The sequence below is a fragment of the Bufo bufo genome, chromosome 9 (genome assembly GCF_905171765.1).
Source record: "Bufo bufo chromosome 9, aBufBuf1.1, whole genome shotgun sequence".
In the NCBI taxonomy this organism is placed as follows: Eukaryota; Metazoa; Chordata; class Amphibia; order Anura; family Bufonidae; genus Bufo; species Bufo bufo.
This window is the reverse complement of record NC_053397.1, coordinates 68101790-68245968: the sequence shown is the minus strand read 5'-3', so window position 1 is coordinate 68245968 and position 144179 is coordinate 68101790. Positions and strand designations below refer to the sequence as shown.

Sequence of the window (144179 nt, the reverse complement as noted above, 5' to 3'; positions counted from 1 at the left end):
CATCTACAAGGACACCCAAATCCTTCTCTATAAGTGACTCTCCCAGTGTTACATCACCTAGGACATATGAAGCACGGAGATTATTACTACAAAAATGCATAACTTTACATTTATCCACATTGAACCTCATTTGCCAAGTTCAAGATTGTTCAAGTCAGCTTGTAGTTTATGGACATCTTCCATAGACTGTATAGTACTACACAGCTTGGTTTCATCAGCAAAAATAGAAATGGTGCTATAAATCCTGTCCTCAATATCATTAATAAATACATTAAATAATAAAGGGCCCAGCACTGAACCTTGGGGTACACCACATATAACCCGGGACCATTCTGAATAGGAATCATTGACCACAACTGTCTGGACACAGTCCTTCAGCCAGTTTTCAATCTAATAACAAACTATACTTTCCAATCCTATAGACCTTACTTTACCTTTTAAACGTCTATGAGGGACAGTATCAAAAGCCTTTGCAAAATTCAGAAACACTACATCCACAGCCGCCCCTCTGTCCAGGCTACTACTCACCTCCTCATAAAAACAAATCAGGTTAGTCTGACAACTTCTGTCCTTGGTAAACCCTTTGTCCTTTGTAAACCCATGTTGGTTATCACTTATAATATTATTTACAGTCACATACTACTGTATATAGTCACTTAAGAGTCATTCAAACATTTTTCCCACAGCACAAGTTAAACTAACTTATCTATAATTACCTGTGAAGGACCTAGATCCTTTTTTTGAATATGGGCACCACATTTGCCTTGCACCAATCAGTTGGCACTGTACCAGTACCTAGAGAATCTTAAAAAATTATAAACAGGGGCCCAGCAATGACTGAACAGACCTCTTTAAGCACTCTTGTGTCTAATCCATCTGGACCCGAAGCCTTGTTCACATTTACCTTATTTAACCACCTCAGCCCCCAGTGCTTAAACACCCTGAAAGACCAGGCCACTTTTTACACTTCTGACCTACACTACTTTCACCATTTATTGCTCGGTCATGCAACTTACCACCCAAATGAATTTTACCTCCTTTTCTTCTCACTAATAGAGCTTTCATTTGGTGGTATTTCATTGCTGCTGACATTTTTACTTTTTTTGTTATTAATCGAAATTTAACGATTTTTTTTGCAAAAAAATGACATTTTTCACTTTCAGTTGTAAAATTTTGCAAAAAAAAACGACATCCATATAGAAATTTTGCTCTAAATTTATAGTTCTACATGTCTTTGATAAAAAAAAAATGTTTGGGTAAAAAAAAAATGGTTTGGGTAAAAGTTATAGCGTTTACAAACTATGGTACAAAAATGTGAATTTCCGCTTTTTGAAGCAGCTCTGATTTTCTGAGCACCTGTCATGTTTCCTGAGGTTCTATAATGCCCAGACAGTACAAACACCCCACAAATGACCCCATTTCTGAAAGTACACACACTAAGGTATTCACTGATGGGCATAGTGAGTTCATAGAACTTTTTATTTTTTGTCACAAGTTAGCGGAAAATTATGATTTTTTTTTTTTTTTTTTTTTTTCTTACAAAGTCTCATATTCCACTAACTTGTGACAAAAAATAAAAAGTTCTATGAACTCACTATGCCCATCAGCGAATACCTTGGGGTCTCTTCTTTCCAAAATGGGGTCACTTGTGGGGAAGTTATACTGCCCTGGCATTCTAGGGGCCCAAATGTGTGGTAAGGAGTTTGAAATCAAATTCTGTAAAAAATGACCAGTGAAATCCGAAAGGTGCTCTTTGGAATATGGGCCCCTTTGCCCACCTAGGCTGCAAAAAAGTGTCACACATCTGGTATCTCCGTACTCAGGAGAAGGTGGGGAATGTGTTTTGGGGTGTCATTTTATATATACCCATGCTGGGTGAGAGAAATATCTTGGCAAAAGACAACTTTTCCCATTTTTTTATACAAAGTTGTCATTTGACCAAGATATTTATCTCACCCAGCATGGGTATATGTAAAAAGACACCCCAAAACACATTCCTCAACTTCTCCTGAGTACGGGGATACCAGATGTGTGACACTTTTTTGCAGCCTAGGTGGGCAAAGGGGCCCATATTCCAAAGAGCACCTTTCGGATTTCACTCCTCATTTTTTCCTGAATTTGATTTCAAACTCCTTACCACACATTTGGGCCCCTAGAATACCAGGGCAGTATAACTACCCCACAAGTGACCCCATTTTGGAAAGAAGACACCCCAAGGTATTCCGTGAGGGGCATGGCGAGTTCCTAGAATTTTTTATTTTTTGTCACAAGTTAGTGGAAAATGATGATTTTTTTTTTTATTTTTTTTTTTCATACAAAGTCTCATATTCCACAAACTTGTGACAAAAAATAAAAACTTCCATGAACTCACTATGCCCATCAGCGAATACCTTGGGGTCTCTTCTTTCCAAAATGGGGTCACTTGTGGGGTAGTTATACTGCCCTGGCATTCTAGGGGCCCAAATGTGTGGTAAGTAGGTAAATGACCTGTGAAATCCGAAAGGTGCTCTTTGGAATGTGGGCCCCTTTGCCCACCTAGGCTGCAAAAAAGTGTCACACATCTGGTATCTCTGTATTCAGGAGAAGTTGAGGAATGTGTTTTGGGGTGTCTTTTTACATATACCCATGCTGGGTGAGATAAATATCTTGGTCAAATGCCAACTTTGTATAAAAAAATGGGAAAAGTTGTCTTTTGCCAAGATATTTCTCTCACCCAGCATGGGTATATGTAAAATGACACCCCAAAACACATTCCCCAACTTCTCCCGATTACGGAGATACCAGATGTGTGACACTTTTTTGCAGCCTAGGTGGGCAAAGGGGCCCATATTCAAAAGAGCACCTTTCGGATTTCACAGGTCATTTTTTACAGAATTTGATTTCAAACTCCTTACCACACATTTGGGCCCCTAGAATGCCAGGGCAGTATAACTACCCCACAAGTGACCCCATTTTGGAAAGAAGAGACCCCAAGGTATTCGCTGATGGGCATAGTGAGTTCATGGAACTTTTTATTTTTTGTCACAAGTTAGTGGAATATGAGACTTTGTATGAAAAAAAAAAAAAAAAAAAATCATCATTTTCCACTAACTTGTGACAAAAAATAAAAAATTCTAGGAACTCGCCATGCCCCTCACGGAATACCTTGGGGTGTCTTCTTTCCAAAATGGGGTCACTTGTGGGGTAGTTATACTGCCCTGGCATTTTCCAGGGGCCCTAATGTGTGGTAAGTAGGTAAATGACCTGTGAAATCCTAAAGGTGCTCTTTGGAATATGGGCCCCTTTGCCCACCTAGGCTGCAAAAAAGTGTCACACATGTGGTATCGCCGTATTCAGGAGAAGTTGGGGAATGTGTTTTGGGGTGTCATTTTACATATACCCATGCTGGGTGAGAGAAATATCTTGGCAAAAGACAACTTTTCCCATTTTTTTATACAAAGTTGGCATTTGACCAAGATATTTCTCTCACCCAGCATGGGTATATGTAAAATGACACCCCAAAACACATTCCCCAACTTCTCCTGAGTACGGCGATACCAGATGTGTGACACTTTTTTGCAGCCTAGATGCGCAAAGGTGCCCAAATTCCTTTTAGGAGGGCATTTTTAGACATTTGGATACCAGACTTCTTCTCACGCTTTGGGGCCCCTAGAATGCCAGAGCAGTATAAATACCCCACATGTGACCCCATTTTGGAAAGAAGACACCCCAAGGTATTCAATGAGGGGCATGGCGAGTTCATAGAAAATTTTTTTTTTTGGCACAAGTTAGCGGAAATTGATATTTTTAATTTTTTTCTCACAAAGTCTCCCGTTCCGCTAACTTGGGACAAAAATTTCAATCTTTCATGGACTCAATATGCCCCTCACGGAATACCTGGGGGTGTCTTCTTTCCGAAATGGGGTCACATGTGGGGTATTTATACTGCCCTGGCATTCTAGGGGCCCTAAAGCGTGAGAAGAAGTCTGGAATATAAATGTCTAAAAAATTTTACGCATTTGGATTCCGTGAGGGGTATGGTGAGTTCATGTGAGATTTTATTTTTTGACACAAGTTAGTGGAATATGAGACTTTGTAAGAAAAAAAAAAAAAATTCTGCTAACTTGGGCCAAAAAAATATCTGAATGGAGCCTTACAGAGGGGTGATCAATGACAGGGGGGTGATCAATGACAGGGGGGGTGATCAATGACAGGGGGGGTGATCAATGACAGGGGGGTTGATCAATGACAGGGGGGTGATCAGGGAGTCTATATGGGGTGATCACCACAGTCATTGATCACGCCCCTGTAAGGCTTCATTCAGACGTCCGGATGCGTTTTGCGGATCCGATCCATCTATCAGTGCATCCGTAAAAATCATGCGGACATCTGAATGGAGCTTTACAGGGGGGTAATCAATGACAGGGGGGTGATCAGGGAGTCTATATGGGGTGATCACCACAGTCATTGATCACTCCCCTGTAAGGCTTCATTCAGACGTCCGGATGCGTTTTGCGGATCCGATCCATCTATCAGTGGATCCGTAAAAATCATGCGGACATCTGAATGGAGCTTTACAGGGGGGTGATCAATGACAGGGGGGTGATCAGGGAGTCTATATGGGGTGATCACCACAGTCATTGATCATGCCCCTGTAAGGCTTCATTCAGACGTCCGGATGCGTTTTGCGGATCGGATCCATCTATCAGTGCATCCGTAAAAATCATGCGGACATCTGAATGGAGCTTTACAGGGGGGTGATCAATGACAGGGGGGTGATCAGGGAGTCTATATGGGGTGATCACCACAGTCATTGATCACGCCCCTGTAAGGCTTCATTCAGACGTCCGGATGCGTTTTGCGGATCGGATCCATCTATCAGTGCATCCGTAAAAATCATGCGGACATCTGAATGGAGCTTTACAGGGGGGTGATCAGGGAGTCTATATGGGGTGATCACCACAGTCATTGATCACGCCCCTGTAAGGCTTCATTCAGACGTCCGGATGCGTTTTGCGGATCGGATCCATCTATCAGTGCATCCGTAAAAATCATGCGGACATCTGAATGGAGCTTTACAGGGGGTTGATCAATGACAGGGGTGTAATCAATGACAGGGGGGGTGATCAGGGAGTCTATATGGGGTGATAACCACAGTCATTGATCACGCCCCTGTAAGGCTTCATTCAGACGTCCGGATGCGTTTTGCGGATCCGATCCATCTATCAGTGGATCCGTAAAAATCATGCGGACATCTGAATGGAGCTTTACAGGGGGGTAATCAATGACAGGGGGGTGATCAATGACAGGGGGGTGATCAGGGAGTCTATATGGGGTGATCAGGGGTGATCAGGGGCTAATAAGGGGTTAATAAGTGACGGGGGGGGGGTGTAGTGTAGTGTAGTGGTGCTTGGTGGGACTTTACTGAGCTACCTGTGTCCTCTGGTGGTCGATCCAAACAAAGGGGACCACCAGAGGACCAGGTAGCAGGTATATTAGACGCTGTTATCAAAACAGCGTCTAATATACCTGTTAGGGGTTAAAAAAAACACATCTCCAGCCTGCCAGCGAACGATCGCCGCTGGCAGGCTGGAGATCAACTCTCTTACCTTCCGTTCCTGTGAGCGCGCGCGCCTGTGTGCGCGCGTTCACAGGAAATCTCGCCCATCGCGAGATGACGCATATATGCGTGACTCTGCGCAGGGCTGCCACCTCCGGAACGCGATCCTGCGTTAGGCGGTCCGGAGGTGGTTAACTTATCTTGGACCATATCTACAGTTAGCCAATTTAGTATATTACTGGATGTACTAACACCAGCACCACAGATATCAGCTCCTTTCTCTTCTTTTGTATATACAGAGCTACAAAACCCATTTAGTAACTCTGCCTTATCCTTATCTTCAGTGACTACCCCCCTTTACCATTATTTAGGGGACCTACCTGCTCAGACCTTGTTATTTTAACATTTATATATTTATAGAATTTTTGGGGATTTGTTTTGCTCTCTTTTGCCTCCTGCTGTTCGTTTTGTATTTTTGTTAATTTTATCTCCTTTTTACAGATTTTATTAAGGCATTTGTAATCTTCAAACGCTACAGCTAACCCCTCAGATTTGTATTTTTTAAATGCCCTTTTTTGTCTTTCATTGCCCTTTTTACAGTAGCTGTAAGACATGGGGGGTTTAATTTTAGCTGTTTATACTTGTTACCTGGGCTTCCAAATATGCAACATGATTGTATCTAGTGCAAATGTATTCACACTCGAATGGCTCTTCAAGGCACGCATACATTGCACAGGACACACACTTAGTAGCATTGTCCATGGATCACATGTTTAAATGGGGATGAACAGTAAAGAAGGAAAACAGTAGGTATGAGTTAGAATTAGACCCTGTCTGCTGTAGTTGGAGGACTAGCTAGAATTAAGCCAACAACACTCAAGGAAAATCTATCAAACCTTGGTTTCTTGCTCCTTGTCTTAAACTTCGATTCTTTAAACTCCACTTATTCACAAGCCCACTTAGTACAGCAAGACCAGGTAGAGCAAAATTGAAAACTCAACCCACATAGCGTGTCCTTTATTGGTAAAGAAATCATTTGCTCTCCCTTCAGAGGTGGCAACTGGGATCAAAGAATACTTCAGAAAGAGCTACAGTGTATATATTGCCTCCACTTGTCTAATCCAGGAGGTCTCAGTAGAGCTATGTTCTTTGCGTGTTACCTTTCAATGTATTTAAAGTGGCACTGAGCTTTCAACAAATTTTGCATTAATCAGTAATACAGTGTGTACACGAGGAATAACACTACTTCTGTCATTTTAAGCAGTTTTCCTCTATACTTGCTGAACATCTAGTTTTGAGTCCTCTCAAACATGGTGTGTGGAGACTAGCTGCCGTCCACTGCACAGGCAGTAAGTTGGGGAAAATCTTCTCCCTAACTGTGTCACAGTCACTCAGACCAAAAATAATGGCTGACATTACAGAGAAGTACTGATCTGCATTTTTGTGACTGAAGCTCTTCTGACGAGCAATAACCTTTCTATGTAGCTGTGTAGTCTCTCTGACTGCCTCTTTATTAAACTTTGACAGCCTATTGAAGCAAACAGCTTTTAGTTGTTCCATAGCATAGGTATACCTTAATAATGGGAATAAATCAGTGGAGACCAGAGACATGGCTTCCCTCCAAGATTGAGCAATTAACAATCTCACCACATGGATTATATGAGAAATTAGGGTGCGACCTGACAACGTGACTCCAAAAATAATAATGCTAGGGTTGGGTTTGAAGCTACCTGAAGACTTGGCAAAATTTAAATAAATAAATAAATAGTCTGTCAAAATTAGCAAACAAATAAGGCCTCCCCACCACATGTAAAATAAAGTACTTCGGTGCCCGCAACCTCTCCAACAGAGATCAGGGTAACTTGGATCAGATTTGGAAATCTGCGCTGGCATAAGATACCCTCTGATCACAATATTTCGATACAATTCTCAAATAACAAGTCCCTTATCAAATTTTTTTGGCCATTAAACTGCTCTTTTCCAATCGGAAGTATCATAAGAGCATTTTAGATCTTGTTCCATCACAAAATATGAGGCAATTTGTTAAATTTGGGCTCAGATACAGCTGAGGAATGAAACATAGAGATACCCTTTAAGCTCTTTATCAAGTCACTGAAACACATAATGAAGGTGTTTGATGGGTAGCCTAAGGTCGGGCATGGGATGTTTCTGTAGAATATGCTGCACTCTAAGGTAAGTTTAAAGCTCACTCTGAGGTAAGGAGAACTGAGTTTGGAGAAATGAAAAACTCAATAGGTGGTACCCATCAACAGTGCCTTGAAAAAAAGTATTCATACCCTTTGAACTTTTCCCCATTTTTCACTTTTTCACACCACATCCACAAACGTAAATGTATGCTATTGGGATTTTATGTGATAGTTCAACACAAAGTGAAAAGTATGAGTGAAGTGAAAAGAAAATGATACGTGGTTTTCAAATTTTCTAATAAATAAAAATCAGAAAAGTGTGGTGTGCATTTATATTCAGTCTCCCTAAATAAAATGCACGGTGGCCAATTGCTTTCAGAAGTCACCTAATTAGTAAATAGAGTCCACCTGTGTGTAATGTATTCTCATTATAAGGGTCCATTCACGCGTCCGCAATTTTGTTCTGCATTTTGTGGAACGGAATTACAGACCCATTCATTTCTATGGGGCAGCACGATATGCTGCCCTGATCCGGAATTGCGGATCCGTGAATCCGCAAAACACACACGGACGTGTGAATGGACCCTTACTATCAGGGGCATAGTTATAGGTAGGGGTGTTGCTAGAGTCTCAAAAGATCCAGGGCCCAAGCCCCAATACATATGTGCCATATTCTCAAAGTATCTGCCCTAAACACACACAAGTTCTCCCTAGGACTAAAGACATATTTTACATGCTGCCTGGACACTAACAAACATACAGCACTATATACCTCTCACATCCAGTACCTCCCAGGTGATGTCTCCTCTGATGTACAGTAGACGTTTTCTTTCCCCATCTTCTCCATTCAGGCCAGACAGCTTCTTTCAACCGCATCTAGTCCAAACAGTCATCTTAGGTTCCTCTCTTTTCTAATATCATCATCCTCCCCACCCTGCTACCCCAACAGTATTATCCTGGTGTTGCCCAGAATACTGTGCCTACTGTGCTCCCCAATGCCCCTAAATACTATACCACAGAAATTATACTGCTATACAGATAAGACCACCTATAGTAAAATAAAAGTCCTACTTATAGCAATAATTCCCTCCCAGAGTCCCCTTCTTAGTAATACTGACCCCTACAATGCCCCCAATAATGATACTACTCCCCAAGAGCGCCCCTGTTAGTAATAGTGCCCTCAATATTGTTCCCAATAATAATGGCCACCATAGTGCATCCAGCAGTAATAGGGCTCTCTATAATATTAATAAGGCCCCCCTGCAGTACTTATCCACCATTATAGTGTCCCCAGTAGTTATAATGTTGGGGGCACCACAGGAGGGCATCTCTGCGCGATGCGCGTGATTGAGAGATTGTATAAGTGTTCGGTAAAACTACAAGAATACAAATAACATGTATAAGTATTAAGCATAGCGTAGCATGTACTATAACATTACATTAACACTGAAGCATATGGTAAAATGGCTGCCTGTACATGAGATTGCATGTCTAGGCATGTCTGCTGGGCAGAACATATAGTGTCCCCTATAAGACCCCCAGTGGTTACTGTCTAATGCCCCCTATAGTGCCCTGTAGTTATAGTGCTCCCCTGTAGTGCCCCAGTAGTTTAATGCCCTCCTGTGGTGCCCCAGAAGGTATAATTCCCTCCTGTACTGCCCTAGCAGTAAGAAGGCCCTCCTGTGGTGCCTCTATAGGAATAATGCCCTCCTGCAGTGCCCCAGTACTAATAATGCCCTCCTGTGGTGCCCCCAATAGGCATAATATCCTTCTGTAGTGCACCAGTAGTAATAAGGACCTCCTGTGGTGCCACCAATAGGTATAATAGTTTCCTGTAGTATCCCGGTAGTAATAAGGCCCTCCCGTGGTGCCCCAAATAGGTATAATATCCTCCTCTAGTGCCCCAGTAGTATTAAGGCTTTTCTGTGATGCCCCGTATAGGTATAATGCCCTCCTGTAGTGCCCCAGAAGGTATAATGCCCTCCTGTAGTGCCTTAGTAGTAATAAGTCCCTCCTGTGGTGCCCCAAATAGGTATAATATCCTCCTGTAGTGCCCCAGTAGTAATAAGTCTCTCCTGTTCTGCCCCATAGGTATAATATCCTCCTATAGTGCCCAAGTAGTTATAAGGCCCTCCTGTGGTTCTCCCTATAGTTATAATACCCTCCTATAGTGCCCCAGAAGGTATAATGCCCCCTGTAGTTCCAGAAATACTTATAGTGTCCCCAACAGTTATAATATCCCCCACATAGTGCCCCCATTTAAAATGACCCCTTCAGTGTCCCCAGTACTTGTAAAGGCACATGTAGTTATAACCAATCTTTCAGTGGCTCCAGCAGGTATAATGCCAACATTTAGTGCCCATAGCATTCACAAAGCCCTCACTGTGGGCAAGATATGAAAAAATACTCACCTGACTTCCCACCGCCGGAGGTCCAAGTTGCAGGCTTCTGGATTCAGATGGGCATGTTGAAGTCATCCTTAGGTTGGTGAGGCAGTTATATAGCTGCCAGCAGTAACATTTGGGGCCCTGTACAAAACATCAGGGGCTCAAGCCCGAATGTTTTGACCTAGTGATGCCCCTGGCTATAGGGGAAGCAGGATTAGGACTAAAAGATTTTAATATCAAGGCCCCTTTAACAGTATTATACACCAGTGGCGTAGCATCGGGGGGACAGCGATACAGAAAGAGGTGCTGTGGCGGGGCAGGGGAGAGGCGTCTCCCTTTCCCGTTCCTCTGATAGGCTATCAGAGGCTCGGATGCGGACTCAAACAACGGCCGTGTGCATGAGGCCTTATTCTGTAGTTTACAGAAACACCCCATTTGTGATTGAAAACTGCTGTACGGGCACACGGCAGGGCGCAGAAGGAAAGGAGCACCATGTGGTTTTTGGAGGGCAGAGTTCACTGGGATAATTTTAAGTTGCCATGTCACATTTGAAGACCCCCTGATGCACCCCCTGTAGAAACTCCCCATTTTGGAAACTACGGGATAAGGTGGCCGTTTTGTTGGTACTATTTTAGGGTACAAATGATCTTTGGTTAATCTATATTACACTAACAAAAAGGTAACAAAAAAATAGCTATTTTGGCACCATTTAAATTTTTTGATTTTTACAATGTTCTTCTGACAGGTTAGATCATGTGCTATTTTTATAGAACAGGGTGTTACAGACGCGACAATACCAAATATGACTGGTTGTTTGTTTCAGTTTTACATAATAAAGTATTTTTGAAAAAAAATATTTTTTTGTGTCTCCAAATTCTGAAAGCCATATTTTTTTTTATTTTTTGTGCGACAGTAGGGACTCATTTTTTTCGGTATGAGATGACTTTTTGATTGGTACTATTTTAGGGTGCATATGAATTTTTGATCGCTTAGTATTACATTTTTGTGATATAAGGTGACAGTTTTTTTTGTTTGTTTTTTACGGTGTACAACTGAGGGGTTAGATCATGTGGTATTTTTATACAGCAGGTTGTTACGAATGTAGCAATACCTAATATGTATACTTTTTCTAAACTTAAGTTTTACACAATAAATGCATTTTTGAAATAAAAAAAATCATGTTTTAGTGTCTCCATATTCTGAAAGCCATAGTTTTTTTTGGGATGAAGTCGGTTCAATAGGTACTATTTTGGGGTGCGTATGACTTTTTGATCGACATGGTATTACACTTTTTGTGATGTAGGGTAACATAAAAAGGACTTTTTTGACACCGTTTTTTATTAAAAAATTTTACGGCGTTCACCTGAGGGGTTAGATCCTGTGAGATTTTTATACAGCAGGTTGTTACAGACACGGCGATACCTGATAGGTTTACTTTTTTATTTTTTTCACTTTTAACACAATCAAAGCATTTTTGACTTTTTGATCAATTGGTATTACACTTTTTGTGATGTAAGGTAAAGCTACTTTCACACTAGCGTTCGGGTGTCCGCTCGTGAGCTCCGTTTGAAGGGGCTCACGAGCGGCCCCGAACGCATCCGTCTGGCCCTAATGTATTCTCAGTGGAGGCGGATCCACTGAGAAAGCATCCGCCTGCCAGCGCTCAGCCTCCGCTCCGCTCAGTGAGCGGACACCTGAACGCTGCTTGCAGCGTTCGGGTGTCCGCCTGGCCGTGCGGAGGCAAGCGGATCCGTCCAGACTTACAATGGAAGTCAGTGGGGACGGATCCGCTTGAAGATAACACCATATGGCTCAATCTTCAAGCGGATCCGTCCCCCATTGACTTTCAATGTAAAGTCTGAACGGATCCGCTCAGGCTACTTTCAGACTTAGAAATTTTTCTAAGTTATAATGCAGACTGATCCGTTCTGAACGGATGCAAACGTCTGCATTATAGGAGCGGATCCGTCTGATAAAACATCAGACGGATCCGCTCCGAACGCTAGTGTGAAAGTAGCCTAACAAAAATTTTTTAGTTTTTAGCACAGTTTTTATAAAAAAAATTCTACAGCGTTAAGGGGAGAGGGTGGATCATGTGATATTTTTAAAGAGCAGATCGTTACGGATGCGGAAATACCCAATATGTCTGTTTTTTCTTTTTGTTTTTTTTTTACAATTCTATGTGTTTTATTTTGGGAAAGGGGCTTTTTTTTCTACTTGAAACTTTTTTTTTTTCGTTTACACGTTCCTTTTTCTGCGTTCCGTATACGGTCCGTATACGGAACCAATAATTTCAATGGGTTTGCAAAAAAACCGGAATGTACTCCGTATTGTGGTAATGTGAACAGTGCTTTGAAGGTGTGTTGTCCCACTTCAGGTACCTCAGATGAGAGAGACAGATAAAATCCAGAGAGTGGCAGTAGTCTCAGCAAAGCATAGTTTGCTGAGACATTTCTGTATACATTTGTTGGGCTGGATTTTACTTGGACTGGTGGCTAGACTTGGTAGAGTGAGTTCCCAGTCCACACCCTTCCAGTATGGGTTTTCCTTTCTACCTGAGGTGATCGTAGGTGAGGCCTGCTGTAATCAGGCTTGCATAAAGCGCCTCAGAGTAGGTCATTCTGAAGAGGGAGAAGTGTCTCTGATACTGGAGCAGAGGCTCTGTGTGTGGTCTCAGTCAGGAAGACTGAGGGGCTACAAGGCTATGTGAAGACTGATCTCTCCCCTGTGTGGACTGACGCTTGATGAGTGGAACCTGCTAAGGCTTGGAGCCTGAGACCCTGACACTAGGCGGTACTTAGAGGTGAGTCAGGGAAACCTATGTGTTTAGGTAGAGCCCAGACGGGAAGGAGTTTATTTTGTACAACTGTTTATGTTTACGCGGACGTACCGCAATAAAACACAGTTTTGGCCCTTAAATCCTGGTGTCTGTGAGTGTGACCCCCTGAAAGAGAGACGATCCCTTACAGTATGCATTCCATTTCCGTATTTTCGTTCAGTTCAAAGATAGAACATGTCCTATTATTGCCCGCAAATCACGTTCCGTGGCTCCATTCAAGTCAGTGGGGCTGTAAAAAAAAGTAACGGATACGTAATGCATCCGTGTGTCTTCCGTATCTGTTCCGTTGTTGCGGAACCATCTATTGAAAATGTTATGCCTAGCCCAATTTTTCTATGTAATTACTGTATATGCCATGATTCCGCTTCCGTTTGCAATCCGCAAAAATCGGAAACGGAACGGAAACACTACTGAAACGGAAAAGCGGATCCATTTAAAATGGACCGCAAAACACTGAAAAAGCCAAATGGTCGTGTGCAAGGGCTGGATTTCACAGGCTTTCGTAGGTGGCAAGTCTCGATGCCTATGGAAGGCATCGGGCTTACCTTCTCTGCCACTGGGACCCCACCTTTGCAGCGCGGGTACCCGATGGAGATGCGGCGGGCACGTGTCCCCTCCGCATGCTGCGGTCAGCTTTGGTTGCAGCATACAAGGGGTTAATATGCTGGCATCGGTGTCTTCATCGATGCTGGCATATGCAGCAGGAGCCCGACTGTCAGTGACTGCTGGGTCTGTGCCGCTCATGTACGGCGCTGGTCTGTACTAGCGCCGTACATGTATTGCGGGGGTCCTTAAGAGGTTAAATTCCTGCTACATTTATTTCCCCCCACCTCTCAGATATAAATAAGAGTCAGTAAGGCAACCTGCTACTACTGCTATTCAGACTTTGTTGTGGTAAGGGACACCATTAAGACACCCATCACAGTTGGACATATCCTGATTAGATATGTCTTTAATACCGTTTTCCTACAGTGGATATTACAGCCATTATTGCCAAGGTACCGTTGTCAGCCATAGATTCCATTGATAGAGACTTTAGCAAGATACTGGTGTAGAACTGGTGTAGGATGGAGGGGTTTGGGTTCCTGGAGAACTGGGCCGATTTTTCTATCGGCAACAGGCTCTATCGTAGGGACGGGCTGCACCTCAATGGGGAAGGGGCAGCTGTGCTGGGGAGAAAGATGGCTAGAAGGTTGGAGGAGTGTTTAAACTAGGGACTGGGGGGGAGGGGAATTACGTTATAGGAGGGGAAGATAGTGCAGATAGAGACCGGGGGCAAGGTAATAAGAATGGGGAAGGAATGGAAGGAGGGACTAGAACAATTCAGAAGGAAAGGTGTAGGGTAAAAAATATACATAAACCTCTCAAATGTATGTATACTAATGCCAGAAGCCTGACTAATAAAACTGGTGAACTGGAATTAGTGATGTGTGAGGAGGACTATGACATAGTGGGAATAACTGAGACATGGCTGGATGATAGCTATGACTGGGCAGTTAATGTACAAGGTTACAGTCTGTTTAGAAAGGATCGTCAAAACCGGAGAGGGGGAGGGGTCTGCCTTTATATAAAGTCCTGTCTAAAGCCCACAGTCCGAGAAGATATAAGTGAGGGACATGAACATGTGGAGTCACTATGGGTAGAGATACATGGAGCTAACAACAACAATAAATTACTAATAGGAGTTTACTATAAACCACCTAATATACCAGAGTCCACAGAAAATCTACTACTAAACGAGATAGACGAGGCGGCAAATCATAATGAGGTGGTTATTATGGGGGACTTCAACTACCCAGATATAGACTGGGAAACTGAAACTTGTATATCTCATAAGGGAAACAGGTTCGTGGCTATAACCAAAGACAATTACCTCTCCCAACTGGTTCAGGACCCGACTAGAGGGACGGCCATACTGGACTTAGTATTAACCAATAGACCTGACAGAACAACAGACGTGCAGGTCGGGGGACACCTGGGAAATAGTGACCATAAAGTAGTAACCTTCCAATTATCATTCAAAAGAGCGTTTCTACAGGGAGGAACAAAAATACCAAACTTCAAAAAAGCTAAATTTAGCCAACTAAGAGAGGCCATAGGCCAAACTAACTGGGACAAAGTCCTCACAAATACAGACACAAAATGGGATATCTTTAAAAACATCCTAAAAACTCATTGTGAGAGGTACATACCGTATGGTAATAAAAGGTTAAGGAACAAAAAGAAACCAATGTGGATAAATAGAACTGTAAAGAAAGCAATAAATGACAAAAAGAAAGCATATAAAACACTAAAACAGGAGGGTTGCACGGAAGCACTGAAAAACTATAAGGAAAAAAATAGAACATGTAAAAAACAAATAAAAGCGGCCAAACTAGAGACCGAGAGATTAATTGCCAAAGAGAGTAAAACTAACCCTAAAATGTTCTTCAATTATATAAATGTTAAAAAGTATAAAGCTGAAGGTGTTAGCCCTTTAAAGAGTAATGAGGGGGAGTCGCAGAGAGCGACGAGGAGAAAGCAAAGCTGTTAAATATTTTTTTCTCCAATGTATTCACTGAGGAAAATAAATTGTCAGATGACATGCAGAATGCAAAAATAAATTCCCCATTAAAAGTGTCCTGTCTGACCCAGGAAGAAGTACATCAGCGGCTTAAAAAGATTAAAATAGACAAATCGCCAGGACCGGATGGCATACACCCCCGTATCCTAAAGGAATTAAGTAATGTCATAGCCAGACCCTTATTTCTGATATTTGCAGACTCTATACTGACAGGGAATGTCCCACAGGATTGGCGCATGGCAAATGTGGTGCCAATATTCAAAAAGGGGCCAAAAACAGACCCTGGAAACTATAGGCCGGTAAGTTTAACATCTGTTGTGGGTAAACTGTTTGAAGGTTTTCTGAGAGATGCTATATTAGAGCATCTCAACGGAAATAAGCAAATAACGCCATATCAGCATGGCTTCGTGAGGGATCGGTCATGTCAAACTAATTTAATCAGTTTCTATGAGGAGGTAAGTTCTAGACTTGACAGCGGCGAATCAATGGATGTCGTATATCTGGACTTCTCCAAAGCATTTGACACTGTACCGCATAAAAGGTTGGTATATAAAATGAGAATGCTCGGACTGGGAGAAAACATCTGTATGTGGGTAAGTAACTGGCTGAGTGATAGAAAACAGAGGGTGGTTATTAACGGTACACACTCAGATTGGGTCACTGTCACTAGTGGGGTACCTCAGGGGTCAGTATTGGGCCCTATTCTCTTCAATATATTTATTAATGATCTTGTAGAAGGCTTGCATAGTAAAGTATCAATTTTCGCAGATGACACTAAACTGTGTAAAGTAATTTACACTGAAGAGGACAGTATACTACTACAGAGGGATCTGGATAGATTGGAGGCTTGGGCAGATAAGTGGCAGATGAGGTTTAACACTGATAAATGTAAGGTTATGCACATGGGAAGGAAAAATGCAAGTCACCCGTACATACTAAATGGTAAAACACTCGGTAACACTGACATGGAAAAGGATCTAGGAATTTTAATAAACAGCAAACTAAACAGCAAAAACCAGTGTCAGGCAGCTGCTGCCAAGGCCAACAAGATAATGGGTTGCATCAGAAGGGGCATAGATTCCCGTGATATGAACATAGTCCTACCACTTTACAAATCGCTAGTCAGACCACACATTGAGTACTGTGTACAGTTCTGGGCTCCTGTAAACAAGGCAGACATAGCAGAGCTGGAGAGGGTTCAGAGGAGGGCAACTAAAGTAATAACTGGAATGGGGCAACTACAGTACCCTGAAAGATTATCAAAATTAGGGTTATTCACTTTTGAAAAAAGACGACTGAGGGGAGATCTAATTAATATGTATAAATATATCAGGGGTCAGTACAGAGATCTATCCCATCATCTTTTTATTCCCAGGACTGTGACTGTGACGAGGGGACATCCTCTGCGTCTGGAGGAAAGAAGGTTTGTACACAAACATAGAAGAGGATTCTTTACGGTAAGAGCAGTGAGACTATGGAACTCTCTGCCTGAGGAGGTGGTGATGGTGAGTACAATAAAGGAATTCAAGAGGGGCCTGGATGTGTTTCTAGAGCGTAATAATATTACAGGCTATAGCTACTAGAGAGGGGTCGTTGATCCAGGGAGTTATTCTGATTGGAGTCGGGAAGAAATTTTTTATTCCCCTAAAGTGGAGAAAATTGGCTTCTACCTCACAGGGTTTTTTGCCTTCCTCTGGATCAACTTGCAGGATAACAGGCCGAACTGGATGGACAAATGTCTTTTTTCGGCCTTATGTACTATGTTATGTTACTATGTTATACAGGGGAAAGAGGGCCATCACTCCCATCCTGGTAAGCATCCGACTGTATAAGGAGGGTGATTAGGGACTGATGGTCCCCCCTCCCCTTTCCCCCTTAGGGCATTTAGGGAGCTGGCCCCATTACATTAGTGCTTAAGAAGGTGGTTGTTTAGGGCCATTAAGGGTTAATGCACTGGGGAGCCTTCTTAGACAGGATGTGGGTGGTTCAGGGGATCATGGAGATACATGTACTCCCTCCCGGTGCTGGCACTACCTCTTGCCAGTGGAAGCAGATTGGCCCTCCCTCCCTCTGTGGTGATCCTTGGGAGACAGATCAGGGTTCAGGGTTATGTTTGGTTATGGAGACTTGGTTGTTCTGTTTTTGTTTTTTCTATTCTTAAGAATCCACGCTGGGAGTCCAGCATTTTGGACATCGCTCCGATGATTGCGCCTTTGGAGAAAGACGAATTATGGTCAAGTTTATGAAGTCACAGCTGGCGGCATTTGAGTTCAGCAGAGATATGGTGGTGGTATATGGCGTACGTGCCTGCTGGGAGTCCGGCGTTTGGCATATCGCTCCGATATTATGGTTTATTAAGGTTTGCCGCTTTAATAAAGAAGCTGTGGCCGATCACCACCCAGCAATAAAAGTGACAGTTGTCAGTGTTTTTGTTATGGGTCAAGGTCTGGTAAAGGGGCCAGAGGTGAGTAAATGGTGGTCCCCCTTCCCCTTCTTCCCTAGATACCAGCAGTCTTACATAAATCCATAAATTGCTATTTTCGAGAGAATTGTGTACAGTTGGAACTGTGTTTTGCTATAAGTTGAAGTACTACAACTCCTATTTTGCACTACATTAAAGAGAGTCATTTATTCTACCACTGGCCTGGTTTTCTGATCCCTACATCATATGCTGGCCATTGCACTCCATATGCCTTGCCTTGCACCCATCCAAACACCTAACATCACAGGCACCCCAGCTACCATCAGGCAGGTGTGGCCCGAGGGAAGATAGGGTGCACCCTCCTTTCACTGCACGCTGTGGCAATGTGAACATTGAGGTGTTGTTTCCCCAGGTTCCAGTCCGGGACTTGAGGCATGCTCATGTCCAGGGATCCTATTTAATCCTGCTACTGGATCTTGGGTGTGGCTCACTCTGGAGTGTTTGGTGAAACAGAGTCCTGGTGAGGCTCTGTGTGAGTGGTCTCAGCTGGGTGGGCTGAGGGGCCACGAGGCTAGGCGATAGCCTGAACTTTGGGGGATGCGGTGACGCGTGTGAAACAAGGATCACGAGGCCAGAGTCGGGAGGACTACTGGGCCACAATCCCCCAAAAGGTATTGAAGTGTCACAGCCTGGAGGTTGCTGGACTGAATGGCTGAGGAAAGCCGCATTTGTGTTTCATGTGTGAACAGGGCTCTCTAGGTGAGTCAGGGATACGCTTATGTGTGTGTGACCCCCTGAAAAGAGACGATCCCTTACAATTGGTGGAGGATGCGGGCTAGTTGTCCATGAGAGAAGGGCAACGGTCGGTTGCTAGGGGCAACACTGAGACTGCAGGTGCTGCTAAAAGCAGTTTTTTTTTGCCGTGTGAAGTTAAAGGGCCGGAAGCTTTTTATTGTCCAGTGGAGTAGGTGCTGCTCATAAGAGTGTGGACTATTTTGCTGTGGTGCAAGTAAAACTGCAGTGAATTAAAGGGTCAGTAGCCCAGCAAAAGTGGACTTGTGGCTGAAAGTTTTTTCTGCTACCATGGGTCTCTGGGAAGAGTACGTCCGGCGGCGCTGGCGCATACAGCAGGCAGAAGAAATGGCCATAGCAATTGGCTACACTAAAAATGAATTGGCGAAATTTAATGCAGAGTGAGAGGCTTTGGAGGCACAGTTGCAGCTGGCCTTGAGAAATGGGTTCTCAACACTGTATGGACCCTGTACAAAGTTCCAAGAGGTTGGTGGTGTGCCGGGTTGCCAAGGGCAACCGTCGGAAAAGATAAAGAGGGGGAGAGCGGTTCAGCTCTCAGGAGGTCGAATGTTCCCTACCAGTGGAGACAGAGTCCTAGAGAGGATTTGCCGAGGATCTGCGAGACTGTTGCTAAGGGCAACAAACCACAACAGCGTGCAGCTGCCCAGCAGTTATGGAGCGGAGCAAGTGGCTCATATTCTGTGGCTGGAGATCCCAAGGACATGTCTCCCGAGAGTGTGACTCCACATCTGGAAGGAGGATGGAGTCACAGTGTTTCTCGTAGCAACCACTGCAGTCAGGAGGCTGCAGGTGATTTTGTAATGGAGGATCCTGGAGTATGCTTGGATTCTGGGACTGCCGAACCCGTGACATCGCTGGGTAAGATCGTTCCTGTTATTAATTACAGTCATGTGAAAAAATTAGGACACCCTTTGAAAGCATGTGGTTTTTTGTAACATTTTTAATAAATGGTTATTTCATCTCCGTTTCAACAATACAGAGAGATTAAAGTAATCCGACTAAACAAAGAAAACTGAAGAAAAGTCTTTTCAAGATCTTCTGTAAATGTCATTCTACAAAAATGCCTATTCTAACTGAGGAAAAAGATAGGACACCCTTGCCCCTAATAGCGAGTGTTACCTCCTTTGGCTGAAATAACTGCAGTGAGACGGTTCTTGTAGCCATCTACCAGTCTTCGACATCGGTCTGAGGAAATTTTACCCCACTCCTCAATGCAGAACTTTTTCAGCTGTGAGATGTTTGAGGGGTTTCTTGCACGTACAGCCCTTTTCAAGTCACCCCACAGCATCTCAATGGGATTCAAATCTGGACTTTGACTTGGCCATTCCAGGACTCTCCATTTCTTCTTTTTCAGCCAATCTTTGGTTGATTTACTAGTATGTTTTGGGTCATTGTCATGTTGCATGGTCCAGTTCCGCTTCAGCTTTAATTTTCTAACTGATGGTCTCACATGTTCTTCAAGCACCTTCTGATACACAGTAGAATTCATCGTGGATTCTATGATGGTGAGCTGACCAGGTCCTGCTGCAGCAAAGCAGCCCCAAACCATGACACTTCCACCTCCATGCTTCACAGTTGGTATGAGGTTCTTTTCTTGGAATGCTGTGTTTGGTTTACGCCAAACATGTCCTCTGCTGTTGTGTCCAAATAATTCAATTTTAGACTCATCTGTCCAAAGAACATTATTCCAGAAGTCCTGGTCTTTGTCAACTTTATCGCTGGCAAATGTCAGTCTGGCCTCAATATTTCTCTTGGAAAGCAAAGGTTTCCTCCTTGCACACCTCCCATGCAAGTTAAACTTGTACAGTCTCTTTCTGATTGTAGAGGCATGTACTTCTACATCAACAGTAGCCAGAGCCGGCTGTAGTTCTCGAGATGACACTTTAGGGTTTTTGGATACCTCTTTTAGCATCTTGCGGTCTGCTCTTCGGGTGAACTTGCTGGGGCGACCAGTCCTGGGCATGTTGGCAGTTGTTTTGAAAGCCCTCCACTTGTAGACTATCTTCCGGACAGTGGAGTGGCTGATTTCAAAATCTTTTGAGATCTTTTTAAATCCCTTCCCAGACTCATAGGCTGCTACAATCTTTTTTCTGAAGTCCTCTGACAGCTCTTTTGCTCTCACCATGGTGCTCACTCTCACTTCAACAGTCAGGAGCACACCAAACTAAATGTCTGAGGTTTAAATAGGGCAAGCCTCATTCAACATGCAGAGTAACGATCTACTAATTATGTGCACCTGGTGTGATATACCTGTGTGAGATCTGAGCCAATTTAAGAGGGAATACATGTGAGGGTGTCCTATCTTTTTCCTCAGTTAGAATAGGCATTTTTGTAGAATGACATTTACAGAGGATCTTGAAAAGACTTTTCTTCAGTTTTCTTTGTTTAGTTGGATTACTTTAATCTCTCTGTATTGTTGAAACGGAGATGAAATAACCATTTATTAAAAATGTTACAAAAAACCACATGCTTTCAAAGGGTGTCCTAATTTTTTCACATGACTGTATGTGACAGTGAGCCGACGGCAGTGGATACTTGCTGGGACGTGAGTGATAAATCACCGAGGCGAGGAACTGTCTCGGAAGTGTGTGACATTGGAGAAAACACAGGGTCTGAACAGGTGGGTAAGCCTGTAGCGGTTGCTCCCTTGCAGGACTTTGCGGGGGAGAAGGTTGTTGTGTTGCCCAAAATGCCCGTGACCAAGGCTAGGCACAGGGTGGAGAAAATTAGAGACCCTATGATGGCCCGGGTAAGAGGTAGCACAATATGGAAACCTGAGATGAATAAAGTGATAAATATGCTGGACAGACATGCGGTTAATGAGGACTGTCAGGTAGTTTTCACTGAGTGTGAGGCTATAGTGACAGCTGGGACTGATGGACTTGCTGCCGTAAATTCGCCCGTACATGAGAGAAGGTTGTTCCGTGATTTGTGGGGTAGAAACACTTCTGCGGTCGGTCACGTAACTCCCGCAGAATTGGTACCTAGCCCATTAAATGAAGTGACCATTAGAAACAGTGGAGCTGATAAGGTGCAAAGTGATGGTACCATGTTTGCCGAAATGCATAATGAAAACAGTGATGTAGTTGAAGTAAAAAATGAAAATGTGAGGTCATGTGAAGTATATGATGACATGCCTTTTCCCTTTCAGGATGTAATCAGGAGAGAAGTGCCCCCTCCTGGTAAAAATATGTGATACAAAAATGCTGGTTAATGTTGTGAGCCCAGAGGGTGTACCACACGTTCCAGAGGTGGATATGCAGTACCCACTGGGTATTTTGGTTTTTGGTCCAATGTGGGGACTAGCGCATCGGTGCCCCTAGAGGTCAGAACTGATAATGATGACACAAGTAATATAAGTGACGCATGTGCTGTGGCCGATAGCAACTCGGAGAGAGAGGCTGCCATGTCGAGTTCTTGCCAAATTTACGTAGTTACGGGTAGCCACCAGATGATAATTGTACCTGACGTGACTAGAGTTGAGTGGGGAGACGCCAGCCTAGTGTCTGAGACCTAAATTCAGGCAGCGGTAGATGACCTGACCTGTCAGTACAGCTGCAATCATGAAGATGGTTTCTCTCTCTCCACACGGTCCCTAGATACGATAGAGAAGGGACTAGTTGTCATCATAGAGACATTGAAGAAGGCTGCAGAAGGGTGAAGGAGAAGAGGAAAGACTCCAGAAAGACACAGAAGTATGTAGTCGACATCGACAATGGGCTTGAAGAGTCCCTGGGTGGAAATCCCACAAAGTTTTTAAAGGAGAAGGGTGGTACTCCTTCGGCTGATGCCGCAGCAGAACAGAGTAAGACTGGTGGTACTAAATAAGGTATGGGGAGGGGAGAGAAAGGAAGGGGGGGGGGGGACCCCTCCGGGCCCATTCCAACTCAGCCAAAAAAGACTCCAACTTATTTTATCAAAACCAATCCTTTACTGGGTGGTGATCGGCCACAGCTATTTTTTCTTTACCAAAACGTCATCAAAACACCACCTCCGGGGGGCGGAGCTTGACCGTGGACTGGATGGCAGCTTGAGAGAGCTCTCTCCTGCCACGTACTCACACTAACGCTGAAATAGCTCACTAAATCGCCTGAATTATGGGCAAAATAGGGAGATATCAGCCAAGAGAAGGTGAAGGACCTGCCAGGTCAAAGATGAAGCAAGGGGCGGTCACGAAACTCTTTGCAAAGAGACACACGCACTCTCCCGCTTCACAGGCCAAGATGGCGCCGGAGCCAACTGAGCTACGAGAATCTGAGGAGGAACATCGCTCCAGTAGCGAAGATGAACAGGCTCCAGATGAAGCGCTCACAGCAGCACTGAGACCGGTAAGAGATGACTTAGCTGACATAAAGACGGACTTGCATGCCCTTGGGTTCCGGACGGAGGCCCTAGAGTCGACGTGAGCGGTGAGCTCCGAGCGCGCCTCAGGACTAGCAGCCAGAGCAGAGCAGTTGGAGGCCCATGTAAACACGGCATATACACTAATCGAAGATCAGGAAAATAGAAGCCGGCGGAAAAACATTAGAATCAAGGGGCTGCCGGAATCCTGGGCAGGGGAAGCGCTCCCTAAAGTGGCACAAGAGTTATTTGCCGGGCTTTTGGGTCAGGAACGCGCCAACGCGGTTATAATAGAGTGGATACATAGAGCTCTCCTCTCGAAACCAAAGCCCAGCGAACCACCGCGTGATGTAATATGTGTTCTATTATCCTTCGTGGATGCAGCTGCGATTCTTCGCTTGGCTAGGGAAAAAAGCCCGACCTGCTATGAAGGAGTCGAGATCTCCCTGTATCAGGACATTGCTCCCTCTACTCTCCAGAAATGGCGCCTAATGCGCCTGTTGTTAGACAAGCTGACAAAAAACCTTCAATACGCATGGCTATTTCCTTTTGGGATCTCTATAATGAAGAATGACAGGCGGTTCATCATAAAAACGCAGCTGATCTGGAAACCGCATGGTCTGTCCTGGGCATAGAGCCAGTAGAGATACCGTCATGGTCACCTGCGGCGGATCTGGTACGCTTACCTCCCTTGCCACAATCAGAGGAATGGCATACTCTCACTCGTCCAAAGCCTCAAAGAACAAAGATCCTCAACTGGTACCAACTCGCCTCATCGCTGATCCCAGGAACTTACTCCTCTGGATTAATCCTGCGACATGGTCGCACGAGGCACCTGCAATCTGAACATCACTGGTGACTTTATGCCTCACTCGCTGCAAGTGGAACTGACTAATTCGCCACCAAGAAATACTACTTAGGAGATCTTTCAGTTCATCCTTTTTGCCTCAGGGTTTTGTTTTAGTTTGTTTCTTCCCTCTTTGTTCACCTTGCCCTTTCTCTCCCGCCCCTCTTTTTCCTTTTCTTTTCATTTTAGGTCATACAGAGCCTTAAGATGTCTACTAACAATATTGGACTTCCCTACACATATGATCGCAAGAGCAAAGCTTTGGGTCAACTTAGATAACGATATAACTGCGATTGTGAAGAGGCCCTTAAATCTGTGTTAAATATAAGGTATTTGTGCGATGCGATGTTTCATTTTCCCCATACCTCTAATCCACACACTATGTGATAGGGTTGAAGTGCATTGGAGTGGCTCACTGGTTAGATGTGGATGATCTTTAACCACTTAAGGACCACAGGTTTATACCCCCCTAGTGACCAGGCCCTTTTTTTACAAATCGGCCCTAAACAACTTTAACGGTTTATTGCTCGGTCATGCAACTTGGCACCCCAATGAATTTTACCTTCTTTTCTTCTCACAAATACAGCTTTCTTTTGGTGGTATTTTATTGCTGCTAAGATTTTTTTGTTTTTCCGATATATTAATCAAAATAGGCCGCAATTTTCTCAAAGTGTATTTTTAACTTTCTCTGGTTAAATTGTTCAAATATAATTACATTTCTATACAAGTTTGTCAGAATTTATTGTGCTACATGTCTTTTGATAAAAAAAAATCCAATAAGTGTATATTGGTTTGCGCAAAAGTTATAGCATTTACAAACTATGGTAAGAAAAATGTGAATTTCCGCATTTTGAAGCAGCTCTGACTTTCTGAGCACCTGTCATGTTTCTCGAGGTGCTTAGAATGCCAGAATAGTATAAATACCCCCCAAATGACCCCATTTTAGAAAGAAGACACCCCAAAGTATTTGCGGAGGGGCGTGGTGAGTTAATGTATGATTTAATTTTTTTTCACAAGTTAGCGGAAAATGACACTTTCTGAGAAAAAAAATAATAAAGTTTCCATTTCTGCTAACTTCTGGCAAAAATAAATAAAAAATCTCCCACGGACTCACTATGCCCCTCAGTGAATACCTTGGGGTGTCTACTTTCGAAATGGGGTCATTTGTGGGGTGTATTTACTGTTCTGGCATTTTGGGCGGGGCTAAATTGTGAGCAACCCTGTAAAGCCTAAAGGTACTTGTTGGACTTTCGACCCCTTACGCACCTAGGCTGCAAAAAAGTGTCACATGTGGTATCGCCGTACTCAGGAGAAGTAGGGCAAAGTTGTCATTTTACAGAGATATTTCTCACACACAGTATGGGTATATGTAAAAATACACCCCAAAACACATTGCCCTACTTCTCCTGAGTATGGCGATACCACATGTGACACTTCTTTTTTTTTTTTTTTTTTTTTTGCAGCCTAGGTGCGCAAAGGGGCCCAAATTCCAATGAGTACCTTTTTAGGAGGGCATTTTTAGACATTTGGATTCTAGACTTCTTCTCACACTTTAGGGCCCCTAAAATGCCATGGCAGTATAAATACCCCACATGTGACCCCATTTTGGAAAGAAGACACCCCAAGGTATTCCGTGAGGGGCATGGCTAGTTCATAGAAGGTGGTGTTTTTTTTTTGTTTTTTTTTGGCACAAGTTAGCGGAAATTTTTTATTTTTTTTTTTCTCACAAAGTCTCCCTTTCCACTAACTTGGGACAAAAAGTTCAATCTTTCATGGGCTCAATATGCCACTCAGCAAATACCTTGGGGTGTCTTCTTTCCAAAATGGGGTCATTTGTGGGGTGTTTGTACTTCCCTAGCATTTGAGGGTCTCCACAATCATTACATGTATGGCCAGCATTAGGAGTTTCTGCTATTCTCCTTATATTGAGCATACGGGTAATGAGATTTCTTTTTTTCCGTTCAGCCTCTGGGCTAAAAGAAAAAATGAACGGCACAGATTTCTTCTTTTGCATCGATCAATGTGGATGAAAAAATCTCTACCAAAAAATGTGCAAAAGAAAAAGGAGGGGAATTTGGGGGATTTATTTTATTTTTTTTACCTTTTTTAGAGGATAAACCTCTCCTTCCCCATGGGACAATGTGCAAAGCGCAAATCGCCCAGAGATGTGGCGAAGTACATTATGCACTTTGTCCCAGGTGAAAGGAGAGGTTTGTGGCAGCTCTGTGTGAAAGGGCCCTAAGACACCTGTGTGCCTGTCCTGTGTCACGCAATCCCTACACTAATAGTGTACCTGTGTGTGGTACTTGCGGAAACACTCCCCCATGCATAGGGCAGGCTGGTCAGGACAGTCAGGACAAAAAAAGGTGGTGTCACGCCTTATTCCACCCCTGCTACAGACACGACATCTTTTTTTGGGGAACGTTGAGTTGGGGTACCAGGATAGACACTGATAGTGTCTGCCATGTAGCCGGCTAACTACATTAGGGACTTGGGGCACGGACCCTCCTGGATACAGGATTTCCAAAATGATCTCTTCCTGGAATTTTAGGAAGGATCCTGTTCTCCCAGCCTTACTGTAGAGAACAAAACTATTTTATATACAGCCAATTGAATTAAATAAACAGACACCTTCTTATACCATCGTCTGGTGCGGCGGGATGCTAAATAGGGAGCCAACATCTGGTCATTGAAGTCCACCCTTCCCATGTGAAGGTTATAGTCGTGGACAGAGAGGGGTTTCTCAATGACTCTAGTTGCCCTTTCAATTTGCACTGTTGTGTCTGCGTGAATGGTGGACAGAAGGTAAACGTCCCTCCACTTCACCGCTAGCAGTTCTTGGTCACACAAGGCAGCCCTCTCCCCCCCCATGCAAGTCGGGTATTAACGAGCCGCTGGGGGAAGCCCCGGCGACTAGGTCGCGCGGTGCCACAGCATTGAATTCCGACTAGATGTAAGTGCTGAAAGAGGGCCACGCTTGAGTAAAAATTGTCTACGTATAAGTGGTACCCCTTGCTGAGTAAGGGTGACACCAAGTCCCAGACAATCTTGCCACTGTTCCCCAGGTAGTCAGGACATCCGACCGGCTCCAGTTTTGAGTCTTTTCCCTCATAGACCCTAAAACGATATGTATAGCCTGTGGCCCTTTCACAGAGCTTATACAGTTTGACCCCATACCGGGCGTGCTTGCTGGGGATGTACTGTTTGATGCCAAGGCGCCCGGTAAAATGTACTAGGAACTCGTCTATGCAGATGTTCTGATTGGGGGTATACGCATCTGCAAATCTGGATGACAAATGGTCTATGAGGGCCCGAATTTTGTGGAGCCAGTCATAAGCAGGGTGGCCTCTTGGATGACAGGTTTTATTGTCAGCGAAATGCATAAAGCACATGATGACCTCAAAACGTGCCCTGGACATTGCAGCAGAGAACATGGGCATGTAATGTATTGGGTCTTTAGACCAATAGGACCGCAATACATTTTTTTTAGTAAGGCCCAAAAAAAAATTTTATTCAGAAACTGTGACTGGTTTCCACCTGAAAGGCTGGGCACAGTAGCTTTCCGGATTGGCGGTTATATACTGTGTGGCATAGCGGTTGGTTTCTGCCACAACTACGTCATAGAGATCCGCGGTGAAGAACAGCTCAAAAAACTCGAGGGCTGATCCTAAATGAGCTGTCTCCACGTGAACTCCAGACTGGGCGGTGAAAGGGGGCAATACGGGTGTGGCGGAAGCAGGGGAGTGCCAATTAGGATTTGCCAGCACCTCTGGGAGACTAAGGGCTCTACGGGCCTGTGAACATGGTGGCTGCGACGGGGGAGTTACTGCACGTGCCACCGTACCAGCTTGAACTGCCTTTCTGGTGCTCGCCACTTCACCAGGGAATACGGCAGTGCTGTTAGAAGGTCCAGGATGTGCTGCGCTGCTGGTGTATGCCGCACCATAAAAAAGATCAGCGCTAGCACCACTCTGCTGCAAATGAGGCTCATCATGCAGGGTATGCAGAACACTGACATGGGATCGGGTACCCCTGACCGTAGCAGGGACCTCAACCTCGTCATCTTCGCTAGCGGTTAGAGTGCCACTGCTGTCTACAGGTTCATATTCTGAACCACTGGATTCAGCGGGTGAGGCGTCCCCATCGCTTTCATCCATCACGGCCAGAATCCTGTAGGCCTCTTCAGTGGAATACCCCTTGTTTGACATTTTGGGCTCACTAAATTTAGGGGGTATTCCTCTGAGACTACCCAGGAAAAAGAGCAAACCTACAGAGTAAAAAGGAGTGCTTGCGAAGTAAAGCTGCGATCGCTAATAAAGATCCAAAAAGCTCAAAAGTGATCTTTATAGCGGCGCAGCGATTTTACAGTGTTTTTGCAGTGATCAGAAAAAAAAAATTCTGTCACTGCGGTGGGGCGGACTGAACGCAAGTGTGCGCACAAGATAAGTCCTGATCGGGCGAATACTGCGTTTTTTGTAGAGCCTAAGGTGACCCTAATGTACTTATATAGATCTGATTGTGATCAGTCTTGATCACTTACAGATACTATATAGTACTAGTGCTGATTAGCAACAGCGATGAAGCTAATCAGTGACTGCGGTGGGCTGGGCGCTAACTACCTAGCAAGTAGCTAACTACCTGGCGGTGATGAGGGACCCTTACAGGGGGGTGATCAATGGCAGGGGGTGATCAGGGAGTCTAATATGGGTGATCAGGGATTAATAAGTGACGGGGGGTGTAGTGTATGTGTTGTGATTGGTGCTACTAACAGAGCTGCCTGTGTCCTCTCGTGGTAGATCCAAGCAAAAGGGACCACCAGAGGACCAGGTAGCAGGTATATCAGACGCTATTTACAAAATAGCGTCTGACATACCTCTTTGATTGGATCTTTTAAAAATCTACAGCCTGCCAGCCAATGATCGCTGCCGGCAGGCTGTAGATGAACTTCTGAACTGCGCGATCCTGTGAGCGCGCGTTCACAGGAAATCTCGGGTCTCACAAGATGATGCCTTTCGGCATTAGTGTGACCTGAGAGAGCCGCTGCACTCACGCCAAGCGGTTAACACTCACAGGTAGATTATTGCACTACCCTGTGTTTTGCTGTAGTAATAACATATATAGGTGAAACTCGAAAAATTTGAATATTGTGCAAAGTTCATTTTTTTTCAGTAATGCAATTTAAAAGGTTAAACTAATGTATGAGAGACTCATTACATGCAAAGTGAGCTATTTCAAGCCTTTATTTGTTATAATTTGGATTATTATGGCTTACAGCTTATGAAACCCCAAAGTCAGAATTTTGAGGTACCCTTTGCTCAGGGGATATGGATTAATTAGCTGACTAGAGTGTTTGTTTAAAATATGGAAGGGAGTTAGAGAACTGTGGTCGTGCAGTGGGCCTCATGATGATACTAGAATGTGGGATAATATCCATCTTACAGAATTAAAGTGTATTGAACAGAAAATCTGGTGGAAATACGGGATATATAAATTGAGCCACGTATGGAAGGAGGGGTATGTAATTCCCTATGTAGACCTCACAGGTTCCAATTAAATAATATAGACTTGAGGTTTTTTTATATACAACTGAAACAAGCACTAAGGAAAATGTTAAGAAAAGGCACACAAATTACTACCTTATCGACACCACTAGTAAAAATTATGGAGCTGACACCAGGCAAAAAACTAACTTCCAAAATATATGAAATTTTGTTAAATCGAAAGACTAAGAATAGAGCAGTTGACTGCTTAATGCATAAATGGCAAGGGGCTATAAAGCCCCAACGGGAAGAATTCTGGGATTTGGCCATACAGGAAAAAAGTAGGGTCTCAAAAAATTTCTCGCACAGAATTATCCAATTCAGTATATTGTACCGGCTCTACTACTCTCCTAAGATTTTAATGAAGTGTTATAAATCTAAAGAGTTTGGTTGTCAAAAATGTGGAGCGATATACATATACTCTGGACATATGCAAGAATTCAAGTGTTTTGGATAAAGGTAAATGAAAAAATTTAGGAATATCATCGGTTTAAAGTACCCAGTCAATTTGAAAACTGTATTTTGGGGGTGATGGAAGAAGTGGACTTCCCTCAACATCGGGAGATAGCATCTAAACTTCTATTTTACGCTAAGAGATGTATTATTTGTCACTGGGGGGGGGGGGGGGGGGAGAGTTGCCCCCACGGTTGATGAATGGGAGAGGTTGGCCAGTGAGGAATTCCATCTGGTAATTTAAAATAAAAAAAAATCTAGATTTGCCAAAACATGGCAGAAATGGCTAAACTAAAGGAGGTGGAGTGGGGGGGATTGGTGAGAGAAACTATATATATATATTATTTTTTGTTTTCTTTTAGCGGCGGCTTAGGGGGGATTTATATGTATATAAATGAATCAAGTGGTTGTAAGGAAAGAATAGGGTAAAAATTTTCCCTTATATGCATGTAAGTGTACCAAATTGTAAAATCTAGTTTTTTCATTGTTTGTAAAAAAGTTATAATAAAGATTTGGGTTTCCAGAGTCTGACACTTTGAGCCTAGAATATTGAACCTTTTCACAAAATTCTAATTTAAGCTGCATTAATTCAATTCCTTTTAATTTGCATTACTGAAATAAATGGACTTTTGCACGATATTCTAATTTTTTGAATTTCACCTGTATATGCTGGCTTTATTAAATTGAACAATTCCCCAAACTTCTTTTTTTTTCTTTTTATATTTTTATTCAGGAAAACATCAATTAGCAGCATACATATGAAAAAAGACACTTGGCAGATACAAATGTCATTTCCAGATACACGTACAATAGAGTCATATATTGCATAAGATAATATTTTCCATTTTCTCCCACCCACCTCCCCCCTCCCATGAACCTTTGTCACCCCAACTGTGTGCCCCAACATTCGGTCAAGTAAAAGAACTCTCCATCAAAGATGTCTGCCTCACGGCCGTTTGCCGGTGTTCTGAGAAAAAAACCTTACCCTGAAAAAACCTTACCCCAGGTGACTTTCGGGGGGGTGTGCGCCTCCGCGCTTGCACAGTACAACGGGCGACCAGGAACTTGGTGAACTCATGATACAGTGCGCGCCGATTCCTGGGTGCGCGCGAGAATACAGCGCCTGCACACAGCCGCGCATGTGCCGTCAGGGTAAGGCCTCTTTCACACTACAGTATGTCCATTTCAGTGTTTTGCGTTCCGTTTTTAACAGATCCGTTCCGTTTTTTTGGTTCCGTTGTGTTTCCGTTCCGTTTTTCCGTATGGCATATACAGTAATTACATTGAAAAAATTGGGCTGGCCAGAACATTTTCAATAGATGGTTCAGAAAAAAACGGAAGACATACGGATGCATTTCCGTATGTGTTCCGTTTTTTTTTTTTGCGGACCCATTGACTTGAATGAAGCCACGGACCGTGATTTGCGGGCAATAATAGGACATGTTCTATCTTTCAACGGAACGGAAATACGGAAACGGAATTCATACGGAACACATTCCGTTTTTTTTTGCGGAACCATTGAAATTAATGGTTCCGTATACGGAACGCAAAAAAACGGACCGCAAAATGGAAAAAAAAAAACGGTAGTGTGAAAGAGGCCTTAAGGAGATTTCAGTCTTTCGACATGCAAAACCACTCCTTAGGCCTCATGCACACGACCGTATTTTTTTGCGGTCCGCAAAACGGGGTTCTGTTTTCCCGTGATCCGTGACCGTTTTTTCGTCCGCCTGGCCGTGCGGAGCCAAACGGATCCGTCCTGAATTACAATGCAAGTCAATGGGGACGGATCCGTTTGACGTTGACACAATATGGTGCCATTTCAAACGGATCCGTCCCCATTGACTTTCAATGTAAAGTCTGGAGTCCCTTTTATACCATCGGATCGGAGTTTTCTCCAATCCGATGGTATATTTTAAACTTCAAGCGTCCCCATCACCATGGGAACGCCTCTATGTTAGAATATACTGTCGGATATGAGTTAGATCGTGAAACCTCATTTCCGACAGTATATTCTAACACAGAAGAGTTCCCATGGTGATGGGGACGCTTCTAGTTAGAATACACTACAAACTGTGTACAAGACTGCCCCCTGCTGCCTGGCAGCACCCGATCTCTTACAGGGGGCCGTGATCAGCACAATTAACCCCTCAAGTGCCGCACCTGAAGGGGTTAATTGTACTATCATATCCCCCTGTAAGAGATCAGGGCTGCCAGGCAGCAGGGGGCAGACCCCCCTCCCTCCCCAGTTTGAATATCATTGGTGGCCAGTGCGGCCCCCCCCGCCTTCCTCCCTCTATTGTAATAATTCGTTGGTGGCACAGTGTGCGCCCCCCCGCCCCCCCCTTCCCCCCTCTATTGTAATAAATCGTTGGTGGCACAGTGTGCGCCCCCCCCCCTTCCTCCCTCTATTGTAATAAATTGTTGGTGGCACAGTGTGCGCCCCCCCCTTCCTCCCTCTATTGTAATAAATCGTTGGTGGCACAGTGTGCGCCCCCCATCGGCCCCCCCTCCCTCTATAGCATTAACAACATTGGTGGCCAGTGTGCGGCCTCCCATCTCTCCCTCCCCCCCTCCCCCCCGATCATTGGTGGCAGCGGGTTACTAGCAATAGTACAATAGTAAAAGATTCATACTTACCTGGGAGCTGCGATGTCTGTGTCCGGCCGGGAGCTCCTCCTACTGGTAAGTGACAGTTCATTTAGCAATGCGCCGCACAGACCTGAGGCTGTCACTTACCAGTAGGTGGAGCTCCCGGCCGGACACGAACATCGCAGCAGCAGGTAAGTATGAATCTTCTACTATTGTACTATTGCTAAGTAACCATGGCAACCAGGACTGTAGTAGCGTCCTGGTTGCCATGGTTACCGATCGGAGCCCCAGCGATTAAACTGGGACTCCGATCGGAACTCCGCTGCCACCAATGATGGGGGGGGGGAGAGATGGGAGGCCGCACACTGGCCACCAATGTTGTTAATGCTATAGAGGGAGGGGGGGCCGATGGGGGGCGCACACTGTGCCACCAACAAATTATTACAATAGAGGGAGGGAGGGGGGGGGCGCACACTATGCCACCAACGAATTATTACAATAGAGGGAGGGGGGGGCGGCACTGGCCACCAACCTATTATTACAATAGAGGAGGGGGGCCGCACTGGCCATCAATGATATTCAAACTGGGGAGGGGGGGGGGGGGTCTGCCCCCTGCTGCCTGGCAGCCCTGATCTCTTACAGGGGGATATGATAGTACAATTAACCCTTTCAGGTGCCGCACCTGAAGGGGTTAATTGTGCTGATCACGGCCCCATGTAAGAGATCGGGTGCTGCCAGGCAGCAGGGGGCAGTCTTGTACACAGTTTGTAGTGTATTCTAACTAGAAGCGTCCCCATCACCATGGGAACGCTTCTGTGTTAGAATATACTGTCGGTTCTGAGTTTTCACAAAGTGAAAACTCAGCTTTGAAAAAGCTTTATGCAGACGGATCTTCGGATCCGTCTGTATAAAAACTAACCTACGGCCACGGATCACGGACACGGATGCCAATCTTGTGTGCATCCGTGTTCTTTCACGGACCCATTGACTTGAATGGGTCCGTGAACCGTTGGCCGTGAAAAAAATAGGACAGGTCCTATTTTTTTCACGGCCAGGAAACACGGATCACGGATGCGGCTGCAAAACGCTGCATTTTCCGATTTTTCCACGGACCCATTGAAAGTCAATGGGTCCGCGAAAAAAAACGGAAAACGGCACAACGGCCACGGGTGCACACAACGGTCGTGTGCATGAGGCCTTACCCTGACACTGTGCACGCGCGGATTTTCCACACTACACAGCGCTCATTAGATTATATTAATTGCTGGCTTCTAGCAGGGGGTGCGGTTGCAGCATATTGGGGGGCAATGATTAAAACAGGTGGGGGTGTGCAGCATTTTGGGGGACAGGGGGCAATGATTAATACAGGTGGGGTGTGCAGCATTTTGGGGGACAATGCTTCAAAGGGGATGCAGCATATTTGGGGGGCATTGTGTACTCCACCAGGTGTGCGCAGCATATTGGGGGGCATTTCTCCATCCAGGCAGTGTATACAGCATATTGGGGGGGCATTTCTCCTTCCAGGCGGTGTGTGCAGCATATTGGGGGGGGGGGCATTTCTCCTTCCAGGCGGTGTGTGCAGCATATTGGGGGGGGGGCATTTCTCCTTCCAGGCGGTGTGTGCAGCATATTGGGGGGGGGGGGGGCATTTCTCCTTCCAGGCGGTGTGTGCAGCATATTGGGGGGGGGGGGCATTTCTCCTTCCAGGCGGTGTGTGCAGCATATTGGGGGGGCATTTCTCCTTCCAGGCGGTGTGTGCAGCATATTGGGGGGCATTTCTCCTTCCAGGCGGTGTGCGCAGCATATTGGGAGGGCATTTCTCCATCCAGGCGGTGTGCGCAGTACTTTGGGCGGCTTTGCTTCATCCAGGCGGTGTGTGCAGTATTTTGGGAGGCATTGCTTCATCCAGATGGTTTGTGCAGCATTTTGGGGGACATTTCTCCATCCAGGCGGTGTGCGCAGTACTTTGGGGGGGCTTTGCTTCATTCAGGCGGTGTGTGCAGTATTTTGGGGGGGGGGGGGGCATTTCTCCATCCAGATGGTGTGTGCAGCATATTGGGGGGCATTTCTCCATCCAGATGGTGTGCAGTATTTTGGGGGGCTTTGCTTCATCCAGGGAGTGTGTGCAGCATTTTGGGGGGGCATTTCTCCATCCAGATGGTGTGTGCAGCATATTGGGTGAGTGCTGCCCATTCCGTGCCCTTTTGAATTAGAGTGTTTAAATAATACATTAAAACTTAGTCATATGTTTGCTATGTTATTTGCAGCTTTTTGATGTTTGTATAAGCTGTGTTTAGGCAGACATAAATTGCATTCCGTTTTGATCTAGTATAAAGTAGCATTGTATTTAAATTCCGTTATCTTTGTGCATTTAACTTTTACTGGGACAGTGGTTTATAGATTATGCCCTGTAGTGCAGGTACTTAATCATTAAACATTGTTATCACATGATGGTCATCATAATACATCAGACAGGGGGAAAACAATGAAACCAGTAAACAGACTCCATCCTCTGTACATAATTAGGGAGACAGAGCGGAGTCTGTTATCTGGTTTCATTGTTTTCTCCCTGTCTGATGTTGGCTAGCTTTTGATAATATTGTGTTAGGCTACTTTCATACTGGTGATCGGTGTGGATCCGTCCTGTATTTGTACAGACGGATCCGCACTGAAAATACAAACAAATGCATCAGTTTTCAATGGATCCCTTCGTATTGTATTAGGAAAAAAAACAAGTCCCAACACAAATCAGTCCTGACTTACATTGAAAGTCAATGGGGAACGGATACGTTTGCAATTGCACCATTTTGTGTCAATGCAAATGGATCCGTCCCCATTGACGTATATTGTAAGTCAGGACGGATCAGTTTGGCAACACATCGCCATGCGGACACAAACGCTGCAAGCAGCATTCTGGTGTCCACCTCTAGAACGGAACGGAGGTGTACGGAGCCAAACCTATGCATTCTGAACGGATCCACATCCATTGAGGCTGAACGGATCAGTTTGGGGCCGCTTGTGAGATCCTTCAAACGGATCTCACAAGCGGATCCCCAAATGTAGGTCTGAAAGTAGCCTAACCCAAACAGCTGTGTTTTGCATATGTAACGTGAATATGCTGTGCTATGTATAACATTTTGCTATACCTAACATACTACTGCATTGTACTATAGAACACACTGTCCTAAGTTGTACCCATATAATGTTGATACAATTTAAAATCCTTTATAATTAAGTATTTATTGTCCACTTGCAGGTTTTGCATTTGATTCGCTCGCTCGCCTTCAGTGTCCGGTCTCATCAGACTACCCCGACGGTGAGTAATACCCACATCTTGGTGTGATATAGTAAGAGAAGTTCCAGGAAACAAATCACAAAAGCACGCAGGAAACGGTTAAGTGTGACAGACAAACAATTTTTTGTGCGCGTTGAATTAACACAGTACCGATTCATGTCTTAAATACTCTGTGCACCGTCTCCTGTTAACATAGCTTGTATACCATAAATTATGTAGTTCATTTGTAAACCAGATAACCAAGGGAATAACCACTTATAAAGCGTCTTATATATTACTTTTATTCATTTTTAGCTTTACTCCACATAAATATTCTTGGCATCCCAGTACATATTTCCTGACCCCTGATCATGTATAGCTTATCCTATATTAGTTCATGTGTCTCTGAGACGTTTATAAGGTCTGCCACCTTCCTTGCTGTCCATCATAATACCCAATTAACAATTGTATGATATCTCGACAAGTATTTCCTAGAAGAAAATATATATTTCATTTCTGCATAAGAGGAACTACTGCAGTTTTTAACCATATGTGTATCAAATGTTTCTACTGCATCCTGTAGCCTGTAATACAATAAAAAATATGAACGTAAAACTTTATTTGGTTTGTTTTTTTATGTTTTCAGTTGCACTGTAGTGTTCACACTGCATGGTGGGGCCTAGTTTATTTTATTGTTTGAAAGTTATATTTAATTTTTTTCTTTAAATATGTAAATTATGGTTTTATGTCATTTTGTATTTAATTTAAAGACTTGTAGAATGATAACTGTGTGTTTTAATTTTATAGAAATGGAGACAAAGTACAATGACATCTTGAAATTCCTCATAGCTGGAGAATACCCATCCTGGTGTACTAAAACCCAGAAACAGAATTTCAGGCAAACGTGTGCAAAATTTACATTAAAGGGTGACTATCAGACATACAGTCAATCTGATTATTTTCTTTTTAACATAGCTTTGCAATGAATGTTAATCCTAATTTTTAACTTTCATTACAGAAGGAGAGATTTTCTTTGGAACAAGAAGAGTTATCAATAGGGATGAGCGAACCCGAACTGTATAGTTCGGGTTCGTACCGAATTTTGGGGTGTCTGTGACACGGACCCGAACCCGAACATTTTCGTAAAAGTTCGGGTTCGGTGTTCGGCGCTTTCTTGGCGCTTTTTGAAAGGCTGCAAAGCAGCCAATCAACAAGCGTCATACTACTTGCCCCAAGAGGCCATCACAGCCTTGCCTACTATTGGCATGGCTGTGATTGGCCAGAGCAGCATGTGACCCAGCCTCTATATAAGCTTGGGTCACGTAGCGCTGCACGTCACTCTGCTGATTCAAGCATAGGGAGAGGTTGCTGCTGCGACGTTAGGGCGAGATTAGGCAGATTAACTCCTCCAAAAGACTTAATTCAGTGATCGATCTCCAGCTGTGGATCATTGAAGTGCTAATATTGAATTGCTCACTTTTTTTAGGCTGCCCAGAGCGTTTTTAGATCACTTTTTTCTGGGGTGATCGGCGGCCATTTTGTGGCTTGTGGTGCGCCAACACAAGCTACCACCAAGTGCATTTAACCATCAATAGTGTGGTTATTTTTTGGCCATATCCTACATCAGGTGCAGGCTGAGCCTGTGTCACCCAAGTGCATTTAACCATCAACAGTGTGGTTATTTTTTGGCCATATCCTACATCAGGTGCAGGCTGAGCCTGTGTCACCCAAGTGCATTTAACCATCAACAGTGTGGTTATTCTTTGGCCATATACTACATCAGGGGCAGGCTGAGCCTGTGTCACCCAAGTGCATTTAAACATCAATAGTGTGGTTATTTTTTGGCCATATACTACATCAGGGGCAAGTTGAGCCTGTCACCCAGCGCCTAAAAAATAGACCTGACATTTATATTCCTCCAAATCAGTACTGTTTTAGCTGGTCAAGTTATTTGTAGTGACCGTAAAAGCACAGTTTTTGTTCTGGGTTGAAAAACTATTCCCAAATTTGCCATTCTCAAAATTAGTAGTTTCTGCTATATCAGGCCTACTTTAAATCTATCCCAAAAAGGATATCTTAGATTCAAGGTGCTGATAGTGTAATTCTGAAAAACTTAACACACACGCTACCGTGCAGATACAAGTCTAATTCTGTGATTAAAGGTATATCTGTCACACAGCGCGAAAAAAAATAGGCCTCACATTTATATTCAACCAAATCTGTACTGTTTTAGCTGGTCAAATTATTTGTAGTGACCGTAAAAGCACAGTTTTTGTTCTGGGTTGAAAAACTATTCCCAAATTTGCCATTCTCAAAATTGTGGTGAACGGGAACAATGAGGAAAACATCTAATAAGGGACGCGGACGTGGACATGGTCGTGGTGGTGTTAGTGGACCCTCTGGTGCTGGGAGAGGACGTGGCCGTTCTGCCACAGCCACACGTCCTAGTGCAGCGTACTCAAGTTAGGTTTAGAAATGTTCCTGGGTGTTGTAGTGCAATAGACACTAACCTGAGACGGCTGACTCTCTGCAAGGGCAGGTGATGATGAGAAATGTTTGTGACGCCAGTGCCAATTAAACGGTGGCACGCCGTTTGCTGATAGCAGGAATAACTGAGGAACCACGTGATGTTAAAACAGAATTCAAACTTTAGTAGTCATCATTTAGGGACATTGACGGAAGCGCAGTTCGTTTGCAGACAGTTGGTTGCAGTACATTTGATGCAGGCAATATATATATATAGCAAGGTGACTTCAGAGTGTTAAACACAGGACTTGCAGTACAGGAGGCTTGCACTCTATTCCTGACTGATCCTGGAACATAGAAACTCTTCTCCAAGGCCCAATGCCCTAGCTCTGGCGTATATCCTTGGTTTTATCTCTATCAAGTACCTCCTCTGTTGTCTTGAGTACCCCTTGCTTTCCTTGACTTGCCTCTGTCTCTCTCTCAGCTTCCTCAGGCTCTGGAAACTTCTGAACTCTTTCAGTGTCCTCAGGCTGATTAGCTGTGGTGTTCCTGCTTCTGCATATATATATTCAGGAGGGGAACCTTTTCCTTGGATCTGGAACCCGGTTACAGGGACTGCATTACCCTCTCCTGGTCCACAGGCTTCAGGCCTGGACTTGACTTCAGACTCCAACCACAACTTTAGACTGACTTATTCTTCCCTGACTGGGCCTTATATAAACTAGGGCTCCCTAGCTCCCTCTAGTGACTAAGAGCTGGAATGACACCCCTAGCAGGCCTGTACATGCACATTTTACAGCAACAGGGAAATACATAGCATTACATTACATTAAATTTTATAAAGATGACTTATACCAACTTCCCCATAGATAAGGGGGACGACAGCACACAAGTGACCCTTCTGTAGTGACGGGCATTACAGTCCCCGTACACTACACTAGTGTACCAACTACCTCAGGTCCCAGTAGCCGCCAGAATTTACAGGGATATTTGGTGGGGCCCAATGCCGTTCTAAGGATGGTAAGGCCTGAGCAGGTACAGGCATTAGTCAATTGGGTGGCCGACAGTGCATCCAGCACGTTCACATTATCTCCCACCCAGTCTTCTGCAGAAAGCGCACAGATGGCGCATGAAAACCAAGCCCATCAGTCTGTCACATCACCCCCATGCATATCAGGGAAACTGTCTGAGCCTCAAGTTATGCAGCAGTCTCTTATGCTGTTTGAAGACTCTGCTGCCAGGGTTTCCCAAGGGCATCCACCTAGCCCTTCCCCAGGGGTGGAAGAGATAGAATGCACTAACGCACAACCACTTATGTTTCCTGATGATGAGGACATGGGAATACCACCTCAGCACGTCTCTGATGATGACGAAACACAGGTGCCAACTGCTGCGTCTTTCTGCAGTGTGCAGACTGAACAGGAGGTCAGGGAGGAAGACTGGGTGGAAGACGATGCAGGGGACGATGAGGTCCTAGACCCCACATGGAGTGAAGGTCATGCCACTGACTTTCAGAATTCGGAGGAAGAGGCAGTGGTGAGACCGAGCCAACAGCGTAGCAAAAGACAAAGAGGGAGCAGTGGGCAAAATCAGAACACCCGCAGCCAAGAGACTCCGCCTGCTACTGACCGCCGCCATCTGGGACCGAGCACCCCAAAGGCAGCTTCAAGGAGTTCCCTGGCATGGCACTTCTTTAAACAATGTGCTGACGACAAGACCCGAGTGGTTTGCACGCTGTGCGATCAGAGCCTGAAGCGAGGCATTAACGTTCTGAACCTTAGCACAACCTGCATGACCAGGCACCTGCATGCAAAGCATGAACTGCAGTGGAGTAAACACCTTAAAAACAAAGAAGTCACTCAGGCTCCCCCTGCTACCTCTTCTGCTGCTGCCGCCTCGGCCTCTTCTGCTGCTGCCGCCGCCTCAGCCTCTTCCTCCGCCTCTGGAGGAACGTTGGCACCTGCCGCCCAGCAAACATGGGATGTACCAACAACACCACCACCTGCGTCACCAAGCATCTCAACCATGTCACACGGAAGCGTTCAGCTCTCCATCTCACAAACATTTGAGAGAAAGCGTAAATTCCCACCTAGCCACCCTCGATCCCTGGCCCTGAATGCCAGCATTTCTAAACTACTGGCCTATATAATGCTGTCATTTTGGCTGGTGGACACAGACAGCTTCAAACAGCTCATGTCACTTGCTGTCCCACAGTATGTTGTTCCCAGCCGCCACTACTTCTCCAAGAGAGCCGTGCCTTCCCTGCACAACCAAGTGTCGGATAAAATCAAGTGTGCACTGCGCAACGCCATCTGTGGCAAGGTCCACCTAACCACAGATACGTGGACCAGTAAGCACGGCCAGGGACGCTATATCTCCCTAACTGCACACTGGGTAAATGTAGTGGCGGCTGGGCCCCAGGCGGAGAGCTGTTTGGCGCACGTCCTTCCGCCGCCAAGGATCGCAGGGCAACATTCTTTGCCTCCTGTCTCCTCCTCCTCCTACTCAGCTTCCTCCTCCTCTTCTTCCACCTGCTCATCCAGTCAGCCACACACCTTCACCACCAACTTCAGCACAGCCCAGGGTAAACGTCAGCAGGCCGTTCTGAAACTCATATTTTTGGGGGACAGGCCCCATACCGCACAGGAGTTGTGGCGGGGTATAGAACAACAGACCGACGAGTGGTTGCTGCCGGTGAGCCTCAAGCCCGGCCTGGTGGTGTGCGATAATGGGCGAAATCTCGTTGCAGCTCTGGGACTAGCCGGTTTGATGCACATTCCTTGCCTGGCGCATGTGCTGAATTTGGTGGTGCAGAAGTTCATCCGCAACTACCCCGACATGTCAGAGCTGATGCATAAAGTGCGGGCCGTCTGTTCGCGCTTCCGGCGTTCACACCCTGCTGCTGCATGCCTGTCTGCGCTACAGCGTAACTTCGGCCTTCCCGCTCACCGCCTCATATGCGATGTGCCCACCAGGTGGAACTCCACCTTGCACATGCTGGACAGACTGTGCGAGCAGCAGCAGGCCATAGTGGAGTTTCAGCTGCAGCACGCACGGGTCAGTCGCACTGCGGAACAGCACCACTTCACCACCAATGACTGGGCCTCCATGCGAGACCTGTGTGCCCTGTTGCGCTGTTTCGAGTACTCCACCAACATGGCCAGTGGCGATGACGCCGTTATCAGCGTTACAATACCACTTCTATGTCTCCTTGAGAAAACACTTAGGGCGATGATGGAAGAGGAGGTGGCCCAGGAGGAAGAGGAGGAAGAGGGGTCATTTTTAGCACTTTCAGGCCAGTCTCTTCGAAGTGACTCAGAGGGAGGTTTTTTGCAACAGCAAAGGCCAGGTACAAATGTGGCCAGATAGGGCCCACTACTGGAGGACGAGGATGAGGAGGAGGTGGAAGAGGATGAGGATGAAGCATGTTCACAGCAGGGTGGCACCCAAAGCAGCTCGGGCCCATCACTGGTGCGTGGCTGGGGGGAAACACAGGACGATGATGATACGCCTCCCACAGAGGACAGCTTGTCCTTACCTCTGGGCAGCCTGGCACACATGAGCGACTACATGCTGCAGTGCCTGCGCAACGACAGCAGAGTTGCCCACATTTTAACGTGTGCGGACTACTGGGTTGCCACCCTGCTGGATCCCCGGTACAAAGACAATGTGCCCACCTTACTTCCTACACTGGAGCGTGATAGGAAGATGCGCGAGTACAAGCGCACGTTGGTAGACGCGCTACTGAGAGCATTCCCAAATATCAAAGGGGAACCAGTGGAAGCCCAAGGCGAAGGCAGAGGAGGAGCAAGAGGTCGCCAACGCAGCTGTGTCACTGCCAGCTCCTCTGAGGGCAGGGTTAGCATGGCAGAGATGTGGAAAAGTTTTGTCACCACGCCACAGCTAACTGCACCACCACCTGATACGGAACGTGTTAGCAGGAGGCAACATTTCACTAACATGGTGGAACAGTACCTGTGCACACCCCTCCATGTACTGACTGATGGTTCGGCCCCATTCAACTTCTGGGTCTCTAAATTGTCCACGTGGCCAGAGCTAGCCTTTTATGCCTTGGAGGTGCTGGCCTGCCCGGCGGCCAGCGTTTTGTCTGAACGTGTATTCAGCACGGCAGGGGGCGTCATTACAGACAAACGCAGCCGCCTGTCTACAGCCAATGTGGACAAGCTGACGTTCATAAAAATGAACCAGGCATGGATCCCACAGGACCTGTCCATCCCTTGTGCAGATTAGACATTAACTACCTCCCCTTAACAATATATTATTGTACTCCAGGGCACTTCCTCATTCAATCCTATTTTTATTTTCATTTTACCATTATATTACGGGGCAACCCAAAGTTGAATGAACCTATCCTCTGTCTGGGTGCCGGGGCCTAAATATGTGACAGTGGCCTGTTCCAGTGGTGGGTGACGTGAAGCCTGATTCTCTGCTATGACATGAAGACTGATTCTGTGCTGACATGAAGCCAGATTCTCTGTTACGCGACCTCTCTCCTCTGCCTGGGTGCCTGGGCCTAAATATGTGACAGTGGCCTGTTCCAGTGGTGGGTGACGTGAAGCCTGATTCTCTGCTATGACATGAAGACTGATTCTGTGCTGACATGAAGCCATATTCTCTGTTACGCGACCTCTCTCCTCTGCCTGGGCCTAAATATGTGACAGTGGCCTGTTCCAGTGGTGGGTGACGTGAAGCCTGATTCTCTGCTATGACATAAAGACTGATTCTGTGCTGACATGAAGCCAGATTCTCTGTTACGGGACCTCTCTCCTCTGTCTGGGTGCCGGGGCCTAAATATGTGACAGTGGCCTGTTCCAGTGGTGGGTGACGTGTAGCCTGATTCTCTGCTATGACATGAAGACTGATTCTGTGCTGACATGAAGCCAGATTCTCTGTTATGGGACCTCTCTCCTCTGTCTGGGTGCCGGGGCCTAAATATGTGACAGTGGCCTGTTCCAGTGGTTGGTGACATGAAGCCTGATTCTCTGCTATGACATGAAGACTGATTCTCTGCTGACATGAAGCCTGAATCTCTGTTACGGGACCTCTCTCCTCTGCCTGGGTGCCTGGGCCTAAATATGTGACAGTGGCCTGTTCCAGTGGTGGGTGACGTGAAGCCTGATTCTTTGCTATGACATGAAGACTGATTCTCTGCTGACATGAAGCCTGAATCTCTGTTATGGGACCTCTCTCCTCTGCCTGGGTACATGGGCCTAAATATGTGACAGTGGCCTGTTCCAGTGGTGGGTGACGTGAAGCCTGATTCTCTGCTATGACATGAAGACAGATTCTCTGCTGACATGAAGCCTGAATCTCTGTTATGGGACCTCTCTCCTCTGCCTGGGCATAAATATGTGACAGTGGCCTGTTCCAGTGGTGGGTGACGTGAAGCCTGATTCTCTGCTATGACATGAAGACTGCTTCTCTGCTGACATGAAGCCTGAATCTCTGTTATGGGACCTCTCTCCTCTGCCTGGGTGCCTGGGCCTAAATATGTGACAGTGGCCTGTTCCAGTGGTGGGTGACGTGAAGCCTGATTCTCTGCTATGACATGAAGACTGATTCTCTGCTGACATGAAGCCAGATTCTCTGCTATGGCATGAAGAGACTGATTCTCTGCTGACATGAAGCCAGATTCTCTGCTATGGCATGAAGAGACTGATTCTCTGCTGACGTGAAGCCCGATTCTCTGCTATGGGACCTCTGTCCAATTGATAATTTTTTTTTATTTTTTTTTTATTTTAATTCATTTCCCTATCCACATTTGTTTGCAGGGGATTTACCTACATGTTGCTGCCTTTTGCAGCCCTTTAGCTCTTTCCTGGGCTGTTTTACAGCCTTTTTAGTGCTGAAAAGTTCGGGTCCCCATTGACTTCAATGGGGTTCGGGTTCGGGACGAAGTTCGGGTCGGGTTCGGATCCCGAACCCGAACATTTGCGGGAAGTTCGGCCGAACTTCTCGAACCCGAACATCCAGGTGTTCGCTCAACTCTAGTTATCAACAATGAGGAAGAAGCAAAGAGGATCTTTCTGGAATTGCATGCATCGGCCATTGGAGGACATACAGGCATAACTCGAACACAATTGGCTATCTCCTCGCGGTTCTTCTGGCATGGAATGACCATGGATATTAAAAAATGGGTACACACAATAGTAATCTTTAGATATAACAATAATTATGAACGCTTTTCACAGGTTAACAACTTTTTCCCAACAGATCAACGAATGTGATAATTGCCAGAGGTTTGGAAAGCCTTTATCTGCTCCACAGCCGTTACAATGTATTAAGGTAAATATCTACTGTAGTATTGCGTAACATGTTAGAACATTGTTTTATTAAAAAATAAATATTTGTTTCATGACATTAGGTCTCTGATGTCTAGGAGCTTGTTGGAATTGACCTAACGGGTCCTCTCGCAAAGACTCTGGACGGTTTCCAGTACATTCTGACGGCCACAGATTATTTTTCAAAATGGGTGGAGGCCTTTCCTCTAAAAACAAAAAGTGCTGCTGAGGTGGGACGGCATATTTGCGATATGATCTACCGTCATGGTTGTCCCAAACAAATACTTTCAGACCAGGGCAGAGGCCTGGATGAAAAGACTAATGATAACATAAAAAGACTAGTATACTTCCCTTTTTTTTTCGTCATGCTTTTAGTAACACTATGCTGCATAGGTTTACTTTGACAGTTTGTCAGGTATACAAAAACATGTATTTCTGAAACATGTGTACAACTATATATAGCTAAGAGCTATTAATTCAACATAATTTGTGAGACTGTTGTAAATGTGTCTTTTTATTTTATTCCTTATAGAGCTCTCACTAAATTGGTTAATGACAAGCAAGATAACTGGGACTTGTATTTACATGCCACCTTATTTTCATGGAGGTCGAAAGTCCAAACAACAACAACAAAATTTTCACCCTTTCGTTTGATGTATGGAAGGGAAGCCGTTTTCCTGTGGGAGGTTCCAGTTGAAATGCTGGTGTGTTATTTTTTTTCTGTCTCCTCTAAAGTAAATAATCTTGTCCTCGTTCTGCTTGCTTTATGTGGCACTTATGTTAAATAAATGTGTCATGACATTGAAACAGAAATAGGTTGGTAGTTAGCTATTATATGACACAGTTTTCGTCCATAACTTATTTTTTTATATAGTGCACATGCTTATTAAAAAAAAATTTTAGTTTATTTTTAAACATTATAATCTTAATAATTAGCTAATTTGATTTCTATTAATAGCTATACGACTGTAAAACAAAATGATTTTATCAGTCAAAAATTGAATTTATTGTATAGTTTACTATTTATTGGAAAATTTGGTGTGTGTATTTGTGTTTTCTGAATGTAAGGGCGTCCTAACGTAGAAAAGGTGGTGTATGAGTCACATTGCAGAGTTATGGCTTGTATATGGCCCTGTTGCCCTTGCTTCTGAGTGTTTAAGCCTGAGGAAGGTGCTCCTGTTTACCGTTAGGGATCGACCGATATTGTTTTTTTAAATTTTTTTTTTTACAGACGATACCGATATTCTGTGAACTTTCAGGCCGATAGCCGATTATTTATATATATATATATATATATATATATATAATTATTTACAAATTGTTCTTAATAGCTGTCAAACATCATTTTTCCGGAAGAGAAGAGTTATGTTACATTTGACACTAATAAGATAACAGCGATGGAGAAGATACAGGAAACAACGAAGAAAAATATTGAAACATCGCAGGAAAAACAGAAGATGCGTCATGCCAAGAAAGTGCTGAAGAAACACAAGAATGTAGTTTACTGTGTAGGCGATGAGGTCCTTCTGTATAATATGAGGAAGCGTGGTAGAAAAGGCGGAAGGATAGAGAGCGACTTCTCTGGTCCTTTCATTATGAAGGAGCTGTGTGGCAAGGTGGTTAAATTCGCACTGAGTTACTTTAAAGAAGAAGATCAGTGTTGACCACATCAAGCCATACAGGAGGGGTGAGAAAAGCAATCCCCAAGGTGAAGTTGAAATTCTGAAGGAAATTGGCACCTGTGTGTCCTCCGTACCACGAAGGACCTCGGTCATCTGTTTTGCTGCACCGAAAAAGAGCACTTATGAGGTACAAACACATTTACTAATATATACATACTATATATATATATATATATATATATATATATATATATATCTCTATCTCTCTATATATATATATATATATCTATCTATCTATCGAGAAGGATCTCTAGATGTATAGTTTGCCTTGAGATATATATATATATATATATATATGTACCTTGTTATTTTTCTTCATCCATACTTCCTTTACGTAGTAATTTAATTGAAAAGTAATGGTAAATTAATGTGATTAACATTAATCTTTAATTTTTTTTCAAAGAAATCTGTATCTTTGACTGTCATGCAAAGTATAGAAGACAGAGGTAGCAATTACTGGGTTATAAGTTTATAATTTGACCCTGTTGGTCATTTGTTTGGCCATGCCCTGTTGGTTTGGCCTTTCACTCTATTGCCCATTTTGGCACATTATTATAAATTTTTGTCAGAAGTTGCCACTGCTTGGCTTCCTGTTCTATCAGTTCTTGTTATCAGGAATCTTACAAGCTTGATATTATACCAAAGAACGTATACAGGTTGAGTTATGACCTTGTCAGTAATGCCTGTTAACATAAGTGAATTGAATTTATAAATATTCGCATATATAATGAAATTTATTGGAAATTGGATGTTCTATTTTGGATGAATTTTATTTTTTATTTTTTTGGGTTCCATAATTAATTTACAGATAAAGCATACTCAACCTGTATAAGCTTTGACTCCAGGGTGTAAGGTGTAAGAACTAGAGTTAACTTTTATTGCTTTATATTTTTAGTTAAAATGCTGTGGGAAGCAGAAGATGACGGTTCTGTGCAAGCAGTTGTGGGACCGTACAAGCTGTATGTTTCTTCGTTCCATACTCTGCGTGGCACCGAATGGCTGATGAGGTAAGAAAATATTTTTAAAAATTCCAAATCTGAAATAATACATTTTTTTATTAATCAATTGATTTAATTCACTGCAGGTGATTGATGCATACATTCATCATCTGATTGTAAAGCATCAGGCAAGTGTAAATTAATTTTATTCTTTAGTTATGTTTGTTGTGTTAGTTGGCATCATAACTTTTAATCTATTGAAACAGGAACCTGTTTGATGCAGTCCTGTCATCTGCGTTATTTTCCGGTCAAATCCATAGGCTTGGAAAGGTTAGTGACTATTTACATTTATATATTATACAGTACAGATATAATATATATATATATATATATATATATATATATATATATATATATATATAATATCTCATTACAAATTGATTAGTATTTTGTCTTTTTTATTTATTTTTTCAGATTAATTTTCCAGTTGAAGATCTCTGGTTATGCCCTGTTAACTTTGGATTTCACTGGATTTTATTGGTATGTATTATAGAACTCATTTCTTTTACCTTTCTTTACTTATGTTGTCATGCCCTATTATATTCTATGCAATTAATATCTTAAGTACAACTCTATTACATCACAATGCATAAGCATTGTGATGTAATAGAGTTGTACTTAAGATATTAATTACATAGAATATAATAGGGCATGACAACATAAGTAAAGAAATGTAAATGAAATGAGTAATTGCTGTATACAGGTTAAAACAAAAGTTAGTGTACAGTAGAATCACTATAATAGCTGTAGAATCCACGTTTTTTTGTCTTATATCCACTATTCTTTGGAACTAACACAGATCTTTACATGCATGAAATGTAAAGCACACTTTATGTTCATTACACTGTGTTTCTACTTTTGGTCCACCAGTAATATTAAAAACATCAAAATAATCTACAAACTTGTATGCTTTCCCAATGTATTTTGTTAGGTCGTCATCTTGTCCAGGAAGGTTGTTGTGTTGATGGATCCGATGGGAAATGAAGACTGGTATATTGAAAAAGTGATACACAATTGGAAGTAAGTGTGGAAATTGAAAACTGTTTTAATTTCTATTTAACTTGGCAAAAGCTTCAGTGAAATATTGCTTATGTTTTTTTGTTTAAATATATATATTAATTTTTTATGTATCTTCTTGAGGAATTATAAACTTGAGGACCAGGGAACACAATGGAGCATATAGATAATGGATCACAGCAACCAGCAGGATTCCAGTAGCTGTGGAGTTTTATTCTTGATGGTAAAAACATGTTGTAACTTTGTAAAATCCACTCATATGAAGTGTTAAAGGGATTCCTATAGTGGCTGAAAAATAAATACAGTTTAACTGCCACTAAAGGATTAATAGTTCACCCACATGACTTACCAAACTACCCCCAACCATTTACATTGCAATAAGTGAAAAAGGGTCACCGCACCCAGACCACTGCAGATAGCTTAAATTGTCTGGGTGCCAGTGTACCTTTTAATTGCATTAACAAAAATGAATGGTTCTTTTACAGTTTGCCAAGGAGTTCCTACAAACAAGAACAATATGTGAAGTGAAGACATCAGCAGAATATGTAAAGGATGCAAGACTGGAAATAGCTTCTGCCCTACTCCAGAATAAAGGTGATGTTTATCACACAATACATGAAAGCTTTTTGGTGAAAAAAAAATTCTTTACTCTAAATTCACAAAGATAAAATCATTTACCCGAAAACATGTGTTTATTTTTTATGTACTCAAAAACCAAATGTTAAAATACACACTCACTAATATCTAATAACATGCTTTACCAGAAAGTAACATACATTATCTTTATAGGTGTTGGATGAGTCACATCAGGAGGTGGTCCTATAATGAATTGAGCTAAAACAAGCAATAAGATGAGTATAATGTACGGAAATTTAGAATTAAATGAAATATTAATTAGACCACTCTATTTATAACAATATTCTTGAGAAACTTTAAGGGGTGCAGGTTATTTCAAGAGTCAAGTAGGACAGACAAACTTAAAGGGAACCTGTCACCAGGATTTTGTGTATAGAGCTGAGGACATGGGCTGCTAGATGGCCGCTAGCACATCCAAAATATCCAGTCACCATAGCTCTATGTGCTTTTATTGTGGAAAAAAACCTATTTGATCCATATGCTAATTACCCTGAGATGAGTCCTGTATGTGAGATGAGTCCAGCATGAAGGAGCCCAGCACCGCCCCGCATCTTCAGAATCTCCTCCTCGCTCCCCGACGTCAGACAACCAGAGAGCCGTAATCTTGTCATGTGTGAGCTAGCGCATGCGCAGTTCCTTCCCTGAGGCTGATGCCAGCACAGGGAAGGAACACTATGAGGACACTGCACATGTGCTAGCTCAGACATGGCGAGATTACGGCGCTCTGGCTGTCTGACGTCGGGGAGCGAGGAGGAGATTCTGAAGATGCGGGGCGGTGCTGGACTCCTCTCACATACAGGACTCATCTCAGGGTAATTTGCATATGGATCAAATAGTTTTTTTCCCCACAATAAAAGCACACAGAGCTATGGGGACTGGGTATTGCAGATGTGCTAGCGGCGATCTAGCAACCCATGTCCTCAGCTCTATACACAAAATCCCAGTGACAGGTTACCTTTAATACCTTTGTGCTTTTCAGATCTCCATGTTGAATCCCTTGCCTTGAATACTGTATTCCCTGTTCCTTTTAGAATAATTGTGTAATTGTGGCCGACTGCTGTGTCTATAGTTATTCAGTCTAACATTTTATTTTTATTTTTTCTTCATTGCCGACTGCGATGAGCCTGTTCTCCTGTGGGATACGAGGGAGATGAAGGGGTCGATGATGGCTACGCTCCACGACCGCCTAACGCACGGATGCGTTCGGCGGGCTATTCTGGGTGGACGCATCTAAGCGCCATCTCGCGAGACGCGAGATGACGCGTAGATGCGGCCCGCGCATGCGCAGTTTGCGCGGGTAAAAGGCGCAGAAGAAGTTGGTCACCAACCTGCCAGCCAATGATCAGTGCTGGCAGGTTGGCGATTTTCAATAATCGAATCAGAAGTCACCTAACACATTATATTTATAAATATAATGTGTTAAATGGCTTCTGTGCTCTCTGCTGGGTCCTTTTCGTCGGTTGGACCCTGCAGAGAGCACAGATCAGTGAGTACACCAAGCACACTACACTTAGCCCCAGATCACCCCCCATCACCCCAATTAACCCCTTGATCACCCCTTTCAATCACCTGTCAATCACTAGTGAAAGGGAAAAAAGTCATCAGTGTAAACTGTCACTTTTTTTTTTTTTTTTACTAGTATTGACTTTTAGGTTTAGCTTAGTTTAGGCCCCCTTTGGTAGGTAGTTGGCTTCCGTTAGCGCCCAGCCCACCGCACCGCAGTCACTGATTCGCTGATTAGCGTAGCGCTAATCAGCCTTTGTACATTTATAGTATCTGTAAGTGATCAGAACTGATCACAGTCAGATCTATAATAGTATTAGTGTCACCTTAGTTTGCCCTCCACCCAAAACGCAGTGTTTGCCCGATCAGGCCTGATTGGTCGCCCACACGTGCGTTCACCCACGCCCGCCCCGCCGCAGTGACAACTTTTTTTTTTATCAATCGCAGCGGCCTCCGGTACTTCGCTAGCCTCCCATTTGTAAGACAGGCTTGCTCTTTTTCTTGGGTAGTCTCAGGGAATACCCCCTAAATTTAGTTTTCCAATTGGCAAGGAAGGGGTATTCTTCTGAAGAGGCCTACAGGCTTCTGACCCAGTCGGATGAGGAATGAGAACCCTCATCTGACGAATCCAGTGGGTCCGAATACGAACCTGTAGAAAGCAGTGGCAGTCTGACCCAAAGTTCGGACGAGGAGGTTGAGATCCCTGATACCACCAGGCGTACCCGGCCCCATGTTGCTAGACCACAGGTTGCGCAGGATCCGCTTCAAGGGCAGCAGAGTGGGGCTGGCGCTGTCGGATTACGTGGTGCGGCATACACCAGCAGCGTAGCCCATTCTGGACCTAGTACCAGCACTGCCGTAGAACATGGTGAAGTGGCGAGCACCAGGAGGGCAGTTGAAGCTGGTACGGTGGCATGTGCAATAGTTACCCTGTCACAGCCACCGCACAGACAGGCCCGTAGAGCCCCTAGAGTCCCTGAGGTGCTGGCAAACCCTGATTGTCAGCCCCCATCTTCAGCCGCACCAGTAGTTCCCCCTTTCACCGCCCAGTCTGGAGTTCAGGTTGAGACAGCTCAGATCGGTTCGGCACTGGGATTTTTTGAGCTGTTCTTGACTGCGGAGCTCTTGGACTTAGTCGTGGCAGAAACAAATCGGTATGCCACTCAATTTATAGCCGCCAACCCAGGAAGCTCTTATGCCCAGTCTTTACGGTGGAAACCCGTCCAAGTTTCCGAATTTAAAACTTTTCTGGGCCTTCTCCTCAACATGGGCCTAACAAAAAAGCATGAATTGCGGTCATATTTGTCCACAAACCCAATTCATCACATGCCCATGATCTCTGCTGCCATGTCCAGGACACTATTTGAGACCATCCTGCGTTTCCTGCATTTTAGCGATAACAGCACCTCTTCTCCCAGAGGCCACCCAGCTTTTGACCGGCTCCACAAAATTCGGCCCCTCATAGACCACTTTAACACCAAATTTGCAGATTTGTATACCCCTGAGCAAAACATCTGCGTAGACGAGTCCCTTATACATTTTACCGGGCGCCTTGGCTTCAAACAATACATCCCAAGCAAGCGCGCCCGGTATAGGGTCAAATTGTATAAGCTCTGTGAAAGGGCCACAGGCTATACCCACAAATTTCGTGTCTATGAGGGTAAAGATCAGACCCTGGAGCCGGTCGGTTGCCCTGACTACCTGGGGAGCAGTGGGAAGACAGTCTGGGACTTGGTGTCACCCTTATTTGGCAAAGGGTACCATCTTTATGTGGACAATTTCCACATGTGCCCCAAGTGTGCCCCTCTTCAGGCATTTGTTCCTAGAACAGATTGGCTGCTGTGGCACCGCGCGACCTAGTCGCCGGGGCTTCCCCCCACGGCTCGTTACCACCCGTCTTGCAAGGGGGGAGAGGGCTGCCTTGTGTAACGAAGAACTGCTCGCGGTGAAATGGAGAGACAAGCGTGACGTTACATGCTCTCCTCCATTTACGCAGACACGACAATACAAATTGAACGGGCAACCAGTGTCATTGAAAAGCCCCTTTCGGTCCACGACTATAATTTGCTCATGGGTCTCTCAGGATACTAGGTTTTGAGAGACCCTAACACACAGGGGTGCTAGTGTGCTACTGTAGCTATGTGAAACTGTAGAAACCTCTCCTTTCACTTGGGATAAAGTGCATAATGTACTTCGCACCATCTCTGTGTGATTTACACTTTACACATTGTCCCATGGAAAAGGAGAAGTTTCTGATAGGAAAATAGAGTGAAAAGTAAAAAAAATAAATAAAAATTAAACAGGTAGCAAGAAGAAGAAATCTTGAGTTAGTTTAGGTTTTAAAAGTTTTATGATGTTCAGGTTTTATAAAGTTCGTAACGTTCAAATTTATGAGCCTGCTGCTTGTTTTTTCTTCTTTTTTACTAACCACCCTTTATTTTCCAGCTGGACCAACCGACGAAAAACGCTGCAGCACTGATGTGCATTCTGAGAGAAGCATTGCTCGGCTGTCAGTTTACATGTGAAGTTGGTGTATGCGGCGCTGCAAGACGAGATTTCTCCTCTGCAGTACAGGTACGTTTGCCCAGGCATATGAGCTGAGGAGAGGTGTTGGAGTTCATATGCTTTGGCAAACACTTTGTATAAAAAATCTGGCAAAGATGTCTTCCTCCACAACGATCGATTGATCAATGTGAATGGAGAAATCACGTTTGCCAGTACATAGGAGCTGAGTGGGTATGGATGTCTGGGCGGAGCCCCTATGTCCTGGCAATCGCCAGGCCCCTTTTTTTTTTTTTTTTTTCTTGCATATTTTTTGGCAGAGAATTTTTCATCCACATTGATCGATGCGAATGAAGAAATCTGTGCCGTTCATTTTTTCTTTCAGCCCAGAGGCTGAACGGAAAAAAAATCTCATTACTCGTATGCTCAATACAAGGAGAATAGCAGAAACTCCTAATGCTGGCCATACATGTAATGATTGCGGAGACCCTCAAATGCCAGGGCAGTACAAACACCCCACAAATGACCCCATTTTGGAAAGAAGACACCCCAAGGTATTCGCTGAGGGGCATATTGAGTCCATGAAAGATTGAACCTTTTGTCACAAGTTAGAGGAAAGGGAGAATTTGAGAATAAAAAATAAAAAATCAAATTCCGCTAACTTGTGCCCAAATTTTTTTTTTCTATGAACTCACCATGCCCCTCACGGAATACCTTGTGGTGTCTTCTTTCCAATAAGGGGTCACATGTGGGGTATTTATAATGCCCTGGCATTTTAGGGGCCCTAAAGCGTGAGAAGAAAAATGCGTAAAAATGCCCTCCTTAAAGGTACTCATTGGAATTAGGGCCCCTTTGCGCATCTTGGCTGCAAAAAAGTGTATCGCCGTACTCAGGAGAAGTAGGGCAATGTGTTTTGGGGTGTATTTTTACATATACCCATGCTGGGTGAGAAATATCTCTGTAAATTGACAACTTTGTATAAAAAAAATGGGAAAAGTTGTCATTTACAGAGATTTTTCACACACAGTATGGGTATATGTAAAAATACACCCCAAAACACATTGCCCTACTTCTCCTGAGTACGGCGATACCACATGTGTGAGACTTTTTTGCAGCCTAGGTGCGCAAAGGGGCCCAAATTCCAATGAGTACTTTTAGGATTTCACAGGGCATTTTTACGCATTTGGATTCCAAACTACTTGTCACGCTTTAGGACCCCTAAAATGCCAGGGCAGTATAACTAACCCACAAGTGACCCCATTTTGGAAAGAAGACACCCTTGGTATTCTGTGACGGGTATGGTGAGTTCATGTAAAATTTTATTTTGTCACAAGTTAGTGGAATATGAGACTTTTGTAAAAAAAATAAAAAATAACATTTACGCTCATTTGTGACAAAAAATAAAAACTTCCATGAACTCACTATGCCCATCAGCGAATACCTTAGGGTGTCTACTTTCCGAAATTGGGTCATTTGTGGGGTTTTTGGAAATTCACTTTTTTGCACCATAGTTTGCACCATAGTTTGTAAACGCTATAACTTTTACCCAAACCAATAAATATACACTTATTGCATTTTTTTTTTTAACAAAGACATGTAGAACAATAACTTTAGAGAAAAATTTATATAGAAATGTAGTGTTATTTGAAAAATTTTGCAACAGAAAGTGAAAAATGTCATTTTTTTTTTTTTGCAAAAAAATCTGTCATTTTTGATTTATATAAAAAAAAAAGTACAAATGTCAGCAATAATGAAATACCACCAAATGAAAGCTCTATGAGGGGGCGTGGCCGGATGCTGGGAGGAGAAGTCGCATAGTGCCAGAGCTCCGGCTGTGGAACTCCGACAGCGGCACAAAGCGACTCTATTATAACGATATTTAATATACTTACCTACCCCAGAACGGACCTTGCTTCAGTACTCCTGCCGATGATGACCAGAGGAAGGAAGAAGGGATCGCAGCCTCAGAAGATGACTGCATTCTTCCATCCAGCTCCTGGGTCTTCTCAAGATGGCGCCGGTTCCCGCCACACAGAGGGAGAGCCCTGTCTGTCCTCTGCAGCGGCACCCATCCAGCGATCTTCTGGGTCTCCCTCCTCAGCAGGATCCGGTTCTCCTTCTTCACAGGAACCTAAAAAACAAAAGAGGGTGAGTGAACAACAGCCATACAGTCCTCCCCTTGATACTTACCCTGCTTCACCAGGCATAGACCCTGGATTAACAGTTACCACAATGCAGGATATGCTGGCAGATCTAAAAAGATCTATTCATGGCGACTTTAAAGAGACAATCTCTGTTATTCATGCAGACATAGTCGCTATAGGAGAAAGAACCGCACATTTGGAAGAAAAAATGGAGGAATTTGTCACAGCGCATAACTCATTAGTAGATAATCATAATGCGGTTGAAGATGACATAGCAACTATTAAACTTAAAATCACTGATCTGGAGGAACCCTCCAGAAGAAATATTAGATTCAGAAGCATTCCTGAAAGCGTTCTGGACTCTCAGCTGCAGGACTTTATTGCGGACCTTATAGTGTCATATCTACCAGATACCCCAGGGTCAGAGTTAATCATAGACCGGGTTCACCGGGTTCCTAAACCTAAAGCTCTACCAGCCTCTATTCCCAGAGACGTTCTAGCCAGAATACACTTTTATCACCTAAAAGACTCCCTGATGAGAGAAGCTCAAAAAAAGAAGACGGATATTCCTGAAAGATTTTGTAATGTCCTCCTATTCACCGACCTCTCGCCAGCGACACTGAGCAGGAGGCGCGAGTTCCAAATATACACCAAAGCATTAAGGGATAACAATATCCCTTACAAATGGGGTTTCCCTGTTAAGCTGATTGTGAGATATCAAAACTCATCAACTGTTCTAGTTTCTCCTCAGGAAGCGTCAGTAGCTTTTGCCAAATGGAACATCACTGTGCCACCGGAGGGCGCCAAAGACAAAGAAAGAGACAAAGCAATGAACTCTCCTTCTAATAGGCCTTCCTCTGACAGAAGCCATCTTAACCTAACTCCAGAGTGGACCAAAGTGGGAAGAAATCCTCCGTGAAATTTATTCTGGACAGTTTCTTTATTACCTTAAGTATACTTCCATGTTATACTTGTATAGTTATACTACTATTATTCTATTCTTATGGGGTTCCACACCCTGTTGCTCTACCTCTTAGAACACATATTCCATCTAAGTGTTCACATTCCCTAATCCACTGTTTCCCTAACGCCTCCCATACTAAGTGAGATACATCACTACTTGTGGTCACTGTTAGACCATTGTTATGTTATTGTTATTTATTAATCTTTTTTTTTTTCTATGTTTTATCTTATTGTTTTGCAAGGTTACACAAAAAAGGTCTACCTCTATTTCCTCAAACAACTGAAACCAAAGATTCAAATCTACGTTCCCCACAATTACTATACGGTAACATTTGTGTACTTTACTATATCACTCACACACTACTAGTTAACCAACCCAGATCAGAAACCTTAGCATATTGCTTTAGAACTCAATATGGCCAGTAAAGGTATAAAAGTCTTTTCTGCAAATGTTAAAGGTCTTAATAGTCCATTTAAGCGTTCAGCATGTTGGAATGAAGTGAGGAAACAAAGAGCTGACATTATCTGTATTCAAGAGTCCCACCTTAATGAGGAGGACTCCTACAGATTTTCTCATCCCTCCTTTCCGCACACCTTTTTCTCACCAGCTTCAAAAAAAAGAAAAGGTGTGATTATAGGCTTCAAGAATTCTGTTGCTTTCCAGTGTCATAATACAATAATAGATGAAGAGGGTAGATATATTATCATTATATGTGACATAAACAATTCTAGATACACAATAGTTAATCTCTATGCTCCTAATGCTGATCAGATCAATTTTATCAAACGTACCGTCAAATTAGCTCAGGATTCTAAACAAGGTTCTCTATTGATTTGTGGCGACTTTAACATGTGTCCTGACTCCTCAATTGATAGGCTTCCCTCTCCTCCCCCCTCTCTTAAAAACTCACACCTCAGAGATTTCTTATTTCAAGAGGGTCTTCTGGATATTTGGAGGGTTCACCATGCCAATGAAAAAGATTTTACTTTCTTTTCACACCCACACAATACTTATTCTAGAATTGACCTCTTTGTATCAGATAAATGGCTCCTTCAAAAAGTGTTAGAGGTATCAATTTCTAATATAACGTGGTCTGACCATGCGTTTATTACTCTTACTCTAGACGACATGTATAGTAATCGAATATATTCCCCGTGGAGACTCAATAACTCCTTACTCCAAAATTCCTCTATACGCATAGAAGTTGAAAATTCACTAAAAGAATATTTTAAATCCAACGACAATAATTTGGAATCAGATATCACATTGTGGAGTGCGCACAAGGCATTTATAAGAGGTGTACTGTTAAAACATGCAGCTATCCAAAAGAAAAATAGAAGGAAAACTCTAGATAAATTACTAGCTGATATCAAATCCCTGGAGGACTCTTCTAAGATTTCTTTAGATCCAAAAATTCTCAGCAAACTAAAAACAGCCAGACACCATTTATACCTCCATCTTCACGAAAAACATGAATTCCACCTACGTAAAGTCAAATCAGACCATTATTCTCAAGGTAATAAAGCATCAAAAATTATAGCTAATAGAATTAAAAAAAGAGAAATCAAATCAAGAATCCCTTTTTTATACGACAACCAGGACCAAAAATTATATAATCCCAAGCATATAGCAGAGGAATTTGCCAAATATTATGAAAATTTATACAATCTGGAAAAAGCATCTGACATTGTCCAACCAACTACTGAATATATTAATGACTTTCTTAATGACATCTCCCTTCCTTCCATAACATCAGCCCAAAGTCAAACCCTTAACTCTAAAATCACACACCTGGAAATATCTGAAGCAATTCATTCCCTCAAAAACAATAAATCTCCTGGCCCAGACGGACTTAGAAACGAATATTATAAAAATTTCTCATACATTTTAAACCCCTTTTTGAATAGATCCTTCAATTTAATAGCAGAACAAAAGTCGATCCCCAAAGATATGTTAAATGCACTGATAATTACGCTCCCAAAACCAGGTAAATCTGCAGACAAACCGGCTAACTTCAGGCCTATATCATTACTAAACTCGGATATAAAGATATTTGTGAAAATTTTGGCAAAGAGATTATCTAGCATTCTTCCCACCTTAATAGCTAATGATCAAATTGGTTTTGTTCCCAACAGGCAATCATCAGATGGTACTAGGAGATTCATAGATCTTCTAGATGTGGCATATGCCACCCGAACGCCTTCTTTGCTCCTCTCCTTGGATGCGGAGAAGGCGTTTTGATAGGATACATTGGAAATACATTCGTGCAACTTTGAAAAAGTTTGGATTTGGGGATTTTTTCCTATCCGCGGTAATGTCTTTATATTCTAATCCCAGCGCCTCTATTTACTCATCTAGTTTTTTGTCTGCTCCATTCAATATTAAGAATGGAACCAGACAAGGATGTCCCATGTCCCCTTTAATATTTGCCCTGGCAATGGAACCCTTTGCGGAGCATATTAGAGCCTCCCCTCTTATTAAAGGGATAACGGTGGGAAACACAGATCACCGCATAGGTCTTTTTGCAGATGATGTGCTAATCTTAACATCAAACCCTGCTACTGCATTAAATGCTATTAACAATATAATTTCCAAATTTGGCAAAGCATCCTTTTATAAAGTTAATATCAACAAGTCTCAAATTCTTGACCTGGGTTTATCCCGAACTACCAAGCGTTTAATTTCCAACTCGTACAAATACCCCTGGGCTGAAGAGTCATTGACATATCTAGGCATCCAACTCGCATTCCCTACTAGCAAATTATTCAAAGTAAATTTTTGGCCGCTATATAATAAAATTAATGAATCCTTAAACAACCTAAGAATGGACTCACTTTCATGGTTAGGGAGAATAGCTGCAATTAAAATGATGATACTACCCAAAATTATTTATATGTTCCGTAATATCCCAATTGCGATTCCCAAAGGTTATATATCAAAACTACAAGCCTTAATCAACCGACACATTTGGGGGAAATTTAAACCCAGAGTGAAAGGACTTATCCTTCAAAAATCACTTAAATCAGGCGGCCTTAATGTCCCTTCTATTAAGCATTACTATGCCTCTTCTATACTTGATCAAATGAGATACTTGATTAAAAATGACATTTCTAAAAAATGGGTTTTACTTGAAAAAAATATAATGGGATCCCATGATTTAAGCTTACGGCTTTCTGCCACAGCGGTCTTTGGTATCAAACATATCTCTTCACTCTCAACCCTGAATGCAATTCATGGCATTTGGTATTCCATTGCTAGAATAGATAAATTAGTTACCACCTCAGTCTCCTCCCTACCTCTAGAAATTTGTGAGTTAGCCATGCCAGACCTACAGATTAAAAATTGGATTTCCTCGGGTATTACAGATATTGGTCAATTGAGAAATAATGACGTTTTTGTCGATTTTGCTTATCTACACAAAGAGTTCAACATCCCCAATTCAGACTTCTATAAATATCTAAGAATAAGACATTTACTTCAATCCCCAAGGAATTTTCACTTCACCTCACAAAACCATTCTCTAATGGATTGGATTCACATGACACATAGCTTAGATAAAGGTATCACTAAAGGTTATCAACTACTAAAAGAATCAAACACAAATCCTCTACAACATATCTTGGACATGTGGAATTCTGAGTTGGGTTCTGATCTCACAGAATCGGAGTGGACCGAAGTTTTTACCTCTGTATCTAAACTCTCCAAATGCTCAGACCATTTAGAAGGAGCAAGAAAAATACTATATAGATGGTATAGAACCCCTATTTATTTGAACAGAATTTTTCCCGAAATATCCCCAGCATGTTGGAGATGTGGTCATGCTTCTGGTACATATATACACATGTGGTGGGACTGCCCAACAGTTAAATGTTTATGGAACTCAATATTTGAGTTCATATCTCATTTGGCAGGCTCCCCTATCACCCCCTCACCTAAGTTGGCTCTTTTATCTGTAGGCCTTATAGGACTTCCTCATCACTTTAGATCCATTGCCAGTCATTTAATATTTGCTACCCGTTTGAAAATTGCTGCCTGTTGGAAATCTGGTAATCTCCCTAATATCAAGAGAATTCTTAGAACGCTACATAATTGCTGTTTATATGAGGGACTTTGGGCTTCGGCTAGGAACTCAAAATTTACCTTCCTAAAAAATTGGGACATGTGGCTAAATGACTAACTGCAAAATCCCTCCTAATGCTTCTATTAGATTATAATATCATAGTTCTCTGTCTCGTTACCTGTATACTAGTATATTGCTAAGTATGTAAGTACCTGTATTGTCATTCCTTATTATTGGTATTAGATTATCTGTTTTATGAAGTGTAATTTCCTTTCTCAAAAGAAGTTTCACAAGTGCCTTAAATTATCTTTGTTACAACTTTGTACATGTGACTGTACTCATTCAGAATGTAACCTATTTTTATGAAAATATTAATAAAAATTATTGTTCAAAAAAAAAAAAAAGAAAGCTCTATGAGTGAGAAGAAAAGGAGGTAAAATTCATTTGGATGGTAAGTTGTATGACGGAGCAATAAACTGTGAAAGTAGTGGTAGTGCAGAATTGTAAAAAGTGGTCTGGTCATTAACCGCCTCCGGACCGCCTAACGCAGGATCGCGTTCCGGAGGCGGCAGCCCTGCGCAGAGTCACGCATATATGCTTCATCTCGCGAGACGCTAGATTTCCTGTGAACGCGCGCGTTCACAGGATCGGGAGGTAAGCGAGTGGATCTCCAGCCTGCCAGTGGCGATCGTTCGCTGGCAGGCGATATTTTTTTAACCCCTAACAGGTGTATTAGACGCTGTTTTGATAACAGCGTCTAATATACCTGCTACCTGGTCCTCTGGTGGTCTCTTTTGTTTGGATCGACCGCCAGAGGACACAGGCAGCTCAGTAATATGTAGCACCAAACACCACTACACTACACCCCCCCCTGTCACTTATTAACCCCTGATCACCCCATATAGACTCCCTGATCACCCCCCTGTCATTGATCACCCCCTTGTAAGGCTCCATTCAGACGTCCATATGATTTTTACGGATCCGCGGATACATGGATCGGATCCGCAAAACACATATGGACGTCTGAGTGGAGCCTTACAGGGGGGTGATCAATGACAGGGGGTGATCACCCCATATAGACTCCCTGATCAATGACAGGGGGGTGATCAGGGAGTCTATATGGGGTGATCACCCCCCTGTCATTGATCACCCCCCTGTAAGGCTCCATTCAGATGTCCGTATGTTTTTTACGGATACATGGATCGGATCCGTAAAACACATACGGACATCTGAATGGAGCCTTATAGGGGGGTGATCACCCCATATAGACTCCCTGATCACCCCCCTGTCATTGATCACCCCCCTGTAAGGCTCCATTCAGACATTTTTTTGGCCCAAGTTAGCGAAAATATATATATATTTTTTCTTACAAAGTCTCATATTCCACTAACTTGTGTCAAAAAATAAAATCTCACATGAACTCGCCATACCCCTCACGGAATCCAAATGCGTAAAATTTTTTAGACATTTATATTCCAGACTTCTTCTCATGCTTTAGGGCCCCTAGAATGCCAGGGCAGTATAAATACCCCACATGTGACCCCATTTCGGAAAGAAGACACCCCAAGGTATTCCGTGAGGGGCATATTGAGTCCATGAAAGATTGAAATTTTTGTCCCAAGTTAGCGGAAAGGGAGACTTTGTGAGAAAAAAAAATAAAAAATCAATTTCCGATAACTTGTGCCAAAAAATAAAAATTTCTATGAACTCGCCATGCCCCTCATTGAATACCTTGGGGTGTCTTTTATTTCCAAAATGGGGTCACATGTGGGGTATTTATACTGCCCTGGCTTTTTAGGGGCCCTAAAGCGTGAGAAGAAGTCTGGGATCCAAATGTCTAAAAATGCCCTCCTAAAAGGAATTTGGGCACCTTTGCGCATCTAGGCTGCAAAAAAGTGTCACACATGTGGTATCGCCGTACTCAGGAGAAGTAGGGCAATGTGTTTCGGGGTGTATTTTTACATATACCCATACTGTGTGTGAAAAATCTCTCTGTAAATGACAACTTTTCCCATTTTTATCAAAACAGCGTCTAATACACCTGTTAGGGGTTAAAAAAATATCGCATCTCCAGCCTGCCAGCGAACGATCGCCACTGGCAGGCTGGAGATCCACTCGCTTACCTTCCGATCCTGTGAACGGTGGTATTTCATTATTGCTGACATTTGTACTTTTTTTTTATATAAATCAAAAATGACAGATTTTTTTGCAAAAACAAAAAAAAGACATTTTTCACTTTCTGTTGCAAAATTTTTCAAATAACACTACATTTCTATATAAATTTTTCTCTAAAGTTATTGTTCTACATGTCTTTGATAAAAAAAAAATGCAATAAGTGTATATTTATTGGTTTGGGTAAAAGTTATAGCGTTTACAAACTATGGTGCAAACTATGGTGCAAAAAAGTGAATTTCCGCACTTTCCGACTTTCTGAGCACCTATCATGTTTCCTGAGGCACTACAATGCCCAGACAGTAGAAAAACCCCACAAATGACCCAATTTCGGAAAGTAGACACCCTAAGGTATTCGCTGATGGGCATAGTGAGTTCATGGAAGTTTTTATTTTTTGTCACAAATGAGCGTAAATGTTATTTTTTATTTTTTTTACAAAAGTCTCATATTCCACTAACTTGTGACAAAATAAAATTTTACATGAACTCACCATACCCGTCACAGAATACCAAGGGTGTCTTCTTTCCAAAATGGGGTCACTTGTGGGTTAGTTATACTGCCCTGGCATTTTAGGGGTCCTAAAGCGTGACAAGTAGTTTGGAATCCAAATGCGTAAAAATGCCCTGTGAAATCCTAAAAGTACTCATTGGAATTTGGGCCCCTTTGCGCACCTAGGCTGCAAAAAAGTGTCACACATGTGGTATCGCCGTACTCAGGAGAAGTAGGGCAATGTGTTTTGGGGTGTATTTTTACATATACCCATACTGTGTGTGAAAAATCTCTCTGTAAATGACAACTTTTCCCATTTTTTTTATACAAAGTTGTCAATTTACAGAGATATTTCTCACCCAGCATGGGTATATGTAAAAATACACCCCAAAACACATTGCCCTACTTCTCCTGAGTACGGCGATACCACATGTGTGACACTTTTTTGCAGCCAAGATGCGCAAAGGGGCCCTAATTCCAATGAGTACCTTTTTAAGGAGGGCATTTTTACGCATTTTTCTTCTCACGCTTTAGGGCCCCTAAAATGCCAGGGCAGTATAAATACCCCACATGTGACCCCTTTTTGGAAAGAAGACACCACAAAAAAAAGTTGTCTTTTGCCAAGATATTTCTCTCACCCAGCATGGGTATATGTAAAATGACACCCCAAAACACATTTCCCAACTTCTCCTGAGTACAGCAAACTTCTCCTGAGTACAGCAATACCACATGTGTGACACTTTTTTGCAGCCTAGGTGGGCAAAGGGGCCCACATTCCAAAGAGCACCTTTAGGATTTCACCGGCCAATTTTTTACAGATTTTGATTTCAAACTACTTACCACACATTAGGGCCCCTAGAATGCCATGGCAGTATAACTACCCCCCAAGTGACCCCATTTTGGAAAGAAGACACCCCAAGGTATTTCGTGATGGGCATGGCGAGTTCCTAGAATTTTTTTATTTTTTGTCACGAGTTAGCAGAAAATTATGTTTTTGTTTTGTTTTTTCTTACAAAGTCTCATATTCCACTAACTTGTGACAAAAAATAAAAACTTCCATGAACTCACTATGCCCATCAGCGAATACATTAGGGTGTCTACTTTCCAAAATGGGGTAATTTGTGGGGCGTTTGTACTGTCTGGGCATTGTAGAACCTCAGGAAACATGACAGGTGCTCAAAGTCAGAGCTGCTTCAAAAAGCGGAAATTCAAATTTTTGTACTATAGTTTGTAAACGCTATAACTTTTACCCAAACATTTTTTTTTTTATCAAAGACATGTAGAACAATAAATTTAGAGAAAAATTTATATATGGATGTCGTTTTTTTTGCAAAATTTTACAACAAAGTGAAAAATGTCATTTTTTTTGCAAAAAAATCGTTAAATTTCCATTAATAACAAAAAAAAGTAAAAATGTCAGCAGCAATGAAATACCACCAAATGAAAGCTCTATTAGTGAGAAGAAAAGGAGGTAAAATTCATTTGGGTGGTAAGTTGCATGACCGAGCAATAAATGGTGAAAGTAGTGTAGTGCAGAAGTGTAAAAAGTGTTTAAGCTAGGGGGGGCTGAGGTGGTTAAAAAGAACAGCAAACGGCCATTCTATAGTAAACTTCCACTTAGCCGATTCATACCAGGCTGCAGACCTGACAGAAACTTCTTCTAGTGATTCCAAAGTGTGGACCACCCAAAGAGAGAAATCATTATATTATAAAGATACTGCCTTCCTGATACCACACAGCTTTTCTTTACAGCTGAATGTAATTTCTCCATGTTGTAAACTACAGTGGATTTTCTTTGCCAGTTTCAAATATTAACAAATTCCTGATTATTCATATGAATTGTCAACTGATTATTTTTGAAGAAACAAAGTATTTTGTAGACAACTTGACATTTTTGTAAATTGTTTTATTAATAAACGCATTTGATAAAGCTGATTTGGTTATTGCTGATATTCTATAATGTAGGTAATAAAACAAAAATATGAAATTTAGAGTTAAAAAAACACAAAGAAAACTCAGTTTCTCGTATTGAAACCAGATTAAAGGGCTTTTTTGCCGGTACAATTTTTTTTTACTAAAACCCACCTGATCACAGCACACTTTTTAAAAAAATATCAAAAATATATTTTTAAATATGTTTTTGGAAAATATATTTGAATTAAATTTTTAGAATGCATTCCCAAATACTTTTTTTTTTTTTTGTTAAAATATCTGAAAAATATATGTTAAAAATATATTTTCAAATGTATAACTTTGTAAAATATATTTTCATTTACATTTTTTAAATATCTTAAAATATATTTGAGTGAGACAATATATTGTACATATGTCAAACATATAAATTTATTTACTTAATATATTTCTCTTCCATATGGGGTAAACAATGCCCCAATATGCTGCACACCCCAACTGTATTAATCATTGCCCCCAATATGATGCATACACCGCCTGGATGGAGAAATGTCCCCAAAAATGCTGCACACACCATCAGGATGTAGAAATGCCCCCCAATATGCTGCACACACCGCCTGGATGTAGAAATGCCCCTCAATATGCTGCACACACCGGCTGGAAGAAGAAATGTCCCCCAAAATGCTGCACACACCGCCTGGATGGAGAAATGTCCCCCAATATGCTGCACACACCACCTGGAAGGAGAAATGCCCCGCCAATATACTGCGCACACCGCCTGGATGGAGAAATGCCCCCCAATATGCTGCATACACTGCCTGGATGGAGAAATGTCCCCAAAATGCTGCACACACCATCTGGATGAAGCAATGCCCCCCAATATGGCACACACCGCCTGGATGGAGAAATGCCCCCCAATATGCTGCACACACCGCCTGGATGGAGAAATTCCCCCCAAATGCTGCACACACCGCCTGGATGGAGAAATGCCCCCCAATATGCTGCATACACCGCCTGGATGGAGAAATGCCCCCCAATATGCTGCGCACACCACCTGGATGGAGAAATGTCCCCCAATATGCTGCACACACCATCTGGATGGAGAAATGCCCCCCCAATATGCTGCACACACCGCCTGGAAGGAGAAATGCCCCCCAATATGCTGCATACACTGCCTGGATGGAGAAATGCCCCCCAATATGCTGCACACACCATCTGGATGGAGAAATGCCCCCCAATATGTTGCACACACCGCCTGGATGGAGAAATGCCCCCCCAATATGCTGTGCACACCACCTGGAAGGAGAAATGCCCCCCCAATTTGCTGCGCACACCGCCTGGATGGAGAAATGCCCCCCAATATGCTGCATACACCGCCTGGATGGAGAAATGCCCCCCAATATGCTGCACACACAACCTGGATGGAGAAATGCCCCCCAATATGCTGCACACACCGCCTGGAAGGAGAAATGTCCCCCAAAATGCACACACCGCCTGGAAGGAGAAATGTCCCCCAAAATGCTGCACACACCGCCTGGAAGGAGAAATGTCCCCCAAAATGCTGCACACACCGCCTGGATAGAGAAATGCCCCCCAATATGCTGCATACACCGCCTGGATGGAAAAATGCCCCCCAATAAGCTGCATACACCGCCTGGATAGAGAAATGCCCCCCAATATGCTGCATACAACGCCTGGATGGAGAAATGCCCCCCAATATGCTGCATACACCATCTGGATGGAGAAATGCCCCCCCAATATGCTGCATACACCGCCTGGAAGGAGAAATGCCCCCCAATATGCTGCGCACACCGCCTGGATGGAGAAATGCCCCCCAATATGCTGCGCACACCGCCTGGATGGAGAAATGCCCCCCAATATGCTGCACACACCGCCTGGATGGAGAAATGCCCCCCAATATGCTACGCACACCGCCTGGATGGAGAAATGCCCCCCAATATGCTGCGCACACCGCCTGGAAGGAGAAATGTCCCCCAATATGCTGCGCACACCGCCTGGATGGAGAAATGCCCCCCAATATGCTGCATACACCGCCTGGATGGAGAAATGTCCCCCAATATGCTGCACACACCGCCTGGATGGAGAAATTCCCCCCCCCAATATACTGCGCACACCGCCTGGATGGAGAAATGCCCCCCCAATATGCTGCGCACACCGCCTGGATGGAGAAATGCCCCCCAATATGCTGGGCACACCGCCTGGATGGAGAAATGCCCCCCAATATGCTGCGCACACCGCCTGGATGGAGAAATGCCCCCCAATATGCTGCGCACACCGCCTGCATGGAGAAATGCCCCCCCAATATGCTGCACACACCGCCTGGATGGAGAAATGCCCCCCAATATGCTGCACACACCGCCTGGATGGAGAAATGCCCCCCAATATGCTGCACACACCGCCTGGATGGAGAAATGCCCCCCAATATGCTGGGCACACCGCCTGGATGGAGAAATGCCCCCCAATATGCTGCGCACACCGCCTGGATGGAGAAATGCCCCCCAATATGCTGCGCACACCGCCTGGATGGAGAAATGCCCCCCAATATGCTGCACACACCGCCTGGATGGAGAAATGCCCCCCAATATGCTGCGCACACCGCCTGGATGGAGAAATGCCCCCCAATATGCTGCGCACACTGCCTGGATGGAGAAATGCCCCCCAATATGCTGCGCACACCGCCTGGAAGGAGAAATGTCCCCCAATATGCTGCACACACCGCCTGGATGAAGAAATGCCCCCCAATATGCTGCGCACACTGCCTGGATGGAGAAATGCCCCCCAATATGCTGCACACACCGCCTGGATGAAGAAATGCCCCCCAATATGCTGCGCACACTGCCTGGATGGAGAAATGCCCCCCAATATGCTGCACACACCGCCTGGATGAAGAAATGCCCCCCAATATGCTGCGCACACCGCCTGGAAGGAGAAATGCCCCCCCAATATGCTGCATACACCGCCTGGAAGGAGAAATGCCCCCCCAATATGCTGCGCACACCGCCTGGATGGAGAAATGCCCCCCAATATGCTGCACACACCTGGTGGAGTACACAATGCCCCCCAAATATGCTGCATCCCCCTTTGAAACATTGTCCCCCAAAATGCTGCACACCCCACCTGTATTAATCATTGTTCCCTGTCCCCCAAAATGCTGCACACCCCACCTGTATTAATCATTGCTCCCTGTCCCCCAAAATGCTGCACACCCCACCTGTTTTAATCATTGCCTCCCAATATGCTGCAACCACGCCCCCTGCTAGAAGCCAGCAATTAATATAATCTAATGAGCGCTGTGTAGTGTGGAAAATCCGTGCGTGCGCAGTGCCAGGGTAAGGAAATGTTTTGCATGTCGAAAGACTGTGAAATCTCCTTAACCCTGACGGCGCATGCGCGGCTGGGTGCACGCACCCAGGAATCGGCGCGCACTGTATCATGAGTTTACTAAGTTCCTGGTCGCCCGTTGTACTGCGCAAGCCCCCCCGACACACCCCCGGAAGTCACGTAGGGTAAGGTTTTTTCTCAGAACATCGGTGTTCCGGAATTTTCTGCTACCTGGAATTTTTTGCTACCCACGTCACTTCCGGTAGTGAAGTGGGAGGTGTGTAGCTCACCTCGGCTCCTCATTGGCTCTGCCGGGGGTTTGTCGGCGCAGGCTCGGAGGATTCAGCCGTAGCGTGAACGCGCCGAAGGTAGCAGAAAATTCCAGGCCACTGCGCATGCGCGAAGAAGACGGCCCAAAGTAGCAGAAAATTCCGGCTTCGCGCATGCGCAGTGGCCCGGAATTTTCTGATACCTTCGGCTCCTACTGCCCCTGCGCCGAGACCTGTGGCAGCACACTGTATTAGGGGAGCAGTATGTGGCAGCACACTGTATTTGGGGAGCAGTATGTGGCAGCACACTGTATTGGGGCAGCAGTATGTGGCAGCACACTGTATTGGGGGAGTAGTATGTGGCAGCACACTGTATTGGGGGAGCAGTATGTGGCAGCACACTGTATTGGGGCAGCAGTATGCGGCAGCACACTGTATTGGGGGAGCAGTATGTGGCAGCACACTGTATTGGGGCAGCAGTATGTGGCAGGACACTGTATTTGGGGAGCAGTATGTGGCAGCACACTGTATTGGGGCAGCAGTATGTGGCAGCACACTGTATTGGGGCAGCAGTATGTGGCAGCACACTGTATTGGGGCAGCAGTATGTGGCAGCACACTGTATTGGGGGAGCAGTATGTGGCAGCACACTGTATTGGGGGAGCAGTATGTGGCAGCACACTGTATTGGGGGAGCAGTATGTGGCAGCACACTGTATTGGGGGAGCAGTATGTGGCAGCACACTGTATTGGGGGAGCAGTATGTGGCAGCACACTGTATTAGGGGAGCAGTATGTGGCAGCACACTGTATTAGGGGAGCAGTATGTGGCAGCACACTGTATTGGGGGAGCAGTATTAGGGGAGCAGACATAGATTTTTTCCTTCTTGCTCTCGCCTCATCTTGGTGCCATAACTGTATCGTGCCCGCTGTCCTGCAAAGATTAGAGTTATATCACCATAGTCACGCAAAAAATAATATCTCCACACAGATATGACCAACCCCAAGATAATAGCGCATGCGCAGTGGCCCGGAATTTAATGCTACCTTCGGCTCAGCGCATTTTGCTACTGCGCCTGCGCCGAGCCGTATTTTTCAGCACATGCGCAGTGGGCCGGAATTTGCTGCTACCTTCGGCTCCTACTGCCGAAGGTACCAGAACATTCCGGCCCACTGCGCATGCGCGGAAAAAGACAGCTTGGCGCAGGAGCGCCGAGTCCAGTTAACAAAATACGAATATCTAGACCTCTTCAGCACCTCTGTGACGTTTACTTGACAGTATTTTTATTAATTGGTCACTTAGACCACATTACGTCTAGCGTGAAGTGCTGACTAATAAAAAATTTCGGGTAGCAGAAAATTCCAGAACACCGGCCCTGCTGGTGTCACCCCCATCTGATCTTATACATGAGGCATCTATCATCTGTGTTCAGCATTGTACACAGGAAGCAGTATGTAATCTTTACCACAATGCACTCATGGAGTGGGTGGAGTGAGATTTCATGAAATTTGCCAAGAGGAATGTTCAACGCCTTGAGAGGAGTATCATTTTCTAGCTTCCTCGGCTGACAAGCATTATTCTTGCCAAGTGAAGAACTCTTGTCTGTCTTCATCCAAAACTAGGATCAAACAACAATTAGTAAGTATTTTTCTATTGTTTTCTTCTTCATTTTATTAATTTCCATCCATTCTGTACTTAGGTTTTAGAATTAATTGAGTTTAGGGAAATAATGCTTATAAAAGAAACATTACATTCTCCCAAAAATGTCTCAATACCTCACATATCCAGAAACAATGAAAAATTCAGTGTTTTTATACAAACTGAGCATTTTGGGCATTTTATTTTTCCTACCCTTGGATATACTTGCCCAACAGTATGACTATAATAATACTGTAAATTTATTTATATTCAAGGTATACAATGCACAATGAATCCTTCTAAGGGGTATCTTCCTCAAATATTTGGATTTTACTGCTTCCCTTATGATTGTAAATCTTGATAACGTACTATGTTTAATATTCTCTAAAGTCAAAATATAGAGTTGTAGATCCTATCGCTATTTTATATACAGATATTCAGGTTTATTACCATCCAGTATTTTTAAGATAGTATCTAAATTACATATTTTATTACTAAATCATTGAATTCCAAGTCCAAGATTTTTTTTTTCTTATATGTAATTTTACTAAAATTAAGAGACAGAAGAGCTCATTTGAGCTTTGTGCCCCATTAGCTCTGACTAAGGGTCCATTCACACGTCCGTTTTTTCTTTCCTGATCTGTTCCGTTTTTTGCGGAACAGATCTGGACCGGATCTGGACCCATTAATTTTCAATGGGTCCTGGAAAAAATCGGACAGCACAATGTGTGCTGTCCGTTTCCGTTGTTCCGTTCCGCATGTCTGTTTAAATATAAAACATGTCCTATTCTTTTCCGCAAAATTCGGATCCTGGTACAATACAAAGTCAATGGATCCGCAAAAAACGGAAGACATTCGGATATCATTACGTATGTCATCCGTTTTATGCGGATTCCGTTCCTGGAAATTACATTGAAATTTTTTTTTTTTTTTCAAAGAAATCCAAACAACTTTATTTGCTTATTGAAATTTATACATGTTTCCGTTTTTTTGCGGATCCGCAAAAAACGGATGACATACGGATGACATACGGAAACATTTTCAGGAACAACGGATCCGCAAAAAACGGACCGAAAATCGGGATATAGAAAAATACTGACGTGTGAATGTAGCCTTACTCTGCTCAGCTCTCTCCGAGCAAGTGGTGTACCAGCAGTTTTAGGCTACTTTCACACTTGCGGCAGTGTTATCCGGCGGGCAGTTCCGGATAACAGGATCCGCCGATCTGGATGTGACTGAAAGCATTTGTAAGACACATCCGGATGCGGATCCGTCTCACAAATGCATTGCAAGAACAGATCCGTCTCTCCGCTTTTCATGCGGACAGACGGATCCGTCTTGTATTTTTTTTCACATTTTTACCGGTCTGCGCATGCGCAGGCCGGAAGGACAAATCCGGCATTCCGGTATTTTAAATGCCGGCACTAATACATTCCTATGGGGGAAAATGACGGATCCGGCATTCAGGCAAGTCTTCAGTTTTTTTCGTCGGAGATAAAACCGTAGCATGCTACGGTTTTATCTTTTGCCTGATCAGAAAAACGCTAGTGTGAAAGTGCCTTTACCTGAGCTGCTGCTAACAACATTCAGAGATATAATTTACAACAGCCACATGGGAATCTGTAACTGCAGACACTCGTTAGCTTTTATGGGAGCTGTGTAGTTCAGGTGCCAACTCCTAGTGCCGGAGCTGCAAGGTAACAGCTGATCAGTGGGGGAGTGGTTGGAGTATGACATTTTTGTTGACATAAAGAAAACTAGTAAATCTCCCCATGTTGATCATACATGTAATTAATTTCATTCTTGCTTCAGCAAATATTAAGTTTGTCCACGTCGCAAGAATGTCACTGCACAAGATTGGATGGCGTACTGCATATATTTATGGAGATTAGCTTGTCTGGCGTCTAATAAGGCTATTTGTTTAGTATGAGCCAATTCTTGTATAAACTGCAGATAAGGGCATTTCTTATAATCTAGGAGGTGATCAAAGATATATCTGCAGAGACACGTAATGTTATATATCGTCAAGCCACGGACTGCCAGACATTCTTGGGCTTTCGGTCTTATTAACTATTTTAGAGATATTCCAAATGCTTTAGCTGCATTTAGACTATCCAAGGAGCAGCCGATTGTCAAATAGGAAGCGTTTCTTCCCAACAGTTGGCTGCTCGTTAAGTGGAGGTGAAGTACTGCATTTATGTTGCATCTCCTCCCCATAAATAATTATTGTTCCTGGACAGCAGATCGCTGTTTAGACAGCATGATCTGCTGCCCAGTAGAGATGAACTTGCAGTTCGTCCGGCGGTCCTTTCGCAGCGAACTTTACTCGTTTGCTGTTCGAGGAACGGGCGAACATATGGCGATGTTCGCGCCCGCCATTTTCTTTTACATTGTAAAGAACTTTGACCCATGACACATCCATCAAGTGGTACAGGACAGCCAATTGAGACGTTTCAGCACATGGACATACCCCCTACCTTTAAATAAACCTGATCTGGCCGCCATTTTACATTCAGTGTTTTGCCAGTGTAGGGAGAGGTTGCTGTGTGGAGCAGGAACAGACTGTTAGGGACACCAAATGTTAGCTAATAGGGCCACGAAAGTCCTTTTAAGGACTGGTATAGGTGTGCTATTGATAGGTGTGACTTACTGAGGGTTGTAATATACTTATAATATACATTCTAACATAGAAAGTATATTATAGTGCAATTGTATTGTACAGCAGTTCTGTTCGATACTGCAGCCACACAGAGTGCTAAAAGCTATTGGAACAAATAATTTCTACTGGTGTGATTTACCAGTTGCCCCCCCAAAAAAAATTGATTGAAGCAGGGGTGTTATATACCAATAATATACTTTCTATATAGTGCATTTAGGTAGTGCAGCATTTGTTTGCGGTTTTGCTGCGTTACCGCAGCTACACAGAGTGACAAACAGCTATTGTAACAAATAATTTCTGCTGGTGTGATATACCAGTTGCCCCTCACAAAAAAGTGATTGAGGCTGGGGTGTGATATACCTTCTTCCACAAATACTGCTCTTCTATAGGGACTTTTGTCACAGGGTCATTTTGAAAATGACAGGCAGAGGAAGAGGCAGGCTATTCCGCACGGTTAGCAGGGGTCGGGCAGGTGCACCAGGCCGGAGCCTAAGTGGGAAGATGCAGAAGGTTCGTGCAATTATGTCAAAGTACGCACCAGACTTGGTTGAGTGGCTCACTCAGCCTTCCGCTTCTGCACCCTCCTTGTCCTCTCTATCTGCACCCTCTTCACTCTCTGCTGTGTGCACCCCCAAAGACACCACCACCACCACTATATCCCCTCCACTCGAGTCAGAGAAATTATTTTCCCATCCATTGCAAGACCTTAACAATGCGCAGCCATTCTTGGCATCGGATAAGGAAGAGGAGGTATCAACGGTTGCCACCCAGTAGTCTGACGACAGTACCCAGATCAGCCCAAGGAGGGTGGTCACCGCTGTTGCTGCCTACTCCGAGATCTCTAATGTCAGTGGTGGTGAAGGTGACGAATCCGATGATGACGTGTCTATGAACGTCACGTGGGTGTCCACAAGAGAGTAAGAGGAGGGGAGTTCAGAGGGAGAGACGGAGCAGCAGATAGGGAGAAGAAGAAGGAGAAGCAGGCAGAACTTACAGTGCACAGGAGGCAAAAAGCAGACTGCTAATGTATCTGGAACGAGGCATCCACCATGCACAGTCACATCTGGCGCTCCCAGGACGCTGGCACATGGTTTCGCAGTGTGGGCTTTTTTTAACGTGTCCGCTGCTGACAATAGTGTTGCCATCTGCAGCCTGTGCTGTCAACGCATAAGTCGCGGTAAGCCCAACACTCACCTAGGGACGACCGCCTTCACCGAGCCCAGTGGGAGCAACGCCGTGAGAACCCACAAAGCCACACTCCCAGCGCTTCCCGTCCTGCCTCTTCTCCTTCTCCTCTCTCCTCCCAGTTGTTCTCCACTCCACCTTCCACCGTGCCGTCGTAGCGTTCATTGGGTAAAAGGCAGGCTTCCTTGCCCTAAATGTTCGAGCGAAAAAAGATGATGACGCCGGATAACCCTCTTTCCCAACGGCTGACCGCTGGCTTGTCTGAACTGCTAGCCCACCAACTACTGCCATATAAACGGTAGTGTTGATCACGAATATTCGAATTGCGAATTTTAATTGCAAATATCGGCACTTCGAGAATTCGCGGATATTTAGAATATTGCAAAATATATTCGTAATCGCGAATATTCGATTTTTTTTAAATACCAGTTCATGCGAATTTTTATGCAAATATTTTAGGCGAATTTTATGCAAATTTTCGCAATCAAGAAAATAATGCCTGGAGATCATGAATTCGCAAATTCTCGAATATATGGCGAATATTCGCCCAAATATTCGCGAAATATCGCAAATTCGAATATTGCCCCTGCCGCTCATCACTAATAACTGGGTGGACTCGGAGGCCTTTAGAAAATTTGTGGCAATTGGCACACCGCAATGGAAGGTCCTCGGAAGGAAATATTTCTCCCAGAAGGGCATCCCAGAGCTATATGGCCACGATCAGCGGCAAGTGAATGTATCTCTGGCACACAGTGTAGTGCCAAGATACATCTGACCACAGACACGTGGTCTAGCAAAGAGAAAACGAGGACGACATTATCCTGGATGATGAGCAGGAGCCAGGCCACTCCACCGCTTCCAGTTTGGTGCAAACGGGGGCCTTCATACTCCAGTGTTTGAAGAGGGACCCCCGTATAAAAAGCATAAAGGGCAGGGAACAGTACTGGGTGGCAACGTACTTAGACCCCCGGTACAAACACAAAATAGCGGAAATGTTACCACCATCACAGAGGGCTGTCAGAATGCAGACTTCCAGGCCTTGCTTCGAGAAATGCTGCATTCTGCTTTTGCGGGTGCTGGCAGAGGAATTTCCACTCACAGAGAAACTGTTGTGGGTACCAAACCAACAGCGCATGCAAGAAGAGGGCGGTTTGAAGATGTGTTGGTCACTTCGGATATGAGATCATTCTTGCAGCCAACCCATCGACAGCCATCCTCCGGATCCAGCCTCGGGGAATGCCTAGACTGATAGGTGTCTGACTACATCAGGTTAACGGCCTATGTGGACACTCTGAGAAGCGATGAACCCCTGGACTACTGGGTGTGCAGGCTTGACCTGTGGCTAGAGCTGGCACAATTTGCCATGGAACTGTTGGCTTGCCCCTCGTCCGGTGTCCTGTCCGAAAGGACATTCAGCGCAGCAGGGGGATCGTGACCGATAAGCGCACTTGCCTAGCTCACGACAGTATGGACTACCTCACATTTCTAAAAATGAATGAGGCATGGATCTCTGAGGAATTTAACACATGTGACAAGTCGACCACATTTGATTGAATTTCCTCATGACAGGCCACAAATACCCACCATCCCCAGAACAAATCATGGTCGCTGTCTTAGGTAAATACAGCAGCATAAAAAGCCTTTTATGTCCATTGAATGCATAATTTTTGTGGCCTGTACTGGCCGACAGTTACATTTTTATCCTGTGACCGCCTAATGTACCTCCAACCACAGAATCCAAAGTTCTGTGCTGTCAGGTGAATGCCTATTGGATAATTTTTGGGGCCTTTACTGGCCGACAGTTAAATTTTTTATCTCTAGCCACATAATCACACCTTGTCTCACTCCTCTGCCTCTCATTATGGTGGCGTATGAACCGCATTCACCATAAGGACCTTCTAATGTCACAGGGTCATGTGACTGTGCCCTTCACCCCGTACTGTGCCCCCTTATAACCTGCATTGTGCCCTCTTAACACACCCTCTGCAGTGCCCCTAGTCATTCCCTGTACTGTGCCCTCTTATACCCTTTTATCCCGTCACGGTATGGCGGTGTTATCCGGTCACTGTGCAGAGGTGTTATCAGGTCAATGTATGGCGGTGGTATCCAATATCTGGATGGCCATAACTGTATCCCTTTCCCTGCCCACGCCATCATTTTTTATACCTGGCATGAGCGGGAAAAATATCCAGATTGCGGTGCTAAGGACCTTTGCGCCATAATCTGTGTCAGAAATACGCCTAATATAGACTTATTTCTATATAATAAATGATCACCTAATTGTATTAATATTTGTGGCTTGGGCTAATATATTTATTTTATATAGATTCTACTGTATTATACTGTGCCCTGTATTTCCCAGTAGAAAATGATCCTTTGGAAACACAGTCCTCATCCCTGACCACCAGGTAGCGCTCTGTCAGTACATTGCGGCCTCCCCTCTCCGCCACGCTGCTCCGCTGTGTACTTGTGCTTATTCTGACACTAGGGCTGGGTTCACGTGCTATTTTTGCAATCTGTTTAATGCATACCAAAAATGTATGTGTTAACAGATGCCTCAGACTGATGCCATACAGTGGCATCCGTTCACCTGTATGTTCCATGGTAGAAAAAAAAATTATGTTAACGCATAAAAATGGCCCCTGATTAAAATACATATTTTTCGTGGGAATTTTTGCCAATGATCCCCCTCTGGTATATCACTGTCCATGTTGTGGGACTACAGGGAGTGCAGAATTATTAGGCAAGTTGTATTTTTGAGGATTAATTTTAATTATTGAAAAACAACCATGTTCTCAATGAACCCAAAAAACTCATTAATATCAAAGCTGAATATTTTTGGAAGTAGTTTTTAGTTTGTTTTTAGTTTTAGCTATTTTAGGGGGATATCTGTGTGTGCAGGTGACTATTACTGTGCATAATTATTAGGCAACTTAACAAAAAACAAATATATACCCATTTCAATTATTTATTTTTACCAGTGAAACCAATATAACATCTCAACATTCACAAATATACATTTCTGACATTCAAAAACAAAACAAAAACAAATCAGTGACCAATATAGCCACCTTTCTTTGCAAGGACACTCAAAAGCCTGCCATCCATGGATTCTGTCAGTGTTTTGATCTGTTCACCATCAACATTGCGTGCAGCAGCAACCACAGCCTCCCAGACACTGTTCAGAGAGGTGTACTGTTTTCCCTCCTTGTAAATCTCACATTTGATGATGGACCACAGGTTCTCAATGGGGTTCAGATCAGGTGAACAAGGAGGCCATGTCATTAGATTTTCTTCTTTTATACCCTTTCTTGCCAGCCACGCTGTGGAGTACTTGGACGCGTGTGATGGAGCATTGTACTGCATGAAAATCATGTTTTTCTTGAAGGATGCAGACTTCTTCCTGTACCACTGCTTGAAGAAGGTGTCTTCCAGAAACTGGCAGTAGGACTGGGAGTTGAGCTTGACTCCATCCTCAACCCGAAAAGGCCCCACAAGCTCATCTTTGATGATACCAGCCCAAACCAGTACTCCACCTCCACCTTGCTGGCATCTGATTCGGACTGGAGCTCTCTGCCCTTTACCAATCCAGCCACGGGCCCATCCATCTGGCCCATCAAGACTCACTCTCATTTCATCAGTCCATAAAACCTTAGAAAAATCAGTCTTGAGATATTTCTTGGCCCAGTCTTGACGTTTCAGCTTGTGTGTCTTGTTCAGTGGTGGTCGTCTTTCAGCCTTTCTTACCTTGGCCATGTCTGTGAGTATTGCACACCTTGTGCTTTTGGGCACTCCAGTGATGTTGCAGCTCTGAAATATGGCCAAACTGGTGGCAAGTGGCATCTTGGTTTTTCCACACGCTTCTTGCGACCCTGTTGACTATTTTGAATGAAACGCTTGATTGTTCGATGATCACGCTTCAGAAGCTTTGCAATTTTAAGAGTGCTGCATCCCTCTGCAAGATATCTCACTATTTTTGACTTTTCTGAGCCTGTCAAGTCCTTCTTTTGACCCATTTTGCCAAAGGAAATGAAGTTGCCTAATAATTATGCACACCTAATATAGGGTGTTGATGTCATTAGACCACACCCCTTCTAATTACAGAGATGCACATCACCTAATATGCTTAATTGGTAGTAGGCTTTCGAGCCTATACAGCTTGGAGTAAGACAACATGCATAAAGAGGATGATGTGGTCAAAATACTCATTTGCCTAATAATTCTGCACGCAGTGTATTTGTGTACTTCTAGTAAGTGTTTGCTGGCTGCAAATATGACCTGAAGGTTTTTCAGGTTCGCCTGCCATTAAAGTGAATGGGGCCCGCCGCGAACTTGCGGTTCGTAAACATTTGATCGCGCGATCGCAAACCGTCCCGGCCGATGTTCATCCATCACTACTGCCCAGGAACGATGATTGAGGGGTCCGCACCTTAGATCATTTTATCCAATGAGCGAACGTTTCGCACGTTCATCGAGTTATCTTCGGCACCTTTACACAGGCAGATTATTGGGAACGAGCATTCGTAGGAATGTTCATTCTCTTGATACTTGGCCTGAATGTTTGGCCATGTAAATCCAGCTTTAGTCCCTCCAGATATATTTCACCAGGGCTTTATTGATGTTCGTGATGTTTATGTACCTTGACAATAGTGTTAAGTTCTGTAAGTAATACATTCATTTTACATCTATTGGATGTACTTTGGAAGCATGTCTAAAGTATACATTTTTTACTTAGTCTTGCCTTTTTTAACCCCAAATTACATAACATTATATAATGACTTATTTAATCTATAATTTTAGACTACTGTATATAGACCAGGGATCAGCAACCTTCAGCACTCCAGCTGCTGTGAAACTACAGCTCCTAGCATGCAAACTTACTCAGCTGTTCTTGTAAATCCGATAGAAGAGAAAGGAGGGTTCTGGGAGTTGTAGTTTCCGAATAGCTGGAGTGCCGGAGGTTGCTGATCCCTGTTTTAAGACAGGTCTAGACACAAATCATATGAACACAACAGTTAGATCTTGTATTACATCCAGCTTTATGATCCCATAAATTTCATAAGGATACCTAGGAACACACCAAGGATGATTTTGTTTTTTGCTGACACAACTTCCAATCTAGAAATTGGAGAACTGAGTATGCCTAGAAGAACTTCACGTTGGTCTAAAAACTCTCTCACTTTGCTTAGACTCTTCATAGGTGTGGATGGTGTATAAAATATTAAAATAATCCATCATCATTAGATTACATTTGGTTGAATTGGTATTCTCATCACAGACAAGTTGCCACCTGTGGATTTGTCATAAACGTCTGCCACATCCAGACTGTGCTAAGAGGCAGAGGTAACCTTCTGAGCTTGCGGTGCCCAAAGCATCAAAGGAAAGTTGTGTCCAAGAATATGAGGGAATGATAACAGTGCTAGAAGAAAGGTTTTCATGGGCAGAGTGGAGGTTATATGTGGTAGATACTGTATGTGGTTTTATGGTTTAGGATAGATTAGAGAAGTGGCGTCTGTCAGTAGACCAAAAAGATGGAGATGGCAGAAGGTAATGAGATTGTGACTAGGTTTAAATGTCAGGGCTGTGTTACCCTTCAGACAGTGACATATTGTTTTCATCTTTTACGTATAGTACTGTTTTTATGCATAATATTCTTGCACCATATTACTTCATAAGTATGTGGCTTAAGGCTAGGTCTACACGACGACATTTGTTGCACCAATGTCGCGCGACAATTTTTATAATGGCAGTCTATGGTGTCGCACTGCAACATGCGACATGCTGTGACTGCGATGCAACAGTCGCAGAAAAATCCATCTCAAATGGATTTTCTGCGACTGTTGCGTCGCAGTTGCAGCATGTTGCAGTGCGACACCATAGACTGCCATTATAAAAATTGTCGCATGACATTGGTGCAACAAAATGTTGCGCGACAAATGTCGTCGTGTAGACCTAGCCTTATTCATTTTCTGGTCTATACTTTTCATTTTAGAACTAAGCTTGAACATGAAGGTTGCTGTGATTGGAGCAGGAGTAAGTGGCTTGACATCCATTAAATGTTGCCTGGAGGAAGGGCTGGCACCCACCTGCTTTGAAAGGAGCGATGATATTGGTGGGCTGTGGAGGTTTTCTGTAAGTAGAAGTAGACTTTTCGTTTTTGTAATTTCACATTCATTTTTGTTTAGTATTATAATCTCGCTTTCTGTGTATAATCATACTGCCAATATTCAGTTTTTCAAATAATTGTTTTTCTTTTCAACAACTGCATTTATCATTCTTAGTTTTCATAGAATTCCGTTCCTAAGATTTGCAAAATGTGTTTAAGTGAATAAAAAATAAATAAATGCAATATATGGACAATATAAGATTAGCATTTATCAGCAATTGATCTGATCACACCTATCTTTTTTTTTTTTGCGGGGGTGGGGGTGGCAGGGGTGTTAAAGGCCAGACTGCATTTTTGCAAAAAAATTGTATTGTATTAACACCTTAAGGAACAAGTCTAATTTTGCAAATCTAACGTCACTTTATGTGGTTATATCTGTTTTCCCATGACACATACTTCATGAGAGTGCTAAATTCGGATCAATATTTTTTATTTTATTAATTTAGAAAAAATTAAAAATGTACTGAAAAAATGTCAATACAGTCATTTGTTATTTTCTAAATTGGAATTTCTCTGCTTTTAAGGCAGATACTGATACCCCATAAAATAGTTATTAACCCCTTCAAGACTGGGCAATTTACTGTTTTTCCATTTTCTTTTTTTACTCCCAGCCTTCCTGTTCTACTAAACTCTTAAACAAGTAGAGCCCACAGACAGAGTGAAAAGGGTGTCCGCAGTAAGTTTGTGTTGATGTCACTGATAATTTTGCCCTTCCTATGATCCGTCAGAACAATAACCCCCAAAAAACGGATCCTGTCTGTTGAGCATCTGCCTTCACTCGGTCAGCATTTGGTCAGGAATCCATCAGTATTGCTAATGCCAAAAAAAAACAGGAGTAGATCAAAAACAGAGATGACACGTGAATGGAATATTTGCATGTCTTCTGTGTTTTGTACCCACTCCTGGGTTTGGCTACCAAATCACAAGCCAATTCTGATGGGACCATACAGGCCTTACAGCTGGTACACAGACAGGATCCATTGTGCATCTCATTTTTCCTTCCTTCTGACAGATCAGAAGAAGGGTCAAATAAATGATGATGTCAGCCAGGCCGAAAGGCAAAATAGTGGCCTAGTCATGAAGTGGGGATGGTGGAGAAGCATGAGAAGTCCACATAGTGGCCCTATGACATAGTGGTGAGGTGGCAGCAGCAGCATCAGGAGACCACTGAGTGGCAAGGTGACATAGTGTGGAGGTCACAGCAGCATCAGGAGACCACAGAGTAACCTGGTGACAGAGTGGGGAGGTGGGTGGCAATAACAGTACCCGCTGATGATGGTGGGTGTAAGAAGGAGCACTTGGCATCAGATGTGTGGCATCAGGCGGGTGGCAGCATCAGAATAGTAGCTGAGGCAGGAAGTCAGAAGAAACCGGTCTATTTTGTCAAAGTTATGGTGTGGCACCATGGTTGATCTAGTCTGATGCATCAGGCATTGGTGGGTGGAAATCCTGGCTGATCCACGTCTGATTCATCTTGACAAAGGTCAGTCTCTCCACATTTTGGGTGGACAGGTGAGTTCTTCTTGGGGTAACTATGGCCCCCGCCGCACTAAACACCCGCTCTGATGCCACACTACTGGAGGGTAGGATAGCTTTTCAAGGGCAAACTCTGCCAGTTGTGGCCACAAATCCAGTTTGGCTGCCCAGTAATAGATCTTCAATGTGGAGTGGCAGGGTGCTGTCCAAGTATGCCACCACCTGCTGGTTCTGGTCCTGCTCTATGTCTAGCTGCTGGTGAGTATTTTCTTCACTATACAGGGGAAGAAAGCTGCTCATCAGCGACTCTAGACTCAGGCTACTGGTACTGCTCCTGTCACCCCACCACTCCCCAGCAGCCATGGCAGTGGAACGTGAGCGCAGAGGGCCCCCCGGTCAGACCTGCGAGAGGATGGATGATGGCGCAGATAGGCAGCGGCCAACTGACTACATAGGATGTCTCTATAGTAGTTCAGTTTGTTCTCCCTCTCATCGGGTGTAAAAAAGGCCCCCATTTTGGATCGGTAGCAAGGGTCCCACAAGGTGGAGAGCCAGAAGTCATCCCTCTGCCGAATGGTGACAATTCGGCTGTCACTACGCAATCAAGTGAGTATGCATCGAGCCATTTGTGCAAGTGACTCAAAGGGACTCCCTGCCTTCATCTCTACTGCATACTGCCATGGTGTGTCTGGGTCCTCTGCCTAGTTTTCTTCACCGCCCTGTAGCTCCTCTGGCTGCTCCTGCTCCTCCTCTTTTTTCACCTGTGTAGAAAAAACACCAATTTCGCTACACATTGCTTGTGCTCCAATGTCCTCCTTCTCCTCCAGTTCAGCCCCCACAGGGCTCATGTGGCCATGAGATGTAGGCGCCACATCTCCAGTCCCCTGACCAGCCAGATTTACCAGCATCTGTTCCAGGACATGAAGCAGTGGAATGACATCATTCATTCCGTAGTCCTGGCGACTGACAAATAATGTGGCCTCCTCAAAGGGCCTAAGCAAATGGCAGGTCTCACACATGAGCTGCCACTGGCTGACATCGAAGTTACACAGGGGAGTATTCCTGTCCACTTGGATCATCAACAAATCGTTTGTGGCCTTTCTCTGTTCGTATAGTCGGTCCAACATATGGAGGGTGGAATTTCAATGGGTGGAAACGTTGCATATTAGTCTATGTTGGGGGATGCCGTTCTGCCGCTGCAGCCCAAGGAGGGTGTGCTTTGCGGTGTACAAGTGGCTGAAGTGCATGCAAAGTTTCCAGGCCATTTTTAGGATGTCTTGCAGATGGGTGGAAGACTTCAGGAACCGCTTGACAACCAGATTGAACACGTTTACCATGCAGGGCGCATGGTTCAGCCCTCCTTGACGCAGCCCCGACACCATGTTCTTCCCGTTGTCAGTCACCATGGTTCTGATTTTCAGTTGTCGCAGAGAAAGCCAGCATTCGATTTCATGATGAAGGACACGGAGCAGTTCCTTCCCTGTGTGACTCTCTTTGCCCAGGCAAACGAGGTGCAGAATAGCGTGACACTTCTGTGCCCTGCACATGTGGTATGCTGGAGGGGCACTGTGAATTGTCCCTGAAGTGTAGGCTGAGGACATGGTGGAGGATGAGGAGGCAGAGGCGGACATTGTCGCAGGATCAACGGCGTGAGAACACAGAGGCGGATGCGGCGTCACCTGGCCAAGTTTCTGGTGTGGCTGGCCAGGAACCACATTTACCCAGTGGGCTGTAAAGGACATATATTGTCCTTGACCGTAGTTACAGCTACCGACCAATTTTCACAAAAAAGGCTGTTTCGCAAAAAAAATTCACCACTGAATAGCTTATCAACGTAATTCTGTCCATATAGCAAAAGGAAGTCTACAATCACCCACCAATTTTCCCCAAAAAGGCAGTTTCACAAAAAAATTTCAACTCTGAATGGCTAATCAAAGTAATTCAGTCCATACAGCAAAAGGAAGTCTACAATCACCCATCAATTTTCCCATAAAAAGGCTGTATCACAAACAAATTTCATCCCTGAATGGCTAATCAACATAATTCGGTCCAAACAGCAAAAGGAAGTCTACCATCGCCCATCAATTTTCCCAAAAAAGGCTGTATCACAAACAAATTTTACCACTGAATGGCTAATCGATATAATTCGGTCCATACAGCAAAAAGAAGTCTACAATCACCCATCAATTTTCCCGTATTCTTTTTCCTATTAATACACCACAAAAAAATAAATACAGCAATCACAATTCACCACAGAACTGCTAATAGGACGTACATATATATCCTATTAATACACCCTGTAAATGGCTGTAGTACAATGTAACTTTACCGCTGAACGGCAATTTGTTTTTGCCACTAATACACACCAAAAAGGGCTGTAATTAGAACATATAACTGCACCGCTGAACGGCAAATATATATTTTCTTTTTCCAATAATACACGGCTTTAGAACATAGAACTGCACCGCACAAGGGCAAATAAGACGTATAAATATTTATTTGTAATAAACCCTGTTAATGCCTGTATCAAACAGCTCTTGCACCCTAATAAGAACGGTTTGCTGGAATTACAGAGCTGTATAATGGCAATTTGGATCCCCAGTCAGTGCAGCAAGGTGTAATAGGATTGTTCCTATTACCCAGGCTGTAACCTCCCCTATTGAATCCTGTTCAACATAAATGCTGTGGAATGATTCCTCCCTATCCTTTCCTTACACCTTGAATAATCTTTCCCTGCACTTGTAAATAGTGTTTTTAACACAATGACGTTTTTTCTAGCACTGTCCCTAGCGCCTGCTGACGTCTCTCCCTGCACTAAGTACACTGGAAAATGGCAGAATCCAAGATGACTGAGGCTATTTATAGGGCTGTGACATCACAGGGATGGCTGGCTGCTGATTGGCTGCATGCATGGAATTATGGGTGATCCCGCCTTCCCAGGGTTCCTTGCTCCATGTCCTCACACGTGCAGCAGCCATTTTAGGAAAAAATTAGATTTGTTACCACGAATCGTGAGGAAATTCGTATTCGGTGCGAATCAAATAAAACCTGAAATTCGGATCGAATTCCACTTTGTCAACTTCGATTCGCTCATCTCTAGTTGCTATAGGCAACTAAGCCAGTTCTACTTTACACCAGTTTCATAAATGACCCCCTATGTTCCTATGGAGGTAGGAACTAGTGAGCTGCAGCCTCGTACATGACCCTCGCTAGCAGACACCCAGCAGCCATGGTGCCCGCTCTGCTTGCAAGTGGACACTATTTTTAAATAACCAACCACTGACGTAAGGAAGGGGTTAATTAAAATTCCTCATATGTCTACTTTATGTTGCCATTATTTTGTAAACATCAAGTTATTTTTTTAGGACCTTAGAAGAATTGGAATTTTAAAAACAATTTTAAAAATTTTCAAGAAAATTTTCAAAACCAACTTTTTTAAGGCCTAGTACAGCAAATTATCAGCAAAACAAACCTCAATATTTATAAGGCTACTTTCACACTTGCGGTAGCCTTTTCCGGCAGGCTGGAACAGCTGGGGGAACAGCCTGCCAGATCCATGTTACTGCAAGTCCACCATGCTAGCCGTAGTCTGCTCTGGCCCGATTCACTATTATGGGGGCAGGCAGGAGGTCCGGTCGCAGCACGGCAAACATGCCGAGAGACGGCCGGACAAAAACCGCAGTGTGCTGTAGTTTTATTCTGGCCACCTCTCAGCATGTTATAGTGAATGGGGCCGGAGCGGACTTCCGCCAGCATGGTGGACTTGCTGTAGCACGGATCCGGCAGGCTACCGCAAGTGTGAAAGTAGCCTTACCATGATTCAGTAGTTTACAGAAATACCCCATATGTGTTCACTGTATGGGCACACAGCAGGGCTAGGAGCAGGATTTGGCTTTTAGAGGGCACATTTTGCTGATATCAGGTGCCATTTTGTCTTTGAAGACACCCTAAAGTATCCTTACAGTAGAAACACCAAAAAAGTAACCCCAAAGCACCCCATATATTTTTAGTTATTTTTATTATTTTCCAGAGTATGATAATACTCCCTATTTATTCATAAACTGTTTTTTGGGCACAGTGCATGGTTCAGAAGAGAAAGAGCACCATACAAATTTGAGGCCTAGTTTGGTGATTTATACAGCACTAGTCAAAAATAGCAGAGACTCCCAAGTAAAAAAAAATAAAAAATAAGGAAACCCGTAAGTGGTGACCCCATTTTAGAAATCCCACCCCTATCAAGGTGTGTAGTGAGCATTTGGACCCCACAGGTGTTTTGCAAAAATGAATTCACAGCAGATGTTGCATGCTAGTGGAAATAGTGCAATTTTTACACAGATATGCAATTTCAGTGCTTAAGTGCTCAGTGCTTCTTATTATGCTGTGCTTACTGGTTTTAAAAGCACCCTACATGTAGCCCTAATGTTTTACCTGGACATACACCAGGGCTCAGGAGTAAGATCAGACCTCCATATCAGATCTCAGACCAGACCCCCATATCAGATCTCAGATCAGACCCCCATATCAGATCAGACCACCATATTAGATCCCGGATCAGACCCCCATATCATATTCTCAGACCCCCATATCATAGTCTCAGAGCCCCTTATCAGATCCCCTGACCCCCTTATCAGATTTTCAGACCCCCATATCAGACCTCAGATCAGAGTCAGACCCCCATATCAGACCTCAGATCACAGTCAGACCTCCAAATTAGACCCAAAATAAATAAATAAACATATCTCTCCTGCTCCACTGCTGCTCTCCATGTCCAGCGTCCTCTCCTGCAGTCCCCACTCACTGGTCTTCTCTGGGCCTGTGCTCCAGTCCTTGTATATGCTGTTAGTCCTGACGCTGTACAGGACACTCCAGCACAGTCTGGAGAAGACCAGGACAGAGGCGTGAGTACAGCGTTCACAACGGTTCTCTCCTCGCTCCTCCTGCATACTAGTAAACACTTCTATAATGGAAGCGCTCATTAATATTTGCATCTTATAAAGCGAAAATACAGCAATTGGTGGTTCACTTCTTGCAAGGGGCTTAGGGGCCCAATCGCTATTGCGACCAATGCGAACCCTATAGGTTCACCACTCACCTAATATGTTTATTTATTTATTCTTGTCAATATGAAAGGGAACCTGTAACCATGATTTGCAGGCAGCATGTTATAGAGCAGAAGATACAACAGATTGATATAGAATTTTTGGGAAAAGATTCAGTAAAACCTGTAATTTAAACATTTAAATTTCTGCTCTTTCTGGGAATTGAAGTGAAGGAGGTGACCCTATCAGTGATTGGCAGCAATCTCTGTATGCACATAGAGGGAAGGCTTTTTTCTTGCATTAATACAAATTCTAACAGTCTATTCAGTAGGACTATCAGCTGTGCATCCACCTGACTTCTCCTCAACACAACTGATGGTCCCAACCCCATTTATAAGGCAAGAAATCCCACTTATTAAACCTGACAGAGCACACCTGTGAAGTGAAAACCATTTCAGGGGACTACCTCTTGAAGCTCATCAAGAGAATGCCAAGAGTGTGCAGAGCAGTAATCAAAGCAAAAGGTGGCTACTTTGAAGAACCTAGAATATGACATATTTTCAGTTGTTTCACACTTGTTTGTTATGTATATAATTCCACATGTGTTAATTCATAGTTTTGATGCCTTCAGTGTGAATCTACAATTTTCATAGTCATGAAAATAAAGAAAACTCTTAGAATGAGAAGGTGTGTCCAAACTTTTGGTCTGTACGGTATATATAGCTACAGTAAAAAAACTTGTGCTTTGCATAACTGTACTGAATTGATTATGCACAGCTTCATTTTATAATCTAAGACAGATGTCTTCATGAACGAGTCATGTTTATGGCAATGCTGCATGCGCGTAGCCTGAATGGTAGCACAAGGAGACCATACATAACAGTATTACAGACCAGCAGGCTCTCAAGGTGTCTCCATTTGGTGCTTCTGTGAGGCAACATATTTTAAACTTGACATATGATGAAAGCTTTGTCCAGAACTAGAAAAAACGTGGTAGTTTTCTTCAAAAAAAAAAAACACCACACCTATCCACAGCCTGATTCACTTCATTGGAGCTAAGCAACAGTACCAGACGCAAACTATGGACAGGCGTTGTGCTGTTTCTGGAATAATGCAGTCATGTTTTTCTAATCCAGGACAACCCCTTTAAAGCTTACTTTCTTTTCAAGCCGAAAGATTACATTGCTTTGGAATACTTTTGCACAGTGATGTTATGCTTAAAGGGCTGTCTCACTACAGCAAATAGCATTTATTATGTAGAGAAAGTTAATACAAGGCACTTACTAATGTATTGTTATGATCCATATTGCTTTCTTCGATGACTGGATTCATTTTTCCATCACATTAAACATTGCCAGTTTCCATGATTATGAGCACCTTGCAGTCCATCAGTGGTGGTCGTTCTTGCACACTTTAGGAATAAGCACTGGCCTCTCTGGTGGCCGGGGCCATGGGAGCACACATAGGCTGGTGCTTTTTCCTATAGTGTGCAAGCACGTCCACCACTGATGTATTGCAGGGTGGTCCTAACCATAGAAACGAACAATGTATAGAGGAAAAATGAATCCAGCCAGCAAAGGAGGCAATATGTACAATCACAATACAATAGTAAGTGGCTTGTATTTTCTCTACATAATAAATGCTATTTGCTGAGGTGAGACAAGCCTATTAATGCGATGCCAATTTTTTTGACACTTTTTATTTGAAGAAAGAGTTCATGCTGCAGTGATCTTTTTCTTTAGACTAATTTTTCATTGTAAAAGCACCTTGGCAGTACAGCATGTAAACTCTTTGAATCCAAGAAAGATCTGAAGCCATGAATCCAGGCACAGAAACATATGCAGAAGATGTGGAAGATGGCAAATTCTACTAGAAAAACTATTTTTCTCTTAGTTTTTGAGTGTTTTTTTTTTTTAGGTGTTTTCCTATAAATTCCTTTAACGACATGATCATTCATCAGATACGTTAGTGCTTGACTATTTTTTTTTATCTTCTTCTTTGCTAGGACAATATAGAGCATGGCAGAGGCAGCATTTATCAATCTGTCGTCAGCAATACGAGCAAAGAACTTATGTGCTACAGTGACTTCCCGTTCCCAGAAAACTACCCAAACTTTATTCACAATTCTAAGATGTTGGAGTACCAAAGAAAATATGCAGAACACTTTAATCTAGTGAAATATATCCAATTCAAGGTAATAAAATTGCTCATTTTACCCCCTCCATGTAGCGGAATTATCCTTTTAAGGTCATATTCACAATGTGCTGTGTTTGTTGCAATTTTAGTTGTATTTTTTTTTTTTGCAATTAAGCGATAAGTCACTGTTGGAAAAAAAAGAAATCCGAAGTAGCAGTAAATTATACTGTGCTACCTAAAGTCATGCTTAATTGAGGAGTTGCTGGATCCCCATGGATCGGACTTTTGGAATATTCTAGCCACGTAGCACCATTGTCTGTACTGAGAAGCTCTCTAGCAATTTTATTTATTTAAAAAATGATTCTGCTGCATCTGTTTGAGCCATTTCCGTCTGAGATCCATTTTTTTTAGACAGAAAAAAAGATTATTTTTTACAGGAGCAGACTGGGAGCTTAAAGTGGTCTTGGAAAAAAAAGGCGGGGCAACACAAGTAGTCAGGGCCAACACAAGTCACAAGTAGGCAGTGACAACAGAAGTAGGCATGGCCAGCAATACAGTAGTTCAGCACAAAAAAACGCCCCAGCAGAGCAAAATACCACAGTGCAGCATAAAATACTGACCTATCACCATACTGAGGACATTGATACAGTTGAATTCAGGAGGGCACCTGTAGTTGCTGGCCAGGTGCATAAGTACCTGATGCTCCTAGTATTAATGAAAGCTGAGAGCATCAGATAGTTATGTACCTGGCCAGCAGCCATGAGGAGCGCTCAGGTGGCCCTTGGGCATCGGCACATTGGGAAATTTCCTTGTAAGGTACAGTATATGGCCGATCTGCCCCTGCTGTGCACAACTGTTGCACAGGATGTTTTTTTTCTGGTTTTTTTAAAGGATTCTTTTCGTTTTTTCTGACGGATCAGAAGAACAGATAATGAAAAATGAAATGGAAATGTGAACTCTCCTTTACCTGCACTGAGGCTTTATGGGGGAAAGTTATCATGAAGTATGGGGGAATATTTGAAGTTAATATTGCTTGAATCTGCATTGCCATTATTTGCACTAAAGGCAGGGAAGGACATACCGCCTGTGAAACCAGTTCAGCTGCACAGGGGCCCAAAGTCGGAGGGGGCCCTCCAGCTCAGCTGTCTCTGCATCCACAGAATGCAGAGACAGCTGACTGTACTGGAGAACCAGAGAGCCACTGGCTCCCCGCTTAAGCACTCCATCCAGCATGTAGAAGGGGCTTATCTGACAGCCTGTTTCTGTCACTGTCTTACTTGAGCCTCAAGACGAGCTGCTCCATCCACAGCATTGACAAGCAGAGCCTGGGCAGCACATCCTGAGCTGCGATTGCCGCGCCCTCCTTTCTGCCGAATCCTGCTGTGTGGTGGGCGGCATCATGAAGAGTTTGAAATGAGCTCAGCCAAGCCTGTGCTCAGCTATTTCACAGTGTCCTAGCTCCGCCTCCCGTCTAGCGATGCCAGTAGCCCCGCCATGTCTAGTAATGCTGTATCCAGGGCGTTGCTAGCGTCTGAAAACGGGCACAGGCCCACTGTATCACGCCCCTGTGAAGCCACGCCCCAATCCCATGAAGCCACACCCCCATCACCTTCACAGTAGTTATTAACCCCTTTCAGCAGTCCCCTCTTCAGTGAATGGAGGACTGCTGAAAGGGGTTAATAACTACTGTGAAGGGCCTAGCCGTCTGGGCAACCCCACAGATCATCCCCTCAGTAATCCGTATCCTACAGTAACTGAACTTTAAATCAGCGCTCATCCAGGGGTCAAGTCCTGGGAAAAAAAGTGTGGGAACTCCCCCAAGATCCACTGCCACCCCGACTCCCCCCCCCCCCAAAAAAAAAATAAAAAAAATAATATATATATATTTCTCAGAAAATTTCAGTGCAACATAAAACGTAAACAAAAACTGGAATTTGCGCTATATGTCTGTTCAGATAAAATTAGTCTCTTTCATATTATTAGCTCCTCTTTTACATAATTTACTTACAGTTCTGAAGACTCAGGGGTGCTGGCTGGCTTAGCCTCAGGGGTGCTGACAGGCTTGGCCTCAGGGGTGCTGGCTGGCTTGGCCTCAGGGGTGCTGGCTGGCTTGGCCTCAGGGGTGCTGGCTGGCTTGGCCTCGGGGGTGCTTACAGGCTTGGCCTCGGGGGTGCTGACAGACTTGGCCTCGGGGGTGCTGACAGGCTTGGCCTCGGGGGTGCTGACAGGCTTGGCCTCGGGGGTGCTGACAGGCTTGGCCTCGGGGGTGCTGGCTGGCTTGGCCTCGGGGGTGCTGGCTGGCTTGGCCTCGGGGGTGCTGGCTGGCTTGGCCTCGGGGGTGCTGGCTGGCTTGGCCAGGCAGAAGGAGTATGGAGGACTGTGAGGCCTTTTTTCTCCAAGCTGCTCCGGAAAAAAATAATTTTTCATTATACCTCAGGTCAGACCACCAATCAGACCCCCAATGTTAATCAGACCTCAGCTAACAGCCCCAATAAGATCCCCAATATTAATAAGACCCCAATAAGACCTCAGATCACACCTCATCTCAGACCCCAATATGAATGACCCCCATTCAGACCTCAGATAAGAGCCCCATTCCTCATAGCAGCCCCCAGTAGCCTCTATGGCCCACAGCACTAAACACCCACTCTGATGCCACACTACTGGGTTGCTGGTCAAGACACGACCGCTAGCTGACACTGGGAGCTCAGGCCTCTCTAAGTGACCCCTGCTGCCACGACCCCTTACTCTGCTGCGACCTGTGCCTGCACCAGAAACATTTAGGCCTCTGCCACTCCCCTGTGTAGGGCCTGGCACTTCTCTGTCTGACATACTGTTAGGTCAAATAAATAAATAAAAAGTAAATGAAAACACCCCAAAATTTTTCTCACTTTACCACACAACGGCTAATAAGCCCTTTTTCCCCACTAAGGGCTTATTCAGAAGGCCGCATGCTGTCCGCAAAAATGCGGACCTGTATTTTTGCGCATTAGATGCTGTCCCTTTCACTTCCATGGGTCCTTTTCTTCCATTCCATGGCTCAGCAAAACAAATGAAACATGTTTTTATACTGGTCAGTGAAAATCAGGACATGGCCACATTGAAGTCTATGGGTCAGTAAAAGAAACGTAATACAATCAGTTTTTTTGCGGACATGCTGAACTGTCCGCAAAAAAACGGATCCCCATTTTTGCGAACAGCATATGGCCGACTAAATTAGCCCTAATACACACAAAAAAGTGTTTTGAAATATAACTGCACCGCTGAATGGCAAATATATTTTTCTTTTGCCACTAATACACACCAGAAAAGGCTTTAGAACTAGAGTTGAGCAGACGCCTGGATGTTCGGGTTCGGCCGAACTTGAAAAAAAAGTTCGGGATTGGGACCCGAACTTGACCCCAAACCCGAACCCCATTGAAGTCAATGGGGACCCGAACTTTTGGCCACTAAAATGGCTCTAAAATAGTCCTGGAAAGGGCTAGAGGGCTGCAAAAGGCATCAAAATGTGCTTAAGAGCATGGCAATTGTTCTGCAAACAAATGTGGATAGGGAAATGACTTAAAATAACAAAATACAGAAAAAATAAAAATAAAAATCTGGATTCATGAGTAGGAGGTTGAGGAGGCGGTGGATGTGGTGGTGTAGGTTAACGTGGCGGTGTAGGTGGAAGCGGCGGTGAAGGAGGAATAGGTAGCCAACACTGATTTGTGTTGTTTTTTATTTTTAAATTGGGGTATCCCCCAAAATATTGGGACATATAACAAAATAAAACAAAGAATAAGTGCACTTGAGTACAAGAATGGATGGTTGAGGCTGGTATAAATGTCTATTCTGCACAAGGTACGGACAAGTCCTGTGGGATCCATGCTTGGTTCATTTTAATAAACGTAAGCTTGTCCATATTGGCTGCAGCCTGTGATAATGCTCTCTGCCGTGCTAAACACACGTTCCCACTATACACTGGCTGCAGGGCAGGTCAGCACCTCCAAGGCTGACAAAGCTTTTCCACATTTTGGCCATGCTAACCCTGCCTTCCCAGGTGCTGGCGGTGCCCCAGCTGCGTTGGCGACCTCTTCTTCCTCCTCTGCCTTCGCCTTGTGCTTCCACTGTGCCCCCGCTGTCAGGTGGGAATGCCATCAGCAGCGTGCGCTTGTAGTCGCGCATCTTCCGATCAGTAACAGATGTTTTCACAAAATTTTGTTCCCTGTCAGCAATGCAGAGCAGGGGTTTATTCACGGCAAAAGGGGGTTCATGTCACCCAGCAATAGAACAGAGGATTTTGAGAGAACGAGGCCCATGTCACCCAGGCACAGCAGAGGTTCATTCACGGCAAAAGGGGGTTCATGTCACCCAGCAATAGAACAGAGGGAGAGAGATTTAGGCCCCTGTCACCCAGGCACAGCAGGGGTTTGTATACGCCAAAAATTGTAAAATGTCACCCGACAATTGAAAATAAGAATTTTTTCAATTTAGGGCACTAAAATTGGCACTTTTTTGCATTAAAATGGCTCTAAAATAGTCATTGAAAAGGCTAGAGGGATGTAAAAGGCAGTAAAATGTGCTTAAGAGCATGGCAACTGCTCTGCAAACAAATGTGGATAGGGAAAAAACTTAAAATAAAATAACTAAAAATTACAAATTATTAACCTGCAACTCAGAGAAGGAGGTGGATATGGAGTCGGAGGTTGAGGAGGCAGTGAATGTGGTGTTGTAGGTGGAGGCAGCAATAGAGGAGAAGGAGGCAGCCAACAATGTTTATTTTTTATTTTTTATCGGGGTAGGTAGCCCCCAAAATATTGGGACAAATAAAAAATAAATAAAACAAAGAATCATTGCACTTGACTTGAGTACAAGAATGTATGTTTGATGGTGGTATAAATGTCTATTCTGCACAAGGTACAGACAAGTCTTGTGGGATCCAAGCCTGGTTCATTTTAATGAACGTGAGCTTGTCCACGTTGGCTGTGGACAGGCGGCTGCGTCTGTCTGTTATGACGCCTCCTGCCGTGCTAAATACACGTTCAGAGAGTACACTGGCTGCAGGGCAGGCCAGCACCTCCAAGGCATACAGGGCAAGCTCTGGCCATGTGAACAATTTGGAGACCCAGAAGTTGAATGGGGCAGAACCATCAGTCAGTACGTGTAGGCGTGTGCACAGGTACTGTTCCACCATGTTGTTGAAATGCTGCCTCCTGCTAACACGCAGTTGGGGCCAGTTGTTGCGGCGAGGTGACAAAGCTTTTCCACATGTCGGCCATGCTAACCCTGCCTTTCTTCTCCCCTGCCTTCGCCTTGTGCTTCCACTTGTCCCCCAGCATCAGTCGGGAATGCTCTCAGGAGCGCGTCTACCAGCGTGCGCCTGTAGTCGCGCATCTTCTGATCACGCTCTAGTGAGGGAATTAAGGACGGCACATTGTCTTTGTAACGGTGATCCAGCAGGGTGGCCACCCAGTAGTCAGCACACGTTAAAATGTGGGTAACTCTGCTGTCGTTGCGCAGGCACTGCAGCATGTAATCGCTCATGTGTGCCAGCTGCCCAGTGGTAAGGACAAGCTGTCCTCTGTGGGAGGCGTATCGTCTGCATCCTCCGTATACCCCCCAGCCATGCACCAGTGATGGGCCCGAGCTGCGTTGGAAGTCACCCCGCTGTGAACCTGCTTCATCCCCATCCTCCTCCTCCTCCCCCTCATCCTTCTCCTCCTTGTCCTTCAGTAGTGGGCCCTGGCTGGCCAAATTTGTACCTGGCCTCTGCTGTTGCAAAAATCCTCTTTCTGAGCCACTTCTAAAAGACTGGCCTGAAAGTGTTAGAGATGACCCCTCTTCCTCCTGGGTCACCTCCTCTTCCATCATCGCCCTAAGTGTTTTCTCAAGGAGACATAGAAGTGGTATTGTAACGCTGATAACGGCGTCCTCGCCACTGGCCATGTTGGTGGAGTACTCGAAACAGCGCAACAGGGCACACAGGTCTCGCATGGAGGCCCATTCATTGGTGGTGAAGTGGTGCTGTTCCGCAGTGCGACTCACCCGTGCGTGCTGCAGCTGAATCTCCACTATGGCCTGCTGCTGCTCGCATAGTCTCTCCAGCATGTACAAGGTGGAGTTCCACCTGGTGGGCACGTCGCATATGAGGCGGTGAGCGGGAAGGCCGAAGTTACACTGTAGAGCAGACAGCTGAGCGGTGGCAGGATGAGAACGCCGGAAGCGCGCACAGACGGCCCGCACTTTACGCAGCTGCTCTGACATGTCGGGGTAGTTGTGAATGAATTTGTGCACCACCAAATTCAGCACATGCACCAGGCAAGGGATGTGCGTCAAACCGGCTAGTCCCAGAGCTGCAACGAGATTTCGCCCATTATCGCACACCACCAGGCCGGGCTTGAGGCTCACTGGCAGCAACCACTCGTCGGTCTGTTGTTCTATACCCCGCCCCAACTCCTGCGCAGTGTGGGGCCTGTCCCCCAAATACATCAGTTTCAGAACGGCCTGCTGACATTTACCCCTGGCTGTGCTGAAGTTGGTGGTGAAGGTCTGTCGCTGACCGGATGATGAGGTGGTAGAAGAGGAGGAGGAAGCCGAGTAGGAAGAGGAGGCAACAGGAGGCAAAGAATGATGCCCTGCGATCCTTGGCGGCGGAAGGACGTGTGCCAAACAGCTCTCCGCCTGGGGCCCAGCCGCCATTACATTTACCCAGTGTGCAGTTAGGGAGATATAGCGTCCCTGGCCGTGCTTACTGGTCCACGTATCTCTGGTTAGGTGGACCTTGCCACAGATGGCGTTGCGCGGTGCAACCTTGATTTTATCCGATACTTGGTTGTGCAGGGAGGGCACGGCTCTCCTGAAGAAGTAGTGGCGGCTGGGAACGACGTACTGTGGGACAGCAAGCGACATGAGCTGTTTGAAGCTGTCCGTCTCCACCAGCCTGAATGACAGCATTTCAAAGGCCAGTAGTTTAGAAATGCTGGCATTCAGGGCCAGGGATCGAGGGTGGCTAGGTGGGAATTTACGCTTTCTCTCAAAGGTTTGTGAGATGGAGAGCTGAACGCTTCCGTGTGACATGGTGGAGATGCTTGGTGACGGAGGTGGTGTTGTTGGTGGCACATCCTCTGTTTGCTGGGCGGCAGGTGCCAACGTTCCTCCAGAGGCGGAGGAAGAGGCCGAGGCAGCAGCAGACGAGGGAGCAGAAGGGGCCTGAGCCCTTTCTTGGTTTTGAAGGTGCTTACTCCACTGCAGCCCGTGTGTCGCATGTAGATGCCTGGTCATGCAGGTTGTGCTAAGGTTCAGAACGTTAATGCCTCGCTTCAGGCTCTGATGGCACAGCATGCAAACCACTCGGGTCTTGTCGTCAGCACATTGTGTGAAGAAGTGCCATGCCAGGGAACTCCTTGATGCTGCCTTTGGTGTGCTCGGTCCCTGGTGGCAGTGGCCAGTAGCAGTCGAACTGTTTCGGCGACTGCTGCTCTGCTTTTGCACCCTGCTCCCGCTTTTGCTACGCTGTTGGCTTGGTCTCACCACTGCCTCTTCCTCCGAACTCTGAAAGCCAGTGGCACAACCTTCATTCCATGTGGGGTCTAGGACCTCATCGTCCCCTGCTTCGTCTTCCACCCAGTCTTTCTCCCTGACCTCCTTTTTGGTCTGCACACTGCAGAAAGATGACGCAGTTGGCACCTGTGTTTCGTCATCATCAGAGACGTGCTGAGGTGGTATTCCCATGTCCTCATCAGAAAACATAAGTGGTTGTGCGTCAGTGCATTCTATGTCTTCCACCCCTGGGGAAGGGCTAGGTGGATGCCCTTGGGAAACCCTGCCAGCAGAGTCTTCAAACAGCATAAGAGACTGCTGCATGACTTGAGGCTCAGACAGGTTCCCCGATATGCAAGGGGGTGATGTGACAGACTGATGGGCATAAGTTCCAGGCGCCACCTGTGCGCTTTCTGCAGAAGACTGGGTGGGAGATAATGTGAACGTGCTGGATCCACTGTCGGCCACCCAATTGACTAGCGCCTGTACTTGCTCAGGCCTTACCATCCTTAGAACGGCATTAGGCCTGACCAAATATCGCTGTAGATTCTGGCGGCTACTGGGACCTGAGGTATTAGGTTCAGTAAGACGTGTAGCTGTGGCAGAATGGCCACGTCCTCTCCCTGCACCAGAGGGTCCACTAACACCACCACTGCGACCATGACTGCGTCCCTTATTAGATGTTTGCCTCATAGTTAGCGTTCACAAAGCAAAGTAAAAATTGGTTAAGTATGTTAAAAATAATTAACCGCCAATATAAACCCTGATGTAGGGTATTGCACTAAATTTTTTTTTTTAACTCTATATGACAGCGGTATTTGTGGCCTAAATGTGACTGTATTCGATGTACGTTAAATCCAAAATGATCATTATATGAACACACTGTTTATTTAAACCGCAGTAAACGAATGACCATATTTGTGGCCCAAATGTGGCTGTATTCTATGTATGTTAAATTCAAAATGACCAGTATATGAACACACGGTTTATTTCAACCACAGTAAACGAATGGCCGTATTTGTGGCCTAAATGTGACTGTCACCTATGCACGTGTAATCAAAGATGAGCAGTATATGAACACACGGTTTATTTCACCTGCAGTAAACGAAAGGCCGTATTTGTGGCCTAAATGTGACTGTATTCTATGTGCGTTAAATTCAAAATGAGCAGTATATGAACACACGGTTTATTTAAACCGCAGTAAACGAATGGCCGTATTTGTGGCCAAAATGTGACTGTATTCTATGTACGTTAAATCCAAAATTAGCAGTATATGAACACACGGTTTATTTCAACCGCAGTAAATAAATGGCCGTATTTGTGGCCTAAATGTGACTGTATTCTATGTACGTTAAATTCAAAATGAGCAGTATATGAACACATGGTTTATTTCAACTGCAGTAAACGAATGGCCGTATTTGTGGCCAAAATGTGACTGTATTCTATGTACGTTAAATCCAAAATGAGCAGTATATGAACACACAGTTTATTTCAACCGCAGTAAACGAATGGCCGTATTTGTGGCCTAAATGTGGCTGTCACCTATGCACGTGTAATCAAAGATGACCAGTATATGAAAAAAAAAATATTTAAGCAGTCAGCAAAAAAGCTGTATTTCTGGACTAGCAGACATGCAGATAGATATTGCTGCACCAGCATGTCTGCATAAAATGGCTGCCGATTAGGTATTCATAGTGACAAACTGAAGTTAAAAAAAAAAGCGTTTTCAACAGAAGTTGGCTCAGTGCAGGCTTAAAAAAACGTTGCACTGCACCGACAAAACACATTGGATTGAGATCGCTGAGTTATAAGGCAGTTCTTCTTAGTATTTATCCCTGACAGCAGCAGCATCCTCTCCCTACACTAAGAATAGCAGAGTGACGTGCAGCGCTACGTGACTCAGCCTTATATAGAGGCTGGGTCACATGCTGCAGTTGGCCAATCACAGCCATGCCAATAGTAGGCATGGCTGTGATGGCTTCTAAGGGCACACAGTTAAACGCTTGTTGATTGGCTGCTTTGCAGCTTTTCAAAAAGCGCCATAAAAATCGCCGAACACCGAACACGAACCCGAACTTTTACGTAAATGTTCGGGTCCAAAAAAAGCAAAAGTTCGGTACGAAACCGAACTTTACAGTTCGGGTTCGCTCAACTCTATTTATAACATATAACTGCACCGCTGAACGGCAAACATATTTTACTTTTGCCACTATACATGACAAAAAGGGCTGTAATTTTAGCACTTCACCACACAACGGCTAATAAGCCCTTTTTTCTTACTAATACAAACCCAAAAATGCTTTAGAACATATAACTGAACTGCATAAGGGCAAATAAGACGTAGAAATATTTCCTTGTAATAACCGCTATTAATGCCTGTATCAAACAGCACTTGCACCCCTATAACAAGAACGGTTTGCTAGAATTACAGAGCTGTATAATGGCAATTTGGATCCCCAGTCAGTACTGCAAGGTGTAATAGGATTGTTCCTATTATCCAGGCTGTAACCTACTCCTATTACCCCTACTGAACCCTGTTCAATGTAAATGCTGCGGAATGATTCCTCCCTATCCTTTCCCTACACCTTGAATAATCTTTCCCTGCACTTGTAAATAGTTTTTTAGCACAATTAAGTTTTTTCTAGCACTGTCCCTAGCGCCTGCTGAGGTCTCTCCCTGCACTAAGTACACTGGAAAATGACAGAATCGAAGATGGCTGAGGCTATTTATAGGGCTGTGACATCACAGGGCTGGCTGGCTGCTTATTGGCTGCATGCATGGAATTATGGGTAATCCCGCTTTCCCAGAGTTCCTTGTTCCATGTCCTCACACGTGCAGCAGCCATTTTAGGAAAAAATTTGATTCATTACCACGAATCATGAGGAAATTTGGAGCGAATTGAAATTTTCCTGATATTCGGATCAAATACCACTCATATCATATCATCTCTACCCTTGATCACCTCTTCCTCTCCCTGCAGGATTGGGGCAAGCTGACAATTTGGTGTGCCTTCTGCTGCCACACATCACTATGTATTAATCTTTGCCTATGGCCTATGTTTATATCTGTATGTGTATTTGGAGGGGTGGGGGGGGGGGGGCGGCGAGACACATTCTTTGCACAGGGGCCCTCTGCTCTCTGTGTCTGCCCCTGACTAAATGTATTAAATGTCGCAAGTTGTTTGGTGCAGCTTTAAACATGTCTAAAACTTGAGTTTTTTTGGCCCTGATTTTGGAGCGTTTCTGCCAAAAAATCTGCCTCAATCAGCTCAAAAAACGCCTCAAAAAAGCCTCCTATTCATTTCAATAGGAAGCAGAACTTGCTTCTTTTTCACATGTGTAAAATAGAAGCGTGTAAAAAAAAAAAGCAGCAGCATGCCCTATCTTGTGGCAGAATCCACGCTAAATCTCCTATTCAAGTGAATAGGAAGCTGAAAAAACTGCTCCATGAAAGTGAATGCTTTTTAGTGCGTTTTCCTCATGTTTTTGGTGCATATCTGCTTCAAAAACCTCAAGCTGAAAATTCAGCTTTGTATTGAAGTGAACACTTTTTTTACTCTGAAAAAAGAGACGTGTATTCTGCACTGATTTGACATGAACGCTTTCTTTCACGCTGAAAAATGACACGTATACCCGCTGATTTTTTAAAGCGTGTATTTCAAAATCAGTGGTTTGAACTGGTCCTAACTTTTTATGCCACCCTTCCTGTTGGAGTGAAGTTTCAACATTTGTGTGATATTTGTACAACTTTTTCAAATGTGGTCTCTTCCTACACTGCGTCAGTGGTTCATTGCTAAAGAGTTAATGCCATGGTTGACTGCTAAAAGGTTAATACTACTGATACTATGGTTTACTGTTAAAATTATCAAATGGTTCATTGCTCTAGCTATATATTTTATGCACTATGTCAGGCATGGCCAACCTGCGGCTCTCCAGCTGTTGTAAAACTACAACTCCCACCATGCCCTGCTGTAGGCTAATACCTGTAGGCAGTCTGAGCATGCTGGGAGATGTAGTTTTGCAACAGCTGGAGAGCCTCAGGTTGGCCATCCCTGCACTATGTGCTCCAAAAGGCTATACATGGGAGGAAATAGTTAATTGGCAGCCCTTGGTTACAGTTGCTGGGTGTGTACTGATCCTGCCTTCCCGCGGTTGTGCCGTGCTGTTGTTCTGGGGAGTCTAGCTAAGCCTTTGGGTCTGTGCACAGCTCGTGAACTTGGCTGAAGCCTATGAGTTTAACATTTTCAGAAAAAGCAGCTGTACTAATGTAAGCCGTGTACCTGGATGGGCTCCCCAGGGTACAGCGAAGTCACGGACAATGAAAGCGACACTGACGCCAGCTTTTGTAAAACAGACTTTTTACTATAATGGGATATCAAACACAACCCCAAATGCAGTGAACAGAAAATAAAGTTACATACACTCAGCCGGAGGCCGAGACCCCTGCGTTGCACAGCACGGCGCCCTCCAATGGTAGCCGGAAAAACGCTTGCGATAATTTACCTGCTGACGGGCGCAATTAACACTGCCTCGCCGTACCTATTATTACCCTAGGAACAATTGTGTGGGGTGCAAGATACGGTTTCGCCTGCGGTACAACCTCTCCAGCCTCTCTGTGTCTTTCCACAAGAGGTCTGCCGAGCTCCTTCCTGTTTCTTCTTCAGCTTGTTAACCCCACCTCTCATGCATATTCAAGTATTTGCAGTATGTTAGCTGTGTGGGGAAACAGTGGCCTCTAGTGGTTAAAGAGCAGAATGACAGTCCTAATAAATCAATATGCACATGAACAGTGTTCAGACAATTAGAAGACTAGAGTGAGGTGGCTCCACCGTCTGACTTGATGATAGTGGTGCACTTACTATGCTTCACCCAAGCGTATATATATGGTGACCATTTCTCAATCTCACACTAAGAATCTAAGAGAGAGTAGAACAGAAATTTACAGAAGGTTGAAAACCTTTAAGGGAGAGTGCTTGGACTGAATCAGCAAAGATAATGCACGATTACAGCTTTGGACTTTGCTGCCCATGGTTAGGGTTAAAGAGGACCTTTCATCGGTCCAAACATTGTAAGATAATTATCAGGCTACATAGAGCGGCGCCCAGGGATCTTACTGCGCTTACTATTATCCCTGGGCGCAGCTCCGTTTGTCCGCTGTGTCCTCCAGTATCTTCACTGAATTGGTTCGACTAGGCGGAGTCTGCCCTGTTTCACCCTGGGCTGTGAGCTCTGCATTGCGATTGGACAGCGCTACAGCCTAGGAGAAGGAACGCCCAGGGTGAAACAGGGCAGACTCCGCCTAGTCGAACCAATTCAGTGCAGATACCGGAGGACACAGCGGGCAAACAGAGCGGCGCCCAGGGATAATAGTAAGTGCAGTGAGATCCCTGGGCGCCGCTCTATGTAGCCTGATAATTATCTTGCAATGTTTGGACCGATGAAAGGTCCTCTTTAAAGGTGTTTTCCAAGATTTTTATACTGATGACCTCAGGATAGGTCATCAGGATCTGATCGGTGATGGTCCTATACCATGGACCCTTGCTGATCAGCTGTTTTGAGAAGGCACCGGTGGCGGTCCTGGTTGGTGTCAGACCCCCACTCATCAGATACTGATGACCTATCCAGAGGATGGGCCATTAGTATAAAAATCTAAGAAAACCCCTTTAATTGCTTCTTGCGCCCACCCATTTCTGAGATACTTTGCTCATTGTACATCTCATTAACGTAGCCAATCATGCTCACTTTTCAAAATTGGAGTAAGTGGTGTAAAAGCATGAAAAGTTGAAAATGTTTGCACAAGTAACCCCAGAAAGTGGCAAAATCCCCTTTTCTAGCTCTTTGAATCCTGAACTCTGCAGTGCAGGGCTTGATAAATTCCCCTCAACCCCCCATATTCTTAGCCATATGAGCAGGTCATGCAAGTTCTTAAACATAATAGCAGATTTACTAATACTGTCTAGTGCAGCAGTCAGCAACCTTCTTTGTATGGAGGGCCAATAAAAAATAAAAATAAAATTTGAATTGAAATGCTTAGTGTGCCTTGCCATACAGGAAAGTCAAACATATGACTTAAACCAGGTATTTATAACTATGTCCAAAGATTCTCAACAATACTGCCTGGCTTTCACAGCTTAATGAGGTTTCCGACATTTTAGAAAAACTGCATTCCAGCAAATACAGTGTATGCTAAGGCACCGATATATGGGGGAACAGTATATGGCCCCACTACCACCAACCATACACTGACGTTGGGGGAAAGCAGCACTCACTCATTTTAACTGACTGAGGGCTGCCCTCCTGCACCACTGTCCAACACACACTGGTCACTGCCACAACAATCAGAGCTGCACCAATAACACCTAGATCTCCCCCCCCACACACACAGATTAATCACATTTCTAATCACTTTCCCCACCTAACCTCCCCCCTTCAAAGTATTCAGAGAGCTTATTCCCCATCCCCGTTAGCAATCACACAGGCTCACCACTCCTTCCCCAACCTGGTCACAGTGCTCGTTCCCCCATCTCCCCAAGTTCACCATCCTCCCTCCACCCCCAAACTGGTCACAGTGCTCGTTCCCCCATTTCCCCAAGCTCACCATCATTACTCCATTCCCAATCTGGTCACAGTGCTCATTTCCCAATCCCCCAATCTAGTCACAGTGCTCATTCCCCCATCTGCCCAAGATCACCCTCCGACCCCCAGGCCCAATCTGGTCACAGAGCTCATTCCCCCATCTCCCCAAGCTCACCATCCTTCCTCCACCTACCCTCAAACTGGTCACAGTGCTTGTTCCTCCTTCCTCCCATCCCCAGTCCATTCACATACCTTTCTTAATTTGTGGCAGTCCTGAGGAGGAGAGGTGCAGTTGCAGCAGCAGCAAGGTACACAGGTAGGCAGTAGCATTGCAGAGTCCCACTCTCTGCTATTGCTCCTCTTTGGCATCTGGGGCAGGAAGAATGTAGGGCAGGTCTAGCAGATACGTCGTGCATGATGCCTCTGAAGGTTTTTGCATTTAAAGATTTAGCACGGCAGCAAGGCATCTAACAAATGGAGTCTTACCGTCATTTGGCGACAGCTAGCGTGCCAGCAGAAAGTGGTCTGTATGCTGCAGGTTGCCGACTCCTGGACTAGTGTCTAAGAATAAGACAGTGTAAACTTGAACTAGATGGTCTTAAAGGGTCACTGAGTTTTCACAAAACTTTCGATATGTCATAGCGATCAGTGGGGGGTCTGAGTGTTGAATGAGGACAGAGAGGTGCTCTTTTTCTCAACCATTCAGGATACGGAAGCAAGACAGGCCCATTCTCTTTCTAATGAGTCTGTCTCGTTCTCTTTCGTGCAGAGAGGAATGTGCTACATGAGCGCTTCTCTTTCCTCATTCTAGAGATCAATAGGGATCTTAGTACTCAGACCCACACTGGTCAAAACCCTTGATGTCGCAATGACATAGCAAAAGTTTTGTGAAAGCTCAGGGATCCTTTAAATTGTAGCAGATTTATCACAATGGCTGATGCTGGATGATAAATCTGGCACACCTTTAGACTGTCAAGCCTCAATAAGTTTATACCACTTATTAGTCTCCTTATTTTATGGCAGAAGTGTGTGCAAAAATTTGGCACATTTTTGGCACGCATTGACCTCTGAATGCCATGCCCCTTTCCTGATTGGCCGCGCCCCCTCGTTGGGAGTGCCACCAACAGCCAATGTTATCTCTTTTGTTCTCCTTAAGACTGTAGTCATCAGTGTGAAGAAGTGCAAAGATTTTGAAAACAGTGGGCAGTGGTATGTCACCACAGAAAAGAATGGGAAGCAGGAATCAACAATTTTTGATGCGGTCATGGTTTGTTCTGGTCACCACACCGATCCGTACTATCCACTGGAATCTTATCCAGGTAAGATAATTTGATTAATACAATATATTGCATATTCATTATTCATTTCTTTATATACTGTATATATATCACTGAATATAATAAATACAGGTTTTGTGGTCGGCACTATCATGTAGGTTAGGAACTTTGAACTATTCTCCCTGAAGTGAGGCACATACTGTAGTATGATGAGTAGAGATGAGCGAAATTTGATTTGGCTGCTTCGTCGAATTACTTCATCATGAAGCACATTTTTTTTTTGCAAGTAGCGGGTACAATGACAAGTTACAGTAATTGCACTGCCCCCATCTTTAAACCCCTCAGATGCCACTTTCATTGCTGATTGTGGCATCTTAGATCAATATTAAAGCATTTTAGTGGTTGCTCATAAAAAAAATAAAAATTATTACATTGTACCTACCTCATCCATTTGAGCGTGAAGAGGCCACCGCAGACATCTTACCTGAAGATCCAGCACAAAATCTCACGGGGTCGGCATAGTCATACGTCACCACACACAAGATGACCTCTTAATGCTCAAATGGATGAGGTAAGTATGATTTTTATTTTTATTTTTAAAGCCATTTCAGGGAAAATCGATTCATCACCATGAAGCAAGAGGAAACTCGGCCTTGCAGCAAGTCAAATTTTTCCAGAAATTTGGAATAAAGTCCACTTCCTTAAAGAGGACCTTTCATGTTTTTTTTTAATTTAAGATAAATACCTTTACTTGCGGGGTGATGCTGCCACCCTGCCTGTTTTTTTTTTTATATTGCTCCTACACCCCGCTTTGCCCCCCTGTATTTTTCCCGCTCAGTATGTTAATACTGAGCATCGGTACAGGGAGGAGGAGACGCCAGGGTTTCTCAATGGGCGTCTCATTCTCCCTGGCTGTGCCGCGATCCAATCACAGCGAAGAGCGTCACAGCCAGGGAGAAGGTTTCCCTTTACGACAGCACGCTGTGGTTTTTGTCCGCCCGCCTCTCAGCATGTTTGCCGTGCTGTGGCTGGACATCCGGCCCTTCCCCATTATAGTGAATGGGGCCGGAGCAGACTTCTGCCAGCACAGATCAGGCAGGAACAGCCTGCCGGAAAAGGCTACCACAAGTGTGAAAGCAGCCTTACACTCCTAGTAGTCAAACAGCACCACCTGTAATATGCTGTCTATTGCTATTGTAATCTTATCTTACTTGCTGGTCTTATAATAATTGTTTTATAGGCATTAAACTGTTTAAAGGAAAATACTTCCACAGCCGTGAATATAAGAATTCTGATGACTACAAAGGAAAACGAGTTGTTATTGTTGGAATGGGGAATTCGGCAGCTGATATTGCTGTTGAGCTCAGTCGTACTGCTTCCCAGGTAAGGAAAGTTAAATAATATATTGAATTTTTTGTATTTTTTTAAATAAAATAACAATTTGCAGTCTGTTAAATGTGTAATTACCTGTGCATTCAATCCAGCAGGACTATAATAATATAATACTATATCTGTCTGAAATATGAGTTGTATCCTGCATTGTTCACCAGTTTTCCCTCTGCATGCCCCATTTCTGAAGTTTCCAAAATCATTTTTTTATGTGGTTAAAGACCAAAGCCAGGAATGAATTCAAGAGGAGAAACCTCAATTTTTCCTTTATATGTGTCGTCCATTTGTGATCCATTCCTTGCTTTGGCTGAATAATAAGAGGTTAGCTGCAGTGATGTCTCCCATGCACTGCACACACAGGAGATCCTGCTCCCCTGTCTCTCTGTATCACACCCTTCTAGCAGCACAACCGAGCAGTTTATATATAAATCGAGCAGTGAAGTGAGACATTAAATCGCTTACTACCCAGCAACAGTGCCTGTGTGTCTGTGCTTCTGTCTCCCTCCATTAGCTCCTACTTCTACTCTCCACTCCTCTTTCCTTAGACTTTTAGTAAAGTCTTTAGCGAGCACGGATCTGAGCAGTGAACTAATCAGTGCACTAATCAGTGCAGGAACTGGGGGACCAGAAGAGTAGTCTGATAAATGAAGAAACAGGCATTTCTCTGTAATATGATATATTACAAAGTTTCTTAGTTTCTGTACTATTAATTTATGAAAATTGAAACAGTTACTCTTTAATAAAAAATAAATGAGAATATAAACATAATAATTGTCCATTATCACCCACATTATAGTAGTAATAGTGATATTAACAAAAATTAAAACGACCTTTACTTATCTTGAAATACAGAAGTTATATGGGTAGTGCCAAGAAGGCATATTATGTGCTGTAGTCAACAATTTTAATGACCACTATGCAGTGCTACAATTCCCTAAAAAGTCTAAGTTTCCTAATCTGGCCTTGACATGCAGAAAATGCTTGGATCATTCAATCACATAAAATGTATGTGTCTGTGATTATTTTGAGGGGTGCATACAGGCTACTGGGATTAAAATTAGTATTGAGCCAATCGAAGTTCACAAAGTTATGAATTTCAGGGAAAATTTGATTTGCTGCAAGGCCAAATTTCCTCGTGTTTTGTGGTAATGAATCGATTTCCCTGAAATGGTGGTAAATAATAATAATAAAAAAAAAACATACTTACCACATTCATTTGAGCGTAAAGAGCCGTCTGCTGCCATCTTGATTAAAGATCCCACGCGAAATCCCGTGCACGATGACATATAAGGTGGTGACGTCACAAGATTTCACACTGGATCTTCAATCAAGATGGTGGCAGCCGTCTCTTCGCAATCAAATTGATGAGGTAAGTACAATAAAAAAAAAAAATTTCAGCCGTGAACGCAGCATCTGAGGGGTACAATGATGAGGAGCAGCCTAATTGCAATACTTCGCTTATCTCTAGCTAAGATGTCAAAAACAGAGAGCAGAAATTGGGCACCTGATTATTCTATACAGAGATTTGGGAGGTAGTATATCTCCTTATGGAGAGCACCTTAATTGGCATGAGAAGTACAGTATATACAAAGAAAAATGCATTATCTCCACTGTCAGATTATAGTTTATATAGACTGCAAAATTAAAGCCTACAATTGCTAGATTCATGGGGCAAAAGCAAGATTTGTAAAGCTTGTTGGTGCCCAGAGTCCACAAATGAAATGACATAGTGCTTTTGCTCCATTTTTGTACCTATAATCTAGGATGTACCCTATATATGTATGTATGTTCCGCGATCACTCAAAAACGCAACCATCAATTTCAACGAAACTTAGTATACACATCCCTTGCTACCTGGAAAGAAATCTTGTGGGGAGGGGGTCACAGCTCTCTGGGATGTACCGTTCCTGAGATATTCCTAAAAAATGACCTGCATTAGCCAATACAAGCCTGCCAGCCTTTCTCTTTATATCCCAACTCCCATACACACGGTCACATGTCCCTTATCAGCCAATAGAAGCTCGCAGGCCCTTAGTTTCCACATACAAAAAGCTTTACTCCAGGTTTCCATAACAACCCAGCCATTTTTCTTCACTGCTGTAGGTGTAACGGTAACGTACACTACACACAGGGGGGAGGATAGTGACCACTGTGCTCCACCCTCACCCCTGGCCCTGCCTACTTGCCTCACAAGTCCTAATGACAGGGGACAACTAGACGGCAGTCCCTAGCTTAGAATACGTGCTGGGAGGACAGACAAGACAAATAACGGATAGTGAACGGACCCGGTCAATACCAAGAGAGCAACGCAGTACAAAAGGATAAAGCAGAGAATAGTCAGGAGAAGCCGGGGTCAAATACCAGGAGAGTAATGAAGTACCACAGGAGTCCGCAAAGAATCGTCAGGTGGAAGCCGGGGTCAGAATACCAGGAGAGAAGCGCAGTACAGGAGGAGCAGGCAGAGGATCGTCAAGGAACACAGGAACAGGTAAGTATGTCAGGAAACAAAATCGCCAAGAACCTAATTAACAGGCAACCTGTGGCCAGCAGGCTGCCTGTTAAATACTGACTAGCTGGGGTCATGTGACGTGGCCAGCACCACATGACCCACACTAGTCAATACAGCTGAGCACCGAGTGCCCAGCTCGGTGCTCAGACCTCCCCTGGTTGCCGGGGGAACTAAGGACGCTGGCCGCGCAGAGGAGACGTGCGCAGCCGGTCCGTCCCACCCCCTATTGCCTAGGACACTCCTGCACAGAGACGGGATGCCGACGGCGCTGAGGAGAGCGAACGCCTCGGCGTCCCGTGACAGTAGGTCAGCTTAAGGGTCCATTCACACGTCTGCAAAATGGGTCCGGATCCGTTCCACAACGTTTCGGATCCGGACCCATTTATTTTTAATGGGGCTGCAAAAGATGCGGACAGCATAAAGAGTGCTGTGCGCATCCACACTTCCGTTCCGCAAAAAAATAGAACATGTCCTATTCTTGTCTGCAGACACGGACAAGAAAAGGCATTTCTTTTTAAAGTGCCAGCCATGTGCGGACTGCAAAATGCAGAACGCACATGGCCGGTGTCCGTGTTTTGCGGATCCACAATTTGCGGACCGCAAAACACTTGCGGACGTGTGAATGGACCCTTAGGCTAGGGCTACACGATGACACATAGGGCACAACTAAACTGCTACATGTGTCGCGCGACATTGATGTCACACCAATGTCGCGCGACAATTTTTATAATGTTAGTCTATGGAGTTGCACTGCGACATGTGACATGCTGCGACTGCGACGCGACAGTCGCAGAAAAATCCATCTTGGATGGATTTTTTGCAACTGTCGTGTCATCGTCGCAGCATGTCACATGTCGTAGTGCGACACCATAGCGTATCGTAAAAATTGTTGAGGCAAAATGTTGTGCGACACATGTCGTCGTGTAGCCCTAGCATTAAAGGGGCAGGGCGCTGCGGAGGTCACTGTCAAAGAGGCGTTCACTGGGGATGTTACTGTTAAGGGGGCAGACCGTTGTGGAGGTCACTGTTAAAGGGGCGGACACTGTGAAGGTCACTGTTAAGGGGACAGGGGCCACTATTAAAGGGGCAACTGCTGTGGAGGTCACTGTTAAGTCAGCAGGGTACTGTGAGGTCACTGTTAAGGCAGCGGGGTACTGTGGAGGTCACTGTCAAGGGAGTGGGGTGCTGTGAAACTCACTGTTAAAGGGGTAGGCTGCTGTAAGGGTCAAAGTTAAGGGGATGGGCTGCTGTGGAGGTCCCATTTTAAAGTGGCGAGGCACTGGGGGGGTCAGTGTTAAGGGGTGGGGGACTGTGGAGTTCACTGTTAAAGGGGGGGGGGTGCTGTAGAGGTCACTGTTATGGGGGATACTGTCGATATCTTTTAACGACACACACAAACATTAAAGAGGACCTTTCACCAGGATACATGTATTGAAATAGTTATATTACCTTACAGTGCGGCCCCCAGTAATGTCTTTCAGTTTTTTTTTTTCAAAGGATACCCCCTTTCGCCCGCTGTGGTCCCCGTTTGTTTTGGCGACTCATATGCTAATGAGGTAATTCGGTTCAATTAGGCGATGACTTGAATTTGTCCTGGGTGCGGTTATCTTCTCCCTGGCTGTGAGTGCATCCAATCAGAGCACCCCACTCTTAGCCAGGGAGAAGGAGCTTAAGTTCTCACGAGATTCGTGAGAACTTGAGGTTTTACACATCTCAAGCTGTGCACCATCTTGGAGTCTCCATGCTCACCGCCGGGGACTCCAAGATGGAGCACGGCTCAGGATGTGTAAAAGCTCAAGTTCACGCGAATCTTGCGAGAACTTGAGCTCCTTCTTCCTGGCTAAGGCCCCTTTCACACGGGCGTTGCGGATTGGGGCCGGATGCGTTCAGGGTGCGTTCAGTGAAACTCGCACCACTTTGCAAGTAAGTTCAGTCAGTTTTGTCTGCGATTACATTCAGTTGTTCAGTTTTTTCCGCTTGGGTGCAATGCGTTTTGATGCGTTTTTCACTCACGTGATAAAAAACTGAAGGTTTACAAACAACATCTCTTAGCAACCATCAGTGAAAAACGCATCGCACCCGCACTTGCTTGCGGATGCAATACGTTTTTCACTGAAGCCCCATTCACCTCTATGGGGCCAGAGCTGCGTGAAAAATGTAGAATATTGAACAAGCTGCGTTTTTCATGCAACGCAGAACTGATGCGTGAAAAAAAAAACGCTCATGTACACAGACCCATTGAAATGAATGGGTCAGGATTCAGTGCGGGTGCTATGCGTTCATGTCACGCATTGCACCCGCGCGGAAATCTCGCCCGTGTGAAAGGGGCCTAAGAGCGGGGCGCTCTGATTGGATGAGCTCGTAGCCAGGGAGAAGATAACCGCGCCCAGGACAAATTCAAGTCCCCGCCTAGTTGAACCGAATCGCCTCATTAGCATATGAGTCGCCAAAGCAAACGGGGACCACAGCGAACGAAAGGGGGGATCTTTTGAAAAAAAAAAACGGAAAGACATCACTGGGAGCCGCACTGTAAGGTAATATAACTATTTCAATACATGTATCCTGGTGAAAGGTCCTCTTTAAATGAAATAGATGAAATATACCCGTGAGAAGACGGGTCCTTCTGCTAGTTTAATATAAATGTTTCAGAGTTGTTTTTCTGATACAAAACTATAGATACCCAGTTTCCTTCACTCATCTAAGGTGATACAGTAGAACCTAACATTCAGTTTGCCCACAGCTGACACTAGAGGAGCTCACAGCATATGAGTATTCACGGAGCGTCCCCTACTGTATGAAAAACAGAAAGAAATGTATTCTACTTCTCACAAACAGCTCAGTAGTAGTGCTCCCCTGCAGTTCTTATGCCAACGTCTTGAAACTTGTTGACTTTTTTTTTTGTTTGCAGGTGTTTCTCAGTACCAGGAGAGGAGCATGGGTCATAAGTCGTGTGTTTGATCATGGATATCCATGGGACATCTGTTTTGATACGCGATTTGAGACTTTCAAAAGGAACAGTCTTCTTCCTATGTCGATTGTGTCAAGTCTTACTGAGAAAAAGATGAACGAGTGGTTTTGCCACGCTAATTTTGGGCTTCAACCTGTTGATCGGTACTCTATATACTTTATAAGTATTCTGTTTTAGTCCTGGGCAACCAGTAAATCTCCTGCTGTCCTTAAATTTGCTCTTTCTTGATATTCCTCAAGTCTGGTGCAGATATTATAAATAGAGATGAGTTAATTTCCGCTTATCAAATTCGTTCACACTTCGTTTGTTGGTAATAGGTGAATTGCGTTATGGATTCCGTTACCACGGACCACAATGCAATTCTATGACGGAATGCATAACGGAATGCCTTTAGAGGCATTCTGTTATTTATTCCATCATAATAGAAGTCTATGGGCTGCAAAACGGATCCGTCCCGTTTCTGTTATGCAGGGGAGTCCTCTCCTGCATAACGAAAACGGGACGGATCCGTTTTGCAGCCTATAGACTTCTATTATGACGGAATGAATAGCGGTTATGGTTATGGTCCGTCGTAACTGAATCCATAACGCAATTCACCTTTAACCAACAAACGAAGTGTGACTAAATTTCAAAATATGAAATTCGCTCATCTCTAATTATAAACCACCCAAGTTATATTTACTGTTAAGCGACGTTCTTGAAAATTCAATTAGGCTGCTTAGCTGAATTTGACAAAAAAAATTTAAGCACATTTTTTTGTAACTAGTGGGGGCAATGACAGGGAACAGTGATTGCACCGCTCCCCGTCATTGTACCCCTTAGATCCATGTTCATAGATGATTGTGTCATCTGACATTAATATTAAGGTCTATAATAATGTATCCAAAGAATAGGCAGCACTCCAAATGTGATAAAAGGTGATGACCCGTTTATTCCCAGGCCTGGGAAAATACGGGCCATTACCTTTTATCACATTTGAAGTGCTGCCTATTCTTTGGATACACTATACTGGAGGAAAAGTTGTCCACCTTTTCAAAGGATTTTGCACCCTAACTACTTTTTGTACACTGTGCTGCTGTTACTATCTGGTTTTTGTAAGGTCTATAATAAAAAATAAATAAAATCATACTTACCTCATCCATTTGATTGCAAAGAGCCGGCCTCCGCTATCTTGATAGAAGATCCAGCATGAAATCTTGCGCGGCGCGTGATGACGCGTGATCACGTTAGCCGGCGTGAGGACGAGATTTCAGGCAGGATCTTCAATCAATATGGTGGCGGAGGGCTCTTCACGATCAAACAGATGAGGTGAGTATAATTTTTTTTTTTTACCTCATTTCAGGGAAAATAGGTTTGTTACTATGAAGTCAAACTAGGGTGGTGTACTGGATATACGCCTATATGTACAATCAAGCAAATAATGTGGAAATAGGCGCTAAAACAAAATAATAATATTATCTTTATTATATGTACGGTTAAAATAAAGGGTATCACCCGTCAGTGTAACAGTCAGCACTGACAAATTCTAAGTATGTGAGAAGGAATTAATGTCTCCAAACAGCGCCACCATCTGGAGCACTAGAACAGTCTCACAGACTGACCAACACGTAAGGGGGCTCAATCCACCACAGGGTACAAAGTATTTGACCCAGGGTGAGGACTATAATCAAGGGGATGTCTGGTGTCAGGATTTCCCCAAACACCACTACAAACAGCAAGAGCCAGCGCGCAGACTCTCAGTGCACTAGAATAGTCACAGGTGCAGGACTATGGCAGAGCATAAGCCGTCACTCCAATGTTGAGTTACGGAGCACGGATTGCCCTGACATACCCCTAATTGGTACCAGCTCAACGCGTTTCCATGCATTGGGAATGCATTTCATCAGGAGCTATGTGCACCAAACTTAAACCAGAGCCCAAAGCCTCAGCTATGATTTTTAGACCGAGGTAGTGGACGGACAGGCAGCAGTAGAATAACCTGCCTAACACCGCATTCCTCTAGTGTGAGGTACGGTGCTGTAAATCACAGACTACTGTCCTGCCTGAGCTAGCAGCCTCTAGGTTGAGGCGCAGCGTGCTAGTGTGCATGTGAATCGGCGCTGTAATGGCCGCAAAGCGGCCCACAGAACGCCGAAATTTACAGGGTGAAACCCCGCCCTGCTAGACACGCCTCCGTCTCACAGCCAATCCGGCCAGGAGGCTCGGCATAGGGTGAACCAATGGCTGATCAGAAGAAGGAACTCAGTGGGTCTCAGGGGAAGCGCAGAAGCGCCGCATTTGTATGTAAGGGAATTAGCAAGGCGGCTTCAAATACAATCACCGCAGCATGGAAACCTTTTCATTAGTATACAGTGGGGTAAGATCATAAAGGAGAGATGTATGTGAACGAGCAGACGCATATGCCCACATGCATAAGTGAATCAATATGAATCTCTTAATTCAATACAATGCACGAAATGAACAAACAGTCTTGTCATTATATAAAGGGGACAAAAGAGATCGCATCATTGAGGCCAGATGGTTTAATGGTGTTTAAAGAAAAAATCCATCTCGCCTCTTTTTATAACAGCATGCGATCACAGTCGCCACCCCTGGGTGACAGCTTCACAGAGTCGATCACTTGAAACTTGACCGACGATGTATTCCCTCTGTGATGATCAAGAACATGGCGTGCAATTGGAGTGTCTTTGAGATTTGTAATGTCAAGAATATGCTCCCCGATCCGTCTTCTTGTTACTATGAAGCACAACAAAATTTGGCTTTGTGGTGAATCAAACTTTCCCTGAAATTCGATCAAAGTCCACTTTGGACACTTCGATTCACTCAACAATGGTACCTCGGAACCAAAGTCAAGTTTGGTTCCAAGTTTTTAAGTAGTTTTCCATTTTAAAAATCAAATACCAAAGTTATTCAACTAAGTCGTTTGCGAATAAAAAACTTTGCCCCATCGGAGGCCGTACATTTTAATGCTGTACAGAAAGAGATCTCTGTGACTGTGATTGACAACCTGGACCCTGCTGTATCTACTAGCATCACTGAAAACGCCAAGGCTGGTGGATTACTCTTTATATGCCATGATCAACGTTGCCTCTCCACTGCCCCCTGTGCTGTGGTGACACAGAGCCGATGGCTGCCATGGCAACCCCAGGCCATGAAAAGGCCTCAGGGTCTGCCATGTACAGAAGCATATGAGGCCTAGCCCCCAGGCACTGTCAGACAATGTCATACAATACAGCATGCATTGTATACTACATTGAAACAGGGATCAGACCCTGAAATGTTGAAGTCCCTGTACTGGGACAAAAATAAGAAGTGAAAAAGTAAAATAAGTGTTTTATAAAAATAAAAATTTACAGTAAAAAAAAAAGTGCCTGTTTCCCTTCATCAAGTGGTTTTTCAATAAAAAAAAAACTGCATATTAGATATCATGCATCTTTAGTGAGTGGCTCTTTAAAAATATCAAAAGTCCCACCCCATCATGTGAATATTGAACAATCAAAGATCAAATGTACCCCAAAATGGTCACAATAAAAATGTCATCTCCCGCTAAAAACAAGCCCCTACACTAGACGATTGGCAGAAAAATAAAAAAAATATAGCTTTCAGAAAATGGAGACACAAAAATCTGATTTAAAAAAAAATGCTTTATTCTGAACTGAAAAAAATAAATAAAATAGGCATATAGGTATTGCTGCGTCTGCAATGACCTGCTGTACAAAAATATCATATAACTTACCCCCTCAGGTAAACGACATAAAAAAAAAAAACTGTTCCAAAATTTTCACCTTTCCCTAAAAAACTGTATTATCGAACGATCAAAAAATCATCATGTCAACTATTCCCGCAAAAACGAGCCCCTACACAAGACAATCGGCAGATTTTTTTTTTAATTATGGCTTCAGAAAATGGCGACAAAAAAAACATGATTTTAAAAAAATGCTTTATAATGCAGTAATAAAAATAAACATATTAGGTATCAGTACATCCATAATGACCTGCTCTAAAAAAATAACACATGATGTTTCCTGTCAGGTGAACACTGTTAAAACACACAAAATAAAAACAATGTCAGAACAGCCATTTTTTCTTCAAATGCAACATGGCAACTTAACATTATCCCAGTGAAATCTGTCCTCCAAAAGCCATCTGTTGCTCCTTCCCTTTTGTGACCTGAGGTGTGCTCATACAGCAATTTATAACCACATATGGGGTGTTTCTGTAAAGTGCAGAATCAAGGTAATAAAAATTAAGGTTTGTTTGGCTGTTAACCCTTGCTGACTTACAGGAAAAATGGATTAAAATGGAAAATCTGCAAAAAAAGTGAAACTTTGAAAATGTTTTCCTATTTTCCTTTAACTCTTGTGGAACACCTAAAGGGATAACCAAGTTTGTAAACTCATATTTGAATAACTTGGGGGTTGTTGTTTCTAAAATGGGGTTATTTATGGGTGATTTCCACTATGTAAGCCCCACAAAGTGACTTCATCTATATAAGACCTAAAAAAAAAAAAATGACATGTATAAAGTGATGATAACATTAATTAGACATATGGGAAATGTAAAGTAATAACTATTTTATGAGGTATCACTATGTCTTAAGAGCAGAGAAACTGAAATTTTGAACAGCAATATTTTCCAAAGTTTTGGTATATTTTGGATTTTATTATAAATAAAGGAGAAATACACTGCTCAAAAAAATAAAGGGAACACAAAAATAACACATCCTAGATCCGAGTTAATTAAATATTCCTCTGAAATACTTTGTTCTTTACATACGGTAGTTGAATGTGCTGACAACAAAATCACACAAAAATTTTAAAATGAAAATCAAATTTTTCAACCCATGGAGGTCTGGATTTGGAGTCGCACTCAAAATTAAAGTGGAAAAACACACTACAGGCTGATCCAACTTTGATGTAATGTCCTTAAAACAAGTCAAAATGAGGCTCAGTAGTGTGTGTGGCCTCCACGTGCCTGTATGACCTCCCTACAACGCCTGTACATGCTCCTGATGAGGTGGACGGTCTCCTGAGGGATCTCCTCCCAGACCTGGACTAAAGCATCTGCCAACTCCTGGACAGTCTGTGGTGCAACGTGACGTTGGTGGATAGAGCGAGACATGATGTCCCAGATGTGCTCAATTGGATTCAGGTCTGGGGAACAGGCGGGCCAGTCCATAGCATCAATGCCTTCGTCTTGCAGGAACTGCTGACACACTCTAGCATTGTCTTGCATTAGAAGGAACCCAGGGCCAACCGCACCAGCATATGGTTTCACAAGGGGTCTGAGGATCTCATCTCGGTACCTAATCGCACTCAGGCTACCTCTGGCGAGCACATGGAGGGCTGTGCGGCCCTCCAAAGAAATGCCACCCCACACCATTACTGACTCAATACCAAACCGGTCATGCTGGAGGATGTTGCAGGCAGCAGAACGTTCTCCACGGCGTCTCCAGACTCTGTCACGTCTGTCACATGTGCTCAGTGTGAACCTGCTTTCATCTGTGAAGAGCACAGGGCGCCAGTGGCGTATTTGCCAATCTTGGTGTTCTCTGGCAAATGCCAAACGTCCTGCACGGTGTTGGGCTGTAAGCACAACCCCCACCTGTGGACGTTGGGCCCTCATATCACCCTCATGGAGTCTGTTTCTGACAGTTTGAGCAGACACATGCACATTTGTGGCCTGCTGGAGGTCATTTTGCAGGGCTCTGGCAGTGCTCCTCCTGTTCCTCCTTGCACAAAGGCGGAGGTAGCGGTCCTGCTGCTGGGTTGTTGCCCTCCTACGGCCTCCTCCACGTCGCCTGATGTACTGGCCTGTCTCCTGGTAGCGTCTCCATGCTCTGGACACTACACTGACAGACACAGCAAACCTTCTTGCCACAGCTCGCATTGATGTGCCATCCTGGATAAGCTGCACTACCTGAGCCACTTGTGTGGTTTGTAGACTCCGTCTCATGCTACCACTAGAGTGAAAGCACCGCCAGCATTCAAAAGTGACCAAAACATCAGCCAGGAAGCATAGGAACTGAGAAGTGGTCTGTAGTCACCACCTGCAGAACCACTCCTTTATTGGGGGTGTCTTGCTAATTGCCTATAATTTCCACCTGTTGTCTATCCCATTTGCACAACAGCAAGTGAAATTGATTGTCACTCAGTGTTGCTTCCGAAGTGGGCAGTTTGATTTCACATAAGTGTGATTGACTTGGAGTTACATTGTGTTGTTTAAGTGTTCCCTTTATTTTTTTAAGCAGTGTATATTGACTCAATTTAACCACTCTTGTGAAGTACAATGTATCACGAGAAAACAATCTCAGAATGGCTTGAATAAGTAAAAGCGTTCCAACGTTATCACCACATCAAGTGACACATGTCAGATTTGCAAAAAATGGCCTGGTCAAGAAGGTGAAAACTGGTCTGGGGTAGAAAGGGTTAAGTATGAGGGACTCTGCTGCTGTCCACATTCTGCCTTATGGGCTCATGCACACGACCATATGTATTTTGCGGTCCGCAAAAAACATAGATGACATCCATGTGCATTCCGTATTTTGCGGAACGAAACAGCTGACCCCTAATAGAACAGTCCTATCCTTGTCCGTAAATATTTTTTTGCGGAACGGAAATATGGACATACGGAAACAGAATGCACACTGAGCAACTTCATTTTTTTTTTGCGGACCCATTGAAATGAATGGTTCCGTATATGGTCAACAAAAAAAAATGGAACAGACACGGAAAGAAAACACGTTCGTGAGCATGAGCCCTATCTCTTAGGGCTCATGCACAAGACCGTTGTTGTTTTGCGGTCCGTTTTTCACGGATCCGTTGTTCCGTATCGGAGTTGTTGTTTTTTCTCTGATTTAAGTCCTCTTCCGTTATGGTTTTTTACAAAACATATCCGCATGGTTTCCGTATGCGATCCGTTTTTTTGCGGATCGGAAACTGAAAAGGTAACTAATTAATCACCAAACACATGAGCAATATGGGCTGGGCATAGCATTTCTACAGTATGGATCCACAAAATACGGATGACATACGGATGTGTTCCGTGTGCGTTCTGCATTTTTTGCCGACCCATTGACTTAAATGGGGCCTCGGACCATAATTTGCTGACAATAATAGGACATGCACTACTTTTTTGCGGAACGGAAACGGAATGCACACGTTATTTTTGCAGACCCATTGAAGTGAATGGTTCCGCATACGGTCCGCAAAAAAACGGAAGCGGAAAGAAAATACGTTAGCGTGCATGAGCCCTTAGGATGAGCTTATATCTGTGTCAGAGGTTCTGTTCAAGGCCTCCATGTCAGATTTTTCTCTGGTATTCTAAAGGGAATCTGTCACTAGCAACCTCCCTATTCAACTGTTTGCACAGACATATACAGATGTAGCTGAGCTAAAATTGATGGTTAATGTGTTAAGTAAGGATGAGCGAACCCGAACTGCAAAGTTCAGGTTCCTACCGAACTTTGCGAGTTCGGGGACTTGAGTCCGAACCCGGACTTTTTCACTGAAGTCCGGGTTCGGTGTTTGGGTGATTTTATTATTTTCTGTCATAACATGGTTATATTGGAAAATAATAGCATTCTTAGGACAGAATGCAAAAGAATATGGCTATTTAGGGGTTAAAAAAAACAACTACTCACCTCATCCATTTGATCGTGCTGCAGCAGTATCTTCTATCTTTATTCCTTTACTATATAGGATCCATTTTATTTTTTAATTTTTTACTTTTTGGGGGGGAAAATGAGGGGGATTTAAATTTTTATATTTTTTCAAGCTTTTTTTAGGCCTCCTAAGTGGATCCCAACATGCAATCATTAATGGAATTTTATCTATTGCCATACAAAGATTGGTATATTACATTTTTGTGCTGTCACTTTCTGGCCTGAATTGTAATATACAAGTAATAAGCTTAGAAGCCTATTACAGGCTTTGGCTCATTACTGAAGTAGGGAGGCGTTCCTACCTGGGAAAACACGTGCCTCCGAGTTTGCAGCCTCTTAGATGCCGTGGTTACATTTGACCAAGGCATTTAAGGGTTTCAATGTCCGGGATCAGCATTAGCCCTGGGTGTCTGCTGTGTGAAACAGCAGGCACTCGGTTACTATGGCACTCGCTCCACTCCTGAGCAGGTGACCTCTTTAAAGACCCCACATTCGCTGCACATGTACGGCGGATGTCGGGAAGGGGTTAACTAATATGCAGATTAGGAGTTTGGTGCAATGAGGGGTGCACCTAAGCACCACTTCTTTCTGTGGCTGGCTCCTCCCACACTGCTTTGATTGACAGGACTTGGCAGTGGCAAAGCAGCAAGAGAGGGGCTGGCCACAGAAAGGAGGGCAGTTTGGTTGCAACAAGAGTGTGGCGAAACCAACCTCGCCACTGGGTTTTGGAGAGGCCTGTTTACCAGCCTCTTGCCTCAGGATTATGGCCCATACTAACTTTAAAGGAGAAGACAGACCGGCCGCACAGCTTAAATCTGTCTTTGGAATTGTATTTTGTTATGTGAGGGTACCCAGATAGCTAATTTTATTGTATTTGTGTATTCTGAGTGCCATTTACCTAATGATATGCACTCAGACTTGAGCTATCTGGGGATATGTTAAATGTCTGTTTGCTGTGGGGGTGTGACATTGTGTGTTTGGGTGGTGATTTCTGTCCTGTTGTCTCCACATGTGTATTGGCGATTTCCCTTTGTCCTGAGAGATAATTGAATTGCTCCTCGGGTGTCTCCAGGGCAGAGAGGAGGAAACCATGATGCATTGTGGGGATGTGTTGTGTCTGTGTATCCTGAGTTGCTACGTATCTGTCCTGTGTCACAGTCTTCCTTCTGGTCCCCTAGGGGCGTGTCCACCAGATGGGGACCTGCATAAATACGGGCGGGTAGCCCTCAATAAAGTGTGCCTGTTTTATCCTTCATCATGTTGAGGCTGGTGTTTGGGTAACTGATCAACACTGGGGGATTGCTATATACGCTGGGAGATTTGCTATACTCCCCTGGCTATAACTACTAGCTCTTTTAAGAGCTGTTCCTGCTCTCTGGTTTTAGGAGAGGTTCACCCACTGGAGCCTGGAGCCTTGTCGTAGGTCCAGGGTGGGTAGGAGACGGCGAGACCTCAACCAAGCTTCGGCGGTTCGTGGGGTCTGCAGTGCGTATGGTGTCAAGTGGAGTGCTTGGAGTCCTCGGAAAGCACTAGGAGCATCTATCAACGGAGGTACCCGGTCGGGGTGCCAGGAGATCCGTTACATTTGGTGGCAAGCAGTGGGATGGCGTCCTAGTGTCAGGAGAAGCAGCTCAGAGACACCGTTCGTGGAGTATATTGAGGGCAACACTAGTATCCGTACAGCGCCCCTGGCTACAGCAGCAGGATGGAATCAACTAGTTATCGGACAGCGTTCTATGAAGAAGAGGAGGAGGCAGCCGCAGACTACAGGGATGCAGACAGAAAGGAAGTCTGGTATGATGCCCTGGAAAATGCCCAGCGGCGGCGAGGTGAGAGTCTCCCCAGTTATGAGCAGCAGCTAAAGAAGCGTGTGGCGATGCGGATGGGTCTCTTGGGAGAGCAGCCCCTGGATGACTGGGTAAAAGAGCTCCAGAGCCTGGTATGTAAGGAGCTTTGGCTAGAGATCGCTTACCAGGCCCTAAGGTGGCATGTCATTCAACATTCCTCCTGGGCAGCTGAGCATGACAAGCCAGAGGGAGAGGAGTTTTATGGTTCTGGCTTGTTATGGGAGTCCTTTGCAGAGCCTGACTTCGGGAGCCCTGCACAGTCCAGACTTCAGAACATTTTCTACGAGAGGGAGGCTAGGCTGGATTGGGAGGACCCCCACGAGGTAGAGAAAGACCTGGCTCACCTAGCAACCCTGGAGTGGGAACTGGAGCAGGACTACCGAGATCTCTTCCACTCCATTGAGAGAGCTCAGCGAGAGAGCAGAGTGTCAGACCCAGGTCCAGAGCCCTTCAGCTGGGAGGATATTGTGGAGGTGTACTGGGAGGACCCGACTGAAGTATCCCCTGCTTCAGTACCAGCTACAGAGGTAGGGGACCTCATAGACTGGTCCTGGGGGGAAACCCATATGGCAGGTGGAGATGGGACCGAGATCTCTCCACTGGCCCCACAGGGATGCTGGGCAGTCGGCCCAGATCCCCAACGGCAGCCGGAGTTTCAGGGAGTAGGGACAGTTGGTCCTGCTCCCCAGCGGCAGTATGTTTTGCAGGGGGAGGAGAGCATCGTCTCCATGCCCCAGCGGCAGTGTACTTTGAAGGGAGAGGAGGTCTCCCTCCCCAACCACAGGGGGAGAGCACCCCTAACTCCAATGGTGCAGATGGGACCGCAGTCTCTGCACCAGGCCTACCGGGATACTTGACGGCGGTACAGATCCCCCACCAACCCCGCAGGAATGCCAGGAGGAGGAGGTAAGCGATTCCTCTTCTCCACAGCCGATCTGCAACAAGGTCCTGGGGATAGGATTCCATGACCACATCTCAGCGGAAGAGCTGGCATCTGGGCAGAGCGCAGTCGGCCTCTGCCCTCCCCTATCCTCTTCTCCAGAGGCTGACTTTCCACAGGCTACCCCAGCGGCAGAGCTGGCATCTGGGCAGAGCGCAGTCGGCCTCGCCCTCCTCTATCCTCTTCTCCAGAGGCTGAATTTCCACAGGCTACCCCAGCGGAAGCGCTGGAATCTGGGCAGAGCGCAGTCGGACTCTGCCCTCCCCTATCCTCTTCTCCAGAGGCTGAATTTCCACAGGCTACCCCAGCGGAAGAGCCGGCATCTGGGCAGAGCGCAGTCGGCCTCTGCCCTCCCCTATCCCCTTCTCCAGAGGCTGACTTTCCACAGGCTACCCCAGCGGCAGAGCTGGCATCTGGGCAGTGCGCAGTCGCCCTCTGCCCTCCCCTGTCCTCTTCTCCAGAGCCTGACATCCCACATGCTACCCCAGCGGAAGCACTGGCATCTGGGCAGAGCGCAGTTGGCCTCTGCACTCCTCTATCCTCTTCTCCAGAGGCTGACTTTCCACAGGCTACCCCAGCGGCAGAGCTGGCATCTGGGCAGAGTGCAGTCGGCCTCTGCCCTCCCCTATCCTCTTCTTCAGAGCCGGAATTCCCACAGGCTACCCCAGCGGAAGAGCTGGCATCGGGGCAGAGCGCAGTCTCCAAGCTAGAGAGCAACAAGGAAGCAAGGAGTAGCAGATGCCCACTCAACAGCTGGGGACATACAGAACAGAGCCAGGCCCCAAGATTCAACAGGTCCCGTATTGGGTTGTGGTTGGACTGCCAGACTAACTCAGGTACTGACCGTGAGGTCAGGTATCTGGTTAGTCTTCCCTGGGAGGGGGAGATGTGTGGCGAAACCAGCCTCGCCACTGGGTTTTGGAGAGGCCTGTTTACCAGCCTCTTGCCTCAGGATTATGGCCCATACTAACTTTAAAGGAGAAGACAGACCGGCCGCACAGCTTAAATCTGACTTTGGAATTGTATTTTGTTATGTGAAGGTACCCAGATAGCTAATTTTATTGTATTTTTGTATTCTGAGTGCCATTCACCTAATGATATGCACTCAGACTTGAGCTATCTGGAGATATGTTAAATGTCTGTGTTTGCTGTGGGGGTGTGACATTGTGTGTTTGGGTGGTGATTTCTGTCCTGTTGTCTCCACATGTGTATTGGCGATTTCCCTTTGTCCTGAGAGATAATTGAATTGCTCCTCGGGTGTCTCCAGGGCAGAGAGAAGGAAACCATGATGCATTGTGGGGATGTGTTGTGTCTGTGTATCCTGAGTTGCTACGTATCTGTCCTGTGTCACAGTCTTCCTTCTGGTCCCCTAGGGGTGTGTCCACCAGATGGGGACCTGCATAAATACGGGCGGGTAGCCCTCAATAAAGTGTGCCTGTTTTATCCTTCATCATGTTGAAGCTGGTGTTTTGGTAACTATCAACGGAGGTACCCGGTTGGGGTGCCAGGAGATCCGTTACAAAGAGCAATAGTGATACTCTGATTGCACCAAATTCCCAATTTGCATATTAGTAAAATGTGTCATGACTCAGGAATGGAGCCTCGGATCAACAAAAGATAAACAGGATTGCAATGAGGTCAGCTATCTTTTAAATGAAAAGTCGTGTAGGACTTTTTTCTCGAGGTAAATTCCAGACTCCCAAACAGAAAAATAGAAGAATCCTTTACAGTCTATATGTTGTGTTAGGTGCCATTTGGGTCGGTTATGTGGCAAGTCCTGTTCCTAGAGAGGGCAGTCTATCCCCCTGATCAGCTGTTACCTTGTAGCTCAGGCACAGGAACTACACAGCTCTATTCATTGTATAGTGGATTGTGGGCCGGTAACCGCAGCGTTGCTTCCATTGAAGTGACTGGGAGCAGCACTGCAGTAACCACATTTATCCACTATACTAGGGATGCTCAACCTGCGGCCCTCCAGCTGTTGTAAAACTACAACTCCCACCAGGCCCTTCTTTAGGTTGATAGCTGTAAGCTGTCTGGGAATGATTGGAGTTGTAGTTTTTCAATAGCTGGAGGGCCGCAGGTTGAGCATGCCTGCACTATACAATGGACTGCGCTGTGTAGCTCTGGTGCCAACTTCCAGCACCAGAGCTACAAGGTAACTTGTTGGAGGTGCCAGGTGCTGGATCTCTGATGATCTGTTCTGAGGATGAGCCATCAGAATCAAAATCCTGGAGGGATTAGAGGGAGCACTCGGCTCATGAGTACAGCCAGATTCATACTATGATACTACTGCTGGTGCTGCTTTAGCTTCTAGTCCATGGACTTGTAGTTAGTATATGCTGATGTTACACAGGGCAGCATATTAATTTGACAGATCTGCTTTAAAAGAAGTTTTTCCAGAATCCAAATGCAGCTTCCTATCCACAGAATAGGAAATAATTGCTAAGAGTCCCACCATTGAGAACCCCATCGATCATGAGAATGAAGGACCTGTCCTGCCCCAGCATTTGCATGGAGTGGTAAACGGCATGTATGGGACTGGTAAAGATAGCAGTGTGGAAGGCTACGTTATCGTCATCACTCCCATCAACTTTGAATGGAGAAATAGCACACACCATTCCATCCAAATGGGGGATATAGGACCCCCGCTCACATGATCAGTGGGGGTTACAGAAGTGAGACTCCCAGTGACAGACCTCAATCTCCTATCCTGTGGACAGGGAATATATTTTGATTATGAGAAAACCCATTTATGGTGTTAACAAAATTCAATATCTACATTTTAGTAGGCCGCCAAACCAATGTCTTTCTTGTTTTTTTGCAGGTCACAATTCAAAGAGCCCTTGCTCAATGATGAGCTGCCAAGCCGTATAACCTGTGGATTTGTACTGATAAAACCGTCTGTGTCCGACTTCACTGAAACCGGCGTAAAATTTAATGATGGATCCATTGAGGAGAACATTGATGTTGTCATATTTGCAACGGGATATTCTTTTTATTTCCCATTCTTAGATGAATCGGTCATCAAAATGGAAAAAAACACTGTCGCTTTATATAAACACATTGTCCCCCCGACCTTAGAAAAGCCAACACTGGGCATTATTGGTCTTCTTCAACCTCTTGGACCTATAATGCCAACCTCAGAACTACAGGCACGCTGGCTCACAAGAGTTTTCAAAGGTATAGAATTGCACAAATACAGTACATTGGTATAGTTCATAATGGATAGAGTAAAGCATTTCCATTTGTTATGCTGATGTGATTTTAAACCCATAAAGGGGTTGTCTGGGAATATTGTTATTCTAGCATTTGCCGGCAGCCTGCCTCACTAAGATGAGGATTCATACTTACCTGCACCCTGCTGCTCTGGTCCTTCGCGCTGCTTCTGGTGTGCCCACTAGTGATGAGTGAAGTATTGGAAAATTCGATTCGGCTGCTTTGCCGAATTAAAAATAAAAATAAAAAATGCTTTGTGACAAATTACCTCGTCATGAAGTGCATTTCTTGGTCATTAGTGAGTGCAATGACAGGGAGCGGAGATTGCACAGTTCCCCATCATTGTAATCCTCAGATGCCGCGTTGATAGCTGATCGCGGCAAAAATGACAGTAAAAATACAGTGTAAAATTGAAAAAAAAAATAATGTCATCATACTTACCTCATCCATTTGATTGTGACGATCCGGCCGCCACCATCTTGATTGAAGATCTAGTGCGAAATCTCACACGGCCCGTGATGATGTCATCCGTGCACGGGATTTCACGCTAGATCTTAAATCAAGATGGCGGCAGCCGGCTCATCGCGATCAAATGAATGAGGTAAGTATGAATTTTAAAATTCTCCATTCAGGGAAAATCTATTTGTTACCACGAAGCACGAGAAAATTCGGCTTTGCGGCGAATCGAACGCTTTGTGGACTTCGATTCGCTCAACACTAGTGTCCACATTCTAGACCCCCCAATGCTTACATCTGGTGCAGATTTGGCCCGATGTAAACAGTACGGGGACCGGAATGTGCATTTGCATGCAGCAATCATCTCGTCTGTATGGGGATGAGCGATTGCGACTGTGATCGCTTGTCTCTATATGTGTTTATAATGATCTTCTGCTCAGAAACAGTGATTTTGGGAGCCGCGTTAACAGCATTTTCATTCAAATTATCAGTGGCCCTTTTACTAAGGGCAATTATCAGGAACCAGTGTTCATTTGAACGTTCATTCCTGATAATCGCCTGTATAAAGGGGCCTTACCTCTAACACTGAGAGGAGGGGTAGAGCAGTGGAAGATAACCTCAAATCTGAGCCCGCAGGAGCTAGAAACAGTGTGCTGTGGACTCTAAAGCACAGTGAAGGAGTTGCACAGACTGTGGACTCTACTGCATGTCAGAGGCAGCAGCACAGTGAAGGAGTCACAAAGACTGGACAGCAGCAAGATGAGAGGGCATTTTTAATGAAGACCATATATAAAGTTGCTTAATTTTGCATTTAGGAAGGAACAATAAAAATCGGTACAAGAGGATTTTTTTTTTTGTAGAACAGTTTGTATTTTTCAGAGGCACAATTTTGGAAAACCTATGACTCCCACTACAGCAATTCTACCATAGTTTTTTGCGTTCTAAAAGATCATTCGCCATGTGGTGTAACTCAGTAACGGTAACAGTTAAAAGCTCTACACAAAAAAGTGTCATGTCTTGGGAGACATTTTATTTTTGTTAAATGATAACTAATATATTTTACTAGTCTTAGTAGGGGGCTTATTACTGTATAATTTATAAAGGTTTATCATGTTTTGTAATACTTAGTATTAGTATTCCAAAGCATTGGGACGACTTCACACAGTGTATTCATTTTTAGTGTATTTAACTCGGTTGTCCAGTGAAATTCAAATATTAATTGTAGAACTATACATTTTTGTAAAGTACCTTAATTTAAAATATTTTAAAAAATTGTAACGCAAAGAGTTTATTTGTCTTCTGGACAGTGCTCCAAACCAGTGCACTTCCGGCCAGTGCCCTTAATATAATCATCCTCTCCGGACTGCTAATTGGTAGCAGTTAAACCCCCGTCGATCAGCTTTTGAAGAGGAGGCAGCTTTGCTTGCAAGCACTGTTTCTTGTTTATTACACTACATGTCATCCCCCTTTCAGCAGTGGCATAGTGTAATTACAAGTACTCAATACATTTAAGTTAATTTAGCGAGTACTTGTAATTATACTCACTCACTTCTGAGATGACGAGCAGTGTAATGAAGAGGAATTAGCACTCGCATGGAGTGCCACCTCCTCTTCAAACAGCTGATCGGCAGGGGTGCCAGATTTTAGACCCCTGCTGATAAGATATTGATGACCTATCCTGAGGATAGGTCATCAATATGTTGCCCACACAGCCCCTTCATAAACTATCCCTATGATAGATCATCAAAATCAGATTGATGGGTGCTGACACCCCTAACACCAGTTGATCAGCTGTTCGGGAGTAGCTACAGTGTTAGAAATAGGTGCTGGAAGTACAGAGCTCCATCCGTTGTGCAGTAGATGACACTGTTTGCTTCATAGCTGGTCCCATTGGAGTGGATACTGCATTAACTAGCCCGGGCCAGTATCTACTGGAGGTTGCTGTGTAGTTCCGATGTCTATTTTTGACACTGGAGCTACTCCCAGACATCTGATTGGAAGGGGCAGGGGCGGACTGGGAACTTAAAGTGGCCCTGGAAAATATTCTAAAAGTGGAGACATTTTGGAGTTGGGTCCAAACTGATGGAAGTAGGGCCACCAATACAATTTTGTGGCACATTATACCACCCCAACAGAGCCAAATTCCACAGTCCTCCACAAAATACTGTCAGCATCCCCAAAAACTTCCACTGGCCGATTATAAGGAGGGCCCAAGCAGCCCCCTGGGCATCAGCCCACCAGGAAATATCCCTGTAAGGTCTATGACCAATCCACCCCTGGGAAGGGGTGCAGGGTATCGAACCCCCACTGATCTGAAATTAACTTCTTATCTTAGGGACTGGTCACCAATTGTTATATCCTGAAGAACCTCTTTAAAAGTACCAATGGATGAATAAAAGGTGCCTAGGATATCTCATACACCAAGGCTGTGCAGGGCCATTGAGGCCTTTGGGCTTTGACACTCCATTGCCTTTTTGTACAGCACACTATTCTACACTCTAATATGGAATTCCTTGGAACATGCACAACTACAGTATGGGCCATCCTATGCATTTATGCTGGTTTCATATTATGAGTCTATGCAAGATGTATTACAATACTAATGCAACTCCGAACACATTGTCCAATCACCAATGAAACAAAATGCACCAGAAACTGGTAATGGTGCAATGGCTGGTAGTGGTTTTGGGCATGTAATTTCAGGAAGTCATAGCCCAACTTATAAGAAATATATCAAAATATCATATGTTTTTTTAATTTGTAAGGTCTCCTGCAACCTTTGTCACGTTCATTGTCACGTTTAAATGTTATATTTTCACCTTAGGACTGTGCCCATATCCTCCATTAACGGTTGTGATGGATGACATTAGAAAGAAACATAACAGCTTCATTAAAAGGTATGTGATTATTATTCCAGGTGGTAGGGTCAAGGCCAACATAAAAATGTAGAATCTAATTTATTCCCGTTTCAGCAAATACATGTTATTCTTTGTATAAGGAAAAGTGAAAAAATCTGTCCTGGTGACTTGGCCATGTGAGGAACATAAGAGGAACTTTAGACACTGTTGTCATAGCTGTTATTTGTAGATTAAAATCAGTACACCATTAAATAATTTGCTTGGAACAAGTCCTATGATGAGTGCCTCACTCTCAATAAGGTAGCTGTTTCATAAAAGGGGTCCACATACTTTCCCCCTCACCCATGACGGCACCCATGCGACTAGGACCTCCCATCCAAGACAGGAAACCTGAAGAGATAAAATGGTTCACAGCCCCACCACACCTCAGTTCAGGTTTCCTGGGGGTACCTGAGGAGTTCCCTCTTTTTTTAGGTTTTCACCTCGGGGGCTGGGGAAGGTCCGAGTCTACAACACCGTAACAGGACCTATCCCTGGCGGCATAAGTCTCCTGGGGGAGCCGTCGCCTAAGTCTGTCCTGCATCCTCCCAAGATTCATTGGGGAGCCGCTGTGGCCGTGTTCAGGTGGCTCCCGGTCCATAGTAGTATGGCGGCTGGTGTCCCACTTCCAAAATGGCTGAGCGTGCTCCCGATGCGCTCCGCGCATGCGCACCGGGGCATCTTTTACCGGCGCATTGAGGCTGTTTCCGGCAGCGCTGACAGGAAGGGGGAGGGCTCATCTGTCTCATGGTTTAGGCGTTTTTTGGGCCTGGTGTTAAAAGGAGCTGAGGCGCGTAATAAGTCGGCAGCAGGAGGGGACAGCCAGCCTTGGTGCGCACACAGTGCTGTGCAGGATCTGGAGCCTCCATGAAACATGTCGGAACCAGGTGGTGCTGGACGCGCCGATCCCTTGGAACCCTTGAGGCCCACAAGCACGGTATTGGACCTGAGGAGTGGGGAAGCTTGACTCTACAAATTGGTGAGATTGATCCTCTACTAATAAATTTGGGTGTTGTTTGCTTTTTTATAGGTAGAAAAAACACCTAAGAAATCTTACGGCAAAACTAAACATAAAGAATTTGTAGGATGTAGAGTAGCGTTGTCAGCTTCATATTTTAAACGACTATGTCAAGCTTGTATACTGTAGATAAGTTAGTCATGGAAGAATCCTATAGCTTATCTAAAACCATTAAGGCCTTGGTACGACCTGAAGTTAAGTCTTCCTTTAAATCCTTCAGTCAGGGCCGTCCAAAATCACCAGGGCGTACCTCTAACATGGACTCTGATTCTGATCTTTCTGGGGAAGACTAAGACATAGAATCAGGTCAGGATTTATCTTCTGATTTTATGTCTTCAGATGAGGATTCAGCGGGGAAAGTGCTATTTCTACCTGAAGATACTGAGCCTTTGTTAAAAGCCGTAAAAACCACAATGCAATTGGAGGACGTAAAACAGCCTAAGACTATCGTTGACCAGGTTTTTGAGGGCCTTGGCTTTAAACGCCATAGAGTTTACTCCGTTCATAAGAACATAGAAGCACTGATTAAGAAAGAATGGAAAAACCCTGACAGAATTTTTTTTTGACCGAATTCTGTTAAGATAAAATATTCATTTAAAGAGTCAGTGGCGGGCGTATGGGACATAGCTCCTTCTGTAGATGCCCCTGTAGCTAAAATAGCCAAAAAATCGTCTTTTCCGTTTGAGGATTTAGGCTGTTTAGAGATCGTTTAGATGAAAGAGCAGATGTTTATCTTAAACGTACTTAGGAATGTGCCTCTACAAGTCTCAGGCCGGCCATTGCCGCTTCTTGGGTCTCCAGGTCATTAAGGCTATGGTTAGGTCAACTAGAATCTCATATTAGAGAGAAAACTTCTAGAGAGGCCTACTATCCTCTCTCCCAACCTTCCCCAAGGCAGCAGATTTCCTTGCAGATGCTTCTACTGATGTGGACCATTTTTCTGCCAGATCAAGGGTCCAAGTCTAGACTTTGATCTCTACAATGTGAAGGTTCTAGATTGTTTGGTTCCTCTCTGGATGATATCTTAGAGAGAGTCTCTGACAAAAAGAAGGGGTTTTCGTTTCTCCAGAAAACTTCTTTTTTTCGTAAGCCCCAGGTCAGTTTTAAAAGACAAAGGGGTAGGCAAAGTAATAGAAGTGAAAGAGAAAAATGTCCTAAAAGATATTTTTTTTTTTTTGTTTAAAACCCAGGAAAACAGACCAAAAGACAAACCGCAATGACCCCAGAAGTCAGGTGGGAGGAAGACTGTCTTAGTTCTTCCCAGCCTGGGGGTCCATTTCTCAGAACAAGTGGATCCTAAGTATAATAGAAAACGGATTCTGGGTGGAGTTCATTTCTCGTCCCAAAAATCCAGAAAAACTGAAAGCTTTAGAATCGGAGATTTTTTTCTCTTAGACAAGGGAGTAGTTTGTCCAAACCCCAAGACAGAGAGTCTCCCTTTATTTTTGGTAAAGATACCAAATGGAACATTCAGGGTTATTTTAAATATGAAGAAACTGAACAAATCCCTGGTCTACAAGAAATCTTGTATGGATACGATAAAAACAACTGTGAACCTCCTCTTCCAGAATTGCTGGATGGCAAGCCTGGATCTGGAGGATGCGTATTGCCATGTTCCAATCCATTCCTCCTCCCAAAAGTTTTTAAGAAAAGCAGTCTGGTTTCAGGGGAAGTTGCTGCATCTCCAATACAGAGCACTTCCCTTCGGTATAGCGCAAGCTCCAAGAGTCTTCACCAAAGTGGTAGCGGAGTTAGCGGCTTTTTTAAGACAGTCAGGAATTACTTTGGTGCCCTATATGGACGATTTTTTGATAGTCTCTGAGTCAAAAGAATGGCTATAAAAAGATATGAAATTCCTCTGCTCCACTTTAGAAAATCTAGGATCGATAATCAATTGGAAAAAATCAAATCTGATTCCTTCTCAAGTTTGCTTTTTTCTGGGGATTCAGTTGGACTCCTGCTTGAAAAAAAGTTTTCTTCCACCTCAAAGGAGAGAGTCGATTATGGAATAATTATGGTCAGTCTTCCTGTCCTACCAGTGTACTTTCAGGGAAGCAATGGCGATACTAGGGCAGATGACATCAGCAATCCCAGCAGTACCTTATGCACAGATCCACTCCAGAGATCTTCAAGCAGACATCCTAAGATTGTGGGACGGCTCCCCTTATTCCTTGGATCAAAAATTCCACCTTTCCTCAAAGGCAAGATGCTCCCTGTTGTGGTGGACGGTACCAATACATCTATCAGCAGGAGTTCCATGGACATTTCCAGATCAGACCATAATTACCACAGACGCCAGCCCTTGGGGATTGGGGGTTGGGGAGCCCACTCACAGAACAGATACTGGCAAGGGAGGTTGGATCTGATTACGAGAAAAGCATCCTCCACTTTCAAGGAGTTAAAAGCAGTAGAGATGGAACTGACGGTGGCTCTTCCGTAAAAATACAAAACAGGAAGATTGTGTTTTATTTGGACAATTTAACAGTGGTGGCCTACATAAACCGTCAAGGAGGAACAAGAGTCTCTTCCCTCCTACATCTATGCCAGGAGATCTTTTGCATAGCAGAAAGAAGAATGCTTTTCCTTTCAGCGGTACATCTGAAGGGGAAAGAAAATGTTATAGCGGATTTCCTCAGTCGAGTTTCCATAAAACAGGGAGAATGGTGTCTGAACAAAGAAATATTTTTGCAGATAGTCCAGAAGTACGGTCTATATACAGTGGACCTTTTCGCCTCAAGAGCCAACAGGAAGGTAGAATTTCTTTTCTCGCTCAATCATTTGGACAGCTCATCAGCAGTAGATGGGTTAGCACAGGACTGGAGCCAAGAATCAGGGTACGCCTTCCCTCCATTTTGCCTTATCCCACAAGTATTAGGGGAGGCCTTTCACCTCCTCTAAGTAGTGAACAAGAGCTGGGATGGACTTCTGTGCAGCAATACTGAGAGAATCTGTATTCAGTGCCCTAGTCTGGAAGGTGACAGACCCAAGAAAATCTCGCCTGGAGTCTACAAGTCCAACTATTAACAGTAAAGGAGTCATCCAACCTGCTAAGGGTCGGCATAGTCATAGTCAGAGGAGGAGAAAGATGACTTGTCCAAGCCCTGCCGAGATTAACAAGGCTCTTGGGTATGTCACACTGGAGCAACTGGGAAAGAGCTGCAGCCTGGAAGAACTGCTGGAGAAATGCATACAGTCATTTGATATGGGGGGAAAGATCTGAAGGAACTGAAGAATGCAGATCTGCCATTTCCTCAGGTTCTGGGTGAATCAATATCCAGAGGTGTTTCGTCTGGACACTGAACTAGAAGAGCTGATGGGTGATTTTTGGGAAGTGGTAAAGAACAAAAAAAGGTCAAGTGATCAGCGACAAAGTATCGACAGCTCATGCTTGTAAGAACCTATTTTAACATTCATGAAAAGCATAGGCGTATTTTGATGTTCCTGGGCCCCAGTGTAGCAGGGCCACATACCTGCTATGTGCCATTTATCATATCGATTCAAATGCAAACTTTGCACAACCTAGAACTGTACCCGGATGACAAATAACCTTGACATTCATGATCCACTGCTTTCACTTCAGTGATATGTATGTTTACTTGGATATTTTATCATTTGAGATATCTCCTCCTATTGGAGTCGGGAAGGAATTTTTTCGCCCTTAAGGCCTCGTTCACATCACCGTTTCTCCTTTTTGTTCTCCGGCTCCGTTGAGGAGCAGGAGAACAGAAAGGACGGATTCTGCAGATAACTGAGACCTAACTGAGCGTAACGGAGCCTAAAGACCCCATAGACTATAATGGGGTCCGTTCGGTGTCCGCTCAGAACATGATTTTTGAGCGGAGACGAAAGTCCTGCATGCAGGAAGAGGATTGTCGAACAATGTGGTTTCCACCTTGCTAAAAAGTAGGAAGGCGGTTACCTCTAAAAAATATATTAAAATGTGGAATATTTTTGCTACCTTCCTAGGTCAGAACCCAGAACTCCCATTTAAATCTCCAGAAACACCAAGGATACTAGATTTTTTACAAGCAGGGCTAAATAGGAATCTTAAGGCTTCCACACTAAAGGTTCAGATAGCTGCTCTAAGTTATTTATTTGATTATAGGTTAGCTGATCATCCCTGAATTAAAAGATTCTTGTCAGCAGCCTCCAGATTACATCCTTCCTTAAGACCATTGTCTCCTCCCTTGGATTTGAATACTGTTCTTTCGGCCCTATCTCAGAAGCCGTTTGAACCATTAAGCAAAATCTCTATCATAATGCTTTCTTTTAAAATGGCCTTCCTTCTAGCAATAACCTCGGCTAGACGGGTATCTGAGATTCAAGCTTTTTCTGCCTTCCCTCCCTATACCACGATTTTGAAAGATAAAGTGATCATTATACCAATTCCATCTTTCCAGCCCAAGGTGGTCTCAGATTTTCACAGAAGTCAGGATGTGATACTACCCTCTTTTTGCCCAGATCCAGTCAATCCGTTAGAAGAAAAATTTCATTGCCTAGATGTCAGGAGGTGTCTAGTGTTTTACCTAGATTCCACATCACCTTGGAGGATAGATGAAAATCTTCTTATTCAGTTTCAGGGAAAGTGTAGAGGCCGCAAAGTTTCCACTAGTGTTATTGCTAGATGGGTAAAGAATGCTTTTTCTCTTGCCTATTCTTCCCTTAGCCTGCCTCCTGCAACTGGGTTTGGGGCTCATTCTACCAGGGCCATCGCGACCTCTTGGGCAGAGAAGGCAGATGCTTCTATGGCCCAGATTTGTAGAGCCGCTACTTGGAGCTCTCCCCATACTTTTTTTTTAGACATTACAGACTGCATCTTGATTCAGATGCGGCCTTTGGGAGGAAAGTGCTACAAATTGAAGTCCCCACCTAAATTTTCTTTGTCTTATAGTTTAGTTTCGCATGGGTGCCATCATTGGTGAGGGGAAAACAATAATTGCTCTTAAATGTTTTTCTTGAAACCCATGACAGCACCCCAAAAATTCCCTCCCTAATATATTTTTTAAAAAGTGTATATAAATATACATATAGAATTATAATTGATAGAGCTTCTTTCCCATGGGAAATTAGAGGAGTTACTGGATAGGTTCTCTTCTTTACCATTATGTGTGTTGTTTTCTGTTTTTTTTTTTCAACTCTTCTTTCTTGGTGGTTGACACGCCTCCAGAGGTCGGTTTATTATAATCACTGAGGTGTGGTGGGGGTGTCCTATCCTGGATGGGAGGTCCTAGTAGAATGGGCGCTGTCATGGGTTTCAAGAAAAACAATTACCGGTAAGAGCAATTCTTGTTTTCTTGCATAAGGGTCCCTTAATCTTGTTGAGGTTCAGTCCTGTATATGTCATGAAAACAAAAATTACAGTACTTATAAGTGGACATGCACTTGCTCTGCAAATGTTAAAGGGTGGGCCCTCAGAATTAGTTCCTCTGGTGCACCCAACGAACTTCATCAGACATATGTCTTGCAACAAGCTAAGCAACTGTGTCTATCACATGACCAAGAAAGATTTTAAACATTGGAAATAAAGATGAGCGAAGTATTGAAAAATTAGATTTGTCCGATTTGTCGAACTTTGACAGGAAATTCTATTTGTTACGAATTAATTAATCAGAAATCACTATAAATCAGGAAGAGTGGTGTCAGCAGCAGCAGTAACAGTATCTGTGAGAATCTCTAACCCCTTCAATCACCGTGATGTACCCGTCTGTTTTATGGTGGCAGAGGGAACATATAGAGCTGGCTGTTGCAGTGAGCTCACACCATACACGGCGGATGCTGCGTGTATACTACAGCAGACACCCAGCTACAATGACTGGGAATGGCGATCCAACCGAAACCCATCACTTAACCCCTCAGATGTTGTGATCAATACCGATCGCTGCATCTGTGAGGTAGGCAGAGGGATGTAGCTGAAATCACTAGCAGGGAAATCACTAGGCTTCAAACAGTTACCATTAAAGATGAGTGAAGTTTGGAAAAATTTGATTCCAACAATTTGCCAAAGTTCTTCAACAAATTTGGTTCGTTACAAATTAATTTGTCACAAGTCGTAATAAATCTGGTCGACTCAGGCCACTCTGCCTAATCATATGTATCCCACTTGGTGGCCCAATCTCAGGCTTGGAACGTAACCTGCAAGGAAGTATTGTTATGTGCATTCCTTTCTATTGCACCCACATTCATAGTTAATTCATCCTGTAGGTACTCTGCCATCAGTATTACAGGCAGTTGTAATTTATCGCTGCCTACATCATTGTGCAGGGCACCAAGATTCGTAGCTAATCCCTTCTTTTAGCTGTGGAATTACTTTGTGTCAGTATTACAGGTCAATAAAAGTGTCAGTCCTAATTTATCGCCATGGACTTAACCGTGCAGTGCCCCAAGATTTAAGTAGTGGCTCCATGACAGAGTGGGGATGGTGGCAGCAGCGGCAGTAACCGTGACAATAGTGGCCCCATAACAGAGTGGGGAGGGGGGCAGTGGCAGTAGTGTCATGTTAACATCGCTTTTAATGTTTCCGTTCTTCTGATTCATCAGAACATTAGGCCGAATGCACACGACCGTGGAACACGGACGTGAGCGGTCCGTGGTATCCCGGCCTGGTATCCTGCTGAGAGCAGGAACGCACGGCATCATTGGTTGCTATGACTCCGTGCGCTTCGTGCCACTTCTGCAGTACAGTAATACACTCGTATAGATCATACGAGTGTATTACTGTACTGCAGCGGCGGCACGAAGCGCACGGCGTCATAGCAACCAATGACGCCGTGCGCTCCTGCTCTCAGCAGGATGCCAGGCCTGGATACCACGGACCGCTCACGTCCGTGTTCCACGGTCGTGTGCATTCGGCCTAAAAAAACACAAAAAAAAAACTGTATTTTGAGCATCCATAAAGCTTCTTTCAGGCGGTCAGTATTTTGTCAGTGTTTTGCATCAGTATTTGATCAGTAATTGTAAGCCAAAAACAGTCCAAAACAGAGACACAATGTATTGGAATTATTTGCATCTTATCTGTGTTTTGGACCCACTCCTGCCTTCTGGCTTACACAAACGTGGTTTGGTTCCATATCCGAACCGCATTTTTTACGGCTCGGATGAGGACCCATTCACTTTAATGGGGCTGCAAAAGATGTGGACATTAGTGATGAGCGGCATAGGCAATATTTGTTTTCGCGATATTTCGCCAATTTTTTGCATAATATTGGCAATAGATTCGCGAAATCTAGAATTCGCGATCTCCAGTCATTATTTTCGCAAAACGGCACTAATGATGCACTTTTTTTTGCGCAATACGTGCAACTTCACATTTTATCAGGTCTGAGTAGATATACTGATTGGTGTACTAAGTATTGTTGTGACATCACAGCACTATGTCTGTTGCATGTATGTAAAACATATGTGTGCACAGTAATTTCTATCACACTACCTAACACCCTGCACTGGAACCTATCAGCTACACTATATCATGATCTAACCTACACTGACTATCTCCCACTAACTATCTGTATTATATACAGTACAGACCAAAAGTTTGGACACACCTTCTCATTCAAAGAGTTTTCTTTATTTTCATGACTATGAAAATTGTAGATTCACACTGAAGGCATCAAAACTATGAATTAACACATGTGGAATTATATACATAACAAACAAGTGTGAAACAACTGAAAATATGTCATATTCTAGGTTCTTCAAAGTAGCCACCTTTTGCTTTGATTACTGCTTTGCACACTCTTGGCAAATGGTGATGCAGACATTCTTTTTGAAGGGTTTTTATTTTTTTAAAGTACTAAAAAAATGTTTTGTATCGTCGTATTTTTATTGAGCAGCAGAATAAGGACGTTATGTAATTTTTAGAGCACAGTGAATGCCGTGATGTCAAATTTTTTCCCCATTTTCCAATAACAGACATAGTAAATTGAATGGTGCCCTTATCCCACCAAAATTAAGCCCTCATATCGCTATATGAATGGAAAATTAAAAAAGCCACAGGTGCACATCCATAAAGCTAGCATGCAGACAGCAAACAAAAAATGTATGGCAGCACACCATTACACATGCAAACAATAGAACTAGAGATTAGGGATTTTCCTGGATTAAAGTGGTACTATACCTACTATACATGAAAAATGGAAGCTCTTTGCGCACATTTTTGATCAAACGTGTGTCGGGCCCATCTACCAGCGTCAAGGTGGCTTCTGCAGATGAGAACCTAACAGTAACAGAACTGCCTCTCCTGGGCCTAGCCTAAGCCTACAATGTTCAGGGCGGTGTAGAAACCAGCTATATTTATACTCTGTTCAGAAGCCCTGAGCACTCCCCGCCCATCTGCCCAGGGCTTCTGAGCAGAGTATAAATATAGCTGAAAACATTAATTAACAGGCGGAGCAGAAAAAGCAAGAGGCACTGTACACATATACAGGGAAAAGTAGTCAACAGTGTCCTAATACTGATGCTATGTAATGAAACGGCTAACAGAAGGCATTCGCTATAATAAGATAATCCTTTAATAGTCCCACCATGTGGAAATTAACAGTGTTACAGCAGCACAGAGAATACAAAAAACCCCAAATAAAGGCATTACAGTGAGAGTAGATTACAGATAAAAAAAAATATTAAAATAAGGGATTTGGGGGGAGATTTATCAAACTTGTGTAAAATAGAACTGGCTTAGTTGCCCATGTGGGTACACTAGATCGCGATGCACACTGCAATTACACTCAACCTGCAGTCTCCCTGCTGTCTCCCTACACCCTCCAGGACAGATTAAGCATAAATGGCACAGCAGATAAACTAGATAAACCGCCTGTTGACAATGAGTCTTATGCACAGTAGGTCTATGTATAACAGAACAAATAAGGAATGACTAGCGCAGCAGGTGAACAAGATGCACAGGGCAATTGCACTGAGCCAGCACTGCAGTCTCACTATGCTCTCCCTAAAGTCTAAAAAAAACTCTCCCTATGATCTCCCTGCACTCTCCCTCTCCAATATTCCTTTTGAAAACTGTTTTCAGCAACGTTTATAATGGAAAATAACAGAATTGCTGTAACAGAAACCAAAAGGAACACTGTCTGTTTTAATCCATCCTAGTATAATTGAATGGAGTATAATGGACAGAAAAAAAAATCCTGACTTTTTTCCATTCAAAATAACGTAAACCAGACAGAATGCTGGTTTCTGTTATTTATTCTCCTTTCAACTATAGTAGGACAGATTAAAACAGACTGTGTTCCTTTTGTTTTCCACTGTAGCAATTCTGTTATTCTCTGTTATAAGCATGTTACAATGGAATTATATAACAGAAATCAAAACGCTTATGTAAACCTGTCCCTCCCAAATTGCACTTATTGTGTAGGAAAAAATCTGAATGTTGTGAAGTAGGTTTTGTTTTTTTTCCCTTGATCAATACATAGGAAAGTCGTATCAAAATAAAAGAAACCACATAGGAAAGACAGTTTAATAAATTATTTTATTGTGGATTTGCAAAAAGCAATATTGGGGCCTTCCGTGTTCTCCACAGGATTCTATTTGTGTATTCAGATGTCTGTGTTTTTCCATGGCTCTACTTTGGTCCGTTCTGTGTACAGAATACGCCCATTCTTTTTTCAATTTTGGCAGCTAATTTTGGCTTGTAAAACTGGATCAGGTAACCTGACCATCTGGTTTTATCCTAAGGATAGGAAGCAAATTAATATTAACCCTTAATGGACCTTGCAATTTTCAGTTTTTGCTTTTTTCACTCCCTGCTTTCCCAGAGCAATAACTTTTTTTTATTTTTCGGTTCACATAGCCTTCTGAGGGCTTATTTTTTGTGGGACATGTGTTACTTTCTAATGACACTATTTTATATTGCATATTATGTAGTGGGGAGCTGGAAAAGAAATTCCAAATGAGGTGGAATTGGGGAAAAAATTCAATTCTGCCCCCGTTTTTTTTTTACAGTGTTCCCTATGTAGTAAAATTGTCCCGTAACCTTCATTCTTCAGGTCAGATTACAATGAGATACACAAAATGGCTGGCTCACGGTAAATAACTACATTTATTACTAAAAATACATGATTGTCGCATTCTATTAATACATGATTATCACATTTAGAGATGAGCGAATTTCATATTTTGAAATTCGTTCACACTTCTTTTGGTGGTAAAAGCAGAATTGTACTGACTAGAACTTTGATATATCATAAACTGCATCTCCTGTGATCAGCGCAAGTATATTATCAATATATTTTACCTCCGGAGGTCCGACGTCAGCAAGGGCCCAATGCGCATGCGCAAGAACATTCCGGCCAGAAAGAGACATAGACGCGATCACTGCAGGGGAATCAAAATATCCCTGGTAAGAGACATCTAATACGCTATCTATAAGTATTAGGCTGGGTTCACACTTGAGCGTTTTACAGCGCGTTCAAACGCGCTGTAAAACGCTCAACACATGAAAACCAATGCTTCCCTATGGCCCTGGTTCTCATTTGAGCGTTTTACAGCGCGTTTGAACGCGCTGAAAAACGCCCTACGCTCAAACAAGTTCTTGAGCTTCTTTGGGGCGTTTTGACGCGCGTTTGTGGCCATAGGACACTGCAGTCAATCACACAAACGCGCGTCAAACGCGCGTTTACTATTGCAAAAAACGTGCATAAAAACGCGCGACAAAAACGCGCGTTAAACGCGCATATAAAATACGCTCAGGTCTGAACCCAGCCTTAAGGAACACTTACAACATGTAAACACACAACTAAAGGGCAAGCTGCAATATTGACTACTGCAACGCTGATTGTTTGGAGCGCAATAACATCGCGGTACCGCTGCAATAACGCAGTGGTCAGAATTTGCTGTCAGCCTCAACAAAGAGCATATAATGTGTGTGAGTGCAAAACTTAATATGATGGAGTGTTACTAAATGGGAATTCATAGCTTTCATACTATTTATGAACTTTTAAACAAGAAGACTAATTACTAACGGAAGAGATTATAAACTGTAGTTAGCTAAGCCGTCATTTATAACAGTACATGCGTGAGCTCCGCATGTTAGGACACTAAGAAAGAACAAGACTGATCAATTGTTTTATGTTTGGATAATATCGTGTTTTATTTATATTGAAGTCATACATGTCAATGAGATCTTTTTATTATTTAAGCTTTTAATATAATAGAATGTGATAATCATGTGTTTTTAGTAATAAATGTAGTTATTTACCGTGAGCCAGCCATTTTGTATAACTTTGCGGTTGATCTGGCGCTTTTTTGGTAGAGAGCAGGCTAGGCTCCGGCTGAAAAATATCTGGTGAGCCTATTTTTGAGTTTCAGATTACAATGAGACCACACACGTATAGTTTTTTCTTCCGTTTTAATACTGAATAACATAAAAACCTTGAAAAAATTTTTTTGAAAGATATAAAAAATTTTTTAATAAACATATTATATGAGTAAGTAATGGCTATTAAGAGGCTTTATTATGTATTTACTTGTTTTTTTTATACTTTTTTAACAGATTTGGAACAACAAGGGAGAACCGTTTGCAAGTGGATTTTGTTGAATATGTGGATGAACTGGCATCTGACATTGGTGTAAAGCCCAACATTTTTTCATTGTTTCTATCTGATCCCCTGCTTGCCATGGCGCTCTTCTTCGGTCCTTGTACACCAACGCATTTCCGATTAGTTGGCCCAGGGAATTGGAGCCCTGCCAGAGAAATGATCTTGACCACATGGGATCGAATTATAAAGCCTACTAAGACTCGTGTTGTAAATAAAGGAAAATCATCTTTGTCATTCGTTACCAAAGTCCTTGGAGCTCTTTGTGTCTTGGCGGTTATTGTAGCTATGGTCATGTACAAATATTGATTTCTTTATGGTACTTTGACCAACCAGCTATTATTAATATGCTTCTTATAAAGTGATTTGAGATGTTGTCAAAAGAGGTTGTCTGGTTTAGAAATAAAATATTTCCTTTTCTAGACCCACGTCTTTAAAACCGAGAAAATTGCACCAAAAGAGGGCCTCACTCTGGAGGACCCAACATGTCAACTCATTACGAGAATTGACCATTGATTTCCATGGGAACTGTGTAATACTCCATTTTCGTGTGGTGGTGCTGCAGAGGAGTTGAACATTTTTCTACTGGGTTCCCACCCAGATTACAGCTGATCACAGTGGAAAGCCCTGTGATCAGTTTATCACTGAGATACTTCACTAACAATCAGATGTTTTCAAAGATGAATTGACAACCCCTTTTGGTAATAAAATCATATTGTCCAATTGCTGTGCCATATCATTTGAATGCATTGCGTTGATTACTGCTATAGGTGGTGGAAAGTCACTGCCTGGTTCTAGACTGACTTGCAAAGATATGATTGATATGTGATATGACAATGTTTGCTATTACTATATTTATAATTTTTTCTGCCACTTATTACTTTATCCATAAGAAGACGCACTTGCTTATCAGCATAAGCATCTTAATGTCAAATTAATAAATGGAATACATAGACTTGCTAACAGTTATAATAGTTAAAGTATTAACCAATTTTATTAGTAAATATAATGTACCTGATTACTATTTTATCATGGTGCCATTTAACCCCTTACCATACTTTGACATAATTATGTTTCTAGGTAAAGGCTTACACTGTGCACTGTCATGCACAGTTATGTTGCAGGGAAGGCAGTATTGCCTGTAGTAGTTATGCCCGCACCATCGGCAGTGGTAGGTGACTGTAATATACAGCTGGGCCCAGATGCCATCGTCAAGGGCAACCACAGCATCTAAGCGGTTAAACAGAGGGAGGCACTTAATGCAATCACAGGATGCTGATGGTTTCTATGGCAGCTGGGGTACATATGCCCATTAGATCCTCTGGGAGGCAGGATATAACAGGCTGCATGTCAGTGGTATACTGACTAGCAGACAGAATGTATTTTACTACATAAGTAGAAAAGTATATTATGCATGTAATGAAAGGATTGCTTCTTCAGGTTCGCTTGTGAGACTAATAACTTTTTTTTTTACTACATTAAGATGTAAAAATGGGAAAAAAAATCACATTTTTATCAATAAAAGATTCTTTATTATAAGAAAGCAAAAACCACAAAAATCTATATAAATGTAGTATTGCTGTCTTCATAACCACCCATCCTATAAAGTTATAATCTAATTTACCTACATGGTGAACGTTGTAAACAAAATTAAAAAATAGTTGGCAAAATTGCTGCTTTTGTTCATTGCACATCACAAATTTTTTTTATAAAAAAACATAAAAAAATTGTAACGTGCCAAACAATTGTACAAAAAAAAAAACACAGGTCAAAAAACAAGCCTGCACATAGCTCCATCAGTTGAAAAGTAAAATTTCATATTTTTAGAATATGGAGACAAAAAAAGATTTTTTTAAGTAATTTTTTTATACAAAAGTAATAAAACATAGAAAAACTATATACTTTTGGTATTGCTGTCTTCATCTTGACATGCATAGTGAATTCTGTGTGGGAAAAAAAGCTATTCCAGAATTGGTTTATTCTGCTTCACAGTGGATAAAAAGTGATAACAAAGACTTATATACCACAAAATGGCACCAATGAAAACTACAACTTGTTCTACAATAAACAAGCCTTCACACACATAAAAAAATGAAAATGCTATGGCTATCAGAATATGGTGACACAAAAACAAAATGTTTTTTTTTTTAAAGTGTATTTGAAGTGCAAACGTAATTTAAAAAAATATATATATATATAAATTTGATGTCATTGTAATTATACTGACATACGGAAAAAAGGTAACACCTTATTTATGTCTCACCACAAAATTATAACACAAACGGCAAAGGTGGGATTGGAGTTTTTCTCATTACCCCCAGTAAGAGTTAATATAAGTTAATCAATAAGTTATACGTACCCCAAAATGGTGTAATTGAAAAATACAACTCAGCCCACAAAAAAACAAACCCTCATGTAGATGAATTGATGGAAAAATGAAAGTGTTATAGCCCTTTGTAAGTAATGATGAAAAAATAAATTTAAATAAATTCTTCAATTAGAGATGAGCAAACCAGTTAAGATTCGTTGCAGATCCGGTTCGCTGAGTTTTTAAAAAAGTTTGGTTTGGGCCAAACCGAAGTTGCTCCAATTGCCCTCAAAGTTGGCATATAACCCTTCTAGCCTCTTAATACTCATAATTTTTAGGAAAACTTGTTATTTCTTTTCATTAATTTATTTTTATGATTTTTGTTTCCCTCCCACCTCCCCAAGCTCCGGCATGCAATGACAGTAATAGTAAATTGTCCACGTGGACAGATGATGTTTAACCTCTTAAGGACACATGGCGTTCTGGTATGGCATGTTGTCCTGGTACATAAGGACACATGACGTACCGGTACGTCATGTATAGTTCCGATCACCGCCGCCCGGCGGGCAGTGATCGGAACCCGGTGCCTGCTCAAATCATTGAGCAGGCACCTTGGCTAAATGCGCCGGGGGGTCCTGTGACCCCCCCCATGTCGGCGATCACAGCAAACCGCAGGTCAATTCAGACCTGCGGTTTGCAGCAGTTTCGGAAGTTTCTGATCCCTGTGGTCTGTGACCGCGGGAATCAGAAATTTCAAATAACCTTTATTTTAATCTTTAACCCTTAGACTTTAATGTTTAACCCTTCTGCTAAAGGCAGAAGTCTAATCAGACTTTGTAAAGTGAAAATACAGTACAGTACACTAGATATGGTACTGTACTGTATAATACAGACATCAGACCCACTGGATCTTCAAGAACCAAGTGGGTCTGGGTCATACATTTTTTTAAAAAAAGTGAAAGAAAAGTAAAAATCAAAAAACACATTTATCACTGATTAAAAATGAAATAAATAAAATTCCCTACACATGTTTGATATCACCGCATCCGTAACAACCTGATCTATAAAACGGTCATGTTATTTTACCCGCACGGTGAACGCTATAAAAAAATAAAATAAAAAACTATGATGAAATTCAAATTTTGCCCACCTTACTTACCAAAAAAGGTAATAAAAGTGATCAAAAAGTCGTATGTATGCCAAAATAGTACCAATCAAACCGTCATCTCACCCCGCAAAAAATGAGACCCTACCTAAGATAATCGCCCAAAAACTAAAAAAAACTATGGCTCTCAGAATATGGAGACACTAAAACATGATTTATTTTTTTTGTTTCAAAAATGAAATAATTGTGTAAAACTTACATAAATAAAAAAAAGCATACATATTAGGGTATCGCCGCGTCTGTAATAACCTGCTCTATAAAAATATCACATGACCTAACCCCTCGGGTGAATACCGTAAAAAAATCATTTTTTGTCACCTTACATCACAAAAAGTGTAATAGCTAGCGATCAAAAAGTCATACGCACCCCAAAATAGTGCC

General features: G+C 43.9%; 1 protein-coding gene and 1 long non-coding RNA gene across 2 annotated transcripts; both read left to right on the top strand.

The window, feature by feature from the left end:
* Nucleotides 1–19050: 19050 nt before the first annotated feature.
* LOC120979660 lies at nucleotides 19051–26460 on the top strand. Its single transcript, XR_005774357.1, has 4 exons — nucleotides 19051–19175; nucleotides 22517–22524; nucleotides 23698–23702; nucleotides 26450–26460. It is a non-coding gene; the product is annotated as an uncharacterized LOC120979660 (long non-coding RNA).
* A 43245-nt stretch (nucleotides 26461–69705) lies between these two features.
* On the top strand, nucleotides 69706–141995 carry LOC120978937 (dimethylaniline monooxygenase [N-oxide-forming] 2-like). The gene is made up of 9 exons (XM_040407394.1): nucleotides 69706–69848; nucleotides 79685–79824; nucleotides 88379–88567; nucleotides 103762–103924; nucleotides 105123–105265; nucleotides 110689–110891; nucleotides 124026–124381; nucleotides 127698–127770; nucleotides 140283–141995. Exons 2-9 carry the CDS (start codon nucleotides 79699–79701, stop codon nucleotides 140632–140634), a joined length of 1605 nt encoding a protein of 534 aa, XP_040263328.1. The 5' UTR covers nucleotides 69706–69848; nucleotides 79685–79698; the 3' UTR covers nucleotides 140635–141995.
* Nucleotides 141996–144179: the final 2184 nt, after the last annotated feature.

What these genes read in the sequence shown, in the direction of transcription:
- LOC120978937 (XM_040407394.1), top strand. Translation starts at nt 79,699, where the DNA reads ATGAAGGTTGCTGTGATTGGAGCAGGAGTAAGTGGCTTGACATCCATT. An exon ending in GTGGGCTGTGGAGGTTTTCT is followed by an intron (nt 79,825 to 88,378) that starts GTAAGTAGAAGT and finishes CTTCTTTGCTAG; the next exon opens with GACAATATAGAGCATGGCAG. An exon ending in TCCACTGGAATCTTATCCAG is followed by an intron (nt 103,925 to 105,122) that starts GTAAGATAATTT and finishes ATTGTTTTATAG; the next exon opens with GCATTAAACTGTTTAAAGGA.